General features: G+C 36.0%; 5 protein-coding genes across 7 annotated transcripts; 3 read left to right on the forward strand and 2 right to left on the reverse strand.

Annotated features, from left to right (window-relative positions):
* Positions 1–18,782: 18,782 nt before the first annotated feature.
* Positions 18,783–22,837, reverse strand: calm2b (calmodulin 2b, (phosphorylase kinase, delta)). The gene is made up of 6 exons (XM_051123972.1): positions 22,689–22,837; positions 21,580–21,610; positions 20,033–20,176; positions 19,759–19,865; positions 19,536–19,671; positions 18,783–19,454 (listed from the first exon to the last, which is right to left on the reverse strand). Exons 1-6 carry the CDS (start codon positions 22,689–22,691, stop codon positions 19,426–19,428), a joined length of 450 nt encoding a protein of 149 aa, XP_050979929.1. The 5' UTR covers positions 22,692–22,837; the 3' UTR covers positions 18,783–19,425.
* A 10,106-nt stretch (positions 22,838–32,943) lies between these two features.
* msh2 (mutS homolog 2 (E. coli)) lies at positions 32,944–41,950 on the forward strand. Its single transcript, XM_051123965.1, has 16 exons — positions 32,944–33,192; positions 33,375–33,523; positions 33,610–33,897; positions 35,243–35,389; positions 35,472–35,621; positions 35,726–35,859; positions 36,791–36,990; positions 37,081–37,190; positions 37,298–37,421; positions 38,194–38,344; positions 38,432–38,529; positions 38,994–39,239; positions 39,344–39,548; positions 40,930–41,177; positions 41,259–41,428; positions 41,512–41,950. The coding sequence occupies exons 1-16, from the start codon at positions 32,985–32,987 to the stop codon at positions 41,692–41,694; spliced, it is 2,811 nt and encodes a 936-aa protein (XP_050979922.1). The 5' UTR covers positions 32,944–32,984; the 3' UTR covers positions 41,695–41,950.
* A 1,487-nt stretch (positions 41,951–43,437) lies between these two features.
* fbxo11b (F-box protein 11b) lies at positions 43,438–59,737 on the forward strand. Of its 3 annotated transcripts, XM_051123969.1 has the most exons (24): positions 43,438–43,727; positions 44,915–45,051; positions 45,135–45,204; positions 45,653–45,780; positions 45,906–45,987; positions 46,126–46,270; positions 46,768–46,897; positions 47,998–48,081; positions 48,195–48,327; positions 48,437–48,543; positions 49,011–49,122; positions 49,495–49,601; positions 52,714–52,851; positions 52,938–53,155; positions 53,356–53,536; positions 53,656–53,778; positions 53,856–53,941; positions 54,122–54,198; positions 54,342–54,485; positions 54,758–54,868; positions 55,892–55,999; positions 56,107–56,215; positions 56,309–56,407; positions 57,918–59,737. In XM_051123969.1, exons 4-24 carry the CDS (start codon positions 45,673–45,675, stop codon positions 58,045–58,047), a joined length of 2,532 nt encoding a protein of 843 aa, XP_050979926.1. In that variant the 5' UTR covers positions 43,438–43,727; positions 44,915–45,051; positions 45,135–45,204; positions 45,653–45,672; the 3' UTR covers positions 58,048–59,737. The 3 variants fall into 3 exon arrangements, with proteins under 3 accessions (XP_050979926.1, XP_050979925.1, XP_050979923.1); XM_051123968.1 differs by lacking the exon at positions 44,915–45,051; XM_051123966.1 differs by lacking the exons at positions 44,915–45,051; positions 45,135–45,204.
* Positions 59,738–64,087: 4,350 nt separating this feature from the next.
* foxn2b (forkhead box N2b) lies at positions 64,088–89,899 on the forward strand. Its single transcript, XM_051123971.1, has 6 exons — positions 64,088–64,261; positions 76,959–77,539; positions 80,388–80,512; positions 84,230–84,285; positions 84,618–84,686; positions 87,598–89,899. The coding sequence occupies exons 1-6, from the start codon at positions 64,252–64,254 to the stop codon at positions 87,960–87,962; spliced, it is 1,206 nt and encodes a 401-aa protein (XP_050979928.1). The 5' UTR covers positions 64,088–64,251; the 3' UTR covers positions 87,963–89,899.
* A 3,488-nt stretch (positions 89,900–93,387) lies between these two features.
* On the reverse strand, positions 93,388–110,063 carry fshr (follicle stimulating hormone receptor). Its single transcript, XM_051123970.1, has 10 exons — positions 109,663–110,063; positions 103,462–103,533; positions 101,396–101,470; positions 101,165–101,236; positions 100,788–100,862; positions 100,555–100,635; positions 98,981–99,049; positions 98,821–98,895; positions 98,435–98,620; positions 93,388–95,829 (listed from the first exon to the last, which is right to left on the reverse strand). Exons 1-10 carry the CDS (start codon positions 109,845–109,847, stop codon positions 94,707–94,709), a joined length of 2,013 nt encoding a protein of 670 aa, XP_050979927.1. The 5' UTR covers positions 109,848–110,063; the 3' UTR covers positions 93,388–94,706.
* Positions 110,064–142,819: the final 32,756 nt, after the last annotated feature.

The following is a 142,819-nucleotide window of genomic DNA, read 5'->3' on the forward strand; positions in this document are numbered from 1 at the left end:
CAGTTGGGGTAGGCAGTGCAACCGAACAGATCTAATGAAAAAGACTCATTGGTAATTGATTGGCTGGATGCAGTTACAGAGATTATTTGCAAAGATACAATTTGCATGCACAGAATTATGAATAAAATAATACATAACTGTCAGGCAAAAATCGCACATACATCTCAGAATGGTTGTTACTTCGAAGCTCAAATGTAGCAAGAAAAATCTAATGTTGTTCTCATTATTTCAGTGGGTTGCATCACCCAGATACTTTCGTATGTCTGTGTGTGTGTGTGTGAGAGAGAGAGAGAGAGAGAGAGATGGAGAGAATGGAGAAGGACAGCAGGTATTGTTCACATACCTACTATTTTCTCTTACCACTCAAACATGCTTTTTACTTATTCAAGGTTGCATTTCTCAAAGTCCAATAATGAAGTATGTTTGTTTTGTGTGTGCACGAAGTATTTAGTTTATAAGGTCAGTTAATTGTGAAATCAGTCATGGCACCCAAATGCACACAATTCTAATGTAGATGTGGTCTTGTTAGCATTAATCTGAGGGGGCACATTTTTCTAAATGTTGTAATAATAAAATACTGATGAAATAAATAAATACATGACAATAGAAAGCATGAAAGGCATTGGGCAGAGAGCTTCTGTGTGCTGTACACATCCCCTTCCTGTCAACACTATACTTCATCATGTTCCTCAAAACACACTGCTGCTATGGGAAGTTGTCATTGTCAGTACTGTGGAGATTTGTATGTGTGTTTACATAATTTGTGCTTAGTATGCTATGTTTAAAATCATGTAAAATATGTATCTTGTGTTTTCAGTAAGGGATAATGCACGACTAGGTCACAATTGCAAGTCGTATTAGACAACTTCAAACTGAACTACACAGCTTGCTCTGCGTTCACACAGAGCACATTACCGGTAATTTACTGGTAATGTTACAGCTTCTCATACCAGTAAATTGGCAGAACAAATTTACCAGTATTTTTTAACAATTCCTGTTCACACATGAACTCTTAATGGTAATTTACTGGTAATTTGCCAGTAAAGACTGTATTTGTAAAAGGAGCTATTGAAAGCAGTGCACTTCCAGAACAAAATTTACAGATAATTTACTCACCCACTTGTCATCCATAATGTTCATGTCTTTCTTTCTACAGTCGTAAAGAAATTGCTTTTTTAGGAAAACATTTCAGGATTTCTCCCAATATAGTGGACTTCTATGATGCCCCCAAGTTTGAATTTCCAAAAATGCAGCTTAAATGCAGCTCAAAGGGCTCTAAAAGGAAGAAGGGTCTTATCTAGTGAAACGATTGGTTATTTTCTAAACAAATTGACAATTTATATACTTTTTAACTACAAATGCTAACCTTGTCTAGCTCTGCATGAACTCTGTGTAATCCGGGTCAATACAGTTAGGGTATGTCAAGAAACTCCCATCTCATTTTCTCCTCCAACTTCACAATCGTCCTACATCGCTGCAGAAGTACCGATCCAGTGTTTACAAAGTGAACGTGCAAAGAAGATTAAACGCCCTTTAAAAAAAGGTAAAACAGCAATGTAGAACAATTTTGAAGTTGGAGAAGAAAATTAGATGAGAGCTTTTGGCGACAAACTCCATCTAATTTTCTCAACTTCAGAATTGCCTGACATTGGTGTTTTACCCTTTTTTTGTAAAGGGCGTTTGATTTTCTTTATATGTTTGCTTTGTAAACACTGGGTCGGTACTTCTGCCTACGTCACATGTGACCTTTTTTTCTGGAAGTGAACTAATCCTTTAACTGCTGTAAACAGATTGAGTTAAACTTGAGAACCAAATGGGTCTGATTAGATAATTAATAATTCAGACTGGTTTTATAAACTAAATTAATTGATTCATTGAAAATACCTGACTCAAAAGAACGGTATGTTCACAATCGGTCATTATTCTCATTAATGTAATGAGGATTAGAGCATGTCAAGGTTTTTAAAAAGATTGTCAAAAATTCTCTCTGTTCTTGACAAGAAACAGAAAACGAAATCGCACATGAGTCATATGGACCACTTTAATGATTTTATCATTAGTGCTTATGTGTCCTATTCATTGCAATTACATGGAAAAGAGTGAACAGCATAATTTAAAAACTCCTTTTGTGTTCCATCGAAGAAAGAAAGTCATAGAGGTTTGGAGCATAGCATTTTATCATCTTCCACCTGCTGTGGACTATATAACGACCTTCCTGTGTACTTTAGGAAACCAGGTTGACCTAAAAGTTAACAGCATTACAAAGGCAGGAGGCACAGCAGTCTGCTGAAGCTGGGTAAATTTGAGTTTCTGTAATTTAAGGATGTCAGCTGGGCCTGTCTCTGCTCAGAGTCAATCAGTCATTCACACACACAAGTCAGTCACTAAACTGGAAAAAGCAGAACACATGAATCAATACACAGTTTTAATGAGGATCTCTAGTGATTGCGTCGAAGGCCAGGATGGATTTGAGACTGAGGGGGTGTTGGTCATCTGTTTCTACTACTATAGTAAAAACAGCCTGCCATCTCCATTAGTGTGATGCAGACCTGAGGGCATAGCTGCACAATTCCAGTGTGAATAATTGAATATTTATTCCATTGGAATAACTGTCTTACTGAGAATGCACATAAAGAAAGAGAAGAGGTCCAGAAAGGGATGCAGAAAGACTGGACTGGGGTGAGGAGGGAGAGAGGGAAGAGTCGGCATTCAGATCTCCTTCTTTGTGTGAAGATTTATGTAACCACCTTGGTTTTAAAAATAGACGCGACAATTTTCTAGCACATACATGTCAGACGTTTGACAAAGCGTAATATTTTAATTAGATGGAAAGGAAGTGGAACCACATTGTGTAAGTGACAGTAACTGTTGGAGTTGTCTCGGTGCTTTTGGATTTGTATAATTGAGGTCTTCAACGTGATGACTGTGCTGTCCGTTATAGCACATGCTGAAATGGTCACATCAACATGTATGGTGCTGTTAATAGATGCTAACTGTATAGCACTGAATGTCACTAAAATTTTTGATAGATGGTGATGAAGTGTTATGATATTTTTCAGCCTCATATCCTAAGTCCATTTGAGTGTTTCACTTTTTTTTATGTTCATAGCTATTTTTTAGGGAAGCCTGTTTCTGTAGAGCCCCTAAGGGAACATCGTGATTTAAAAAAAGAAAATAAAAGATTTATTATAATTATGACCTTTTTTTGTGATTTTGAGCTTTTTTTCTCACAATTGTTACTTACTTAATTTCCTGTATTTGTGTTTATATCTCATAAATGCAACTTAATATCATTGTCATTGTATTTTTATTTTTCCTATTCGTGAATTTATTTCTCACAATGTGACTATTTACAGTGCTCTCGACTAATATTGGCACCCTTGGTAAATATGAGCAAAGGCGGCTGTGAAAATAAATCTGCATTGTATATCTTTTTGATCTTTCATCCAAAAAATTCTCAAAATTGTAAACTATTATTGAAGAACTCTGTCTGGAAGAGGACGTGTGTCTGTATCGTCCTAATGCATGGAGAGGAGAGTTTAAGTGGCCAAAGAATCTCCAAGGATCACAGCTGGAGAATTTCAGAGATTACTTGAATCTTGGGATCAGAAAACCTAAAAAAATGGACATCTTGTTCAGATACATGGCATTATGGAATCTACTAAATACCAACAGATTAAAAAATCGAAACGTGACTGCTTTTGTTAGAAATCTTATAATGGGCTGTTGTTGGATGTTCCATCAGGACAATGATCAAAACAAACCTCAAAATCAACACAAAAATGTGTCACAGAGTACAAAATGAAGCTTCTACCATGGCCATCGCAGTTCCCTGACCTGTACCCTATAGAAAATGAGTGGGGTGAACTGAAGAGAAGAGCTGGGAATCTGAAGGATCTGGAGAGATTCTGTATGAAGGAATGGTCTCTGATCTCTTGCCAGGTGTTCTCCAAACTCATCAGGCATATTAGGAGAAAACTCAGAGCTGTGATCTTGGGAAAAAGACATTGCAATAACTGGGTTCCAATAATTATGGTCAACATGAACTAGAGAAACATTTATTACATAATGAGATTTCCCTTCCTATTTCCATTCTTTTACTCAACGATAGGCTAGAATTTTGTGAATTTTTTGAATGAAAGATCAAAAGAATAAACAATGGAGATTTATTTTCACAGCCACCTTTGCTCATATTTACCAAGGGTGCCAATATTTGTGAAGGGCACTGTATCACAATTTAACTGTAAATGCTGAATTTATATCTTAGAATGTGACTGTTTCTGATTTTAAAAATGAATATGCTACCTTCCACTTAGCCATAGCTTAAACACAGTTTCTATTAAAGTGTTAAAGTGTAGGCCTGACACTTAGAATTAAATTGCATCATACAAGTCTAGTATACCTTGTGTTGTGTACTTGATTTTCCTCTTTCTCCTATACTAATCAGATAGTAACTTATGAGAAGCAACTATGCATGAAGTGTGCGTCACATAGTCTTCATGCATGACCAGCAGACATTCATCCTCCATCTGTCATGATCAGAGTATGTTAGCTTGTATGCATTTCTCTAAATTCCTTCCACAGTCTAAGGCATTGAACAATACAGTGAATTTCTTCTTTCTGTTTCTGGCCTAGTAGTAATTTGATTTAAGGATTTCCTCATTGCACAGCAGTTTCCAGGCTTCCTATCGTGTCGAGTATGGCTTTCTGTCCCCTGCATTTTTTCAATTACCTGTCAAGAGACTCTGACTCTCCAGGGGTTGTAATTAAATTCCATTGGTGGGGTAGCATTCCTGTCAATTACGCAATAGCGGTATTGAACCCTCGGCTGCAGCCTGACAGGGTAAATATGCTCTAACAGAGAAGCCTGCTTGCACGAAGGAACCAGCGTTGTGCGGCAAACGGTTAAAAACTCTCTCTCACAGGGCATTTAAGTTGAGGACTCCCAGAGGCAGTGTCGATGTCTAATCCACTTATCCTATTCTCTCGTATCCCACACCGTAGATCCCAGCAGAACCCTTAAGATCCCCAGGAGAAGATTGCTTATGTGGGGGATGTGATCATGTTCCCTTTTGGTGGGAATATCTGAAATCTATACCATCACTTGCGAAGTAAAGTCTCTCGTTCTCCTCGCTCTCAAGAGTGGGAGGTTTTTTAATGCATGGGTTTCGCTCGAGTGTCCTCCCCTCCCCCATTCTTGCCTCTTTTCTCTTTTCTCCTTTTTTATAATCAGCCCACCTTCCTTTCTCTTCATAATGGGGATGAGTTGTATATCTTAGTTATGAATGTAGCGTGGCTATGATTAACCATTCTTCTAAACCTTCAGCTTTGGAGAGAGATGAAAAAGTGATAATAATATGTAACAAGAAGACTTTCTCACCTTCACATCTACTTCATGCTCATACACCTATTCACAATATTTATCACTGTTGACGAGTAGCAAACTATAAGTAGTTTGTACAAACTTTAAATAGCACAGCTGTTTTCAAAATACTTACTCACAAGGTATTAAATAGCAGTCTATTATGACAAAATTACAAAAAGTAAAGCAATTAAGCAACTTAATGCCATGCATTACTTGATTGCTTGACATTAGGCGTAATACCTAAAAGCCCCTCAAAGGGATAGTTCACCACAAAATGAAACTTCTGTCATTAATTACTCACCCTCATGTCGTTCCAAACCAGTAAGAGCTTCGTTCATCTTTGGAACACAAATTAAGATATTTTTGATGAAATCCGAAAGCTTTCTGACCCTGCATAAACAGCAACAGTACTGACCATTCAAGGCCCAGAAAGGTAGTAAGAACATCATTAAAATAGTCATGTGACATCAGAGGTTCAACTGTAATGCTATGAAGCTATGAGAATACTTTTTGTGCACAAAGAAAACAAAAATAATGACTTTATTCAACAATATCTTCTCTTCCATGTCACAAGAATCTTGATCCTGCTTGTTTTTTGTGTCAGTTTTTTTGTAGCTTGAAGCTAACTGCTTCACTACTTTATTGTGAAAGGCTTATAACTTAACTACAAATAGCTTATACAAACTACAAGTAGCTTTCCCATGCAGCATTGTTATTTCTAGAAATGCCATGTGGCAGAAATGTGTTTTTGAAGCTGTGGTGTTTCTCAGGAAAGCATCTCCTCTGCAGATGCTTTGTTGTGAAGATATTATTGGTCCTCTGCCAGGAATTTCTGTCTGGTTTGAAAATGGATTATCTAATGTTTTGAGCAGGCTTGTGTAACTATGCCCTGCCGTGCATATTCATATTACGCAGATTTATAAACTTGGGCTCAGTATTTCAAAGTAATTCTACACTACAGAGACTACTGAAATGTTGTTTGATATCTTTCCCTTTTAAAAGCTTCGGTTTTATCACCTAAGGTTCTATATTTATTCTCTGATGTTTAAGTGATTTTACAGTTCAACTGCTAATATAAAAAGTGCTGCCAAACAGAAATATGCTATTATCCTATTCCACACAGGTGAACTTGAGGCTAGCTCTGTTTACAAGCCTAATCAATCTGTTTGCATTTTGGCATAAACCAGCGGTTTCCCATTATCCTGTTTTCATGGAGGCATGAGCACTGGATTGGCTTCAATAACAGGTTTTATCCATGTCCCATGGCTGACCCAGCATCTTCCTAGTAGCGCTATTGGGCAAACAACACTCCCTCTTTGTCTGTGGAGCACTGGCCCATTCAAGCTCATCAAAGTTTCAAGAGTCATTCAATCGAGCAGTGCGGCCCATCCAGGGGAGCCCGTGTTGGTAGAGGAAATGGATACTAAAGTTCTGTCAGGGCCATCTCATCTGGGGAGTCACTGGAAAAAAGCACAGGTGGGGTTCTAGGGCATGGATAATTCAAATGTGACCTTCTCTAATAGCTCTCGTAAGGTCTATGCAGGTTCATATCACTGTAATTATCTGTATTTTTTCCATTATTATTCTATGATAATAGGTTACACAGTATTCCATTGTAAATATCGTAGTTTTACTCAAAATGACCACAGTCTCAAAATTTGCTTTCAGTGGAAAACTGTATATTTCAAGAGATGTCATTTTTATTCGCTTCTGTGTAAATCGTTAATTTAGCTTCATTTCTTTTGCTTCAGAGAGGTTCAGACAGGTTAAGCTGAGGTCACAGAGATTTCAAGGGATCCTGTTTTCATTAGCATGTGAGTGCATGCGGCTGTATGCAGATGAATATCATCTGTCTCTGTAACTTAGATGGAGTGTGGGCGTTTTAATCGTAGTAAGAAGCATATGCTAGAGATTGGACACCTCTCATGGCAAGGTCACTGGATCAGAAGATTACCCAGTGTCTGGACAATAGCACTGAGGAGATTGCTGATTCCTTGGATTTTGTTATTAGTGATCCTTCCAAAGTTGGCTTGGTATTACAGAAAGCCATTGTTTAAAACAACACTCTCTTTCAACAGCAAGCCAAATCGCTCACGGAACTGCTTTAACTCAAATATCATCATTTACACTGAGTTATGGCTGTCTGCTCTGGGGCCTGTGTGAGATCACAAACAGAGATCATACAGGGATTATATTTGAGCACAAGCTATTATCTAATGAACCTCATGCCTTCATAACCACAAATCTGTCCGATTGTTAAATAATTCTGTAAACCATCATGCTTAAATGAGTGGTAATAAATTGTCCTCACTCACAGTCTCTAAATATATACAATAGCATATAAAGGGAACACCAGATAGCCATTTTCCACAAGATGGCATTTTTGAGGGTCTTCTTGAAATGTCTGCAAGATACTTCGGTTAAATTTCCTCAGTAGTTGTGTAAAACCAAATCTTTTTACCTTATCAAAATACGACGACCCGTTTTGGTGCATGTCTCTTTAAACCCCTTTTTTCCATTTTTGGTGTATTCTGTGGCACGTTACTGTCAAAAACAATACTAATCCACTGCATTCTCAGTGTCTCTGATGTTGGGAGAAAATGAAGACTCTTATGTTCACTTTTACATCCAACTACAAAACACCTGCATTTCTTACGAGATGTTGACGCAACAGCTGCTCGAGCGTGGAGAAATGGCGGAAAGCATACAACTGTAAGGGCAGAAATATGCTAATATGGGACAGTCTGTCAGTCATCGTGGGTGGGCCTTGAGCAATATGACATCCTACTGCTCAGAAAATCAAAATGGCTTGATAACTGAAATTGTTTAGGTTTTATGGAGGTTAAAAAAAAGGGACAAACGTTTGAACGGTAGTGTATAGCCCAAAAGTTGTGAATTACATGGTGAAAAATGGGAATTTGCTTCATTCCACTCTGCCATTATTACATTTGTACACCAAGAAACATTATACATCCTCTCTGGAACTAAACTATGATATTGAATTACCTTTACATGATTAACATTTGAATATAATTGCAGGAGTACAGTACCATGTTCCGGACGTGATTTGCTCATCGATCGGTAAGTCTCACTGCTGTTGTGGATCAATTAGAGAAGTCAAGGCCATCCGAGACAGGAGACTGAGCCGTCTCCCTGCTGAGCATCCATAAAATGACTTAAATGGATTACTGTGTGCGTGATCACATTAGACTGACCACAGCTCTGGCAAGAAACGTTCAAACTTAATTTCAAACCTTTGTAGATCATTGCCTAAAGATCACTAACATCTATTGTCGTACAATAATGAAAGATATTTATACCGATTACATTCAGCTGGGTCATAAATATCTTCATTTGACCACTTAAACCATGTCTCTGCAAGTAGACTAAATAACTTTTCATCCAGATGCTGGAATTTCACCTGTGCCAAAAGGTCAAAGGGCCAGTCAGCTGAATGGTTTTAATACCAGTCTTTGCAGCGGCATCTAGGGATGAGGTAAAAGCACATGACAAATAAGCACAGGTCGTAAAACACAACACAAATTGTTCTCGTGGCTCTCGTTTTGCATTTAGGAATGCTGAAGGATATATTGCTGCTAATAAAAGTGATATTGCTTTGATCCAAATTTATGTTGCCCATTATGTACAGGCTGTTTAGAGACATCCCAATGACTACTTTAGTGGTCTACTCTTTCTCATCAGCAGACGGATGGTCTCATACACTGTGCTGTTGCTCTGGCAATAATGGGAAACACTCCATGGGTGATATTAGGGTTACTTGTCATTCAGCTGAAGACTTTTTACCCAAACCACAGCAACCTGTCCTCATGGAAGAACTTGCAGATAAGTGCATTGCTCTAAGGCACAATGGCTATAGGGCAGAATTGCGATCATATTAAGTCACTGAGTAAGTGATCTGAATTTATAACCCAGGTTTAAGGTCCCAGATTAGAATATCAGCATTTGTCAGATTGGATCTGAACTCAAAACCTTGGCATTTCTAAGCCATAGCTCATATACATGCTGCTGTACACTAATCAATCACAGTATAAAATATAAATTCTGTCATCATGCCCTCACTTTCAGATCTGAATCACTGTTAATTTTGACAGGCATTTTTGATTTAGTCTTAGTCTTTATCTTGAGACTGAAATGCTTAATAGTCTTAGTCACATTTTAGTCATTTGAGTCTTTCATAGTTTTAGTCTAGTTTTAGTCAACGCATTTTTGTCAACTTTTAGTCATTACTTTTAGTCAAACTGCAAAGTTACCAGCATTTATTTTGGTAGCTATTTTAGTCTTCAAACAAAACTAATCATTAATTCTTTAGACAAAAAGCTTACGATAATTTAAATCAAGGATTGAATTTGGGAAAACTTGAATAAATTGACAATTTTCATTTTTGGGTGAACTATCCCTTTATACTTGTACTTTTACTTATTATTATATAATTATTATAATTATAGTTGTTAATTTATATATGTGTGTATATATATATATATATATATATATATAATTTATAATTTATAATTTTTGAAAAAGAGGCACAATAAGACAAATACACTAGAGATACAAATTAAACTAATTTTTCAGATACAGTAAGTTTAATTAACATGTAAGCTATACATTTATTTAACATCTTTTGTTGGTTAACATTAATGACAGATAGGTATTTAATTAGGAATGCTGTCCCTTTAAAATGGAAGGCATGCATGTAATTCTGACACATTCAGTTTTTACCCATCTGTTTACGTTCACTTAAGCCATAACTTACATAATTTACGTGAGATATTCAACACAATAGACATTTGGGCTACTGTGTGTGCATGTGAGCACTGAGAATTGATTGCGTGCTGTCAGAGAACAGAAGAAGTGGAGCCTGCGCAAGAGAGCGCAATTCTGGTGTGTGTCTATCAGCGTGATTCTGCCTATCCCGCCTTCACTAACTTTAAGTTAATCGACAACGAATTGGGACTACCGGGAAATATGGGACATCTGGTGACTCTATATCCCTAGCCCATTGTTTCAGATCACAAATTCGCATTTTGGTAGCCTATCTTTCCATTGCGGCTGCCATACTGAGAGTAGACATGCAAGCGCCCCTTATCCAATTGCAATCTAATGACGCATATTTTGAAAGAGGACGTTAAGCCTATAGGATGTATTTTCAATGTCCGGTAGTCCTCAAATAACATTCTCGACCCGTCTCGTCTTGTTAACGAAGAGGCGGCATAAATTTCTTACTTTTTTTTTTATCACCAGATATTAGTTTTAGCTCGTCAACGTCTCGTCTTCGTCACAGAAAAAATGTTCGTTAACGAATATTTTTCGTTGTTGTCTTCGTTAAAGAAATGAACACTGATCTGAATTACATTTTTTATTATGTGGACATAATGTTTAAAAGCTGTGCTGATCTTCTGTGACTCTTCCATATTGGAAACTTCAAATAACAGAAGAGGTCCATGTGGCCAAATCTTTTCAAACCATTTTAACCACAATAATCTTCCATTAAAGGTATAGTTCCTAACTATGATGAAAACGTACGAAATGTTGCGAAATAGTACTAATAAGTACATATCACGGCAGTTTCCAACAGAAATGAACACTAGAGGCGGTAAAATAGTAATTGTTTTTGCACACAGTTATGATTACAGCTCCATATGTTTCGTTTTCCGGATGTAACAAGTTTGCTCGGTAGCTCAACCAGCATGGGATTGGACTTAGTATGTAGAATCCTTGGGTACGAATCACATGAAAAACATGACTCGTGATGAAAGAGCTGAAAGATGAGAGATCGAAAAACAAGCTAATTGAGAAGATCGAAAAACAGGCTTGCGATTGTGTTTTTACGTCACATTCGCTTTTGTTCATACTATTGGGTAAGTTTAGGGGTAGTGCAGATGGTGCGTTATTTTAGTACGTCACAGATCATTAGACTTATAGTGCCACTCAATGGATATTTCAAGTCAGAACTGCAGTGACACCCACAAAACCAATGTCACATAAAACACCATATGTACATTTGTTCTGGAGAAAAAAAGAACACTTTTTTTTAGCATCACCCAGTGGACATTTCACATTGGATATGTCACAAAACGTGCATGACGGTACATATTTTGCGTCTTGCGAAAAAGTTCCCAGAGGTACATTTTTGTCATGTGACCAGGCTGGATAGTTCATCCAAAAATGAAAATTCTGTCATTAATTACTCACCCTCTTGTTGTTCCAGATAGGTAAGACCTTCGTTCATCTTTGGAACACAAATTAAGAAATTGTTGATGGTTGGCGCCGACAGCTTTGTGATATATAGCGCTGTTGCGCAACGGCCGTCTCAAGTTTGAATCCCAGCTTGAGGACCTTTCCCAATACTGCTCCCCTCTTTCTCTCTCTCTCTCTCTCACTTTGCTTCCTGTCACCTCTACACCTATGATAATAAAAGCAAAAATGCCAAAAATTAGAGGGCTTTCTGATCCTGCATAGACAGCAACATAGCTACCACGTTCAAGGACCACGTTTAACGTGTCTATGCAGGGTCCGAAAGCTCTCAGATTTAATCTAAAATGTTTTAATTTGTGTTCCAAAGATGAATGAAGGTCTTATGGGTTTAAAATGACATGAGGGTGAGTTATTAAAAGGGATAGTTCACACAAAAATGAAAATTAGCCCATTATTTACTAGGTGTATATGACTTCCTTCTTTTAGACAAATCTAATCGAAGTTATATTAAAAATTATCCAGGCACTTCTAAGCTTTAGAATGGCATGGGCGGGTGTTTCTCTTCATCAGTCCAAAAGAAGTCCAATACAGTACATCCATCCATATTAAAAAGTGCTTCACACGGCTCTGGGGGGGGTGAATAAAGGCCTCGTGTTCCGTGTACGACCAGTTGGCGCAAGCTAGATTAAAGTGATTCTTACATTTTAAATGTTTAAATGATATTTTTCTTACAAAAATGCATCGATTTGCTACAGGAGGCCTTTATTCTCCCCCCGAAGCTGTGTGAGGCACTTTTTATATCATGGATGGATGCACTTTATTGGACTTGTTTTGGACTGATGAAGAGAAACATGCCATTCTAAAGCTTGGAAGTGCCAAGATAATTTTTAATATAACTCCAATTGGATTTGTCTGAAAGAAGTCATATACACCTAGGATGCCTGGAGGGTGAGTAAATAATGGGCTAATTTTCATTTTTGGGTAAGCTATCCCTTTAAGGTAAATAGACCTCTGCTTTTAAAACGTGGAAATAAATCTTTTCTTGAAGCAGTTCACCAGGGATTAGTTTGAATGGCAAATGTCTTGACTACACCACTAAATCGAGTCTTGCAGTATATATATATACAGTAGTAAAGTGAAAGGATGGGCTCCGGGGCACCTTGTGTAGACAGATTAAGCGTGGTCTGGGTTAATAACAGCATGAGGAAGAATTTAGGTGACATTTTAATTCACTCCCCTCAGCAGGCAAAAACACATGAGTATTAGAGAAAGGTAGCACGGCAATGTCGTCCTAGCCCTTGGAAAAAAGTGATTACAAAGACAAACGGTAACCCAAAAAACCATGCTAGCGCTTAAACTGTCCTTTTCCTCTTCAGGTTGAGTTATATGACCTCCAAACTCTGTTTCTAGCACGCCTGGCTTCACCTTTAGAATTATTTTGAGTGGCTCTTGACATAATCTCAGCCTCTGACATGATTTTTTTCCCCTGAAAAGAGTTCTTTGTGGCATTGTGCCAGAAATGAACCACTCCTTCCGGCGTCAGATCCTTGTGAGTTACATTACGCTAGCATTACGCTTCCCCTCCCCCGTTTATCTCGTTCTTGCTTCTCTCCTCAGTTTTCTCCTCGTCTGAGAACACAGCTCTTTTGTTTCAAAAATCTCACCAGTTTTTTCCCCCCGGGGTTGAACTTTGTGATATTCTAATTGCTTTCCACTATTTTCAGCAACTTCCACCTCCCACCCCCGATCTCTCTCTCACTCTCTCTCTCTCACCACCCCCTCCCTGGCCTTTGAAGGTGGGCAGAAATAGCGCATGTTGCTTGTATCTACAGTGTGCCTTTCTAGACAGAAAAATGAGCCACCATTAATGAAAACAGATTAGTTTTATGACCCAATTTTGTCCGCATCAGGCCTCCTATGACTCAATCTCATCCAGAAGATCATTCTGTGTTTGAACAGATCGCCTGTGTTTTTTAATTCATTTGATTTCGGCTAAGCAACGACGAGGACATCGAGCACTCGTGTTTTTGTGTGGTTAAATCAAACCTGGTAATCCGGTTACACCGACATTACATGTCATCGGACTCCCGAGGCAGGAGTCACTCAATCCCTTCAGAGGGGCAGAGAGACTCAGGAGGAGGTGTTAATTTTGGCGCACGCCGTAAAAACTGTCCCATCCAAACCTTGACTATGGAGACCTGTTGCGACCGAGAGGCTGCCAAGCGCTAACCCCATTAAAATTCCTTCTTTACGAGCAGTTGCCAGCCTGGCTGAGATCTGAATTGGATTTGGCTGCCATACAAGGAGGCTAATCAAACTCCGGGCTTCTAGGCAACTGGACCTATCTTGTTCCTTTAAATTAGAGCTGTAATTTCGTCTCTGAGGAAAAGGCTTTTGAACTGACCAACACTAGAGCATTTGTATGAAATAACTGTTTGTTCTCATTGCCGCCCTCCTGTGATTTCTGTTTTTGGCTTGTTTTTTGGTACAAACTGGGCCCAGGGGGTGCGACGCCCCGAGCCATCCCTGAACCCAGGATTGAAAAATAACCACAAGAGTGCACAGGGGCCCATTAAACACCCCTTTCCCATTTATCATAGCACAACAACAGGAGCAGCTGTGCGCTCGCGCTCACACACACACACACATATCCATCAGCAACATGTGATAATGGCCACAGCGATTGCCAAACCACGCACAGAGAAGGTGGACAGCCAGGACCCGGGGAGAAAGATGATCTTATTAAGTGTCAATGTGGTACGGAAGGCTGTACGTGAGGCGGCTGACACATTCTGAGAATGGCTGGCATTGTGTCCTTGCTGAGTGATAGCAATAATCATAAGGATGGCAACAACACGTGGGCCAGATGAGCAACTTTTCAGCTGATGCATTCCCAAAACAAGACGGAGATGGATATTTGACAGGGAATACCTCACTCTCCTGACACCAGAGTGCTAGTTAAAGGAATAGTTCACCCAAAAATTAAAATTATGTTATTAATTACTCACCCTCATGTCATTCCAAAACTCTTAAGACCTTCGTTCATCTTCAGAAAACAGTTTAAGATATTTTTGATGAAATCTGAGCGCAAGATATTTTTGATGAAATCTTCTCAATGGTACTACCACATTCAAGGCCCAGAAAGGTATTAGGGACATCAACAAAACAGTCCATATGATATCAGTGGTTTACCGTAATGGAGAATATGAGACTACTTTTTTGTGAGCAAAGAAAAAAATTATGACTTTACTCAACAATTTCTTCTCTTCCGTGTTAGTCTGAACATCGGTACGTCAGCTCCTGCAATAGCAGCACCATGTGTTGTGGTATTCTCAAGAACGTGCAATAAAGATCACACAAAATGATATTCAAACTCACATTAAACACATTTAACTATGAATAAAGCACATAATGGTTACCTGAGATTATCACTGTCATTGGTTTGGATGTTGTTATTCCAGACGTGACGTTGCGGAAATATAACCGTTTCTAAAATAGAAATTTAGCGCGTCACGGCTAGTTAGGACAAAAGATACCTATTATCGCGTGTAGTTAGGACATGGTGTTACGGGTTTAAAACAACACAAGGGTGAGTAATTAATGACTAAAAATGAATTTTTAGTTTTGGGTGAACTATCCCTTTAGTATGAAAGTAAATTCTAATGTTCAGAAATAAAATTTGTTCTCTGAATGATCAATTTGCTGCTAAACTCCTCATATGGATGTCTGCATGACATGACAATTTGCGAGAATGTTTAGTGTCCGTGGTATGAAAATGATTGCTGCGAGCAGGGTTCCAGGTTTTCACAACATAACCCACCCAATTGCTACTTAAAACTAGCCCAAAAGTAGCCCAGTTGCGTTTTGAAGAAGGTCCCTGTTAAAAATCTCGTTCCGGGGGTAAAATACACGTTTTTTGGCGGGGTTCCCCTGATCAAAATTAGCATTTCAGAGGCTTAATATTATGTTACTGCGGTCGCTTCAACCTGCGGACATAAAAAACAACCCACAGCAACAGAGTTAAAGTCCGGGAAAATCGAGACGCAGTCATGAGTGTACGAGGTTTGAGAGAGTTGTGGTTGAGGCCGCAACCCCTGTGTTGCCAGATCCAGGTATTATAAGCGTTTTTGCACTTGTCTTTTCCTCTTAATTTTACAGTTTAGAAAGTTAATAAAGTAGGAAGTTGCAGTTTAGGGTCAACGATATCTTTATTTTATTTTATTTGCAAATGATTTAAAATAATTTCTGTTCATTTTTATTTATTTTTCAGTTTTTTGTTTGTTTTAATAGCAATATCTGGCAACACTGCATTGCCGCCACTTAAACTGACAGTAAACAAAAAAGCTCACGGACAGGTTATTGCTGACAGGATACAACATTTGGTAAGAGAAATTCTAAAAATACCATGATGTTATCTGTCAGAAACGCTACCAACGCTGTCAAAAAACAGTAGCATTTAACACTAGTACACAGATCTGTAGAACAATTAGGTTAAAGAATAAAATGAAATACGTAAACACTAGCCATGAAGAAGACTGTCAGTATAGTCATTAAATTTTCACAAATCATGCTATAAACAGTCATAAGAGCACAAGACATAGTTATAAGATATGTAACTATAATATATATTGTTGCATGAAAAATAAACAACTGCTGAAATTATCCATTCCTAACTATAGTAAATTATTAACCAATTTTAATGCAATAAATAGGGTATTACAGGGTATGATTTAAAAATGATTATCCCTCCTTTCACAAACATCTACATGTCTGTCTCTTTTAAAGTGTTTATAGTGTATATAATGTAGTTTTATTTGCATTTGTAGGGATTATTATGGCAGAATTCTTTAACAACCCCCCTCAACCGGACCTCACTAAATTTTCAAAACCATGCCTTTAATTGTGAGTCAAAGTGTTAATTGTGAGCTATAATCACATTGTGAGATGTCACAGTTGTGAAATATAAAGTTGTCGTTATAAGAAATTTTAATTACTTTTCTTTTTCTCTTGCTCTCTCTGAGGCAATAATTAGCTTCCATACAGAATAGGATGGTTGCACTCAAAAATAGATTTGAACTTGCTTTGTCACTTCCCAAAACTCATATTTCATTTTCAGTTCTTCTTTCCCATGACAATGAAGAAATGACTAAAATGAACCCCGTAAGAACCGGTGAGGGCTTGAGATGGTTTCACGACATCTTTTATAGTGCAGTGAAAGAGTGGTGGCCTGGTATCATAACAATAAGGGGCAGAGCTATTGTTAGCCTGCATGGCAGTAATATCACAAGGTCCCATGACTCGGTTGTCTTGTGGAGTTTGTCTGCTGTGCTTTTTAATCCATAGCACGGGCAGAATCTTCAAACAAGAATCTTCAGAAGAGCAGAAATGATTCTTTCTTCTACTAGTCTCCATTTAATAAAAGCCTACTCGTGTAATGCCATTGGCTGGCTTTGCAAATACAAAATCTGGCCTTGTCTTTTATTTACTCTACCTCCGCAGATCGCACATCTCTATCGTCAGTCAGTCGCATAGTTACATGACGCGAACATGGGAGCGCTGCTCAACTCCCGATGATCCTTCAGAGCCTACTGGAAAAGGGAAAGAGCAGCTACCCGTGAGACTGGAATTCACGGTTGCTAGGAAACGTGATGGAACATGAATATCACACGTCAGAAAGCTCAGCACGGTGGTAAATAGTTCCCAGAGATGAGATGCACACATATCTCCCTCGATACAGTGAGCCGCTTATGCCTCATTGGCCTCCATCACCATCGCTTCGCATTTGTTTGCATTGTGAATGAGCCCTCGCTCATTCCTCAAACTCGCAGTTACCTACACGTGATTACTTCAAAGGCACATCGCCATTTGCGCACAGCTTGTTAACAATGAAACACTCGGGCAGTGTTTGTATTTCAGCCTTGCAGCTACAAAATCTGTTGTGTATCCAACATGAGGAACTCTGGCGCTTGTTCAACAAGACCTTTTAAGGAGACTGTAGTGGTTCGGTGGAACAGGTTTACTAGAATAATGTGGAACAGAATTAACCGGCCAGAAGTCCTAGAGCACTTTTTTAGGAGGATCAGTCAGATATTAAGCTTTTGAATAGCTGTGGCATTTACCAGCATATAATAAAACAGAACTTTAAACACTACATTAAGCAACCTCAATGTGAACGTTTCACTCATACAGTTGAGGTCAAAAGTTTACAGAATCAAAATAAGAGGGATTATACAAAATGCATGTTATTTTTTTTATTTAGTACTGACCTGAATAATATATATCACATAAAAGATGTTTACATATAGTCCACAAGAGAAAATAATAGTTGGAATTTATAAAAAATAACCCGTTCAAAAGTTTACATACACTTGATTCTTAATACTGTTGATACCTGAATGATCCACAGCTGTTTTTTGTTTAGTTATAGTTGTTCATGAGTCCCTTGTTTGTCCTGAACAGTTAAACTGCCTGCTGTTCTTCAGAAAAATCCTGAATGGTCCGACAATGGGTTTTTTTTAGCATTTTTGTGTATTTGAACCCTTTCCAACAATGAGTGTATAATTTTGAGATCCAGCTTTTCCCACTGAGGACAACTGAGGAACTCGTATGCAACTATTACAGAAAGTTCAAACGCTCACCGATGCTTCAGAAGAAAACGCGAGGCATTAAGAGCCAGGGGGTGAAAACTTTTTGAATTTGAATATCAGGGTAAATTTAACTTGTTTAACTTGTATCTTCTGTAGCTTCTGAAGGGCAGTATTACATGAAACAAGTATATATTTAGGCAGAATAATAAAAATGTACATCTTCATTTTGTTCAAAAGTTTTCACCCCCGGCTCTTAATGCATCATTTTCCCTTCTGAAGCATTTGAACATTCTGTAATAGTTGCATATGAGTCGGAAAGGGTTAAAATACACAAAAATGCTGAAAAAACAAAGAATTTGTGTGACCTTAAGGATTTTTCAGAAGAACAGCAGGCATTTTAAACTGTTAGGACAAACAACTTGAGTAAGTCTTTAAAAATACCTAATTACTGCTAATTACACTGATTATAATTATGCAATGTCCCTCCAAAATGAAGAGTGGACTAACAATTGTAAATGCAGTTAATAGTTAATACTAACCAACCAAAATACTGTTGAATTCTTTCTTTTAGATTCCACCCGAGTAGTCATTTGAAATAAAGGCAGGGGAAGCAGTTTTTGGGTCAATTGTTAATTTTATTGGAAAACAAATATACAACTTGGAATGAATTCTGAGGCATGGCTGTGCCATAAGCAGTTACAAAAGAAAAGTGACTAATTAAAAAGCATAGTAAGAACAGAACAAATACAAAAAGATTAGAGTGTATGAGTACCTGGCGATAAACCCGTTAGTATTCAATTCAATGATGTTGCAATAGTGCAATGCTGAGGACTTTTCCCATTTCTATTTATACTCAGTCCATTGTCCATGCAGAGTTGCACCTCCACATAAAATCAAGAGAAAAAAGAATCATGCCAAAAATTGTTGAAATGATGCCACACTGTGAGTCAGCTGGACCCTCGATGTCACCGCTTATCAGGTGGGCAGGCAGACAGAGCAAAAAAGGGGAAAAAGGGGCCTGTGCGTAGTCAGTATCTGTGCCTATACGTATCACCTGGTCCCATAACTGCTCCTTCTAACAGATTGTTTACGATGACTAGGAGTTGGGGGAAGGCATGAGCACTCAAATCTTATAGTATACATGCAGATCCTTTGGACAGCAGGAGAGGATGGGGAGAAATTAAAATGAAACATTTTACAGAAATTAAAAACAAGAAAAGGCAGATAATTTTATACAAGAAATTCTGTACAAGGCCTTCACTTCGCTGTCATCATCTGTACAAATTCTGCGGAGAGAGAGGAAAAAGATTAAGGATCACAAAAAAAAGCAACTCAGAATTCAAGACTAAGTAAATTACAACACTCACCTTCATAATTGACCTGACCATCTCCATCAATGTCTGCTTCTCTAATCATTTCATCCACCTCCTCATCTGTTAATTTCTCTCCCAAGTTTGTCATCACATGGCGCAGCTCAGCAGCACTGATATATCCGTTCCCATCCTAAACAAAGAGAACAATCCATCCAAATGATTTAACATCTAGGAATGTTACCAGCAAAGACTTATAACACTTCTTAAGAAGGCTTACCTTATCAAAGACACGGAAAGCTTCTCTGATCTCCTCCTCGCTGTCAGTGTCCTTCATCTTTCTTGCCATCATGGTCAGGAACTCAGGGAAGTCTATTGTTCCATTACCTGATTAAAGTGTAAAGTACACAGTCAGATAAGTGACACTGCACTATGAGTGATGATAATGTTTTAACTGTGATAAAACACAAGTCATATGCAAATTAGATCCTAGAAGTTCTGCAAGAGTTAACATCATGCCGATGGCTAATGTAGCAGCAAAAATGTGTCCTCACCATCTGCATCCACCTCATTGATCATATCCTGCAGCTCCGCTTCTGTAGGGTTCTGGCCAAGGGAGCGCATGACAGTGCCCAGCTCTTTCGTGGTGATGGTGCCATCCCCATCTTTGTCAAATAGCGAGAACGCCTCTTTGAACTCTGGAAGGATTAACAAGGAATACAATATTCATAAACCTTCCTGCAAATGTCATACACATCATTTGCTTTTCCATTTTAGCAATAAACAAAATGGGTGAAGTACTTCTACTTCTTCATGTCAAGCTTTCTGAATAATTAATTACTTGTGGGCATTGTAATTCCACATGGGCACTTTGTAGATCCTAAACCATGTACCTCAGGCCAAGTTTAAAATTCACAAACCTAAAAGTAGCATTTATTACATAGTTGTCTGGTGCCAAGACCAGAAACAACAAATGCCTCCATAGATGAATGTCTAAGGTGACAGGATGGTGTTGAAGACACACCTCAGAGCCATGGCAACACCTGACCTCTAGTACTAGTTTTAAGGCCTTTGAGTGAAGGCAGTTCAACCTGAAGAGCACCAATAGTTACATGCACAGGCAACATGCAAAACAAATCACTTTGCCTAGATGCCTCGAGTGCCTTCTAGATTCAATTTCAAAAGACAACATTTTGTAGAAGTCCAGTAAGAGTCAGCACTGGCACTGATCAGTTTAAATGAGGAGAATTGATCCTTGCAGGCATAGTCGGGACAAAGCTATAGTGACAAGTAGGACTGCATTTCACCAGTGCATGCTTTTGCCCAGCGGTCTGAGCACTAAAAGGCAATGCAAACTCCATTCTGTGCCAACACTATCCACCGAGCAGAGCTAATGAGACCATTGTGATATAACGTCATTACAGTGACATTACAGATGGACAACCAGCTTTCCTATTACACAAAACATGGGATCATTCAAAATGTTTTACTGAAACACGCAAAATAATACTGAAGCTCAAGCTTACTGAAGCTTAAGGAAATGCTCACTTATTAATTTAGGTCATTTTATTTTTTTAAGAAACAGCACAAAATACAGAACAATTACAACTTTCCCACCTAGTCTCCCAGTTAAAATAATCATAATAATTCCATTAATAAAAACCATTAGACTATTTATTAATATTTTTATAATTCTATTTTAATTTTAGTTGTTTTAGTTTGTTTTATATGTTAAATTTTAGCTAGTTTTTTTTAGTAACTTGTTTTAGCCATTTTAGTAGTTTTTGTTTATATACAATGAATGATGACCATATATAGTTTCATTAATACAAATGAGTAAAAATGCCTAAGTAAAAAAAAAGTTACTTAAATTACAGTTACACTTATCTGTACAGTATCTGTTATAGCTTGTTAGAAGCTGTAAAAGTGACAAGCCCACACATTCAAGGAAGCAACAGCCCATCCATTCACACAGATCTGACTAAAAGGCAGCAAATGAGTAATTATAACAAACTAGAACAGCCAGGCTATTGCAAAACGCCATAATCCAGTGCAGAAACTCTGAAGGGGTGTGTAAGCAAAGCAAGTTGCATGTCCTTACCAGCTATTTGCTCCTCTGTGAGTTGATCAGCCTGGGGATGGGAAGAGATGACAAACAACCATATTACTAAATAGTGTGGAGAATACACTCACCAAGAATTCATAGTGTTTTGATTCACTGACATCAATGTCTAGCAACCCGTGCGAGACCAAACAAAGACCTCAGATTCCCTCCCTCCAAATGTTACGACACCAGCTGGACAGAATAAAGTCCCACCATAGCGACGGTTTTTAGACACTCCTAACAACAGTAGTTCATCCACCCACCTGATTCCCGGTAACGTATTTGGTGAACTATTCCCTCGTGGCACTAATCAGTAATTTTAGATAGTAATATAACCGTTTTATTGTTATAGTAGCCCTGTTCTATAATGCTCGAGTAACCTAGTAAGAATACTGCAGGCTATTTCAAAATGACTGAATCTGATGATCATATGCACATTAAAATAAATTGATTTATGAGGGAAACGCGTGATAGTGTGCATTTATATCTTAAGGTGATTCAAGAATTAGAGTAAATGTACCCTCTACGACTTTAAGCCAAAAACACAATACATAACAGGTTTTTCGGTTTAACCAGCTAACTTACTTTTCTTATTGAAGCCCGTAACTAGCTCACATGTGATGCTGTCCAGTCAACTTCACAACTAACGCAACCAGGACACTTTCAGAGCTTAAACAGAACGAATTCTGTATCAACTGTTCTTACTGAACCCTGTTACAAAGTTTGATTAGAAGTACGATCTCAATAGGAAAACTGAAAGTGAATGGGTTCAAGCAGACCTAACGTTAGTCTGAAGTTACTTCCTTCGCGATAGCGCAGAATTTCTTCGTTTCAGCCTGTTATGTTTAAAACCAGAAGCGGAGTATGACAAAAAGTAGAGTAAAACCCGAAGGAACAGCTTTTGTGATGCAGTGGGTAACGTTATATTCCTTCATTCAGTCCATTCACTGTAATCTTAAATTTGGCGGCATATTTCTATAAACGATTGGAGAAAACTCTTTATCTATTTCTTGACGACTTTGCTTCCGCGGAAACATATGTTAACACTATATGTCATTTCACTAACGCATATCCATCATTTATTAGAAATATTAGCGTGCACTCACCATTTTTTCTTTTTCCTCTGTCTGTCTCCCTCCGTCTCCGTGAGAGATTCACAAATGGTGGTCGGAATATTGGTATAGACCCGCCTTAACGGTCGTACATAAACACCTCCCATCCTCCTTGTGTCCATCCGCCAACCGCACTGCATTCTGACTAGCGGTGCGTCGGAAATGCCGCTATATTTACCCGCGTAACTAATCTGAGATTGAATAAACGTGATATATGTGCTCAATCAAAAACGGTACGGTATTGTATTGTGTTAAAGGCTGATCTTGAGGCGCACTTGCAGGCGGACTATCTGAGGGCGGAAGAATACCGAACGCGTTTCGGCTGTGCGGATGCTTCTGATTGGTCCGTTTGTACCTGCAATGCGTCACTCCCTGGTCACACACTGTAGAATTTGCCCGGTCATAAATGCCATGTAACTTAGAGCTGAAATAGGGAATCACCTGAGCCGTTGTGAATTCCACCCTTAGGGGGCCAAAATTATATTCTGGGTACATGTTAAGAGTTTTTAAAAAATTATATAACACCCAAATTTGATGTAAAAGACATTCACAGTTCTTAGTATGGTCCTACCATTTATCTTTACACAAAAAAGAAAACATATGTTTTCCATAGAGGCTTAATTGTATGCTGTTGAGTTGTAGTTTATGCACACATTTTGCAATTTTTAGATTCAAATAACCTTTTTTTAGAATGTGCATTAAATGTGTAAACGAAGGAAAGTTGTGCAACTAAAGTGTAACTATAAAGTACTATATTTTTGTTCATCAGCTGAAAAAAAAAATAATACTAAAAGTTATTCCAATTATACCGTTCTTCAATGTTGTTATCTTTATAGTTATGGTGTGAACTTCCCTTTCTGTATAGAATTAGAATGATTATTAAAATGTTATTATTAATGATTATTGAAACATTGGTCTTTCTATCAAGATATTCCACCGTTATTGGTTTTAGCATAACAAGCTCTTAACGAAATATCTGATTAATGTTTTGTTGTTGAATGATCATTCGAGGCACATACTGTATCTGTTTAATTTATCGTTGATCGAACAAAACAATATAGGAAGTGCAAATCAATAGGCCTGTGTCATAATACAACTTCAGAAAGTCAGTAACAATAGCAACAAAAGTAGTGATGCCATCAACCAGATCCTGCTTTGTTTATCAAGGCCTACTCAAACTCCTAGCCAGTTTCTCAATGCTCGACTGCTTTAGCTCCCTCCTCACAGGCCACCTGTCTCTGGCCATGTCCCAGGTCTGTTGGATATTGAAGGGATGAGAAGACAGACTGTTGCTGAGGGGGGTTGAGGCATTTTCATACCAAAAGAGCAGCAGGAGCAACTGAGATTAAACCACTCTCAGTATTGTTAATGTGATGCATTTGCATTGTATTCATCTTAGGAGCTGCTGGATCATAGGGTTCATTATTTACCCCAGATGTTTTCCATGACTCTGCACCCCCTCACCTCTAACCACCGCTTCTCCAAAAAGGAGATGACTGAATCAAACTTCCTTTTAAGAAAACAGTTACGTCTATAACAGAACTGCATGAACTTGGGTGGTTCCTGCATGCTTGCCTTTCCAAAGCTTGTAAAACCAAGGGAAAGAGTGAATCATGCAGTGGTTATACCCACAACACATGCAACATGTGTGCCTAATGCCTCTTTCAGGTTACCTAAAAGTTTCCGCACTGTCTGGATGCATAAAGAGGTGTCTAGTAGCCTAAAACAACGCAATTCCTGTAAGATTTTAATCTGTCTTCCTAGGCCTCCACAACATTAAAGTAAACTTTTTTTATGCAATGCTATTATTTAAATATTCATTGTGTTGTGCAATACTTCACTTGGGAGACAACAACAAAAATGAGCTTTCAAGGGCATTTGTTGGAGTAAAAACATATGTTATACACTACCAGTCAAAAGTTTTTGAACAGTAAAAATTTTAATGTTTAAATAATTCTCTTCTGCTCATCAAGCCTGCTTTTATTTGATCCAAAAGCTGTAATATTGTAAATATTTTTACTATTTAAAGTAACAGCTTTCTATTTGAATATATTTTAAAATGTAATTTATTCCTGTGATCAAAGCTAAATTTTCAGCATCATTACTCCAGTCTTCAGTGTCACATTAACCTTCAGAAATCATTCTAATATGCTGATTTGCTGTTTTTTATTATCAATATTTAAAACAGTTGAGTACTTTTTTTTTTTCAGGATTCTTTGACGCATAGAAAGATCCAAAGATCAGCATTTATCTGAAATAAAAATTCAGTCGAAAGCTTGGAGTCAGTATAATTTTATTTTAATTTTTAATTTTTTTTTTTGAAAGAAATGATAGCAATTAATACTTTTATTTTGCAAGGATGCTTAAAATGGATCAAAAGTGATGATAAAGACATTTATAATGTTACAAAACATTTCTGTTTCAGATAAATGCTGTTCTTCTGAACTTTCTATTCATCAAATAAACCTGAAACAATTCTACTCAGCTGTTTTCAACATAATACAAATAATAAATGTTTTCTGAGCAGCAAATCTGAATATTAGAAAGATTTCTGAACGATCATGCGACTGGAGTAATGATGCTAAAAATTCAGCTTTGAAATCACAGGAATAAAGTACATTTTAAGTTATTTTAAATAGTAAAAATATTTCAAAATGTTACTGTTTTTGCTGTACTTTAGATCAAATAAATGCAGGCTTGGTTAACAGAAGAAACTTCATTCAAAAACATTAAAAATCTTACTGTTCAAAAACATTTGACTGGTAATGTATGTAGATGATCAAATATACATCATTGTTTTCATTAATTGAAATAAAGCTAAAATAAAATAAAACGACTGACATGTTTAAGTTCTAATACAAATAATAGAACTTAAACATAGAAACATGTTGCTTGTTGCTTTTTAACTAAAATACAGTAAGTTTAAGTTTAAAGCTAATTAGAAATAAAAAAAAAAAACCCTAATAAAAATTACTTTAGCTTAAACTATATTTGTGTGTGTGTGTTGCCTTGCAATGACAATATGATATGATTTGGACAACATTCGTACGGTCATAAAATACCATGATAATAAATATTATGGTACAGATAAATGAATATGGTACGATATAAATGTGGCACTGAAAAATTATCATTATCATGTTTAACTTAATTCATGTAGTGAGGATTTTAATCTAGTAAAACGAGTTCAGCAAAATCACATATCCAGGTATTGCCTTCAACTATGCCAAGAACTTTGGTAATAAGATGCCAGTGTCTGTGAATGGGTAATTGAGGACATAAAAAGCCATGTGAGACACAGATGGTTGATAATCACTGGTATAAAGAGCCCCTGACCACTCAGGTGTTTACTCAAAGTGAGGGCCATGAAACTGAAGACCTATTCATTCTTAATGCACATTGAGGCTTTGTACCAAACACTGGCGGACTTTGCAACACCAGGCTCCGGTTTCCCAACATAGACCCTTGTGTGGCTGCGTACACGTGTGTCTGTGTGGTTGTGCTGTACATAAAGGAAAAAGAGCGTGACTGAGATTGTCTTTCCCTTTCTGAGTATCCATCTGTTTCCCTCTCTTTTTCTGAACGACCGCCAAAAATCGTGTAGTTAAAAGCAGGAGTCATCAATGTTAGGCAAACTTCACAAAAATGTAGTAATTACAGTTTGATATTTATACCAAACTGACTTCGGCTGTCTGTCTGGGAATGGATGGAGGATGTTTCAAATTCAATTCTGGTAAAATAAATTCAGAATTCACAATGGAATTCACAAAGGCTTGATTCTGGACTCGTAACAGACACGCTCTGGATCTTTAGCAGTAAAGCCGATTGAAAAAGGGGATTTATATTCACATAATCTACCACCTCTGTCAGATTTCTCAATAAGAACAATAAATCAGAATTACATGGAGTATTTTGTGGCTAACATAGGAGAGTAGTGATATAAAAAATAATTTAAATGATTATATATTAGTTAATGCAAAAAAGTCCTCATTCTTCATGTTGACATAAAGGAGGCGATATAATAAACTGCCTGAATGCATACATGATAGCTTTTGTGTAAACAAAACAATACATTCAATAATAAGACTTAAAGAAAGCCGCACTGAATAGGATTAGATTTAGAAGCACCGATTTTCTGTCTGCAATGGATATAAATTATGTCACATCTCTCTTTATTGCTCTTTGCAGATACGCAGTAGAGCACCACGGTTAACATAAACCTCAAAGATAGCTTTAATTGCTGCAAATAAAAAGCTCAACATGGTAGGTTAAAGTGCAACTGATATTGCAACAAGGATTACTTAATGGTAAAAAAGCAGTGACCTTAGAACATGGCTTGATACAGGAAACAATTGCTAATTGTTGAGCTATTTACTATGCTATAATAGGCTATATTATTCCCAAACTTTCTTGATCAGTGTTGTTGTGTGTCTCAGACATTGTAAAATGCTACCTGTAATTCAAGTACAGCAGAGGCTTCAGTTTCACATACAGTACGGCATTAATATTTAACCATGTATTTAGTGAGACCTATTTGACATCACCGACGCTCCAGATAATTAACACACTTTAAAAAAGGAGCTTTATATGAAGAGAACAAACTGTGTATTTATTCTCCTCTAATAATAGGCTGTGCATCTGTTCATTAACATGACAGCAAAACGCACATGCAATGTATACATCTTTAAGATGCATTCCACATTATATTTAACCTTTTAGACTCTCTCTCTCTCCCTATCTCTCTTTTATTCCAGACGGCCCAGTTTTAGACATCTGATACGCAAGACTTGGCTGTTCTCACACACAGACACTGTGTTCAGTACTTACTGATGGCCAAGTTACTGAGATGCCATTTAGCAGATAATAACGAGAAGACTAATATGCACATCCATTGTGTTGACAAGGGCAATTACCGACATATGACCGAATGAAGTAACAACTGATAGCTCTTTTTTTGGCAGGTCTTTGTCTTGTGTTCTTCCAGAAATCGTTTTATTGCTCCTTGTTGCCTTTTGTACTACTGTACTGTATGGTTATTGACACCAGTTTAGTTGCTTATTTTTATACACTGTCAGTCAAAAGTTTTTGAACAGTAAGATTTTGAATGTTTTTTAAAGAAGTCTCTTCTACTCATCAAGCCTGCATTTATTTGATCCAAAGTACAGCAAAAACAGTGCAATTTTGAAATATTTTTACTATTTAGAATAACTGTTAAAATGTAATTTATTACTGTGATTTCAAAGCTGATTTTTTAGCATCATTACTCCAGTCGCATGATCCTTCAGAAATCATTCTAATATTCTGATTTGCTGCAGAAAACATTTATTATTATGTTGAATACAGCTGAGTAGAATTTTTATCAGGTTTCTTTGATGAATAGAAAGTTCAGACAAACAGCATTTATCTGAAATAGAAATGTTTTGTACCATTACAAATGTCTTTATCATAACTTTTGATCAATTTAAGATTTTTAAATATTTTTACTATTTTATTTTAAAATGTAATTTATTCCTGTGATTTTAAAAAGCAATTGAATACAGGATTATTTGATGAATAGAACGATCCAAAGATCAGCATTTATCTGAAATTAAAAGCTTGTGTAACATTATATGCTATATCATTCAAAAGCTTGGAGTCAATATAATTTTTTTTTTTTTTTTTTGGAAAGAAATTCTAGAAATTAATACTTTTATTTAGCAAAGATTCTTTAAAATGATCAAAAGTGATGATAAAGACATTTATGTTACAAGACTACTATTTTAGATAAATGCTGTTCTTCTGAACTTTCTACTCATCAAAGAAAACTAAAACATTTCTACTCTGCTGTTTTCAAAATAATAATAATAATAATAATAAATGTTTTTTTGAGCAGCAAATCATGATATTAGAATGATTACTGAAGGATCATGTGACTCTAGTAATGATGCTAAAAATTCAGCTTTTAAATCAGGAATGAATTACATTTTAAAATATATTCAAATAGAAAACAGTTATTTTAAATAGTAAAAATATTTTACATTTTTACTGCTTTGCTGTACTTTGGATCAAATAAATGCAGGCTTGGTGAGCAGAAGAGACTTTAGATTAAACATTAAAAAGATTAAAGATTAAAGAAACATTACAAAGATTAAAACATTAAAAATCTAAAAAAAAAAACTTTTGACTGGTAGTGCATTGTGAATTTATGTTCAGCTATTCTTTTTAATAGTTAACTTAAGTTAATCTTTCGGGTCATCAGTCATCAAAGCTCCGTAAATATTGGTCAAAGACACAACGATTTACTTTAAACTTTACCAAGCGGATTATCCATTAAAAACTCCCAAAGATCATGTTTTCATGCCGTTTTAAGTCTTATTTTAATGTAATAAATTTGTTACAAAAGTAAAGTGTGTGAATTGTTTACTTACTTTTTTATTAGTCTTCCCATTAAGGCCATTATATTGTTCCTTTATACTGATTCATGAACACAGAATGCGCACAAACACAAGAGGCAGTATTTATCGCATGAACCAATCACAGACGAACACAACCAGTCATATCCAATCATATCACAATGGAGGCATTGGCTAGGAATCTGTTAAACCTCCATGGGCTCAGAGGAGGTGAGAGAGATTTGAACTCACGCGGTAAGTTTACCTGCTGGTGTCGCTGTTGGACAATATTTCTTGAGTGATTTATACACTTTTTAATGTTTTATTTTGTCATTTTGGTGTTGTTTTACAATTATTTTTCACATCCAATATTTTGAAGAGACACTGCCTTCTCGGAGGAAACAGTCCTGATAAACTGTCACAGTGCTTGCATTATTTGTGATGCTTAAAAAGTTTGACATTATGTAGAAATTTCCATTATTTGAGCTAGAAATAATGACAGAAATCGCAATACAACAGAGTGTGCTATAAAATGGGTCTGTCTACATCCTGATGATTTAATCCTCTGCAGTGCTCCCAGTTCTGCCCTGTCACAGCAGTAACAGTCAGACCATTGCATCTGGCCACAGTCCAGAGCGCTGCAGCAGGATGCCACCCCCATTAAAGCAGGCCATCCCGCCACGAAAGGCCACTGCAGAGAACAAACACACTCTCACTCAGCCCATATGGAACTCATCAGCGAACAATACCTCTAACCTGAACAGGACTGCAACAGATACAGGTTGTTTACATCATTTGCCAGGTACATACTTTGTGCCAGTCCCTTTGTATACAATGTGTTCATTTGTATTTATCAACCTGATGAAATTGTTTCTAAGGTAAAGACTTAAAGGAAGAGTTCACCTAAAAATGAAAATTTGCTGAAAATATACTCACCGTCAGGGCTTACAAGATGTAGATGAACTTGTTCATCAGAATGGATTTGGAGAAATTAAGCAGTACATCACTTGCTCACCAACTGATCCTCTGCAGTGAATGGGTGCCGTCAGAATGAGAGTCCAAACAGCTGATTAAAACATCACAATAATCCACAAGTCTCCAGTCCATCTCTTAACATTTTGTGAAAGTCTTGCATAAAATCTGCATGTTTGTAATAAACAAATTCTTCATAGTGATGCTTTTAACTTTAAACAGTTGCTTCCGGCTAAAATATGAATCCTCTATCCACAATATTACTTTCTCCAGTGAGTACATTTTCATTTTTGAGTGAAATATTCCTTTAAAGCCAGTAATATCCCACTCATTTTCCCACTGATTTTCAGTTTGAATTTTTATTGAAAGAGACAGCAAGAAATGAAATTGTCATCTTAAAGGGATAGTTCACCCAAAAATGAAAATTTACTAGTCTCATGTCATTGCAAAAGTACAACATTCTTCTGTGAAACATAAAAGATTGGTAATTAAACCATTTTTTTAAATTAAACACTTTTTTAGTGAGAACTGATAAAATAGATGTCTGCAGCTTTGGTTTGTTCTTCAACCTGTTTTCTCAAGTTTGTAAAGTCACTTACGTTTCAGTGGAACAAGGTTGCATGTGTGTACATATGTATGCATATATGCACAGTACTTATGTTTATGTACACATGCAAACTGCTTTGTAGGATACAATGCAGATCAAATGTTTGCCACAGCTGATTCCCATGTCTGTTCATTCAGTAAATGAAGTGAAGGTACTTTAGAGAGGCACACAGCTGAAGTGGCTGTTATGTAAGAAGTCTTTCATGTAGATTCCCTGTAGAGATGGATCACTTTTCATTCTGGCCTCACAAGCTCAGTTCTGACACCAAGTGACACTTACCTGCTATTACAACTTGGGTGCAAACCCACATCTCTTAAAGGGATAGATCCCCTGTTAAAACACTGGAAGCAAGCTGAAGATACTGTTGTTTTTCAGCAATTTGCCATAGCTTTATAGCAGCCCATTTGTCGGAGTGAAGCTCAGAGTGAGGGCTCGAATGATCAGGCCTTTAATTACAGCTTCATACAGAATGGATGGTTATCTTGTCCCAGGGAATGAAACAAATAACCATCATTAAATGTGAACTTGCTGATCTGTGATTAACCCGACACATGCAAAACAATTATTTTCAATCAGTTTTAGCTGTGATTCAGCTGATATGGCATGTTCAGTTCATTATGGCAGCTATATTTGCAGGTTAAAAAACAACTGTGTGTCATATTATGTTGTGTGTAAATACAAGTCAGTAAATCCCTGGAACAAGGACTTTTTTATATATTATTAATGTAGCAGATGATGTTATTCTCAGTTCTCTTCTAATAAAATGTATTTATGTGTTTTTTTGTTCATTTATTAATTCATTCTTGGTTAATTTATCATCATTTTCTGTTACTCTACCAATGCAGTTCACAAAAAATATATATATTTTAATTATAATAAAACAACATTAATCTGTGTACATCTTGTTGGACAATTGTTTTCACAAGAACACAGAAATGATTCATACATTACCACAATAATAACATCAGTAATATTATGATAAAAAATACTTCTGACTTAAACTATGATTACTTTATGACATAATGTTTTCAGTCAAATCATAATAGTTAGCTATTAGAAAAGTTTTTTTTAAAAACATGATTCTAGTTAATTTAAAAAAGTCAGCATTTGGGTGTGCAAAGTACCGTTTTATGATATTTACCCAATGTATTACTTTTTTAAAAAATCATAATTAAATATATTAATAATTACACTACCAGTCAAAAGTTTTTTAATGTTTTGTAAAGAAGTTCTGCTCACCAGTCTGCATTTATTTGATCCAAAGTACAGAAAAAACAGTAATACTTTGAAATATTTTTACTATTTAAAATAACTGTTTTCTATTTGAATATATTTTAAAATGTAATTTATTCCTGTGATCAAATCTACATTTTCAGCATCATTACTCCAGTCTTTAGTGTCACATGATTCTTCAGAAATCATTCTAATATGCTGAATTGCTGTTCAAGAAACATATTATTATTATTATTATTATTATTATTATTATTATTATTTAAAACAGTTGAGTACATTTTTTTCAAGATTCTTTGATGAATAGAAAGATCCAAAGAACAGCATTTGTCTGAAATAAAAAGCTTTTGTAACATTATACACTATACCGTGCTTGGAGTCAGTATAATGTATTTATTTATTTATTTTGGGAAAGAATATAGAAATTAATTTTTTTATTTAGCAAGAATGCTTTAATTGATCAAAAATTATGATAAAGATTTATAATGTTACAAAAGATTTCTGATTAAAAAAAAATCTGCTCAGCTGTTTTCAACATTATAATAATAATAAATGTTTTTTGAGCAGCAAATCAGAATATTAGAATGATTTTTTTGAAGGATCATGTGACTGGAGTAATGATGCTAAAAATTCAGCTTTGAAATCAAAGGAATAAATTACATTTTAAAATATGTTCAAATAGAAAACAGTTATTTGAACTAGTAAAAATATTTCAAAATGTTACTATTTTTGCTGTACTTTGGATCAAATAAATGCAGGCTTGGTGAGCAAAGGAGACTTTTTTTTTTTTTTTTTAAAAGCATTAAAAATCTAAAAAAATTGGTAATTTGAATAAATAAATAAAAATACAATATCACAGCAAATCCTTACCACACATCCCAGTTTTCACAATATAATTTCCATATCCTTCCAGAACAATGCTGAGATAATGGTAAAACAACTGAGGACTTGTTTCTTTTTCCAATCGACAAAATTCATAAATGCCATATACAGAACTGTTACATACAACCTTTCTTTATTTGTAATTTGTCATGTTGTCGTCATTTTAACTCCGCCCCGTTTGCCTTTGACCCTTCCTGGCGCGCCTGTGCTGTGGCGGGAGATTCCAGCATGGCGGTGCAACCTAAACAAAATCTGTCTATGGACAGTGCATCTGAACATGGATTTCTGAATTTTTATTTTTCTATGCCCGAGAAACCGGACACCACCGTGAGAGTATTTGATCGAAACGATTACTATACGGTGCACGGAAAAGATGCGGTTTTTGCAGCCAAGGAAGTTTTCAAGACGAATGGAGTCATCAAAAACCTGGGCTCAGGTTGGCTATTAACTTATAAAATTATTTCATAAAATAGTTCATTTGGTTTCTTTCTGTGCAGATATTTACATCTTACTTAAACTGCATAAGTATAATAATTTGTGAAAGACTTTAAATTAATGTTTATATTATCAAATCTATAATTATGTGTAATAAAGGTGTTTTGTATTTTAAAAATGCAGGCAGTAGGAGGTTGGAGAGTGTTGTCCTCAGTAAGATGAACTTTGAGTCATTTGTGAGGGACCTGCTGCTGGTCAGGCAGTACAGGGTGGAGGTTTACAAGAATGCCAGTAAGAGCAGCAAAGAACATGACTGGCAAATATCTTACAAGGTATCTTGCATTCTTCCCTGATTAGTAACATTTTTGTCAGTGTATTAGCTCTCCTGGTTTCATCATGTTTGTGTTTTGCATCCTAGGCATCTCCAGGAAACCTGACCCAGTTTGAGGAGATTTTATTTGGCAGTGGTGGAGGGCCCGGGGAGGGAGCTGCTGGTGTTGTCGGGGTTCGTCTTGGCACCGGAGCCGACGGACAGCGTGTTGTCGGCGTTGGCTACGTGGACAGCACCCTCAGGAAACTCGGCCTGTGTGAATTCCCAGACAACGATCAGTTTTCCAATCTTGAGGCTCTTCTAGTGCAGATCGGGCCCAAAGAGTGTGTGCTCCCTGGAGGAGATGCAGGTGGAGACCTTGGGAAACTCAAACAGGTAACTTGCTTACACATGCCTGATTGTGTGTTATGGTACAACATATAGATGAACAATATATTGGAATCTCATTGATGCGTAAGTTCAGAATCCAGACACTTTTTCTTGCAATTCTGAATTTATATCTCAGTTTAGAGTTTGCATCTTGCAGTTCTGATGTTTGCAGTTTATTTATATATTTATTTTTGTTTTTTGTTTTCAGCCACAGAATAAGAATAAAGACAATATAGAGTTTATATCTCACAATTATGTCTTTTTTGTTGCAATTAGGAGTTTATAATTCACAATTCTGACCTTTTTTTTTATTAACAGCCTATCTTGTCAGTGGTGAATTTTCCCCATTTTAAATGTAATGTAAAATAATAAATCTCAAAATGAATATAATATTTTTAATACTTAATAAATTATATTTTATATACCAAAAAATAAATGATTTTAATTTATTTTGTAGAATTATAATGTAGGCCATGTATTGGTTATCTGTGGAAGCCTGTTTCCTCCACTGAATAAAAAAAAAAGGTTATTGTCACTTTTTATCTCACAATTCTGACTTTTTTTCTCAGAATTGCAAGATATTAACTAATTCAATAATTGTGAAATATAAACTCGGAATTGCGAGAAAAAAATCAATTTTGAGGAAAAAAAAGTCATTATTCTGACTTAATTCACAATTGCAAGAGCAATTTGTAAAATATAAACAAAAAAGTCAGAATTGTTTGTTAATTGTCAGTCAGAGTTGCGAGACATACTGTTTCTCAGAATTGCGTGATGTAAACTCACAATTACGAGAAATAAAGTTAGAGTTGAGTGATATAAACTCTGACTTTTTCTCACAATTGCAAGTTTATATCTTGCAATTCTGACTTTTTTTCACAATTGTGAGATATAAACTCGCAATTGCGAGTTATAATGTCCAATTTTGTGGGGGGAAAAGTGTTCTGATTATCCTGACTTAATAATTTGCAGTTGTAAGAAAAAATTGTGTGTTCTAAAAGAAACAAAAATTTGAATTGTGAGTTTATATCTTGCAACTCTGACTTTATTTCTAAAAATTGTAAGTTTATATTTCAGTTCTGAAGGGGAAAAAAGTCAGAATTGCCAGATGTAAACTTGCAATTGTGGAGGGAAAAGTTGCAATTACCTTATTTTTATTTTTATTTTTATTTTATTTTATTTTATTTTTTTAATTCAGTGGTGGAAACGGGCTTCCGTAGTTATCAGACATAAAATAATAATAAAAAAAAAAAACATTTATTGTATCAGTCAGAATTTTAATATTGGTGCACCCCTAGCACAAGATTCTATAACCAATGTATAAACATGCTGGTTACTGTTCATAATTTAGGTGGTACAGCGTGGTGGCATTCTGCTCACAGACAGGAAGAAATCAGAGTTCTCAACCAAAGACATTGTGCAGGATCTGAATCGGCTACTGAAGGCCCGTAAGGGAGAGACTGTGTCCAGTGCTGCACTTCCAGAGATGGAGAAACAGGTTTGGGGTTTTGCAACACATTTTAGATGTGTAATTTCAGGTGCTTATACAGGAGATTTAATCAGGTTTTTGTTTTTTCCAGATTGCAGTGTCTTGCTTACAAGCAGTCATCAAATACCTGGAGCTTCTCTCGGATGAGGCCAATTTTGGTTCCTTCAAGATAACCACTTTTGACCTCAACCAGTACATGCGCCTGGACAATGCTGCTGTCCAGGCTCTGAATCTCTTCCAGGTCAGGGGTCATTCAAAAACGAGATATATTCAGGTTTTTCAGTAAAGGGTTATTGTGAGTTCTGATATGTTCATACTCTTGATTCCTCTGATTCCTCTTCTCAGGGTTCCTCTGATGATGCTACAGGCACACACTCTCTGGCAGGCCTCTTAAACAAATGTCGTACCCCACAAGGACAGCGGTTGATCAACCAGTGGATCAAACAGCCTCTCATTGACAAAAACAAGATAGAAGAAAGGTGAGACTTTTGTTTGTTGCATATACTTTTAAATCTGGATGTCATTCTTGGATTCAATCTGATAGATATTTATAGAATAGTATTGAGGGTTTGCACTTGCATCACGTTTGGTAAGTTGCCCTAATGTGTGGCCATATTGGCGATACTTGGATGTAAACAACAGCATTGATTGCATGGTTAATGTACTACTGATTATGTTGTTTTGCCAATTTATGCTGTCTAAACCACAGGAAAAAAAACATGTGGAAGCTGCTAAATCATATAGAAAAGGACTTGGTAAGCAGGAAATGGTGTAATATTTTGACAAACAAGTTAATAGGTGGCAAAGATACGTACAAGCAGTATTAAGGTATTATCCTAATATTTCACTTACCTGACCAGAAATGACAAGAACAAACACAAATGTTGTCAAGATGTTGGCTCAGTTTGGCCAACCACAAACGCCTTTTGTTCCTCAGACAGTCTTTTGCACTCTTCTTCTTTATTTGGTATAACTTTCGGCAGTCTATAGTACTGCAAATGTTTTTCCCGGTTTAACTGATTAGTATAGCCCAAAACATGACAGTAATTGACCATTTTCAGCAGCAGTAATTAGCAAAATATCGGTTCAGTGGCATTGTTTACTTTCAGTGCCTCCAATATGGCCTATTGATGATTTTTTTGAGTTTGTTCGGCATTAATATGAAATAGAAATGTTTTGTAACATTTTGAATGTCTTTACTGTCACTTTTGATCAGTTTAATGCATCTTTGCTGAATATATGTATTAATCACTTGAATTTGAAATGAGACTGAACTATGTTTGTTCAGTTGACCATCTTTAGTAGCTCTTTGTCTTGATCTTGTTTAAGTATCTTGTGAATGTAGCATATTTTTAACATGGAGGGTTTGTTTTTGCCTGTGACTTTATTATTTGTTTGAATGTTGTGCAGATTGGATCTTGTGGAGACTTTTGTGGAGGACTCTGAGCTGAGGAAGAGTTGTCAGGAGGATCTTCTCCGCCGTTTTCCAGACCTGAACAGAATGGCAAAGAAGTTCCAGCGTCAAAGTTCTAATTTGCAGGACTGTTACAGAGTCTATCAAGCTGTGGGGCAACTGCCGAGTCTGGTGCTGGCATTGGAGAGATACAGTGGTGAGTGAAATGTTGCTTGTTAACCTTATTTGCATTTGAACAACAAAATTTGTTGCAGAGCAACATGAGTGACAGCTGTATTTTGATCAGGGAAACATCAGGTCCTCCTGCACGCAGCATTCATCTCGCCCCTCAACGACCTCATCTCTGACTTCTCTAAATTTCAGGAGATGATTGAAACCACACTGGACATGAACCAGGTTTGCTGTTGTCACCTCCACTCTGTTTTCAAGTTCTCTTTGTAGGTTACTCTGGCTGAAAAGTAGGAATTCCTAAAATGTATGCCACTCTTGTTTTTGTTGTTCAGATTGAACATCATGAGTTCCTGGTGAAACCCTCATTTGATCCCACCTTGAGTGAGCTCAGAGAGAACATGGATCGTTTGGAGAAAGCCATGCAGGCTGCCTTGAACAGTGCAGCTCGTGAACTTGGTAGGTGGACATAGTTTATTTATTTTTTCGTATTAAAGAAGTCCACTTCCAGAACAAAAATTTGCAGATAATTTACTCACCCACTTGTCATCCAAAATGTTCATGTCTGTCTGTCTTCAGTCGTAAGGAAATTTCTTGAGAAAAACATTTCAGGAATGTTCTCCATATAGTGGACTTATGGTGCCTGCGAGTTTGAACTTCCAAAATGCAGTTTAAATGCAGCTTCAAAGGGCTCTAAACGATCCCAGCCAAGGAAAAATGTAAAATTTATATACCTTTTACCCTCAAATGCTGCAATGTCCATGTGTAGTCTTTTTAATCCGGGTCAATACAGTTAGGGTAAGTTGAAAAACTTCCATCTCATTTTCTTCTCCAACTTGAAAATCATCCTACATTGCTGTTTTACGGTTTTATTTAAAAGTCGTTTGACCTTCTTTGCACGTTCACTTTGTATACACTGGGTCTGTACTTCTGCAGTGATGTAGGAAGATTTTGAAGCATGAGATGGGAGTTTTTCGACCTAACTTAACTGTATTGACCCGGATTGCACATAGTACGTATGCGCATCACAGAGCTAGACAAGATGAGCATTTGAGGTTAAAAAAAAAAAAAAGTATATATAATGTTTTTTTTTTAAGAAAATAACCAATCGTTTCACTAGATAAGACTCTTCTTCCTTGGCTGGGATTGTTTAGAGCCCTTTGAAGCTGCATTTAAACTGCATTTTAGAGTTAAACTAGTAACAAAACCAATTTTGTTTGTTTTGCTATAGGGCTGGAAGCAGCTAAGACTGTAAAGCTTGAATCCAACGCACAGATTGGTTACTTTTTCCGTGTCACATGCAAAGAAGAAAAGAGTCTTCGCAACAACAAGAAATTCACTACTTTAGATGTTCAAAAGAACGGAGTGCGATTCACTAACAGGCAAGAGAGATGTCATATGAGATGTTTAAATACTGGTGCAACTAGTTGCAGTTGTTAGTAAGTGATGGGGTTGTGTCTTTTTCACAGTAAGCTAAGCTCTTTGAATGAAGAATACACTAAAAGCAGAGAAGAGTATGAAGAGGCTCAGAACGCCATCGTCAAAGAGATCATCAGCATAGCTGCAGGTGAGAGGCGTTCATTTTTAAAGGCTTGTTCATAATTTTAAAGAGATAGTTCATCCAAAAATGAAAATTCTGTCATTACTCTCCCTCATGCCGTTCCAAACCTGTAAGACCTTCGTTCATCTTCGGAACACAGTTTAAGATATTTTTGATGAATCTGAGAGCTTTTTGACCCTGCATAAACGGCAACGTAACTGACACGTTCAAGGCCCAGAAAGTTAGTAAGGACATTGTTAAAATAGTCCACGTGACATCAGTGGTTCAACTGTAATGTTATGAAGCTATGGGAATACTTTTTGTGCGCAAAGAAAACTAATATAATGACTTCATTCAACAATTTCTTCTCTTCGCACAAATGTATTCTCGTAGCTTCATAACATGAGGGTGAGTAATGACAGAATTTAAATTTTTGGGTGAACTATACCTTTAAGAATGAATAGTTTAATAACCCTGTGTTTGTACCATAGGCTATGTGGATCCAGTACAGACTCTGAATGAGGTGATAGCTCAACTGGATGCTGTAGTGAGCTTTGCTGTGGTGTCCCATGCTGCACCAGTGCCGTACGTGAGGCCTAAAATACTAGAAAAAGGGTCAGGTAGACTCATTGTGAAGGCGGCAAGACATCCCTGTGTTGAAGCCCAAGATGACGTTGCTTTCATTCCCAATGACGTCACCTTCAGAAGGGGCGAGGAGATGTTTCATATCATCACAGGTAAGCTCTTATTTGATAGAAGGATTATCAAAACGAGCTTGTAGAATTAAATAGAAGTTTAATGTCCATAAATGCATTAATCCATGCATTTCTGATGTGTTTAGGTCCAAATATGGGTGGTAAATCGACATACATCCGTCAAGTGGGTGTGATCGTGCTGATGGCACAGATTGGCTGTTTTGTACCATGTGATGAGGCAGAGCTGAGTGTGGTGGATTGCGTGCTTGCTCGAGTGGGTGCGGGAGACAGCCAGATCAAAGGAGTGTCCACTTTTATGGCTGAGATGCTGGAGACGGCTGCTATTCTTCGGTCAGAACTCATATTTTGTACATTATTTTTAAAGAAACATTCTGGGTTCAGTACAAGTTAAAGGGATAGTCCACTCAAAAATGAGATGAGAACCAAACTGTTTGGTTGATCACATTATTCTGTAGAACATAAAATAAGGCATTTTGAAGAAATGCATACAAGTTTGATAGGACATGAGGGTGAGTAGATGACGATGGAATTTTCCATTTGGATGAACTTTCCCTTTAGCTGAATTGACAGCATTTGTGGATTTGATGTGACTAGGGCCGAAATATGAATATTAGCTTACAAGATATTAATGTGGAAAATGTGTTTTTACAACATTTTTATGATCTTTTTAAAGACAAAATGCTATAAATTCTAAGTGCTAAAATATGCTTCAGCTTTTAAATCATCCAAAAATTGTCCATTCACTTCTATTATACCGGCCTCACTATAACCTTTTTTTTTTTTTTTTTTTTTTTTTTTTTTTTTGGTCATATTTTTATGAATTGGGCACATTTATAGTTACATGCGTATTGTCCCACTTTTTTGTAATGAATATACACTACCAGTCAACAGTTTTTGAACAGTAAGATTTTTTTTTTTTTTTTTTTTTTTTTTTTTTTTTTTTTTTTTTTTTTAAATTTAGGTTTATTTGTTCCAAAGTACATCAAAAAAACAGTAAAAATGTGAAATATTTTTACTATTTAAAATAACTCTTTTCTATTTGAATATATTTTAAAATGTAATTTATTCCTGTGATTTCAAAGTCAAATTTTTAGCATCGCTACTCCAGGCACACGGTCCTTCAGAAATCATTCTAATATCCTGAGTTCTGAGCACATTTTTTGATAAATTGTTTTCTTGGATGAATAGAAAGTTCATAAGAACAGCATTTTTTTGTAACATTATAAATGTCTTTATCATCACTTTTGCTCAATTTAAAGCATCCTTGCTAAATGAAAGTATTAATTTCTAAAATTTCTTTCCCCCCCAAAAAATTCACTCCAAGCTTTTGAATGATATAGTATATAATGTTACAAAAGCTTTTTATTTCAGATAAATGCTGATCTTTGGATCTTTATATTCATCTAATAATAAAGTAAAAGGTACTCAACTGTTTTAAATATTGATAATAATAAATGTTTCTTAAACAGCAAATCAGCATATGAGAATGATTTCTGATGCTGAAAAATTAGCTTTGATCACAGGAATAAATTACATTTTTAAATATATTCAAATAGCAAGAAGTTATTTTAAATATGAAAAATATTTCACAATATTACTGCTTTTGCTGTATTTTGGATCAAATAAATACAGGCTTGATAAACAGAAGAGACTTCAAAAACTTTTGACTGGTAGTGTATAATATATCACGTTTTTTATTTTGACTTTTCAGATCAGCCACAGAGGATTCCCTCATCATTATTGATGAATTGGGCCGAGGCACATCCACATACGATGGCTTTGGTCTGGCCTGGGCAATCTCAGAGTACATCGCCACCCGCCTCAAGTCCTTCTGCTTGTTTGCTACTCACTTCCATGAGCTGACGGCACTTGCACAGCAGGTTCCCACTGTCCGTAACCTCCACGTCACTGCTTTGACCACAGACAGCACTCTCACAATGCTCTACAAGGTGAAAAAGGGTAAGTATCTCTTAAAACATTTTCTGAAAACTGTTTTATGCATTTACATTGTGTATAATAATTGTGATTTATTTGGCTTAGGCGTTTGTGACCAGAGCTTTGGGATTCATGTGGCAGAGCTTGCTAACTTCCCCAAGCATGTGATTGCTAATGCACGGGAGAAGGCTCTGGAGCTTGAGGAGTTCCAGGATATCTCCAGAGCCGGGGAGGAAGCTGGACCCGAAGCCAAAAAACGCTGCCTGGAGAAACAGGTGAGGTTGAATGAAATGTTTGCATTTGCAGCTCAGTGTATTAAACTTTTACATTTAATAAACTGATGTAATCTTACCAATAGGAGGGGGAGAAGATCATCGAGGCTTTCCTGACTAAGGTTAAATCAATGCCTGTTGAAGGCATGTCTGATGAGGCTGTCAAAGAGGAGCTGCGCAAACTCAAGGCAGAGGTCATCGGACAAAACAATAACTTTGTCAATGAGATAGTGTCACATTCCGCCAAAGTCAGTCTGACTTCAGCCTGAGGGCTGAGCATTGGCTTAGTGGATAAAAGTCTAACATTTCTGTAAGGTTGTTTGTATAATGGAAATGGCTATAATCTATAGTAGATTAGAAAATTGTTCCATTTTAGCACTGTCCTTTTCTTTTCAAAGTTTTTTCAGGATATTTTGCTAATTGTTGCTGCATTCTTGAGCATTCTGTCATCATAAATCCCTATAAAGTAAAAACGTTCTAAAAATATTTTTTCCTGTGTATATTGTCAGTTAAAATCACATCTACAGTTTTAGTTAGTGACAATGTCGCCATCTAATGGATACATTTGAAAATGTTGAAATTTTTCAATTTTATATTACTTGTTTTAAATTTTATATTACTTCAATATTTATATTACTTGTTTTCAGTTAATGCTTTAATATAATTGCGAACAGGTTTAGTTCAGATGGACCTTATTTGTGCCCTTTTAAATTTACATTTAGATTTATAAACAAAACAATATTTTATAAAGGCACTAAATACACCAGGACACCACAGTGGATTGCTAGGTCTGAAGAAAAAAGTAAAAATAGGATTAAACTAAATTAAAGAAAATTTGGAAATAATTAAATAAAATAAATATTTAAATAGATGTATCTAACAGTACCATACTGTAGTAAGTATAGTTTAAAAAAAAAATATATATATATATTATAATAAAAATATTTTGCGTAATGTTTACCACGTTTATTTATTTTTTTTACCATATAAATTGGGTCTTTAAACATTTGAAATATATACAGTAGCTGGCTTTTCTAAGATGCTGACATGGCATTAAATAAAAATATACTATACTATACTGTACTATACAGTAGCAGGCTTTTAAATTTTAGGATCTGGTCAGACTCGCATCTGAGAGTGGTAGATCATATGTGACTCTGTACCACAAAACCAGTCTTAAATAGCACGGGTATATTTGTAGCAATAGCCAAAAATACATTGTATGGGTAAAAATGGTCATGTTTTCTTTTATGCCAAAAATCATTAGGATATTAAATAAAGATCATGTTCCATGAAGATATTTTGTACATATCCTACCATAAATATATCAAACTTAATTTTTGATGAGTAATATTCTTTGCTAAGACAATTTTACAGGTGATTTTTCTCAATATTCTGATTTTTTTTTTTTTTTTTTTTTTTTTTTTGCATCCAGATTTTCAGAGTTGTATCTTCGTCAAATATTGTACTGTCCTAACAAACCATACATCAATGGAAAGTTTTCAGTTTAAAAAAAAATTGACCTATATGACTGGTTTAGTGTTCCAGGATCACATATTTTAAGGTCTACAGCAGTGAATAAAGCCAAAAAGAACAGAACATCTTCCACTGAGCTTTACGAAAGTTTTGAAAGTACTTTATTTTTAAATTGGTCAGGTTTGTAAGTACTTTCAGGTAAGTTTGTTGTCTAACCAAAATGTCTAAAACCAGCCTAAGTCTGGTCCTAGCTGGTGCTCAGCTGACCTTTTGCTACCTTGACCATGCTAGGAGACCAGTTTAGTGTCCAGAGAATAATTTTACAGGTGTATTGCCATTCATAACCCTGCTTTTCAAGGCACCAGGGCTGTTTACACTTCAAAAGCAATTTTATTCAAGGTTGGAAGCTCAATATCTAAAAGCAGTGCCACTTTTCATGTTACTCTTGCTGAATATCAGTGGTGCCCCCTTGTGCATGTTCTCCATGTCCATGCTAATGGCTCCTCCTGCTAGAGAGAGAGGGAGAGAGAGACACGGAGCTCAGCACAGGGGGGAGCTGTCCGAAAAAAAACACACCAACAACACCCCGAATAAGAAAAACTGCCCCGGGTTGGTGTCCTTTTTCGGCGTAGACGGGTGATTTGACTTGTTTCAGACCAGAGATTTGTGTAAATGCTAAGAACAACAGGATAAGGTTCGAGGGAAGCGTATTTTTTCTTGGTAAAGTCACCTCGCCAAATGAACTCCGTCAGAGCGAGCAGCAGGAGACCCAGGCGAGTGTCGAGGCCGCGCCCGGTGCAGCCGGAAAGAAACAACGCAGAAAGAGGTGAGACGGGGAGCTTTAAATGAACAACACTTCAATGTTGTACCGTGTCGTGTACGGTACTTTATCTATCCAACCCCACACGGGCACTCCTAAGCCGCACGGCCTGAATAAAAGGGATTGTGTGCAGAGCGTCGAGGCTCATATATACAGGCCAGGCCGCGCTTTGTTTGGGCTTCACAAGCCAGAACCGTAAACGGCTAGCTTTTAACACACTCATCACCTTTCCGGGTTGGCTTTAAGCCTAGAAACAAGGTGACAGGGTAAATGTTTATTTATCTTTGCTATAAGCCATCTCTCAAGCGTTGTAAGTGGAAGACAGACGTGAGAAGTGGATTTAGGCTGGAAAATCTGCGCTGCGTAGCTGCTAGTATCCAGTATGGGCTGCCATTGATACATAACACTGTTCATTTATACTAAACACTAACACAACGTGCTTACTGTACTGTATTAGTAGCTGCAACAGCATTGTGTTTAATCGGTTTTTGGTTAGTTTTGAATGCAGTAGCTGTGAAGTTAACTGTGTTTACACACTGCTAGGTAGCACGCAAGCTAATGCAAGTAGCTGCGCAGTTGAGCTCACAGCGAGCAAACGGGGTTGCATAAAGGCTCTCTTCGCTGTTTTGTTGAGGGTATGTGCCTAATGGGATGTTTATCACATGACTGGTTATTGTTGCAGGTTTGTAGGTGCTATGCACAAGGCCCTGGGTTCTGCTGGTGGAAGTGCATCTGCGATGATCAATGAGAAACCTTTGTTTCCACGTTTAGCTTGGTTACAGACCCCCCACTGATAGGCTTTCCATTGATAAAATGTTAAAGCATTAGGTTATCATGCTCTTCAAGCATTTATTAGGGCTTATTGATTCATTTTAGACTAGTAGTTGAGTAATTGAGTTTGAGTACCTTACTGTTTACATTTGATGTGACGTTGGACGTTGCAGTAACAGTCAATTTCATTCATTTCAGGAAATCTCCCTAATCAATGCATTGACATGAGAGTGTACAATATATTGTTTTTGGACATGCACTATTGTAGTGCTATGGTTTTACCTTTTTAGTTAGAGTAGTTGTGTTATTAGAAAGTAGAACAATGCATTAAACTTGTGTAATATTATGCTTTAGGTTCTTAAATCTGTTTTAGGTGAAAGGACAAGCATCTTCTACATTACTGTTTTTGTACCTCTTTCTAGGCACACAGACAGAAAAAGTGAAAAGGCTCACAGCTGATCAGATAAGGATTTAATAAGCAGGTGTTGTCTTGATGTACTCTTGTTGCCTTGCTCTCTTGTCGTCTGTAAAGTCTTTGTTACCAATGGATCAGTCAGCTGTGAGTTGCTATAAAATTCGTGACAGTTCAGAGCCAAGCTTTAGCTGCTATTCTCATCTTTCATTTTTGGATGTTGTCTCCAGGTACCAAATGTGCTGTAGGGAAGGACTGACTGTAAGGCTCTCAGGTGATCAGTACACCAGGTATTGACAGGTAGGTAGGGAACTTGCACACACAAACAGCTGAACAGGTAGGGAACTCTAAAAGACATCTGTGGCTGACTGAAGAACAGCATTTGTTGCATCTTACCTGGACCGAAATGAATCTAACTATAGCTTTCTTATCTATAAATAGCAAGACATGGAAAAGCAAGTTGTCTTGAAGCACCGAAATCAATGGAAAAACTCTGAATTGCGACGTTCTCATTAAATAATGGGTTGGAATTGTTGTCTGTGCTGGTATGCTTTTGGAGAAGGCTTCTTTCTGACTGTTTGCGAAAATGGGTTTGTTTTGTTATAGCAGGCACAGTTTGCAACGTGCACACATGGAAATCAGGCATTTGCGGTAAAACGTGGGGTCTGAGCCTGTGCTGGGCAGGTTGAGATATGTTTTGCTGAATGGATTGTTTTTTTGTTTTTTTTTCTTTGTATGCTCTCTGTAGATGAGGACATCCCTGCAGATATGGTTGCAGAAGAATCTGGTCCAGGAGCTCAAAACAGTCCATACCAACTCCGTAGAAAGTCCCTATTGCCTAAGAGAACCGTGTGCCCCACAAAAAACAGTATGGAGGTAAAGATTTTGCACTTTTGACATTCGTACTATACCTGTTTAGTTTGCACGCCTGTCCATCTGATGTCTTTTTACTCATCTAAAATGAGCAGTTTAAAAGTCAGTGTCTAATTTATGTGATGCAGGGAGCCTCCACTTCAGCCACAGAAAATTTTGGTCACAGAGCTAAACGTGCAAGAGTGTCGGGAAAATCCCAGGACTTGCCAGGTGAGTTCTGATTGTGATGTCAGTCATTGAATTGTGGTTGGGTTATTCAAAGTTTTGCTTCTTATCAAAGGGCTTTTAATTCAGTGTGCTCTCCAAGCAATTTGGTTTAGATTTCATCTCCTGTTGTCTTTGTTTCAGCTGCTCCTGCGGAGCAGTATCTCCAAGAGAAGCTTCCGGATGAAGTCGTTCTAAAGATCTTCTCCTACCTGCTTGAGCAGGATCTGTGCCAGGCTGCCTGCGTATGCAAGCGATTCAGTGAGCTTGCAAATGACCCCATTCTCTGGTGAGAGTTTTTACATACTGACAATAGATTGATTTGCAGAAGCGCATTAATCTCTTTATTGTGGGAGTATGAAGGAGAATTTTAAGGGCAATGTCATGGTGTAAGTGGGTTACTAATAATTTAAAGGGTTAGTTCTGACCTGTTATTGTATCGACCCTCATGACGTTGCAAACCCGTAAGACCTTCGTTCATCTTCGGAACACAAACTAAGATATTTCTGATGAAATCTAAGAGCTTTCTGACCTTTCATAGACATCAACGCATCTACCACGTTCAAGGCCCAGAAACGTAGTAAGGGCCTTGTTAAAATAGTCCATGTGACATTGGTTCACCGTAATTTTACAAAGCTACGAGTATTTTTTTGTGCCTAAAGAAAACAAAAAAACGACTTTATTCAACAGTTTCTTCTCTTCCTTGTCAGTCTTCGTATCATGTGTATTATGTTACAGATTTAAGTTTATACTAGTGATTGTTTTGTCTGATTGTGTGATTTATAGGAAGAGACTATACATGGAGGTGTTTGAGTACACACGGCCCATGATGCATCCAGAGCCTGGGAAGTTCTACCAGATTAACCCGGAAGAGTATGAGCAACCAAACCCATGGAAAGAGAGCTTTCAGCAGTTGGTATGTTGTCCTTGATAAGTCAGTTTGTTAAAAACAATCTATCTTCTCACATCAGGATGGATGTGAATCCATAGATGATTTTTCCAGTGTAGTTTGTCAGAGTAATAATGCAGTTCACTGCTCGAAAGGTCATGAATGTTAAAGGAGAAGTCCACTTCCAAAACAAAGATTCACATATAATGTGCTCACCCCCTTGTCATCCAAGATGTTCATGTCTTTCTTTCTTCAGTCGTAAAAAAAATTATGTTTTTTGAGGAAAACATTTCAGGATTTTTCTCTATATAATGGACTGCTATGGTGCCCCGATTTTGAACTTCCTAAATGCAGCTTTAAACAATCCCAGTTGAGGGTCATAATGATCGGTTATTAAAAAAATAATACAATTTATATGCCTTTTAGTGTCAAACCCTCATCTTGTTTTACTCTGCCTGGCCTGTTTTTTTTTTTTTTTCAGTTTATGACAGTTAGGGTTTGTCAAAACTCCCATCTCATGTTCTCCCTCCACCTTAAAATCATCCTATATCGCTGTTTTACCTTTTTTGTTAAGGGTGTTTGATCTTCTTTGCAAAAACTGGGTCGGTACTTCTGCAGCGATGCAGGATGATTTTGAAATTATTTTTGAAGTTGAGGGAGAAAATACGATTGCAGTTTTTCGACATACCCTAACTGTCTTAAGCCAGAATACACAGAATTCAACAAGAACAAGGCAAGACGAGCGTTTGAGAATAAAAAGTATTTAAATTTTACTTTTTTAATGAAAATAACCGATCATTTCGCTAGATAAGACCCATCTTCCTCGGCTGGGATCGAACCGCATTTGGGATCCGTTTGAAGCCGCATTTTAACTGCATTTTGGAAGTTCAAAATTAGGGCACCATATCAGTCCATTATATGGAGAAAAATCGTGAAATGTTTTCCTCAAAAAACATAATTTCTTTACGACTGAAGAAAGAAAGACATGAACATCTGAGATGAGTACATTATCTGTAAATCCTTATTTTGGAAGTGGACTACTTTATCTGTCAAAAATGGTTCATACAGGTGCTAAAATGTGAATAAGCTTTTATAAAGTTTTTGCTTTTGTTTTTCTTTTTCCACAGTATAAAGGAGCACATGTAAAGCCTGGTTTTGCAGAACACTTTTATAGTAATCCAGCCAGATACAAAGGCAGAGAGAATATGCTGGTATGGGTCTTTGGCTTCAGCAGCTTCATTTTCGTGAAATAAAGGTTCTTCATTAAATGCACTAAGAAATTTTCAGCTTCATTGTAATTGCTGTGTTTTTTCCTGATTTGCAGTATTATGACACCATTGAGGATGCATTGGGAGGGGTGCAGGAGGCCCATTTTGATGGCCTGATATTTGTGCATTCTGGCATTTACACAGATGAGTGGATCTACATTGAATCCCCCATCACAATGATTGGCGCAGGTGAAACAGATGACATTGTTATTGTTACCTATGTTTTGTAAATCTTCAAACTTTTAACCTTACATCCTTAGACAAAAGTCACTTAAACTCCTGTTTTCTTTCCTTTCAGCCTCAGGGAAGGTAGCTGACAAGGTTGTCATTGAAAACACTAGAGATTCAACGTTTGTGTTTATGGAGGGATCTGAAGATGCATATGTGGGCTACATGACCATCAGGGTGAGTCCAACAGCTTTTCCAACTTTGGCACACAGTGCATTATCTTACTAAAGGAATAGTTCACGCAAAAATGAAAATTCCGTCATTAATTACTTTTATGCCGTTCCAAACCCGTGAGACCTTCGGTCATTTTCAGAACACAAATTAAGGTATTTTTAATGAAATCCAAGAGCTTTTTGACCCTGCATAGACAGCAACGGTACCACCACGTTCAAGGCCCAGAAAGGTTTAAAGGACGTTAATAAAATATGACATCAGTGCTTCAACCTTAATTTTATTTTCCGAAAATGAATAAAGGTCTTACAGTTTTAGAACTCTAAGGTTAAGTTATGACAGTTTTCATTTTTGGGTGAACTAACCCTTTAAACTCGTTGCATTTGTGAATCATTGCATGATGTCATCCAAGATTCTTTTTTTGCAGCAAATCATGTTTTTGAGTGCATGTAATATTGCTATTTTACCCACAGTTCAACCCTGATGATAAGTCAGCACAGCACCATAATGCTCACCACTGTTTGGAGATCACGGTTAACTGCAGCCCCAACATCGACCACTGCGTTATCCGCAGTACCTGCACAGGTACGTTTCATTCTTTTTAGACAACCATCTGCTTCTAGCTTAATATACTACAATTTAAAGTTTGTATGATTTTTTAAAAATGTTTTTAGCTGACATTTCTTATGCTCACAAAGGCTGCTGTTTTTAATCAAAAATACAGTAATTTGTCAGTTATTACTTTGATCTTCAGTGACACATGATTCTTCAGAAGTTATTCTAATATGCTAATTGGGTATAATCAGATAATGACAGTCCATTCAAAGTATATTTAATAGTATGTGTGAGGACTGAATGCATGACCTTGGTGTTGTTAGCGCTATTTTATTCGCTGAAATACAGTAATTGTTATTAGGTGGTATTGAGATGGGAGTCTCTCTCTGTCTTTCTGTGCAGTGGGATCAGCGGTGTGTGTAAGTGGTCAGGGTGCCGGACCTACCATCAAACACTGCAACATCAGCGATTGTGAAAATGTTGGACTCTACATCACTGATCATGCACAGGTAGATTTTATGCTGCTGGGTTTTCTTAATGCAGATGTTTTCCATACAGTTGAATCATATTGATCTTTCAAATCTAGCACTAAATGGGAGAAAAAAACACATCAAAAGCTTCTTCATATGACTTTTTGCTCTGTGTTTTAAGTCGTCATGATACATTCTTGGATTATTCCATTGATCTGTATTTAATAGTGTCTAAAATACAAAGATTAGCTTATTATTATTATTATTGTTATTATTATTATTATTATTAATATCTGATTTATCTCAGTGTTGAAACTCTGATTTTTTTTTTTTTGACTCCATAAATTGTAAATTAAATAGTTGCAAACAAGACTATTGTGTGCTAATATTATTGTTTATAATAAAATACACACATGTATGTATATGTGACCCTGGACCACAAAATCAGTTATAAGTCGCATGGGTATACAGTAGTCAACATTTGAAGTTGATCAAAAAAGTTAATCAAACTTGTCCCAAGACAAGAAGGGGTATTGTTTTGGTTTTAGGACAACTTTGATGAAAGGTTTTGTTCCACTTCAAATGTTGACTACTATATGTGATGCAATCTGGGAAAACCCAACACATGGTGAAATTTGACCTTTTTTAGTTTTTGATACCACATGAAAGCTGGGTTCAAGCCCTTTCCAAAACTGTTTTTATTTATAGCTTGAACCGAACCAAAGTTATGGCTATCTTAATGTGGCTGATAGCGATGATTTTCAGGAATGGATTTCTGAGAAAAACTGCTTTAAAGTGAGATGGCTTTCACTTTACGGGTTTAACAAGAGCTGTTTGTCAAGTTAGGAGCGCTATACTGCATCATTACACAAACAGACTAACGTCTGTTTTCTGTTGTTTATCATGTGCATAGTCTCCAAACTTTTGATCACCCATTTTATATTTAGATAGCACGAATAATGCAGCCTACCTTGTAGTAAAAGCGAGCGCAGTGCAACTGTTTGCGCACTGTGCATAAAACAGACCATCGGACTCCTCCTCTTTAGTAACTTCATCATCCGATCGTTCATCTCTGGATGTGAAATAGTCCGTTATAACAACGTTTAGGGTACTGGCAACCAAGATTGAGCAGATTGAGACAAGTAAGATCGGTTAAGTGAGAAGCTGCAGTACTTTAGACGGCGTTGTTGCGCTCCGCCATCTCACTATATTAAATAAATAAATAAATAAAAAACTTGCCATTGCACATGCCATAGTTTAGACCGGACTTGTGAAGAATGAGAATTGATACGCCTTTACTAAATATGTTATGTGGTTTATTTTGAAAAGTTAACTGTTTTTGTGGTGTTAAGGGGAAGCACCTCAGCAGCACGTTCTTAACATAAAAGAAAGAGACAGTAATTTCTGCTTGCTGCAATAAATGGATATTTTTCTGCACTAAACAAGTGAGTTTCACCGAGACATTTTCAGAGATGATAGACAAGATGTTATAGAATGATAATTTAGTGAAAACCTAATTTTGACAAAGAAAATGACATTCAACCTGTTTTTTGAATTTCCTGAAAACATCTTAGTGCCATCCGACGGATTTTCCCAGATCGCATCACATATTTGTAGCAATAGCCAACAATACATTGTATGGGTCAAAATTATCGATTTTTATGCCAAAAAATCATTAGGATTTTAAGTACAGATCATGTTCCATAAAGAGATTTTGTTAATTTCCTACCTCATCATTGCTAAGAGCTACATTTTAAACTTTTAAGCTACAACTTTAAAGGTGATTTTCTCAGTATTTAGATTCAAATTTTTAAATAATTGTATCTCGGCCAAATATTGTCCTATCCTAACAAACCATAAATCAATGGAAGACTCATTTATTCAGCTTTTAGATGTATAAGTCTCAGTGTATGTGTGTGTGTATATGTGTATATATATATATAATTAGTGGTGTCAAAATTGGCGCGTTAATGCAGGCAATTAAAGTTTTCATTTAACGCTTTAAAAAAATTTAACCCAATTAACACAGGGGCAGGGCTGGGTTTAGCCACCCCACCCACAACCACTAAAGAATTGCGTTTATTTAGGCGCGGAACGTAATAACAAGCACATCAGTGAAGAGACTTTTCAGACGCACGCTTTAACATCACCTCAGCATCAGAGATGTTGTCTGGTCATATGTCAGTAAAAATAAATCTTCCTGTCCTGTCAGCTGTTATACTGTGCTCGTAGCGCATGCTCTTCAAGTGCACGCACAAATATGCCTGCGCGCGCTGTATTAGGCTATAGCCCTATCATATTCAAACCCAAATGAAACTACGAGTATGTAGTTAGTCGTAGATATGTCGTCAGTTAAGTCATGAAGTTACAAAAAAGGCGACTAAAGCGTTCATTATTTAAGAGTCACATTTAAAGCAGTGTCGCTTCACATTCAGCAGCTAAAATACCTTAATAACCAGCTGCTGTGATATCTATTAATCAAAGAACAACATTAAAAAAGAGGAGATCAGTAACTTTTGTAGTTTTAAGCTTTCTTGTAATTAATTTAGGTTTTAGTGTATTATAATTTTTTTTATTAAATTTGGCTATGTTTTCTTGCTGAAGGGTACAGGTAGATGTATGACAGTTATTATAATGGATTTATGTGAAGATTGTTTTAAGTTCACTTAAATTACAAGTCTAATAAATGTTCAATTGAAAGCTCTCAATTATACTGTAGTGTTGAATGGCTATATGGGTATATATAATGGTTAAATATTAGGAAAAAATTCATGGAGACATCAGTTGCTATGACTGATACTTGCCTTCAGTCATAAAAAAAGATGGCATCAAACAAATATCAAAAATATACATTTTGCTTCTACATTTAAATTGAAGATTGAATGTCAAATTATTGCCATATAAAAGTATAATTAAAAATTGTAATGTTAGGTTGAATTAATTGATTAATCGCAATTCATTTCAGGATATATATATATATATATATATATATATATATATATATATATATATATATATATATATATATATATATATATATTATATTATGTATGTGTGTGTGTGTGTGTGTGTTGTTTTTTTAAGATAAAAGATTCAAAAGCTTGAAAAAACATCTTGCTGAAGTATTTACCTGTGAACTGTTTCGTTACAGGGTATTTATGAAGATAATGAAATCTCAAATAATGCGCTTGCGGGTATCTGGGTAAAAAACCATGGCAATCCTATCATCAGACGTAATCATATCCACCATGGCAGAGACGTAGGAGTGTTTACCTTTGACCATGGCATGGTAATTACACCTAATATTTGTTCAATCAGAGAATGTATCTGTTATAGCCAGTGAGCTGATTTCTGTCTCTTTGTCTCCCTCTGCAGGGATACTTTGAGAGCTGTAATATCCATAGGAACAGAATTGCAGGATTTGAGGTGAAAGCATACGCAAACCCAACCGTAGTACGCTGTGAGATCCACCACGGCCAAACGGGGGGCATCTACGTACATGAGAAAGGCCGAGGCCAGTTCATAGAAAACAAAATCTATGCTAATAACTTTGCTGGTGTGTGGATCACCTCTAACAGTGACCCAACTATAAGGTCAGTCTCCATTGTCCTCACTGTGGAAATTAAGTTAGCAGGGTCATATTGCTATAAATCAATATTGTTATTTTTAGGCTTAAAAATAACTATTTACTCTTTTCTTCATTTTGGATATCGATTAGCTCATTAAACACTGGGAATGAATTGTTCTGTCTTGTTGATTATCTATAAAAATATACCGTCTGCTCTTAAACTAGGGGAAATGCCATCTTCAATGGAAACCAAGGAGGCGTTTACATATTTGGTGATGGGAGGGGCCTCATTGAGGGAAATGATATTTATGGAAATGCCCTGGCTGGCATTCAGATCAGAACGAACAGCTGCCCTATAGTAAGGCACAACAAGATCCATGACGGGCAGCATGGAGGAATCTATGTGGTGAGCATGAACATGAACTGACTGTAATACATTACAAGCTGCTGACAGAACAAATAAGTACGCACAGTATGCACTGGTCATAGAGTAACTCTCTGTGTTCTGTTTGTTTCTATTTGTAGCATGAAAAGGGCCAGGGTGTAATAGAGGAAAATGAGGTGTACAGCAATACTCTAGCCGGAGTGTGGGTGACCACAGGAAGCACGCCAGTACTCAGGAGGAACAGGATACACAGCGGAAAACAGGTTTGGAACTTCAAAATTTGGTTCCATATGATCTAGCCTTCATTCTGTACTTCTAATATTGTTTTTTCTCCAAAAAGGTTGGAGTGTATTTTTATGACAATGGACATGGAGTACTGGAAGATAATGATATCTACAATCACATGTACTCTGGAGTCCAGATCAGGTAGGATGTAATTGAATTTCAGCTTCTTCAGGAAGTATCAGGAGTACAAATTGGTTTTCAAAAGCCTTGGTAGTTTAAAAAAAAAAAAAAAGCGTACTGCGTTTTTATGCTGGATTTATTTTGTTGGATTCATTGTACAGGATTGATGTTTTTTTCTCTTTGTGTTTTTTTTAAACAAAGAACTGGAAGCAATCCAAAAATCAGAAGAAACAAAATTTGGGGTGGGCAAAATGGAGGTATCCTAGTTTACAATTCTGGTAAGTTCTTCATCCACTTTCTCTCTGTCTTTTAAATCCTTATGAAGCTTGTTAATGAGTAAGTTTAGGTTTTTTTTGTTTTAGACGAAAGGTTTCTGTTTTCTTGTGTTCGTGTTTAACATCATTTGGTGGTCTATTCTTAGGTTTGGGTTTCATCGAGGACAATGAGATCTTTGATAATGCCATGGCGGGGGTGTGGATTAAGACGGACAGCAACCCCACGCTGCGCAGGAATAAAATCCATGATGGACGGGATGGTGGTATTTGCATATTCAACGGCGGGAGGGGTAAGATTGGATTGGAAATTTTTTTACTGCTTATAGGCACAGTGCGGGAAATGCTATGGGTGACTTAAAGTAGAAAAACAAAAACAGAACAGACTAGACATGGATCAACGGTTGTCTTAAACTAAATCACTCAATTAGTGGTTAATCCACCAGTGACAACCCTTGTGGTTCAAAACTAAGCTTAATCTGAGTCAACAAGCTGGTGAAATAATATAATGGATGTACCATGTCTACATGGATACTAATAGCAGTATCTTCATATGCATGTTCAGGGTTGTTGGAAGAGAACGATATCTTCAGGAATGCACAGGCTGGTGTTCTCATCAGCACAAACAGCCACCCGGTGCTGCGGAAGAACCGGATATTTGATGGCTTTGCTGCAGGTCAGTAAAAGTTTTAGGTCAGAAGTGCGTACATGCTGCCACTGTGGTGGCTTTTAAGGAGTAGTTCTGCTGAAAATGAACAAATTTTGATCAATTTAACATTACATAATTTGCTCATCAGCACAATAATCACAAATAATCCACACGACTCCAGTCAGTTAATGTCCTGTGAAGTGAGAAGGTGTGTATCTTTAATACGTTTCAACTTTAAACTGTTGCTTTTATCCAAAATACAGTTGAGGTCAAAAGTATACAACCCCCAAATTCAGAATCATTAAAAATGTTAATTATTTTTATCAAAATAAGAGGGATCATACAATATGCATGTTACTGTTTATTTAGTGCATACCTGAAGAAGATATTTGAGGGTTTGAGGGGGTGAAAACTTTTCGAATTAAAAAATCGGTGTAAATTTGACTTTCTTTGTCTTTTGGTAAACATCTTCTGTAGCCTCTAAAGTACTAAAAGAAAAAATATGATATTTAGGCAAAAATTTACACATCTCCATTCTGTTCAAAAGTTTTCACCCCCTGGCTCTTAATGCATGGTTTTTCCTTCTGGAGCATCTTGTGGACTATATGTAAACATCTTGTATGTGATCTTATGTTATCTTATTCAGGTCAGTACTAAATAAACAATAACGTGCATTTTGTATGATTCCTCTTATTTTGGTAAAATAATAAACATTTTTAATGATTAACTTTTGACCTCAACTGTACCTGTCCATAATCCACAAAAATGTTTCATCCAGTGACGCATTCCAGGATCTGTTGGAGAGAAAGTAATGTAATGTTAAATTTCTCAAAACCTGTTCTGATGAAGAAACAAACTCATCTATATTTTGGATGGCCTGAGGGCAAGTAGATTTTCAGCACATTGTTATTTTTGGGTAAACAACTATTTTCTATGTATTGGTTCTTTTGTCGTTTTAATGGCAAAATAAAAATGTATGTGTCATCGTGATTGTGTAGTCGTTTTTCTATTCAGTTGTCTGAGTAACGCTGTCTCTCATCCTCGCTTTAGGCATTGAAATCACAAACCATGCCACAGCGACTCTGGAAGGCAATCAGATATTCAACAATAGATTTGGAGGCTTATTTCTAGCCTCTGGTGTCAATGTTACAATGAAAGGTAAACATTATTATTGAAACCTATAGCTGAGTATCTTTCTCACTTCTTCTCAATTAATATATTTAATAGTATGTGTTAATATAAATGTTTTTTTTGTAACTTTGTAGATAACAAAATCATGAACAATCAGGATGCCATAGAAAAGGCGGTGAGCAGAGGTCAGTGCCTGTACAAGATTTCCAGTTACACCAGCTACCCCATGCACGATTTCTACAGGTAATTAGAAGGCAGGCAACTTGAAGCCGTCTGCTTTGAAAACCAACAGAATTGGTTGTAGTATTTCACCTTTTTTCCATTCTCTTGTATTAGGTGTCACACCTGTAACACAACAGACCGGAATGCAATTTGTGTGAATTGTATTAAGAAGTGCCACCAAGGGCATGATGTGGAATTTATACGGCATGATAGGTCAGTGCAATGTATACACACAACTTTTTAAAAGTTTGGGGTTGGTAAGATGTTTTTTTTTTTTTTTTTTTTGGAAGCAACCATTACCTCAGTTATCAGTGTCACATAGAAGTCATTCTAATATGCTGATTTGTTGCCTAAGAATTTTTTTTAAATCAAAATCATTCTCACAATTCCAACTTTTTTTCTTGCAGTTGCAAGTTTATATCTTGTAATTCTGACTTTTTTTCCCCAGAAATACATGATAAACTCACAATTGTGAGAATAGTGGGATATAAACTCGCAATTGTGAGAAATAAAGTCAGAATTGCAAGATAAAAACTATTCTGATATAAACTCACAATTCTGGCTTTTTTTCTTGCAATTTTGACTTTTTTGCAAATGCAAATTTGTATCTCACAATTTTGACTTTTTTTCCTGCAGTTCTTTTTTTCTCACAATTGTGCAATTCTGGCTTTTTTGTCGCAGTTCTGACTTTTTTCTTGCATTTCTGACTTTTTCTCGCAAAATTTGTATCTCACAATTCTGACATTCTTTTTTTCATGCAATTCTGACTTGCATTTTTTTTTTTTTTTTTTTTTTTTTTTTTTTTTTTTTCTCATACTTCTGGCTTTTTTTTTTCTCGCAATTCTGACTTTTTCTCACAATTCTGACATTTTTCTCGGAATTACAAGTTATAAAGTCAAATTCCAAGGTGGGAAAAGACTTTATATCAGTTATATCACAATTAATAACACAATTGTGTGTTAAAGTCAGAATTGCAAGATTAAAATTCACAATTCTGAGAAAAATAGGAATTGTGAGTTTATATCTCACAATTCTGAGTTTATTTCTCAAAATTGTGACCATTTCTCACAACTTTGAGTTTAAATCACACAATACTGATTTTTATAGCTCACACCTGCAAGTTTATATAAAAAAAAAAGTCAGAACTGCAAGTTTGTCTTGCAGTTCTAATTTCATTTCTTAGAATTGCGAATTTTGAGGAACAAAGTCAGTTTTGGGATAAAAAGTGTTTTGTTTTTTTTTTTTTTTTTTTTTCTTTCTTTCTTTATTCAGTGCCAGAAATGGGCTTCTGTAGGAAACTCATTTCCATGAGACAAAAAGTTAATTATGACTTATCTTGTAATTCTGTTTTTTTTTTATTGCATTTCCATCTCATAATTATGTTTCTTGTATCCACCACAGAATAAAAATAAACAGTTGCACTTTCTCACATTTCTGACTTTTTTTTGTCAGAATTGTGAGAAAAGAAAACATTGAGAGAAAAAGTCACAATTGCTTTTTTTAATGGGAAACCATTTATTTATTTATAGCAGACACAAGATTCCTTAGATAATGGTTGTGCTGCTGAATATTTTTGCAGAACCGATTAATTTTCAAGAAAAAGTTACAGTTCACAAGAATAGCTGTAGTTCCAGGTGAATTGCAGAATGATTTTTTTTCTGTAAGATTTAGTGGATGCATAGATTAATCTGCTCTAATCCCTTCTGTAATCTGTCCTATCCAGGTTTTTTTGTGACTGTGGCGCGGGCACATTGTCCAATCCTTGCACATTGGCTGGAGAGCCGACCCATGACACGGACACTCTGTATGACTCTGCACCTCCCATAGAATCCAACACATTACAGCACAACTGAGATCAAGCTCAACCTCCATCACAGCACCCTGGCCTTTATCTTACCTGCCTACAAATCCAGAGCGCCTGCCATTTCTGGGCCAGAGAGACCTGGTGTGCGAAGTGTGTGTGGATAACTAAAACTGTCAGACTTTGAATTAATCATTTTAAGAGAAACTATCTTTGGAAAGGTGAAACACAGAACTCCGAAGCCGTGTAAAGCTGGTGCAGACTCTCTTGTATATTGCTAACTGAGAAGATGTTTGGATGCAAGGAGTTCTCTTCACTTCTAGTTGGGAGCGTGACGGATGATTCAGAGGAGTGAAATATTGTGAAGCAATATGTTGACTCAGGATTCTGGAGATTAAGGAGGCGGGCGCCACAGTGGTGTTGAGTTTGGGAGGGGAGTAGACTTTCTTTGGTCCTTCCAATCGCAAAATCCGACACCGCGCGCCCTGTGCAACTTCAGTGCTACGTGGAGATTCAAGACGAGTTCTGCTGCAGTTTTTGTACAGATCAGACCGCGACCCCGAGCCACAAGGAGCTACAGATTGCGGTTTCTCGGATTAGAGGCAGAGCCATAGCATTATGGCTTCCGGCGACTGTTTTTTGACAGCAGATGTGCTGAAATATATGTATGATATAAAAATTAACAAAAGAAAAAAAAAACAATGTGATTAGCACTTGCTTTTTTTTAATATGTTAATATGTGTTTCTGATCTACAAATATGATTTTAATGCTTTCTCATGTAGTTTTGTATTTTCAGGCAAAAAAAAAAAAATCTTACTGTATTTGAATGTCTTTTATTTTATTATATATTATTATTATTATTGTTATTAATATTTTTGTTAGCACACATTAGGCTTGCTGTAATCATACTCGTGTCTCAGCATATAAGTTCTTTCTGTGAAAGAGGAATAACAAAGAAAAGATCAGAAAACTAACACTAAATTGTCCTCCAGCATTTTTTAATTTTTTTTTTTTTTTTTTTTTAATGAGGTGACTTTTAAGTTTATGTGAGCGATTGAAGTGTGGAACTTACGGTTGTGCAGGTACAGAAATGTTTGCATCACCTTTGTTGCTGCCATAATTAGAAAAAGGGTTATTTTTGCCTGTTTTATTTATCTTCTCCTTCTCAAGTTCCCTTTCAAAATATTTGGAGCTTTAATCTCCAAGCGGTTTGAAGTGTTAACCAAGGGCCCAAAGAATTCTGAAACATGTTTGTTAATCTTAGAATGTAAAGCAAAGATTTCTATTAAAACAATCCCAGAGCATTTTCATTCAGTTAATTTTGTCCACACGGTCATAGCATCCTAAAAAAATGCCTCTTGACTTTTAAAAGCATTTTTATTGCATTCTTTTGGGCCCATGGCCTGACTTGTGCCTGTTTTAAGTACGATAGCATTTTTGAAAAGCTTTGCTGGAGTTGGTTATATCGGAGGCCTCTGGCCTCTTCGAAGCTGAGACAAGTATCTCTACAGCCCCATTGTCTTTTTTGCCCCTCAAACTCCATCTATGTGTAATGTGGTGACTGTGGCTTCTCATGCAGCCTGAATTTTATGCATGTGTACCATAACATCTAGACTTAATATATTGTGAAGTCTTCAATAACCATTATGTAGATGCTAGTATGAATTTAAAAAGGGTTTAATTTCCTAGAAAAGAACAGAAACTGGTCATTTTTAAGAAAATAAACTTTATTAGATCAACACTGGTTGTGCTTGATTTTGTCCTGACGATACCTTTGACAGGAAGTTTGCTGTTTTAATCGCCTGCTTTATATGTTGCACTACTTTCCGATAAAACCGTAGGCTGAAAACCCCTAACATCTGTCACTACGCTTGAACAGTACAGTATACTGCCTTCAAGAGCTTGTTCAACATGATTCGATTACAGTTATTATAAGACAAAGCCACCCTGATTGCAGGTGTCGCCTTCCTGTAATAACTTGATGCAGATACTCGACTTGTTCAAATAACGTAAGGTCCTCGAAGCGGCGCCTTGCGCCGTAGGAGACATTTACAACGGTGTGCTTTATCTATTCTGATAAGAATAAGTTGTTATTGACTGAATTCATGAACCCTTCGCTTTCATACAATTCCTGGGTAAATATGCGCCATCTATAGGCAAACAGCCTGAACAAACCTTTCAGATTCGGAAATCTCCTCAACCGAATTGATTTTTAGATATTTTGTGGCATGTTGACACACTCAGGTTTGGAGTATTTTAGTTTTGTTCTTTATTCTGCGTGGTTTTGTTTTAGATGAGATAATAGATCATCCTTAACTCTTCGAAAGGACAATAATCTATGTTCAAAGGTTCTCTTTGGCCTGTTTTTTAGATTATAGGCTTCTCAACTCGCTTTTGAGATTGTATTCATTACATGCAAAAAGTCTGTTACATGCAAGGATAGAGTTTTGAGAGAGTACTAAAAGTATTTCACAATTTAGTTTGGGTCATTGTCTACTACTGTTGTGTGCTACTATCCATACATACAAAAATTGTGATTACATTTATCAGAGAAGGAAAAACAAATAATACAAAGCATTTCAGACACATGACAGGTATGTAGTTCCAACTTTTAAGGCCAAATAAATGGAAGTGTGTAGTGTTTACACATACTTACAGCCTTGAACTTGCTTATCTTGGTAAATGTGTGGAATTGGATTGTATATTAAACTGGATGGCCTGTTTTAAGGGAGAAAAAACAAGTAGGCTGCACTTAAAATATAACCGAAATGACCCACATCTACATCTTATAAAACAAAGTAATATGAGAGAAATTAGAAATTAAAGCTGCAAGCAGCGTTGAAAGGGCCCTTGCACAACGGCTCACCATCACCCGGTTGCTTTAGGCAAACAGCAAACGGTAAGCAATATGCTTTTAAAGTGGTTAATATAGGAGGAATATGTCAAAAGTCATTTATATGTGCCAAACTTCCTGCTGTCACCTGGTGGCACTATGACTGTAACTTAATATTGGCATGTCTTCAGGCCAGAACATTTATCAAACATTATGTTTGGTGTAGACTGAACATGGTATGTTTGAGAAAGTTTAAAACATGACATTTCCTGTTGCCAACAGGTGACGCTATAACTATAACTGCAACTGCATATTATTATGTAGATGTCTTCATGCCAGGACTGCGTAAAACGTCACTTCCTGTTGCCAGAAGGTGGCGCTATGACTATAACTGAATGTGGACATGGGCATGCGTTCAGGTCAGGACTCTTATCAAACATGAAGTTTGGGACAATTCGGACATTGTATTCCTGAATTATAACAACTTCTTTTCATGGCGAAACATCAATTTTTTTTTTTTTGCCGCCACAAACACGCCCTTCAGCGAAAACTCAAGATCTTCACAATTTAACATCACAAAGGGTTTTAGATTACACTGCCCAAATTTGGTGTTGATCTAAATAAATATCTAAGAGGGATAAATGCAATGCCTGAAAACGGCAAAAACAGCACAAAACTTGCTGAGAAAATAAAAAATAACAGACTTCCTGTTGGGTTTCGGACTTCGTACCGGGCGACTTTTTTTGTAGGTATTGGTGTGTTCCATGTGTCTACTGAATTTCGTACATGTGTGTAAAACAGCTCCAGAAGCACTTCGTTGAAATTTTATAGCTGGCGCTATCGAGCCACTTTGCCATTTTACACTCACTTCTGAAACCCACATCAAATGTAAATTTTCACCACTTTTTTGGTGTGTGTGCAAAGTTTCATGAATTTTTGAGCATGTTTAGGCCCTCAAAACCGCAATTCAATTTGGAGAAGAAACTGAGCAATTCCAATAGGGTCCTCGCATCCCCGGTGTTCGGGCCCTAATAAATTATACATTTTAGCAAGTCATAACCCCAGCAATAGACACTGATGGGTACATATCAGATTGGGATTTTCAGCGGCTTCAGCTTTTACACTCTGCACCCAATCTTGAATGCTTGGTTACGTCTTTATCTGGGATTAACACGTGGGAATAAAGTAACAGCACATTGAGAGCACTGAACACATTACAGGATAAAAAGCATTCCTTACAAGCCTTACTTTTCAAAAATAGATTTGTAATTATAATGTGGAAAAACATGGCACACAACGATGGGGTGAAAAAAATTTGCACGTGCAAACACATTCAAGGAATAGTTACCCAAAAATGAAACATTTTAAGAAAATGTACTTACCATCAGGCCATCCAAGATGTATATGAGTTTGTTTCTTCATCAAAACAGATTTGGAGAAATTTAGCATCATTTGCTCACTAATGGATTCTCTGCAGTGAATGGGTGCCGTCAGAATGAGAGTCCAAACAACTGATAAAAACATCACAATAATCTACAAGTAATGCACACTGCTCCAGTCCATAAATTAATGTCTTATGAAGTAAAAATCTATTTTTAGGGATTTTTAAAATTCAATTCAATCAATAATACTGCTTTCGCCAATAAAAAAGTTGCCTAAATCAGGTGAGAAATATGCACAAAGCAAAAACAGTTCTAAACAAATATGTTAGTGGATTCTGATGTGAGAAGACAACAGGCGATTGGCGTTTTCACTGGAGAAAGTATTATTATTATTGCCTGCTATTTTGCCCAGAAATTATGCTTTACAGTTAAAACGTCTTAATGATGGGTTTGTTTCTTATAAACATGCAGCTTCCCAATGCATTAACTGATGGACTGAAGTCATATAGATCACTTGAGGATTATTGTGATGTTTTTATCAGCTGTTTGAACTCTCATTCTGCCGGCACCCATTCACCACAGAGGACCTGTAAGTGAACAAGTGACAAATTACTACATGTTTCCAAATCTCTTCTGATGATGCAACAAACTCATCCACATCTTGGATGGCCTAAAGTGGAGAATAAATTCTCAACAACTTTTCATTGCTGTATGAAGTATTCCTTTAACATTTGATAAATTAACTGGAAAATGATTAGCAGTGAATAACCCAGTGGCTTCTATAAAATCTGTGGCATAATATCATATACTATTTGAACTGAACTGAGCTGGATGATGACATCACTGAATTCAATGACGAACTGCCTTTAACTGAAAACTGAGTGTTTACCGATGTGCTTTTGCATTATTGACACACTATTTTCCTATTTAATAATGTAAAGCTGCTTTGACACAATCTGTATTGTTAGAGGCGCTATATAAATAAAGATGACTTGACATGACATAATGTTAAAATAATAAATGAATAAACACTAACATAAAAACAATACCTTGAGAATGAATTTAGCATGCTGTATCTCCTCTCAACTCTGCTGAAGACACTGACAGACTCCTCCAGCTCACCTCAGTTCCATAAATCAATGGTGTGATTGGAAAGCAACATGAATGGATCGGTTGCATAAACAGCTCCTATAATGAGGCTACAGTTAATACACTTTTACTTCTTTCTAAGTGTTTAATTAGATAATGTGGGCCTGTTGACCTGCATTTAAGGCTTACAATTAACCCAATTAGATTCAAGGATATATACTCTTTGTTGGTACCGACTGATTATTACTTGTGGCTGCATTTAGAATTGAAATTAATAGGGCTAAATAGGGATTTAATAGATGAAAAAATGAACATGTAAAAAGTACAGTACTCTCTGACTTTCCAGCGAGTTTAAAATCTCATTGGAGCACAATACTTATGTAAGTTGGTAAGTTTTAAGTACCTCTACTTCACACCGCGAAGTAGCTTGCGATTGGAGGACGAGCCTCCAGGACTCCCCCGCTAATGACGCAACAGCATCTGACCTCGTTTCCAGCGTAAGCTGGTTGGTGGTCAAACACCGTCTAAGTTACTAAAGCCATTAAATATGAAGCAAATTCTCAATGAGAATATGACGTCAAAATGTCTGACTGGTTCAAGCGAAAGGGTTTGAAACGCCACCTAGTTTTTTTTCCGTCACAAACCACTCACGAACGAATGAATAACGTGGTGCAACGCGGAGCGCATGCTGAACGCAATTGCTTAGGTTTGCTAAAAAAGTGCTACTGCGATGCGGCAGTTGTCAGGGGGATATCGGAGAGGAGGGGGTGTGATTGGCTGAAGTGGCCCTGTTGCCTTGGCGACGGTAGGGGGGGTACGGAAGCGTTGCCGTGCGGCGTGATCTCCGCGCTGCGTGGATGGAGGAAGCAGCTGCTGATCTTTTGACACAGCGCAAGCGAAAGGCTACTGCATGAAAGCACGGGAGCTTTTGTCGTCGGACGCGACAGTAGAATGCACGAATGTAAGTAAACGCTTTTCGGTGTTATTTATAACACAGTTCGTTTGAAGGGAAAGCGCGTTTTTAATCAGATGACAAGTATAATACGTGCCTCGTTAAAAAAATCCAGCCAATAACAAGCCACTGACCTCCCTAATTTTGGTGTTTACGTTTTTTAAACGAATATTTTTTTTATTCATCTGTCGTATTGAAAAAAAACACCGGTCTGTTTTATTTCCAGGATAAATTGATGAACATTTTAGACCATGTGATCTTGCTAGCTAACTTAGTTGAGTAAAATGCATGCGTTTGGCGTCGAGCTGACACGAGACATTAAACCAACCACATTCCAGTCGTATCCGTACACTTTTTCTGAATGAATACTTAAAACCCAACATATATTCAGCGACTCGCTGTTTTATTTCGCTAGCTGTGCAGAAGCTCGCCGCGGAGCGTTGCTTTAAAGCCACGCATTAGCCTGACGCTAACTGAAGATCCTCGTTCTAAAGACTGGCCAGCGTTCTTGTGACATTATCTGCGGAAGTTTCGGAACGCACGATAGATATGCTGTCATAAAATCTATCTGAAATCGAATTACACTTCAAACGTCAGTCGTCGCGAAAGTGGCTTTAAAATTGGAAGCGCCAAATAAAAACAACATTCGAATGGAACGTTAATCGAACGCGCGATAGTCGCCTATAACAACAGAGTAGCGCTAAAGGTTACAGTTGAAGGTTACAAATATATATTCAGTTTGTGGCGAGTAGTAAGAATCTAGGGCAACTATGTAACACGAGAGGTGAGGGTGGGGGCTGTTATTTTCTCGTGTTTTGTTTTGCCCATTACTTGTTGTGGTTTGTACATAAGCATTCGTTGAGAACGAAAGCAAACGACTGGTAGTTTTTTCTCGTGACTTGTTGATGAAATGGGATGTTCTGACGCGGACGTGCACTCATTATTTCCGGCGGTAGATAACGTCTGAGTGACATTGACACGTGGTCCGAGTGAACGCATAGCTGTGCTTAGGGACGAGTACACAACTCTGAGCAGCGTGTCACATGAGCACATTATTAGTTCTGCTGTCTACTTTTGCACTTTAGACTGTAGACTCATTCAGGTCATGTTGCGTAGGCAGTGAAAAGAGTGTCTGTGTTGTTAACAGGGTTGTCATGTATTTGCTTTTATTTGCAGTATGACCACATTAGCTGCATCTACAGTGTATAGAATTCAGATGCATAGCTTGCTACATCTGAAAGGGCACAAGTGCCTAAAGAGACTTCATTAGTTGCGAATCCTGCGCTAATGTAGTGAATGGCAATAGTGTCTGTGCAGTGCTGTTTTCTCTGGAGGGCTTTTGTAGGACACAGCAAATGATCCCTTGCTTATTGCTTCTCTCCTGGCATTAAACGGGAAATTAATTAGTCTCATTATGACTCTCACAATGATAGATAAGATCTGGCTCTTGGCTGTATGTAGTTGCTGTCCCACAAAAGCTGAAAAAATGAGAAATGCAGCCAAAATCATTTAAACTCATCCACTCTGCAAGGTTCAACCAAAACCAAGGTTCTTGCAAATAATAGAAAGAAAAAAAAAAAATATATATATATATATATATAATATATATGATGTATATTTATTTGGTTTTTATTTTATACATTTATATTTTATTATTTTATTTGTAAAGACATTTAAACCTGGTTGAACCTTGCAGCTGGAATGTTGTTTTGAATAATAATAATAATAATAATAATAATAATAATAATAAATTATGTTTATTTTATATTGTTTATTATTTTGTTTATTACGACATCCAAACTTGGTTGAACCCTGGAGGCAAAGACTGATTTTATTTTATTTCATTAATTATTTTATTTATCAAGACATCCAAACCTGGTCGAACCTTGCAGCCAAAATGCAGGTTTTATTGTTTTGAATAAAATAAAAGATCGAGATTAAATATAATTATTTAATTTTATACATTTATTGCTTATTTTATTTATCAAGACATCCAAACCTGGTTGAACCTTGCAGCCAAAATGCAGGTTTTATTGTTTTGAATAAAATAAAATATCGAGATTAAATATAATTATTTAATTTTATACATTTATTGCTTATTTTATTTATCAAGACATCCAAACCTGGTTGAACCTTGCAGCTAAAATGCAAGTTTCATTATCGTTTTGGAAAAAAGTAAAAATGAAGGATTTAAATATATTTATTTTGTTTTACACTTTTATTGTTATTTATAAAGACACCCAAACGTGGTTGAACCTTGCAGCCAAAACGCAAATTTTATTGTAGTTTTGAATAAAATAAAAAAAATAGCGATTAAATATAATTATTTTGTTTTGTACATTTATTGTTTATTATTATATTTGTCAAGGCATCCAAACTTGGTTGAACCTTGCAGCCAACATGCAAATTTTATTGTCGTTTTGAATAAAAATAAAGGAATTAAGCGTATTTATTTTATTTTATACATTTATTGCTTATTTTATTTATCAAGACATCCAAACCTGGTTGAACCTTGCAGTGAAAAACAAATTTTATTTTCAATTATTATTTTATTTATCAAATCATCCAACCCTGGTTGAACCTTGCAGCCAAAATGCAACTTATTGTCAGTTTAAATGAAATAAAAATTAAGGAATTAAATGTTTTTATTTCATATACTTATTTTTTACTTTGTTTATCAAGACATCCAAACCTAGTTGAGCCTTGCAGCTAAAAACTGATTTTATTATTATTATTTAAAATAAAATAAGGAACATATTTTTTCATATTATATTTTTTTCATCATTTGACTACTATCTAGCTTTTATCCTAGTTTGATGAATGCATGGCAATAAAAGTGTTAAGCAGTCAACAATAGTTTAATCAATAGTCAAAAACTGGCTTTCAGCCCAAGAAAGAAACACATACGCGCCACCGACTGAGTAGATTCTTTATTTCCACTGCAAGAGGGGTTTAAAAAAACGTCAAGTTTCGTCTTGTTAGTAACCACAAATTTACGTTTGGCAAGAACCCTTCCTGGTTGAGTGACATAACATGTAAACGAACATGCAGTTGCTTTCCTCCAAAAACAATCACTCTAGTGTTGTCTTTTTAAGTAAAACTCATTAGCTTTTTCAAACTCAGTTGAAAAGCAAGTCAAACTTATGTCCAAGCTTTAATGCGGCCTGTAACGACAATGCCTTTGTTCATTGACCCCTCCTCCTTCCATCCTCTCATTATACCTCCAGCTGCACATATTTCTCATCTGCTGTTAGCCTCTTTTTGTTCCTCAATGCCCTCAACGTTAGACCAGGAGGCGCAACTCGCATCCCCAGGAGGCTATAACGCTGCGGTTGCCATGGCTACATGGTGACACCGGGGCGTGGTAATCAAATATAGGCGACTGCTCTGGATTTCAGTTGCAAATGTGTGCTTTTTTTTCCCCTTCATTTGCCTGGACCGTGTCAGACCTCACGCCCACCCCAACCCCCAACTCAACCTTGTGTTCTTAGACTTGGTCTGTCACACTCCTTCTCGTTTAGTAACCTTCGGCTCCTTTCTGAAAGATTTAAGTCCGTAGAGCAGCCGGCGGGCAGTTAGGGCCCCTCTGTCCATTGACAGTGATGCTAATGTCAGGCAGTGCCTTGATGAGGAGAGCTCGCCCCCCCCAGTACCATAGCCAGTGTCATTCTGCTCACAATAGCTGCCATTGTGTTGGTCACTCCTGTGTGAATAAACAGGGTGTGTTTAATTGAGACTGTAGGGTGTGACAATGACACGGGACGAAGTCCAGACAGCACGCTGTGAAGATTGTGTGCCGGCTTGTATGTATGGACGCCTGTACACCACTACCGCGTTAAGCTCTAAGAAAGGAAACCCTGCTGATATCTTATTTATTTGTGGGTGTTTGTTTCAGGCCTATATGAACATATCTCGCCAAAAGGTACAGCTGTTTACAGTTTTTTTTTTTTTTTTTTTTTTTAACACTTAGGGTTTATTTATGTTTTTTCACTTTCATTACAAAAGTGATGCAGACTACAGTTCTGTTGCTTCTGTATCACTTCGCATTGCAAGTGAGTGATGCAACAAATAAGTGTTCTCTCTTTTTATAAAGCTTGTACACACTACAAGAGAGAGATTCAATTTAGGGCCCAGTGTTTTTCTGTATTCATGTTTTTTTTAAATTATTTTAATTATTCTGGATTGCTTTTTTTTATGTTTTAATGGTTTAATTAAAAATATTAATCAGAAATCATGTCTAATTAAGTGAAATCATGAAACTTACACATTTAACAGCAGTTTATTAAAAAATTACATTTTTAAGGCCCTGTGAAATCCACTTTCCCCCTCTTCAAATTCAGTTTTATTTATTTTTTTATAATTTTTTTTTTTTAACCAAATTGTGTTTCTGGATTCCATTTTAATGGTTTCATTAAAGTTTAATAATCAAACGCATGTATAATAAATGATTTAAAAAAAAAAAATACATTTATTATTATTTTTATATATATATATATATATATTTTTTTTTTTTTTTTCAGAAACACTGTGTTGCGTATTTACATTTTTCTGGTAAATATATTCTGGTAAATTTTTCTGGTAAACATTCCTAAAAAATGGTTTTAATAACAGTTTTATTAGTAGTAGTACTATCATTACATTAAGTAATATATTTCTGTCACAGTTTCTTTATGTTAAACTGAATTTTTATTTTGACGGGTTGCTGTGCTTTTGTGTATGTTATGTGTAAGGATTCATATTTAAATAGTATTTTTGCTGCTTAATATTCACAGACACTAGTCCATATCGCGTTTTTATTGAAATGCACTGCCTACTTTTGATTTATTCATCCAAAATTTGGCAAATTCCGTTACATTTTGCGTTATATAGTGAATTCCATCCATGTTTTCAGGCATCGTGGAAATCATAGGGTCCTAGATTTGATTGTAATATGCATCTACACTGAGAGCGTTTGGAGCAAAGATAAATGACAAATACTAAATATATGCATACATTACTAAAATTTAGGGTCAGTAAGTTTTTTTAAAAATTATTTTTACTTTTTGTATTATTACAAAAATTCAGTTTTATATAGTGTACAATAAATGCAGCCTTAGTGAGCATATGAAACGTAAAAAAAAAAAAAATACATTGCGCAACTTGCGTAAATTGCAGGAGGGGTGTAAAACAACGTTTTATTGGTATAGTGTTCATTCACAGATTAAGTCTGAAAATTCAAGTCATGTTTCTTGTAGTAATTGTGAATATATGCAAATATATGCAGTTCAAACTATGTGTTCCATTTAGCTACCAAATTTTGTCATAAAAGTACCAAATGCCTGAATGAAAAAACAAGACAATTTAACACCAAATTGACTACTTTCTAAACTGCTGCATTCAATTTGAGATGAATTAGAGGCTCTGCAGACAAGTTATATAAAGTTGCCAAGAAGTTATCAAATGGGAAGCATTTTTGAAATTCAGGAATGCATTTGTATGTAAAATTTGCACGTTTAAATGGACTTTGGCTATATTGATCAGGAAATTGAAAACATATTTTTTCTGATTTAAATTAAAATGTCCTTATAATTTTCTGTCATCCAAGATGTTCACATCTTTCTTTTTTCAGTCTTTCTTCAGGAGAACATTCCAGGATTTTTCTCCACATAGTGGACTGAAATGGTGGGCAGAGGTTTGAAGGTCCAAATTGCAGTTTCAGTGCAGCTTAAAAGGGCTCTACCCAACCCCAGCTGAGGAATAAGGGTCTTATCTAGCAAAACGATCTTTCATTTTCTAAAAGAATAAAAATGTATGTAGTTTTTAACCACAAATGCTCATCTTGCACTAGCCCTGCATCCACGACTTCACGCATTACGTAGTCATGTTGGAAAGGTCGCACGTGACGTAGATGAAAGTATCGACCCAGTGTTTACAAAGTGAACGTACAAAGAAAGTCAAACGCCCTTTACATAAAAAGATAAAACAGCCATGTCTGACAATTTTTGAAGAGTTTTTCCTACCCTCCTTTTTGAACCGGAGTACACAGATGAAGAACTAACCACGTGCAACCTTTCCAGCGTGATTATATAATGCGTGAAGTCATTGACGCGCAAGTACAAGACAAGCATTTGTGGTTAAAAAGTGTACAAATATATTTAATTATTTATTTTTAGAAAATGATCGTTTTCACTAGGTACAACCCTTATTTCTCAGATGGGATTGTGTAAAGCCCTTTGAAGAAAATGGAATATTTTCCTTAAAAAATCCTAATTTCTTTTTGACTGGAATAAGAAAGACATGAACATCTTGGATGACATGGGTGTGAGTAAATTATCATGACATTTTATTTCAGGAGTCCACTTCCAGAACAAATATTTACAGATCATTTACTCACCCCCTTGTCATCCAAGATGTTCATGTCTTTCTTTCTTCAGTCAATAAGCAATTGTGTTTCTTGAGGAAAACATTTCAAGTTTTTTCTCCATATAATGGACTTCAATGGTGCCCCCAAGTTCGAACTTCCAAAATGCAGTTCCGATCCCCGCCAAGGAAGAAGGGTCTTATCTAGCAAAACGATCAGTCATTTTCGAAAACAAATTGACAATCTATGTACATTTTAACCTCAAATGTTCGTCTCGTCTCTGCGATGTGCATTCGCAGTCTGTGTAATCTGGGTCAAGACAGTTAGGGTATGTCGAAAAACTCCCGTCTCGTCAAAACTGTCAAAATTTGACCTTTTGTTTGTAATGGGCATTTGATCTTCTTTGCATGTTCTCTTTGTAAACACTGGGTCAGTACTTCTGCAGCGATGTAGAGCAGTTTTGAAGAAATTTTTGAAAACGAGATAGGAGTTTTTTGACATACCCTAACTATATTGACCGTATTGAACCGGAAAAAAAACACGGAGTTCACTCAGACAAGACAAGCATTTGAGGTTAAAAGTATATAAACTGTCAGTTTGTTTGGAAAATGACCAGTCGTTTTGCTAAATAAGACTCTTCTTCCTCAGCTGGCTTTAGAGCCATTTGAAGCTGCATTTAAACTGCATTTCGGAAGCTCAAACTTGGAGGCACCATTGAAGTCCACTATATGCAGAAAAGTCCTGAAATGTTTTCCTCAAGAAACATTTCTTATCGACTGAAGAAAGAAAGACACGAACATCTTGCATGACAAGAGGGTGAGTAAATTATCTGTAAACTTTTGTTCTGGAAGTGGACTTCTCCTTTAAAGTGATATGAAACAGACTTTTTGTTTTGAAACAAACTCATTGTTCATGTGGTGTCTTTACCACCGTGGATTACGGCTTTCAAGCTTCCAGAACCCTTGCAGCATATGATTGTGTTTAAGAAGCTTTAGCTTTGAAACGTGATTTAGAATTGGTGAAAACTAGCCCTGATCTAACTAATAACAACAGGCTCTTTGTAGTGTTTGATTTATTTTAAAGTTTCTTAGAACTTATTACGACCTGAAGTAAATTCATTAGCCTCTGTCAGATGTCTCTTGGACATCAAAGAGAATACCTGAGTTTAGGATTATACAGAGAAAAAAAAATTCCAGCAGTTTTCTAATAGGGTTAGGTGACCTTCCTGCTGAGCTTTTAGATCAGCTCTTACAAAGCGACAAAGATGCACCGGGAGTCCTTGAGTCAAGACTGATACTTGACAGACCAATACCAACCGCTACAGGAATCAACTCTGCGCTTGGTTTTCAGCAGAAACCTCTAATTCAAGCGGCTGTTTAAGCATGCTTAAACACGTAGAAGACCCCTTGATCTCCATCTCCAACTGTTTTATTACAAATGCACATGCTCTTCCCAGAGCTCTGTTCTGCAAACATCAGCAGTTCAATACTGAATAAATCCTCCTTCAAATTTTGATGGAAATTAGTTTGTGAATGGTGGAGATGAAAGAGGAAAAACAGGTTGTTCTTTCTAAAATCCTTTAGATCTTTTTACTCTGTTTTTGAGGGAAAACATGATGCTTAGAATCTAGAAAGATCTGTCTTTACTTTGATTTCTTGCAGCTTTAACGTCAAGTCTACATATGCTATTCTGGTTAATTGTCAGTGACATTAAATAAATGCCATAGGTTTCCCAGAGGGCTTAGGGAATTAAAAGGGTAATTAGTTGAATTTCAAAGTCACCCCTCCCCTTGACCAAAGTTTACTCATAGTCTGTTTGTTTGGGCGTATTTCTGTTTGAAGTAGTTAAGAGTGGTGGAGTGTCAGTATTGTCTGTGTGGATGGAGGGCGAGGGGATGAGCTAGTTGGAGGGCGTTAGATTTGTCTTGCTAATGAGTTCCAGGGATCAGGTCTCCGCCTGGAGCAGGATGGGAAGCAGACAGCACTAAATGTCCTATGAAGGACGTACTGCTGTCGTACCTGCCCTTGAGTGCCCATGAAGAAAGACATCCAAAGAGGATGGAAAACAAAACGGCATGTGGATGCACTACAGGACCGTAATAATGTGGACAAGGGAGACAGATGGTTTGATTCCAGGGCTGCATGATATTGAAAAAATATAGATATTTTAATTGAGAGTGTATATATATATATATATATATATATATATATATATATATACACAACATAATACAGTGAGCTGAAAAAATACAGTGAGCTGAAAAATTATATATATATATATATATATATATATATATAATATAATTGTGTATATATATATATATATATATGTTGTGATATGGAAAAAAGGGAAATTTCACCAGTTAAGTTGAATAGCTATAGTTGGAAATAATTAAACATTCTGGAATGTTTGGGGTGACTTTGAATTAAAAAAAAAAAAAGAAAGAAAAAAAAAAAACCTAAAAAGCTGAAAAATTACTTTTTACACCAACCCCCCTTTTTATTAAACAATCTTTTTAGAGCTGAACAATTTGGGGAAGGAAAATCCAAAAATTGTGATTATCATTAAGCTAAATATTAAACAACGGAAGTTTATTGCAGTATTACTGTTTTGCAGTAATACTGTTGTACTGTTAAATAAAAGTATTTGATTAAAACTTTAAGTACAACTGTAAAATTGCAATACTAATATTTGTTCATTTCTTCATTTTCAGTTTATTTCTTGCTTTTATAGGGCCTTGTGAAATGTTTTATTTTTTTTTCCTCCCAAATTCCATTTTATTTTTTCCAAATTCATTTATTATTATTATTATTATTATTATCTTTTAGTTTTTCTAGGCTCTGTTTTAATGGATAAAGTCAAATTGTATTAAACAAAAAGCATGTTTAATTAATTAATCTCGAAACTTAAACAATTTAACTGCAATTTTTTAAAATTTAATTCTATTTTTACCAGTTTCTGAGTTTCCCATTAATTTTCGGATTTTTGGATTCCTTTTGAATGGTTCCATTCAATTTTAATAAACAAAAGCAGCTCTAAATAATTGATTTTATAAAAAACTAACTTATTATTTAATTTAATTAATTAATTTTCTGATGTTGTCTATTTACATTTTTCTGGTAAATATTCCTTAAAAATAATGTTTTATTAATATTTGAATTATTAGTAGCGGTACTACTATTATTACATTAGTAAACAGTAAATTCTATTTTTAAGACTTGATTCCACGATTCTGTCCAGTGGATATATTTTTTTGATGCTTTAAGCCATATCATGATGATGATTTGTTTGTAGATATTGTGCAGCCCTGATTCCACTTAAATTTAATCATAAAATGTCCTTAAAAAAACATTAATAACATAGCTTACCGTGAAAAATTAACATTTACTCACCCTCTTGTCTTTCAAAACACATATGACTTTCTTACGTTTTCATGGAACACCGTAAAAGTGAATGGTGACCAAAAATGTAAAGCATTTTAAATGAATAATAGACTAAATTTGAATTTAATGACTGTTTTTCATTGTATGGAAAAGAGCAGCGTGAACATTCTTCAAAGCATCTCCTTTTGCGTTTCACAGATAAAACAAAGTCATACAAGTTTGGAATGACACATTATTATTATTATTATTATTATTATATAATTGTCATTTTGGAGTGATCTGTCCCTTTAACTTTGTGGAAAAGCTGTTTTTTGTTGACACCTTTTATTACAGCACTCATGTGAAGAGGAAGATGTTTATTTGTGTCTGGGGTGTTTTGAACAGTCTGAAAGAGGAAGTGGAACCCCCTCCCTGTGCCCTCCACTCTATTCTCCAGAGTGGGAGAGAGAATGATTCAGAGCAGCACTTTATGTGATTATTTATTTATTGATGTGCTGTATGGTTTCCATGGCAGTGGGTATAATAGTGGGCAGAGAAACATTCACTCTCCTAGGCACTCAGCCCTCTTTTACTTGAGCTGATGATTTATTTATAAATATTCTGTGTGCTTTCCATGGCTGTCCATTAAAGCCAGTCGCTTAGTCTGTGGCAGGTAGATTTCTAATTGATTTCTGTGAGTTTCTGCGAGCTGTATGGGGCCACCATCATTATCCTCTCCATCCTTGTCTGTCTTATTACATGGAGCTGATAACAGACTCGCACGTCTTCAGTGCTTGTCTAAGAACCCTAGAGTACACACTTTAGTTGTTCTGGTGCGGTGTCATCTTGAAGATGAGGTTCATGGTTCTCTCAGACACTTCAGTAGACACCTAAGAGGCCCTTAACTCTGTCCTAAAGGGCCTCTTAATTCCCTCAAGAGAAATCTGTGCAGGCACAGAGATTATAGTGTTTTTGCACTAAAAGAAATTAGAAAAGACATGCACATGTATTATGATGAATATGTGACCCTGGACCACAAAACCAGCCATAAGTAGCCAACAAAACATTGTATGGGTCAAAATGATCAATTTTTCTTTTATGCCAAAAATCATTAGGACATTAAGTAAAGATCATATTCCATGAAGATATTTTGTAAATTTCCTTAAAAAAAAACTTAATTTCTGATTAGTAATATGCATTGCTAAGAACTTCATTTGGACAACTTTTTACAATATTTTTATTTTTTTGCACCCTCGGATTTTCATATTTTCAAATAGTTGTATCTCAGGCAAATATTGTCCTAGCAAACCATGCATCAGTGAAAAACGTATTTATTCAGCTTTCAGATGATGTATGAATCTCAATTTAAAAAAAATTACCCTTATGACTGGTTTTGTGCTCCAGGGTCACATATTATAAGGTTGAACCAAAATTTGATTTCATTGCATCATTGGCTTCTGTTATGTTCAGTGGTCATACTCTAGAATCCTCTGGCAAAAATGACACATATTACCTATAAATAGTAATGCACTGAAATTCCAGCAGCCCAAAATATTAGTTTCGGCCGAAATGTTTTGGAGGAGTGGATCGTTGACCAAATCAGTGCTTCTCTGATGAAGCATTTTGACTGAATCAGCATATTTTGTGCACATGTTGACAAAGTTACAAACATATAATTGCGGATGTGACTAAAATTATCCAGTGGTCAGTGTAAATCCTTAAAGGGATATTTCACTTGAATTGAAATGAAAATGACCCCATTATTTACTCACTCTAGGTGAATATGACTCTTTCAGACGGATACAATCAGAGTTATATTAAAAAATGTCCTGGCTCTTCCAAGCTTTATAATGGCAGTGAATGGGTGTTAAGATTTTGAAGCCCAAAAAACTGCATCCATTCATCATAAAAGGTATTCGTAAATACTTTCTGAAGTGAATCAATGTGTTTATGGAAGAAAAATATCCATATTTAAAACTTTATAAACGAATCTCTAGCTTCCACTAACCATTGTGGACGTAGTGTAAACTCTGATGAGAATATGCTTCACTTTAGAAGGCCTTCATCAACCCCTCGGAGCTGAGTTTCAGTTTCAGTTTCGGCTAAATAAACTTCTTAAAGGGGTCATCGGATGAAAACTCATGTTGTTTGAACATAAATGTGTGTTGGCAGTGTGTGTACACATCTACCCTATAATGATAAAAATGCACCCAGTGGTATTTTTTTAATCTTTAAAAGTAATATCCCCTTTTTCATATCAGGCTATTCTCAGCTTCTTCTGTCAGTGTGACGTCACACAGACCAAGGCCACTCCCACGATAGTTGATTGACATGACTGTCTTACCTTAGACCCGACCTAAATGAGCTGAGTGAGCTGAGAACAGTCCAACCGCCATTGTGTCGACTCCGGTGCAGGGGAAGATAATAATGTCTCTGATTGAGCAACTGAGGTGTTCTGTTGTTGGATGTAGTAGTGAACATAGCAGTCATTATTTACTCCTGATTCCTGAGTATTAACGTTACTTTTGTTTATGAAGGATATGCGCCCGGCGATCTACGTAAATGCGTCTATGTTTGTGCAAATCATTTGTGATCCAGCTAGTATAAGAGTTTATGCATCTGTTTGCAAATTGATTTCTTAATAATGTGGTAGTTAGCAAATGTCATGGCTAAAGTAAACATTACGGCTCATCACCCCACAGTAGAGAGGGGCGGGGTGAGCAGAGCTCATTAGCATTTAAAGGAACACGCAACAAAACAGCTTGCTCTAAAAGGGCTGATTTTGGCAAGGTAAAAATGTTTTTTTTTTAACACTACCACTGAGAAATTTTAACCAAAGTATGTTATAGACCTCTCATTAAGACTCTAACGAATCATATCAACTTGTGGAAAACGGGCATTTGATGACCCCAGTTTCTGCATCTCTGTAAATAAATACACCTACATTTATTTGCGATTGATGCTTGTAGTAACCAGTTGTCTCCAATACCCTTTACTTCCACAGACCCTCCTGGTTTGATGGGTCCGATAATCGGGATGTCTCCAGATAAGAAAGCAGAATCTCCTGGAGCGCAGGGCGTGTGTGGAGCTGGGACTCTACCTGAAGCAGAGAGTGCATCCAGTCCCATGGCTACCAGTCTGGACCAGATTGGTCGGGCTGGAGCATTGAGTGTGGTAGCGGGTGAGTCGGAAGATGATGAACTAACCAACCTGAACTGGCTTCATGAGAACTTGCTGCAGAACTTCACGCTCGGAGGCGAGGCGCAACCCATCAACAGCCCGCTGTTTGACATCGAGGGAGGCGGTGGGTCGCCGCACAGCAACACCGCCTCGTCCACCTCCTCTGTCTCTGTGGGAAGCGAAAGAGATCCTTATAAGTCAAAGCCTCCCTTCTCTTTCTCCTTACTGATATACATGGCTATTGAACAGTCGCCCAGCAAATCTCTCCCAGTGAAGGACATCTACGGCTGGATCCTCAAGCATTTTCCATATTTCTCCAGCGCCCCTACTGGCTGGAAGAACTCAGTGCGCCACAACCTGTCCCTTAACAAGTGCTTCCGCAAAGTAGAGCGAAGCATAGGAAAGGTAAGAATGCAAGAAAAATGGACATTGATCATGTAGATTTAGCTGGACATTAGCATGTAGACAGGTTATATTATCATGTTGGGATGCGCAATATATCAGAAAAATAATGGTTATCAGTATTACAATACACACACACACAGTTTATAAAATATGTACAATATTATTGTTTTAAAACTGTCATTATTGGATATTTAACTGCTTGTAACATGTAATGTAAAACTATTAAAAATTGCTTTCATTTATTTATTCATTTTTTAAAAATAAAGTTAAATAAATAAAAAAGTTCCCTTGGCAAACAACTGAAAGAAAATTGAAAAATCAAATTGATGTACTAAACTTGCTAAAACTTAAACTGAGTTAAAGTTTAATATAAATATTAAAAAGCTAATAAAAACAACAAAGTCATATAACAAAATGACTGAAACTAAAATGAAAATGGAAAACATTAAAATAAAAGCAAATTCAAAATATTAATAAATATTATCATAGTATATAAATAATACTAAAATAACACCGTTGTGGACATTTATTTCAGCCTATTTTTATATTTTTTTGTAATTAATAATATTTAATATAATATTTAATATATATTTTATAGTGCTTTAATACCTAAGTCCACTCATAGCATTTGAAACCTAAAATAATATTTCAATAATATAAATATTTAAAGAAAAACATACAAAACTTCAAATTTAGAAATGTTCCCATGGCAAATAACTGAAACAAAATAAGTTCAAATTGATATATTAAAATTGCTAAAACTTGAATAGAAATATTTTAAAAAGCTAATAAAAACAATAAAAGCAAAATTACTAAAATTAAAATGAAAACTGAAAATATAAAAGTAAAAGCCAGTTTAAAATATTAATAGATATTATAATAGTATATAAATAATACTAAAATAACACAATTGTGGACATTCATTTCAGCCTATTTTTGTTTATTAATTAATATTTAATATAGTATTACATATACATTTCTGGTGCTCTAATACCTAAATTCCCTCAGCATTTGAAACCTAAAATAAAAATATTTCAGTATTAATATTAGAAGTAAAACTTCAAATTTAGAAATGTTCCTTAAAATAAGTTCAAATTGATGTACAAAAAAGTTGCTAAAATTTAAACTGAATTAAGGCTAAATAGAAATATTTAAAAAAGCTCATAAAAAACAACAAAAGCACATAACAAAATGACTTAAACTAAAATTTAAACTGAAAATATAAAAATAAAAATAAATTCAAAATATTCAAATGTCATTCTTTTCAGCGTATTTTTAGTTTTATAGTTATATAGTTTTATATATATATATATATATATATATATATAGTTTTATAGAGCTCTAAAACCTAAATTCACTAATAGCGTTTGAAACTTAAAATAAACATCTTATTTCTATAAAATAAATAGAAGAAAAACATCAAAAAGTGATATACTAAAATTAAGACTTCAACTGAATTAAAGCTAAATAGAAATATTTAAAAAAGCTCACAACAAAAGCATAAAACAAAATTTAAAACTAAAATAAAAACAAAGAAAAAATTAACATATTTTGTAATAGCATATAAATAATACTGAAATAACACAGTCGTAGACATTCATTTAAGCCTTTTTTTTTAAATTAATTAATGAATACAATAATAAATATATATATTTTTATAATGCTCTAATACCTAAATTCACTCAGCAGATGATTGAATTATTATTATTATTATTATTATTTTTTTAAGAGTTTAAATTTTTAACAATATTAGATAGTAGATAGTAGATATTAGGTAGTATAAGATTTTCATATTATAAATTTTATCAGGCATAATTGATAAATGGCATAAAATAATGTTCGGCTTGCCAGTATCAGTCAGAATTGTAATATTGGTGCATTCCTATTATGAAGGGGTTTGTATTGCAGTAATGACTTACTGTAGATTACTGTACATTATCTCTAAAATACATAAATGGACTTAAAATATTAATGTGGGTTGAAATTATTCTTATTACATGTGACCACATAGTGCTACAAGAGACATGAAACTAGCACAGTGAGACTGGTTGCCAGGGACAACGCTCAAATGCAGTTTAGTGGCCATTACAGAAAAAACATTTGACCTCAGAATGCTGCGACTGACCAATCAGAATCAAGCATTCCAGAGAGCCTTGTAATAAATTAGAATAGCATCTTTTTCTGAGGAGCGGTTCACACAACATTGCTGCAGAGCACTCGCTCAGACGTTTAACTAACTGGGTCAGTGTATAAAGTAGTGCACGGCTGACTGCAGTGTGCTAACAGGGTTGTCAAGAGGGATATTGGTTTAGGGCTTTTTGAAAAGCGCTGTGTTCAGGGCACGCAGCCAGTTAAATGAAGTGAGGCAGATGTTTTCATTTCTTCTCCGTGAACTGTAGATGGCAAAATGATTTATGGAACGGTGAGGACGGTATGTTTCATTAACGTGTGACATTGTGTGTGTGAATCTGTGGGTTTCATATGTCTCAGCCTGGTGTCTGTTGCCATGGCAATGTTTCCTCTTTCCTGTTTATGAACACGGCTAGTGAAGTGAGTCAAGGTCATATTCCCCCTGCAGGACCACACCTCAGACAAAGGGTGATGAGTCCTTTATTCACACACACAAATGCCCCCATGCAAACATAATAGGAGCCACTTTTGCACAAGCTTCCCATGTGGTCATGATGGTTTAAAATGATTTTGCAGCTACTGTATGATGTGCTTATGAATGTACATTTGTACGTACAGAGAGACAGATGGTCCTGTTGTCATTTAACCTGAGCTTTCTCCTCACACCAGCATGCTCACTTCTTGCGGTTCTGACTCCTCCCCTCTCTGTTTCTCCTAGACCAATGGGAAAGGCTCTCTGTGGTGCGTTCACCCCGAGTTCCGGCCCATGCTGATGCAAGCCCTGAAGAAACAGCACTTCCCGAATGCACATGCCTTCTGCACTCCTCCTGCCTCCCCTCCTAGGTAACAACACTGGCCCGATTATATGACAAATGGATCATTCTGACATTTATTAAGTCTTCAGTCAGTATAAACAAGGCTTGTATGCTGCTTATTAGGATTTACTCTGTCTGTCATAGACAAACACTTTCAGTGTAAACAGCTTTGTTAAATATTGTGGAAGCGATTTAGTTTTGATGTGTCATGGTGCTCCGCTAATGTCTAGTGTAGGCTGTCATGTCTATTGTAGGTTGTTAGCAAAAATGTTGCAGCTTGGTGCATTAATAACACAATTTATATTCAGCTGTGGTTACGTGTGTATGTCAGTTGTTCATAGTGGTGTGAATCCTTAAGTTAACAGCAAATAGATTCAATTCATTGTTTTTTAATTCAACTTTATGTTTTTGCTGATTCAGAACAATTCATTTAATTGAGTTTAATTGAATTTAATATCTAAAGTAAGAAAAATATGAAGACAAGGTACTTTTTTTTTTTTTATAACTAAAAGTAAGTTTTATGTAACTTTCTTTGTTTTCTTTGTTTTTTTTTTTTTTTTTTTTTTTTTTTTATTCTTTATTGGGCAACAGAATCGATTCATGAGAAAGTTGAATCATCAGAATTTTTACCATCAGGAAAATTAAATAATCCTTATACCCCATTGTTTATATGCAAATAATAGATCGATATTAGAGTCTGACAGAACTCCAACAGCCATTCACTGTTTGTAACTATATACATTAGTGAACATTTGAAGTGGAAAGTTGTCCTAAGACAAGAATGGGTATTGTTTTGGTTGTTTTGGACAACTTTGAAACATTTTGATCCACTTCAAATGTTGGTATATATATATATATATATATATATATATATATATATATATATAATATGCAAATAAGAATACGATATTAGAGTCCCAGAACTCCAACCGCCATTTCCCTGTTTGTAACTGTATCACTACACTTGCGGTACTTCTCACAGCGAGTGTCATGGTGGACGCCCAAATCCTCTAGAATTTAAAAAAAAAATTGTTTTTTTTTAACTGAGGTTTTCAGGCTAGAATGTACTTGTTTATAGTTCAAATATGCGGTTTGTTAATAAAGATAACATCTATTTGAAAATTTGCGGCAATGTTTTTAGACGTGTGAGCTCTAGATTGTCATAAACTCATGAACCTGCTGAGAGAAGCTTCATTTCAGCCAGATCTTCTGGAATTTACCGCTGGCTCTGATGTCTCTATAGTGGTTAAACATGAGATATAATTCAATTTGGGTAAATCTAACAGGCAGTATTTGGTCTCATTAATCTATTATTTGTTCCAAAGCAAATAGTTTTGGCAGAATCTCATCATGTTTATGTCAGTGCTGTATGTCAGAGCGCTGCCTGTGTACTTTTGACTGAATTGCCTAACTTTTATGATGGCTGTTGTTGCTAATTAAATAGTACTATTCAATAAATATTATTTTATATAAATAATAGTATTATTTAATAATAGTGTTTAGTATTGAGAAACTGTGCATGTGTTCGTGATGGCGATTTTAGTTACATTGTTTTGCCTTTAGATGGTGACACAAGACTGTTTTTACAAGTCAGCAGACTTTTAGATTGAAAAATGAACGCTGTTATAAACTGAAGTTATTCTTCAACAACAGCTTGACGCAGAAAACAAATGCACTGAGCAGTGCTGTCATCAGAAATCACTCTTAACAAATGAAAGTTTATTAATGTTACGACAAATATAACGCTTTCCTCAGCAGACACTTAAACTAATATTTTATGGTGAAAATGAGATTGAGCTGAAAAATGAATGCTGTATCAAATGCAGGTAATCACACTCGCTCAGTCCATCTCTCTCTCACAATACTCTACTCCACATAATGCACTTTTCATACAGTATTACAGTAAGCTTTTAATGAAGTGACTCAACATTCCTTCATTAGTAGTTCTAAAGTGCCGTTTTCAAAATAAGTAATGGAGGCTTGGGCTCAGCTGTTCAGCTGTCAAACTGAGATTTGAATCTGTGGCGGAAGGAAGTAGTTCTACACAAAAGAGGGTTTAAAAAACCCTCTATTGTTGTTTCTTATGTATTTACACACTTGTGTCGTCGAACTGTTGTATAAATGCAATAACACACAAGTAGACGTGAGATATGGCTGTATATCGGTACGCTGTCCATCAGAATAACAGCTGTGCTGATATACAGCCATATGAGCATTATCACACAAGTAGACGGCTGTGTATCGACACACCTGTTATTTTGAACGTACGTAATTATGGCGTGCCGATATACAGCCATATGGCATGGCTATGAGTGTGATATTGCGCTTCTACAAAGTGTCTTTAAAAACCCTCTTTTGTGGACAAGTACTTCCTTCCGCCACGGATTCAAATTGCAGTTTGACCATTTAACAGCCTCCGTTACTAATTCAAAAACATCAATTTGGAACTGTTGTCGCCATCTAATGGCAGAACACTGTAACTAATCACCATCACGAACACATTCATTGTTTCCCAATACTAAACACTGTTATTAAATACTACTATTAGTTGTATAAAATATTATTTATTGAATAATAATATTTAATAAACAAAACAACAGCTGTCATAAAAGTTGATAGGAAATTCAGTCAAAAGTACAAAGGCGCAGCGCTCTGATATACATCATTAAATTCTCATAAAATATAACGTGATGAGATTTTGCCCTCAGCCAAAACTATTTGCTCTGGAACAAATAATAGATAAGTGAGACCAAAGACTGCCTGTTAGATTTACCCAAAATGAATTATGTCATGTTTAATCACTATAGAGACATCAGAGCCAGCAGCAAGTTCCAGAAGATCTGGCCAAGGTGAGGCTGCTCTCGGTGGGTTTATGAGCACTGAAAGGCCGCTGACACCCTGGAGCTCACATCTCCGAAAACATTGAAGCAAATTTTCAAACAGACTTGATCTTTAATAACTAACTGCATATTTGAAGTCTAAACAAGTATGTTCTCACCGTAAAATCTCTTAAAACTACATTCCATGACACAAAAACAGACTGACAGCAGAAGGTCTAGGAACTTTGGCTGCTTTGAATGGCTAAGGCCCACCCAGTAGGCCATATGATTGACAGGTAAAGCAACCAATCACGTTTCATTTTGTGCTGCGTCATGTTTAGGGGCGTGGAAAAGTCACCACAATACACAATACACCACAGTGTGTAAAACTCTCTGACATATTTTAAAGATTCCATGCCGCGACCTTTACATTTTTCACTTAGTTTTGAAAATCCAGCATTTGGTTGATCCAAATAGGCGCTCTTCGTCACAGTTGTAAACATGACGTCTTTCTTCTTTCATGAGGGGGCTTGCGCCATGACATATTTGTTTCCAGGTGAAACGTTAAAGAACACAACACACACGTCTCCCAGAAATCCTGTATAATCGATACATAAGTGCCTTATGCATCAGACGTTTAGCCAACGTTTCGTGGGCGTGACATCTGAGGCTGAGACTATGTCCGCCATGACACTCACTGTGAGAAATGCTGGAAGCAGAGTGATACAAACAGTGAAACGGTTGGAGTGCTGTTATCACTAGAATATTGCACTCCTCTCAGCCAATCAGATTCAAGGACCACAGCTTCAATGACAATCTTTCTTATACATTATGAGACAAATTTCACCTATGGTTGCCTCTTAAGTTTATGATGAAAACATCTAACAGGTTTGTTTAATATCTTCTTACTCTTTCTCTCTCTGTAGTGCCTCGTCTCCTCCTCATCACCTTTTCACGTCAGAGCAGGGCTGTGCCCTAAAAGGTTAGTAGACTTCAGGTCTGTTCAGAAAATTCATTACCTGCTCACATCTTTTACACACCATTATCAGATGTATCATCAGACATTGAAGCCTATCATTCATCTCAACTCTTTTTGTTCCGCTCACCCCGTACTTGGTGTTTTACACTCTGCACATAGATGCCATCTCTTTCCTGTATTTGGTAACCTTGACAACCAAGGCACTGGTACTTTGAAATTAGAGAGCGACTGTTTCGCTCCTGGGTGGAAGTGACTCATTCACTTAAACACACACACACACATACACATCACATAGTCAATACTTGTGTGCATCAAACATTTCTTTCTCTTTACAGAATGTGATTTTGATGCTGCCACTGCCATGATGCTGTTAAAGTCTGCCTCTGAGCAGAACATTGACTCATGTAAGAAACACCATCATATATACCAGCACCTCATTTTTTCCTTTTATTTTAGTTTTTTCTTCTTTTATTCATGTTTTACATCAGGTTTATTTTAGTCAAAACATGCATCTAGGTACTTGTTCGCATAATCACAGCAATCATGCTTATGTGTATATGGGCTGTTCTGTAATTGGCTTTATCATCCAATCAAAAATTAGTATTAGAACAGTTTATTTCAAATGTTACAAAAATATTTGTATTTCAAATGAAGGTTGTTTTTTCAAGACTTTCTGTTTTACTATTTTGTTTAGTTTTTTTTTTTTCTTTTACATTTGTAGTAATAAATCATATACACTACCATTCAAAAGTTTGGGGTCAGTAAGATTTGTAATAGTCTTTAAAGAAGTCTCTTATGCTCATCAAGGCTGCATTTATTTGATTAAAAATATAGAAAAAAACAGTAATATTGCAAAATGTTTTTACAGTATAAAATAATGTTTTTTATTTTAACATACTTTAAAATAGAATTTATTCCTGTGATGAAAAGCTGAATTTTTATCAGCTGTTACTCCAGTCTTAAGTGTCACATGATCCTTTAGAAATCATTCTAATATGCAGATTTATTATTAGAATGATCAATGTTGGATAATATCAACAGTTGTGCTGCCAAATATGTTTTGGAACCTGTGATTTTTTTTTTTTTTTTTTTTTTTTTTTTTTTTTTTTTTTTTCAGGATTCTTTCATGAATAACAAGTTTAAAAAATACAGTGTTTATTCAAAATATAAATATTTTATAACAATGTAAATGATTTATTATTAACTTTTAATAAACTTTTAATTATTAACTTCCTTGACATCCTTGGTGAATAAAAGTATTAATTTCTTAAAAAAAAAAAAAAAAAAGAAACAATAAAAATGTACTGACCCCAAACTTTTGAACGGTAGTGTATGTTCAAATTCAATTCTGCGTATTGGAATGATTTCATTAGAAAAAGTAAGTAATGGCTGCTGAAAAATCAGCTTTTCCATCACAGGAATAAATTACATTTTAAAATATATTCAAATAGAATACGGTCATTTTAAATTATAAAAACATTTCATAATTAAGCGTTGGCGATATACCGGTAGACACGATTGATTGCTAGAAATTAGTCAACCGTTAGAGATTTTAGACCATTGTCTCTATCCCGGATACATGCTCGTGTGACGTTGATCACAAAAACATATCGTTTGCACACTTTTTAAACATTTTGGATTGAAAACAAGTGATTTTAAGATGTTGAAATGCAATCAGAAGTGAAAGACAACTCTTTTCACTATATGCAGGTGGTGAAAATGAGAGTAGACTGCGGGATTATTATACAGCGTTATATTGCATCTTTATAGGCCTTGAACGGTTAAATACACTTTGTCTTTGCATGTGTTCTCGTAAACAGTAATTTTAGATCTTAAATGAAAGCAAACAACTGAGAAAGAAAATGTGTAACAGTAAAATTGGATTCAGGCAGCTCTTAAACTGACAGCAGTCTAATATTCCTCCTGTATGTCATTTATGTTAATCAAACAACAAAAGAAAGAAAATCTCTGACTGCTCTTGACTAAATCACTTTTGTAATTAATAAAAAGAAATATATATTTAATTTGAACAGTGAAGAATATGCAGTGTTTTATACATTTATTTACTTTGTACAATGTATGCCGCATTTCTTATTTGTTCTACTGTAGTTTATATATATATGTATGTATTATTTGTATTTTTATTATGTATTTTTATTATTTATTATTATTTTTTTATTTTATTTTGGCTAGTATTAGTTTTTTGTAAAATTGACACTGGTGACAAGAATTATTAAATTTCCATGGTATCAAACATTTTGATATCATAAAGATCTTATTTAAGGCTAAAATAACTATATTGTAATAAACTACCAGTCAAAAGATTTTGAACAGTAAGATTTTTTTTTTTTTTTTAAAAACAAGCCTGCATTATTTGGTCCAAAGTACAGAAAAAATTAAAAATAGCTGTTTTCTATTTGAATATTCTTTAAAATGTAATTTATTCTGTGAGATATATGTGTGTGTGTGTACATATATATATATATATATATATATATATATATATAATATTTTTTTTTTAAGCATCATTACTCCAGTCAAATGATCCTTCAGAAATCATTCTAATATTCTGATTTGCAGCTCAAAAAACATTTATTATTACTATTATTATTATTATGTTGAAAATAGCTGAGTAGATTTTTTTTTCAGGTTTCTTTGAAGAATACAAAGTTCGGAAGAACAGCATTTATATGAAATGTTAATTTATAATGTCTTTATCATCACTTTATCAATTTTAATCATCCTGGCTAAATAAAAGTATTAATTTCTAACATTTCTTTTCTAAAAATGATACTGATTCCAAGCATTTGAATGGCATAGTGTGTAATGTTACAGAAGCTTTTTATTTCAGATAAATGATAAATTTGTCAGAGAATCCTGAGAAAATGCTGCTTTAAATATTGATGAAAATAAAAAATGTTTCTTGAACAGCAAATCAGCATATTAGAATGATTTCTGAAGGATGATGTGACACTGAAGACTGGAGTAATGATGCTGAAAATTTAGCTTTGATCACAGGAATAAATTACATTTTTAAATACATTCAAATAGAAAACAGTTATTTTAAATAGTAAAAATTACTTTGGATCAAATAAATGCAAATAAACGTTAAAAAAACTAAAAATCTCACTGTTCAAAAACTTTTGACTGGTATATCGTTACCGTGAAATAAAATTACTCATATCGTGAAGATACTGGTCATATTACCCACCCTTAAATTCAAATAAATGCAGCCTTGATGAGTGATTTTGGTCATACAATTATTCTTAATACTGTCTCTGATCTTCAGTTATCCCTCTGCTTATGATTTCTCAGACCCAGATGACCAAGAAGGACCCATAGATCTTTCCCGAAGGGACTTGGTGGTTGTGAGTCGGGATCCAAAGCAGGATCACAACTACAGCAGCACCCCTGTCCCACCGTGCCCTCGCCAGATGCCTATTTCACAGCCGGTCAACTTCGGTCTGGCCCTGCACCATGATCAGGAAAGAGGAGGCCGGGCCCGATGGCCACGCAGCCCACTGCAGAGTCCGCTTTTAGGAAAGAGGAGCAGAAGAGATTCTCGTCCAGACGTGGACGAGGAGCTAAAAGAGGCGGCCGGCTCGCTTTTACACCTGGCTGGTATTCGCACCAGTTTAGTCGCCTCGAGACGCAAGAGCAGGAAACTCAGTAGGAAATGAACCCATTTCTGGAACTCCATCCCGTGGCCTGCCCAACCTCTCTCTTCTGGTTTGGTGTATCTTCCGTCTTGTTTGTAAATGCTGGGGTGTTTTCTTTCCTTTCGTCTTTTTAACTGGGACAACGTCCCGGTCCACTCATCAAACATGGCAATACAAACACAGGAGAGAAAAGCCATACTGACATGTTTTATGTACAGAAAAAAAACCTGATTCCCACATCATTTGAGTTTAATTGTATAAGAGTATGAAGATGTTAAAAAAAAGAGAGAGACACTGGTTTAAAAAAAAAAAAAAAAAAAAAAAAAAAAAAAACTTCAAGATTTGCATGCTTCCACCTCTAAATCAACACAAACTTATTTATATGGAAAATGAATGCATGGATTTTACAAGCTCCCAAGACTTCTCTCGCTTAACTGTAGAGGGGTTAAAAAAAGCTTAAAAAAAGAGAGAAATTTGAAAGTGCCATTGATTTTTGGATCATAATATAAACATGATACAAAAGAAGAAATGCAATAATTAGTTGACCTAAATACCTGTAGTTATTTTATTTTTGTACTGCTGGTTTATATCTCGTGTGGTGGTGACGGCATGCCCCTGGGAGCCTTTTGCTGCCGCAGTTATGATGTCAAAACCATGTGACTCCTCCCTGCGTCCTGATTGGATCAGTTTTGCATCCCCATCCTGACCACTATGACTGGAGAACAGCTTGAAGGAACCAGTTTTTGTTGCATGCACATCAGCCTCAGTGTTTCTCAGACGCTAGCGATCTGTATAATCAGGTGTTGTGCCATTCCACGTGCACTGACTTGATTAAATCGTTGCCCATGCGCATATTGCTTGCTTTTGGAGCGGCCAATCAAAACAAGACCCTCTTTACCTCTACTATAAGATTTGAACCACTCTCTCCCTTTTCCTCCTCCTTGACTTTTTGTTGGCACGAGTGTCACTTCTACCCAAATCAGGCCTTTCTTGGTTTAAACTGTGTGATGAAGCCTCCAGTAGGGGGAGCTCTGTGAACCGCCACTTTCCATTGCTGCTTCTGAGCTGGTGCTGTGCTGCTCCAGACCTCCAGAGAGTTCCCAGGGCTTCAGAAGAAACCAGAGACAATGTGAACTGCACAATAGAGACAAAGACATTCTCCCATCGCTGCAGCTCACTGAGAATCAAAGCATCAAAGGATGTGAAGCTGGAGAGAGTGGACAGTGTATTTGAGGAGCTTGATGGTGATGGGAGAGCCAACTGGATGTGAACTGAGAACTGTGCCACTAAGAGAACTCTCTGGACTCCCGGCCATGTTTAACCCAATTTTTTTTTTTGAGTCCCCTTCGAGATCGCCAAAGTTGCTGCTCACAAAACTTGCCTGGCTGTGTGTTCCCAATACCTTAGTTTGTTTATGATTGGGTTTTTAAGTGTTTGTTTGAGGCTACGTTAGGATTTTATATACCCAAGCATGTGAAATTGTGAACTATAACTGCCACTTGCCCCTTTACACTGGCAAACCAGAAGTTTCTTTTCGAGTCGATTACTTTAAAACTGCCTATCCTTGTGAAGCTCTTTCCCTGTCACTTTAACCACGGCTGCCAATTCATCCCCTCCTAGCTGTACATAGTGCTAATACAGAATGCAAGTATTAATGCAGGGAGGGGAGCCAAGCAGTAGTTTTAGAATTTGAGGCCAACTCTGAAAACAGCTGCCTATTAATTATAATGTTATTATTATTATTGTTATTATTATTAAGATAAGGTCCACTAACTGAGTTGCCACTTCCCCATCGATTCTGTCATGTTCTTCTGCCATACATGTGGCAGTCTGAACCTGATTTTTGATTTTGTAAGCTAACCTCTGTTAATAAAAGGTTTATAAAGTTTATTTTTGCCAAAGATATGCAATTGTTGCATTATATATGGTATTAAAGAATAAAAGAGTTTTTTCTTTTACTGATTTAGTCGTGTTGTTCACTATATCATCAGTCAGTTAGAGCATGCTGGAGTTGTTTATATTTGTATGCACAATTCTCAAATCAGATGTGGCTTTGGTTGCTTTTAAATATTTTAATTTTATTTCAAATTTATTAATTAAGTTATTTTAAGTGTTAAAATGTATTTTCCTTTATATATTAAAAAAAACTATTTTTATACTAAAACATTATTCTTTAAACATTTTTTCTGTTATGTTCGAAATCCATACTTTGTTATTCATTTATTTTACTGTGGTAAAAAGGCAGAAGGTAATGGCTGCTTCACGACCAGTTCGAAAGTTCCATGTGACTGCCGTTAAAACAGATCATGGATAGTTAACCCAGAAATGAAAATTCTGTCATTAATTACTCACCATTATGTAGTTACAAACCTGTAAGACCTGTTCATCTTCAGAATACAAATTGAGATATGTCTGATGAAATCCAAGAGCTTTCTGACCTTGCACTGACAAGAAACTACCACATTCAAGGCCCAGAAAGGAAGTATGGATATTGTTAAAATAGTCTGTATGACATCAGTGGTTCAACTGTAATTTTATGAAGCTACGAGAATTCTTTTTGTGCGCAAAGAAAGCAAAAATAACAACTTTATTTTCTTAATTTCTTCGACGTGCATTCAGGACAGTACAACAGCGCATACATGAAGTGCAGCTGAGCAGCGTTGCCAGGTTTTCACAACAAAACCTGCCCAAAAGTAGCCCAGTGGTGTTTTGAGGGGGGTCCCCGTTAAAAATCACATTCCAGGGGTAAAATGCACGTTTTTTGGTGGGGTTCCTCTGGTAAAATTTGCGTCCCAGGGGCTAAATATTACGTTATTGGGGTCACTTCAACCCATGGACATGAAAAACAACCTGCGGAAACTGTGTTAAAGTAACCCAGTTTCGCGGGAAATCCGCAGACTTGGCAACACTGTTGCTGATGCAGGAGTTGGCGTTCTTACGGAGAACCCGGATGTGCTGCGCTTTGTTTACAAGCAGAGGAAGGCACACTCATGTGAACACTAGCAGAGACTGATATGGAAGAGAGGGAAATGTTAATGAAGTCATTATTTTTGTTTTCTTTGCTCATAAAAACGTATTCTTGTAGCTTCATAACATTATGGTTGAACCACTGATGTCACATAACAAATACTTAAGGAAGTCCTTACTAACTTTCTGGGCCTGGAACGTGGTAGTTCCTTCGCTGTCTATGCAGGGTCAAAAAGCTCTCGGATTTCATCAAAAACATCTTAATTTGGGTTTTGAAGATGAACGGAGGTCTTACAGTTTTGGAAAGACATGAAGGTAAGTAATAAATGACAGAATTTAAATTTTTGGGTGAACTAAGAACGATATAAGCTTCCACACTGGTGGATAATAGCCTTATGTTAAGAACCATATTAGCTTCCACACTAATGGATAATAACGTTATGTTAATGTTACAGTGTAAGCACACACTGCAATAATGTCCTCAGTAAAAGTCTCTAGCCCATAGTGGATTCTGATTCCCTCTGAAAGTAATTACAATGCTATCATTCCTCTCCATAGTATGGTTACCGTTATGGTCGTGTTGTGGACTTCCTTATTCTCACATAATTAGAATGATTATTCAAATTTCATAGTTATCGTCCTTGGTGTGAGCAAGCCTTAGGCTATGTTCCATAGGAAATGCCAAAAAATTAATACTGCGGAAATAATACATTGCATGCTGACTACTATTTTTGGAAAAAAGATAAGTGCAAGTAAGACTTGTGATAACGTTTCAAATAGTGCTATACAATACTGTTGTCGGATTACCTTATTAAATTGCATATAGTTTAGATCGAGTTCCATCCAGCTGTAATCCCTAGTGAAAAAAACAGCATATGCTGGTAGGTATGTTTTGATGCTGGAATGCTGGTTAGGTAGGTTTTGATGCTGGTTTAAGCTGGTCCTTTGATGGTTTATGCTGGTCCTTAGCTGGTTTATGCTGGTCCTTTGCTGGTTCATGCTGGTCCTTGACCAGCAACAAGACCAGCAAAAACCAGCAGAGGACCAGCTTAAACCAGCATCAAAACCTACCTAACCAGCATTCCAGCATCAAAACATACCTACCAGCATATGCTGTTTTTTTCACCATGGATCTAAGAATGAACGCAACTTTTGAAATGAAATGAAAACAGCTTAGCATATTTGATCCAGTTTGTGTAAGAATTTCAACATTTGTTAGTCCAATCAAACAATGAGTCAAGAAATTGTTTTAATAACAGCTGATATTCTTTCAGAACAGAAAGGCCATGTCAAGCGCATTTCATTGTGGGATGTTCTTCCACAAGCTTTGAACATCTTAGGTAATCTATGCATACAGAACATCTGCATACCATGCACAGTATATATTATATTCTGTAGCAATAGTAATATGCAAGTGTAGTGTATTTTTCATGACTTGCTTTATGCTTATGGTGGAATACAGCGCCATCCAGTGGTCAGTTGAAGCCAAAGACGTTTGATGATCAATAACCTAAACACTATTTTGAATTACAATATGTTCTTATTGTATACTGTAATTATTCATAGTGGTACATTAATGGTTCTCACTGTGGGTGTAGGAATTAAAATGTAAAGTGGCTACATACCCGTGTTTTTAAAAGTCCTAAAATATATTTTTAAAAAGATTTTTAAAAGATTTTAAAGTGAAAATGGCCTGCCTACTCCGTGTGTGGTTTTCTCGCTGTCCACTGTTCCCTTGACTTGTGGCATTGAACCCTTGGCCTTGATACATGAGCTGTATCTTCATAACAGATTCCTCTTTTTTTTGTAGACTTCCTCAGCCCATTTGAGGTTTGAGTTCAGGGTGCTGTATTGCACATCTGTTGCAACTGCCACACACTCCCATCGCTCCACTCCAACACTGAGGCAAACATGCTGCCAAAAAAAAAAAAAAAAAAAAAAATAGCAGAACAACAGCTCTCTGTCTGTCTCAGAGCTTAAACATTATTGCAGGTGCAAAGATAAGAACAGAGTGAAGACTTGGATAGAGTGAAACTCACTCCTAACTTGGATTTTATATTGTGCCTCATGCATAGTTCATGTAAAGCAGAAGCAGACTCTGCTGTACTTTGTTGTGGATATCCAGTGAAGGATTCATTAGATGTACTGTAAGGACATTCAACTTAAAACTCTCATAGTCATCCTCGTAGACATCCACTCTCATGCTGCGGTTGGCCTGCGAGGTTATAGTGACCTTGAACAAATCATTCCAGTGCTAAAGGACTGAAATATTTGTGATAAGAAGGGGAGATGGCAAGGGCTATAAATGTCTTTTCAGTTTCAGCACACATGGGAACTGAAATGATACAGAAAACAAAACCATCTGAATGAAACTGGACGTTTTTATATAGTGTATTAATTTTACTTTTGGTTATTAAACATGAACAAATATACAAAACAAACAATTTACAATTTTTTAAATTTTATTATCATTCTTGTTTTAATTCATTTAATTAATTATTAATTAATTAATTTATTGCATTTATTGCATGGTGACCATTGCCACCAGTGTCAGCAAGCTTTAATGGGGCAGTTAAAAAAAAAAATCTGTCAAAATTTATCCTAATTTGTTCCTAATTTGTATGACTATCTTTCTTCCATGGATCATAAATGTTACTCATATGTTTCAGAAAGTTAATGTGATCCAAAACAACACTGACTTTTACTGTATGAGAGAGAAAAAAAAATCAAAGCATTATCTTTTCTGCAGAAAGGAAAAAAATTGGATGTATAATCCCTTTAAATTTAACAACCATTTCACAAGAACACTTAATTAGAAGTATTAATTAATTTGACAATATGTATTGCTGCATGCTTGTTTAAAGATGTAGAGATCTACATTATTCATACCAAAGATATCACCTAATCTCAATTTTTGTACACTAATACATACAGGATATGTCAAAGGTCAATCAAGCAGCATCTTGTGAATGGAGTACGTACTTCTAAAGACATTCTGAATCATTTAACCGGAAAGGTCATGTGATATAAGTACCCAAAGTCAATATAAGATGCCTTTACCCTATTTCACGGCGTAAAAACCTTCCAAAATTTCACATCCAGATTCCACGTCTTTCCTTATTTATCCGTATTTCAGCCTCCAAGCAGCATATTTTCTACCTGATCTCATGACAAAAATGTACCTGTGGGAACGTGTTCGTGAGACGCAAAATACGAACCAATAGCTACATTTCACTGCAGTTTCCAACAGAGATGAACACTAGAGGTGGTAAAACAGCAAGCACTTGTAATTGTTTTCGTACACAGCTCCATGTTTCGCTTTCCAGACATAACAAGCTTGCTTGGAAGCTCAGCCGGTGCAGAATTTGACTTGGGATGTGGAATCCTTAGGTACGAATCTTCTGAAAAACTTGCGCTGAAAGATGGAAGAGCGAAAAACAAGCTAAAACGGCAAGGTTGCGACTGTCACATTCGCTTTTGTACTATTGAGTAGGTTTAGGTGTAATGCACATGGTACGTTATTTTAATATGTCAGGGAGCATTAGCATAATAGAGCAACTCAAAGGACATTTCATCTCAGAACTGCGGTGACGCGTACAAAACCAACATCACATAAAACGTACAATATGTACGTTCAATTGTTCCATTAAACACTCTTTTAATGCCACTTGGTGGACATTTCTAAAACTGCTGTGATATGTACTTATTGGCACGTATTTTGCATCTCGCAAACACGTTCCCACAGTTATGTTTTCGTCATGAGACTGGGTTGCATATTTTGGCGGACTGAGTTAGTGGTCAGTGCATATGGGCGATGTGACCCAGGGAATACAGTGTTTCATCACTAGTCTTTGGTGAAGGCACCATGGCTCCGTTTTGCCCCGAAGAGATCTCTGTGCGGTAAACGTGCGCACGTGTTTTAAAGCAGCCGAAGTAGCTAGTCAGAATGAAGAAGTCCCTCTTGAAGGTTTGGGTGAAGAAGGCGTAAAGAAATGGGTTCGAGCAGGAATTTATTGGGTAAAAAAGCACCAGCAAGACTTTGGCGTGAGAGACGGTGATCAGCGGTAGCTTCAAGGCTGCTGAGATGGCGAAAAACGAGATGGGAGCCATGCACAGGAAGTCGGTGAAGATGAGCACAGCCATTCGCTTTGCTATACGCATATCTGCATTGGCAGGAACGAAGGCGCGATTGCGAACGGTCAGGTAGATGCGCATATAACAAACACATACGATTAGAAAAGCAGCTACGTTGAGTAGGAGCAACAGCACTACGTAACCTTGTGAAGTCGCGGCTTCTACCTCCATTGGGAGGCAGATGCTGGTCTTGCTGTAGCTGCTCACTCCCAAAATTGGCATCAGAGCAATCACCAGGGCAAAAAGCCACCCAGCCGCCATTATTGCGCAGGCATGGCACAGGCGCAGCTGGCGTTCCCGCTGCATGGCATAAGTGATGGTGTGCCAGCGCTCCAGGGTAATGGCAGTGAGAGTATAAACAGACAGCTCGCTGGAGAAAACCGTGAGGAAGCCTGCCGCATGGCACCCAGCTCCCGTCTGCCAGTCGATGCCATAGTTATAGTAGTGGGTCTGTGTCTGAATGTCTTTGCCAGCAATGATCAACAGGTAAATGCCCATGCAAAGGTCTGCAAAAGCCAGGTGGCACATTAAAAACCTGGGAACAGTCAGTTTGTAGCGACTCGTAAGCAGTACCAGGAGGACAGTGCAGTTGCCCACAATGGCCAATATGCTGATGAACCAGATCAGAACACGGAGGAATGTAAAACCCATGATGTCCTCGCAGGGGTTGAATGCATCTGGTGTGGGGTAGCAGGTCATTTCTATCACATCCTTACAGTGGTCTTCAAAAAAGTATGGCTCCAAGAGAAGAGCACCAGAATCGTTACACATTTGATTCTTCACAGACCTGTGTGAACAGAAAGTGTACAGATGAGTTTTCAATTTACTTGTCCTCATGTTGTTTTTCTTTTGTGGAACTAAAAAGGACATGTTTTGTAGAATGTTCAAGCTGCTCTTTTCCAGACAATGAAAGTGAATGGTGAACCTTGGGTATTAAGACTTGAATGGCTTCATATGACGTAAATGATTCACGTTATTTAAAAGATCCACATTGTTTTATACATATTTTGGACTATGTGGAGCACCATTATTTCGAGGATGTAAAATCATTGCACTTGGTGAGCTACTGGTGCTACCCGTTGCCATTTTTACCGCAACACAATCGGAAAATAAAATAGTGATGACCACAGCTACTGAAAGAACTTGCAGGGGATGATGGATATAAGCATATGCTCAAACCAAATGCTGCATCATCGATTTTCCCCACAAGGATTCTGAACACCCCCAGAGTGAAATCCATAATGAGAAACTCATTCAGTGACTGTAGTGTCATGACAAGGGTTGACGTTTACATCCTGCCAGGATGGCATCTAGCGTTTCTTGTCTCTGCCTTTAAGCTCTTTCAGTAGTTGTGGTCTACTAAAAGCCTCAAGGCATCAGGGCTGAAGTGGAAAGAAGAAAGACGCAGGTCTTTAGGAAGTTTTATTTGTCCACAGGTGTCTTCCTTTTTATTTCTCCTTTCCTTATCGCTAGTAAAGCAGTAAAGATTTACATCGCTTCTCTTGTTGCCCTTAAACTGAACATCACAACCGAAAGGCACACAATGTGGTAGGGTTGGGCGATTTTTCAGATTTTATCGGTTTAATTGATTAATTCAAATATAATATTTTGCCACAAATTTATTTTTTTAGAACTTGAGTAATCGCGATCTTGAATAAAAATATTACCAAACATTAGAATTAGACACTTTGACAATATGTCAATATGATAACAGAAAAGAACGATCCAACTGCATGTTGGCGTACATGATTATCCGCTCGTGTGTGATGCACTCATAACGCTAGGCAACATTCATACAGAAAGTGCTTTTGTGCTGACAGATGCAATGTGAGCAGTGGAATAGGAAAAACATGCAAGTTTTTTTTAAATTAGATTTTTGGGGGCTTTTATGGCTTTTTTTTTATTAGATAGGACAGTAGAGAGCAGACAGGAAAGTACTGGGTGGAGAGAGTGGGGTGGGATCAGCAAAGGACCTCGAGAAGGGAATCGAACTCAGGTCACCGCAAACACAGCTGTGCTACATGTCGCCGCACTAACCACTATGAGTGAACTTCTTTTAACATGAGTGCCACATTTTTAGAATGCTGTTTCATGCATGCTGCACTGCAATAGACGCGAGTGTAACAGTCAAACGTGTCGATGTTTACATAAAAAAAACAATGGAAAAGCAGCGCAATCTAATAAAAACCTGTGAAGAACTACTCCTGTATGTCTGATATTTCATGTTTCATGTTCATTGTTTTTACAGAAGATTTTTAGTTAATAATAGTCTACTGGTGTTATACCTTCAGTCATTTTAAATTTGAATTACCTTGACTTTTGACTGCAAAGATATTTAACAAGTGCTTTGTTTAACATTTACATCATATTCAGAATTTTCTTTAACTACAGGGTTAAATAACGAAAAAGTTACTTGAATCATGTTGTAGTTACATTTCAATTTGACTAGTTAAAAATCATAAAAAATTAAGAATCAGTCAAACGTTCTGAACCCCCATAACATTTTAATTTTTTGCCATATCGCCCAGCCCTACAATGTGGCATTGTATCAGTATTTTGTTTTCCGAGTTTTTATTTTATTTTATATCACATGGACTATGATAACATTATGGTTGATCCATTCACTTTTGCTCTCGAAATGTATCATGTTTAGCAAGGAGGGGAGAGGATGGACAGGGGAGCATGGCCCGCAAATGCCCCCCACCTTGGTGCGATACCTGTCCTGCTTGACGTAGACACAAAGTAATCATTTTAATGCATTTACATGGCAGAATTTTAATTTTGTTTTGTTGTTTATAGAAAGGTTTATCCCACCCCTCTCTAACCGATTACAGTATCATTTGGTTTGAGCATTTTTATACCGACTGAGGTGTTTATATGAAGCATTTTCATTCAGATTGGTCTTTTAAACTGATAACAATGCTCTATGTAAATGCACCTACTGTCGCATGAACTATTTTAACAAAGTCCTTACTTTCTTTCTGGGCCTTGAATGTGGTAGTTGCACTGCTGTCTACACAGAACCTCTCAGATTTCATTGAAAATATCTAGTTTGTGTTCCGAAGATGAACGAAGGTCCTGGGTTTAGAATGACTTGAGGGTGAGTAATTAAGGACAGAATTTTCATTTTTGTATGAATTATCCCTTTAACAGATGGAACAGCTGCTCATTTAAATGAAAATGTTTATCATACCAAATTTCTCGTCAAATGTTCGGTCTGAACAGACGTTTATAGCTTTTGCACCATTTCTTACCGTAAAATTACATTGTATGGAAAGAGCAGCATAGACATTCTAACAAATATCTCCTTTTGTATAAGAAAGAAAGGCACACAGTTTTGGAATAGGATAAGGATGAGTAAATTATGATGTGTCATAATTTGTCTGACTGACTTGTGCTTCTTGAAGTTTTTGAAGGCACAGCAGTGGCTGGGGTAGGTCAGGTTGGCCTGCATGAGCTCAGTAAACAGCTCCAGACTGGGAAGCTTTCTTAGTGAGTGGACAGAGATGGCCGTCAGAAGCTTAAGAGTCCTCAGCATGCTTTCTGGCAGAGTGTGGACAGCAGTACGTGAGATGTCCCTGTAATGACATTGGTCAGTTCAGTGTCTAATGCAGGACGGGGTGTACTTAGCTTTTTGTTGAACTACACCAGGTAACAGAGGTTAGTGTGAGTGAAGCAGGCATTGCTGTGAGAGTTTGTCCTGAGGACTAGAGTGGGTGTGTGATGCTCAAGCTGGTGAGCTGTATTGTTGTTGAAAGTCAGAGTTGTTCATGCTTACAGAACGATGGGGCCTTCAGCTCCTATAAAGGCGTATGTGTGGATATGACTCAGCTGCTGGTTTCCCATGAGAAAGCTGGGAGAAAGGGATTAGATGAAAGATTAGAGTTTTTATATGAGATGCTAATTCATGAATATATAAGGGATGTAAGTGAACTCACAGTTTTTCAATTTTGGTACCATTGAATGCATAGCTGTCTATCTTGCGGATCCCATTCTTTGTTAATCTCCTGGAAGAGTGCATTAAGTTAGCCAAGTTTCCAAAAGTTTGGGGTTGGCAAGTTTGTTAATGTTTTCTATTTCAATATATTTAACAATGTAATTAGGAGTTCAAGCATGTAGCACTGAAACCGTATTACAATTATTAGAATGGTCACAGATCAGCAAACTCCATGTAAACTGATTGTGCAGACCAAACCGTACGCCGTAGAGACTTGAAACTTGGAGGGATGGTAGTACTCAAACCACCTACAATGTGATTAAGGCTCACCCCAATCGGCCTGACAGGGGCGCTACACTGATCAAAAGTGCGTAAGTGCTCATATCTCCTAAACTGTCAGTCGCAGACTCAAGTGTCTTCTGTCGTTGGAATCCTTGGCTCACGCTTGGCTCACATTGTGAGCCTGGCAAAATTTTCGGGTATTTGAAAAGCCTACTTCGGCAAATTAGTCCTAGGTTTTTCACCTGATTGGAACCAAACCAGTGCAGTAAGATTCTCTGGAGAGTGAATATCAATAACTATCCAAAAAAAAAAGTCGCCGTCACAAAGGGGCGCCAAAACGTTTGAAAGAGGCAGGGTCGCTTTTAGTAAAATGCCTATAACTCCTGAAAGGAATGAGATATCTCTGTCAAACCCAGAGGTCACAGGAAAAAAATCGCAGAGCTTGTCCACTTGGTGGTGCTATAAGAGGGAAAGAAAGCAAAAAAATTGCTATAACTGCGAATCGGTGTGCACATCTTGGTCCGAATTGCCACAACATGACCGCCATTGGCCGACAAAGTTTAAGCACCTGTTAGACAAGGTTAATGGAGGCCGATCGGAACAAAACTCGGTGGAAACTCTTGCTCAACTCACGGCCCCAAAGGTCTGAGAGAAATTTGAAATAAATCAGCCACTGTTGGCAATATCACATTTTTCATAGGTTTGTAAATGATTGTACATTGCCGTAAATGATTGTACATTGCGTAGTTTTTCACACATACACGCGATATCATACCAGGGCTGGACAATGGTGCCTGATGCCCCGGGGCCAGCGTGATAAATGCTCGGCACAGCTGACGAATTTGTCACTGGCCCAATCGGGCCACTGCCGCGTCGTCACGAAAGCTTATCATTTGACGTGTTTTTAAATGAAGTTCCAATGAACTCTGCGCTCAAGCCGAACCTCGGGAAAAAGGGCTTGTCCAAATTTACCCAAAAGCCTAAAAGAAAACTCAAAACTTCACAAAACCTGGTGTGACAGGTGATTCTAAACAAGCATGCAAAGTTTTAATGGGATCAGACCACAGCTGGCGCTATAACAGTAATAAACGTCAAAAAAAAAAAAAAAAAAAAAATATTTGGCATAATATGCCAAAAGTGCTTTTTTTAAATGAATAATTTAGGTGGTTACAGGCTTGCTAAATAATGTCTTTTTTCATATGTGCTTAAATCCTTAAAGCGCTTGAACCTGGTAATTGCTGCTTGCAGTTATATTTTGTTCTTGTGATGGAAAAACTGAATTTTTATACTTACAACTCAGTTATGGTGGCACTGGTCAGTCCGAGGAAAGCGTTACTAGGAATCCTTTCTATGTACATGTTATCTTGTAGGTCACTGTAACGTAGATGTGGTATAGCATAGATTTAAGATAGATCCGCTTTACTATATTAATCATTTGTTTGCAAATATTTATTGAATAGGAATCCACCCAAACCAAGTAAAAAGTACATTAAGACAAAGACAGCATGATGAGAGACAATTCTTACAATAGAAATTCAAGAGCAGCAGAGTTGATCTTGGAGAAATCAGGCAAGACTTTAAGACCAGTGTTTGATATAGTCCTAAAGGAGCACACACACACATATACAGACAAGATTAATGAATGTAATATGTCAGAGAGACATTTGTATTTGTCTTTGTGTCTCCAGCCTTTGTTTCCTGTGAGAAACATTTGATATGGACATTGACCTGTGTTTAGGTCATTCTGCTTTTATTGAGGTCTTTCAGGACTTTTAGCATAACTCAATGATAGACTGAAACTCTTGTGGGAATATACTCCCTTTAAATTGCTGAACCACAGCATAAGACCTGAAATGATTCAGAATGTACCAGACAAGAGTAATAAAGACAGAACAGAACTCACAGATACTGTAGTTTTGGAAGTCTCCAGAAGGCATCTTTGTGCATCACAAGATTTTTGGATTTTGTAATAGTTCTGTCAGATAGATGGATAGATAGAAATAAAGTTATTTTGTTTTTCATATTACTTACTGCAATTTGTGATTCCAATTTTAACATAATATTTTAACCGCTAAAATAAAATGTGTTGATAAGAATGTAACTGGACGTAATTTCTATGCATGCAGCAACATACATTTCTTGTAGCTCTGTCAGGTTGGAGAAGGCGAAGGCTTCAATTCGCTCAAGAGCACCATTCTCGGACACCACTCTGAGGAGGAGAATAATTATATATGAAAATTCGCTAAAAATGGCCATCCAGGATGTAGAAGAGTTTGTTTCTTCATCAGAACAGATTTGGAAAAAAAAATGTCAATACATCACTTGTTCACCAATCGATCATCTGCAATTAATGGGTGCTGTCAGATTGAAAGTCCAAACAGCTGATAAAAATATCACAGTAATCCACAAGTAACGAGCCCAAATCATTCCTGTCGGCTAAAATACGAGTCCTCTATCCATAATATTGCTTCTTCAGTGGAAAAGTTGACTTATCTGAATCAGCACCAATTCACTACGGAGGATCCACTGGTAAACAAGTGATGTAATTAGTGCCATATGAAATGTGTTTTATTTATTCCTAAATTCATTTCAGGATTCCAGGTCTTCTAGACCTAATGCTTGAATTAAAAAATATTAATCAGTAAGCATGATTAATTAACTGAAATCATGAAACATTCACATTTTAACAGCATTTTATTAAAAATGTAACAAAAATTACATTTAAGTCCCTAAGAAATATTTTTAACCCCCACAATTCAGTTTTACTTTTACCAAATTCTGTGTTCTCCATTATTATTTTTTGTATTCCATTTTAATGGTTTCATTACATTTTAATAATCAAAAGCATCTCTAATTAATAGTTTTAATAAAAACACATATTATTATTTATTTATTCATAAATACTGTATTGTGTATTTACATTTTTTCTGGTAAATAAATTCTGGTAAATCATTTTTCAAGTAAATATTCCTTAAAAGCTAATGATTTAATAATTATTTTATTATTTGTAGTAGTACTACCATTACATTAAGTAATATATTTCTGTCACAGTTTCTTCAAGTTAAACTGACATTTAGTTTTGACGGGTTGCTGTGAAGACCTTTAAGTTTTTGTTTGTATATGATACAACGATTATTATTATCACAAGAAACGGTAAAATGCTCATGAAGTGACTCTAGAGTAAGGGTGCCCAAACTCGGTCCTGGAGGGCCATGTCCTGCAGAGTTAATTTCCAACCCCAAATAGAGAAACCTGAACCAGCTAATCAAGCTCTTACTAGGAATACTACAAACTTCCTGGCAGGTGTGTTGAGGCAAGTTGGAGATAAACTCTGCAGGACACCGGCCCTCCAGGACCGAGTTTGGGCACTCCTGCTCTAGAGATTGTTTATGTGTTCATGTACTCATATACTGAGGCGGCAGAGGCTGGAAACACAGCGAAGGTCACACATGCTTCAGTATGTTTGTAGTAAACAAAACTGTGCGTCTGTGTCATTCATTCACACAGAGACACAGAAGATATATTTAAATTGTAATATTCACAGTCATGCATTAAGTGTACTAACCTAGTTTTGATTTATTCACCAAAATTCAGCAATTTCCGTGACATTCCGCATTATTCAGTAAATTCCATTTTTATGACTGGATTTCGCCTGCATTTTCTGCATCGTGGTAATCACAAGGCCCTATGTAATGCTAAATTCTCCAATTATGTTTCGATGAAGAAACAAACTCATCTGCATCTTGGATGGCCTGAGGTTGAGTAAATTTTCAGCACTTTCTTTAAGTGCAAAGGGGGGAAACAAATCACTATATAAATACTGGTTTGATAAATAAAATAAAATAAATGTTGAGATCAAGTAAACTTGATTTTATCTTTGAATAATAAAAAACACTTGTTAATCTCTTGCAGTATTTTAATTCTGTGATACATATCCCTAGTGTTTGGGTCACTGTTAAACATCATGTTCTATATCAAAGTCTAAACATATTCAATCAAGACTAAATATCATGTGTTTATATGCAGTTTTGCATTAAGTCAAAACTAAGCCAAAAATGAGTTGTAAGCATTCAGGAGCAATTCTCTAGGTTTAAAATGTTTAATTGAACACTTTCTAATCTCCATGTGTGATTTTGGCTGAATATACACTTCCATGTTTTAATAGTAAACATCTTGGTGTCCTTCACTCTTTGCACTCACATTCTCTTCAGCTCATGTAGTTCAGACAGGGCTGCTTGGCGAAACACGCTGATCTGAGTCAGTTTGATCTCCCTGCTCAAAATTAGACAGAAGAGATGTGATTCACCATCCAACAATTCATACCATCAATGTGTTACAATTATAAATATCACAGTCTATTTAGAGGTGAATGTGGTATTATGAGCAATCCTATAAAAGCTGGCATGGCTATTTCAGCTTGTTTTTTTTTTTCGTTATTATTATTTTTTTTTTTTCCACATTTATTTTTGATAGGACAGTATAGCAGTGACAGGAAACGAAGTGGGAGAGGGGGGTGGGTGGGATCGGGAAAGGTCCACAAGCTGGGACTCAAACTCGGGACGCAATGGCGCTACATGTTGGCACGCTGCCCACAATGCTATCGGCGCCGACATTTCAGCTATTTTTAACAATTTATTTATTTTTGCTTTGCTATTTTTGCACCAGTCACTTAATTTGAATCTAGTTTAATAAGTCTGTAGAATGTGCAACCCATTTGTTGAGACCTCTTGGCAGCTACTTTCTATGGTAATGGACATGCAACCATTCTTTACATGAATGGAGAGTATGCTACAAAATCTCCTATTAATTTATAAATGAGTGGTCTGCAGTGTTGGGAAGATCAATGTTAATAGGTTACAGATTATAAGTTACCCCATTTAAAATGTAATAAGTAGTGTAACTATTTCAATTTAATTTGTTAAAGTAGTATAACTGATTACATTTGATTACTTTTTGATTACACTGTAAAAAACAATAAAAAACAATTTGTTGAATCAACTTAAAATAATTTGTTAGCCTTAAAATTTTAAGTTCAGTCAACAATATATTAAGTCAACTTGAAATGTTAAGTTGTACTAAGTTACAACGTAGATATCTGAGTTCACTAAACTAAAAATTTGGTTTGTTAAACTTAAAAGCTGGGTTTATTAAGTTTTAAGTTGAATCAACTCAAATATCTAAATATAGGTTGTCACTTAGTACCACTTAACATTTCAAGTTGACTAAACTGTTTTGAGTTGACTGAACTTAAAATTTTAAAGCAGGGTAACATTATTTTAAGTCACCCAACAATTAGTTTTATTGTCACTTAGTACCACTTAACATTTCAGGTTGACTGAACTGTTTTGAGTTTACTGAACTTAAAATTTTAAAGCAGGGTAACATTATTTTAAGTCACTCAACAATTTGCTTTATACAGTGTACTTTTCTAAATTTCTAATGAATGTTTCAGACATTAAAAGTGTGCAGGGTTAACCTTACAGTAGTACTCAACACTAATTACGGTCGATTTTTCTGAATCCTTCATCACTTGTATTAAGATCATAATAATTTAAAGCACAGCCACCACAGAATCATTCTTTAGCACCTAGTAAATAGTAAATAGCAAATAGTAAATATTCTGATGTAACCCCCTTTGTAATTTAGGCCATGTCCTCACTAATACGTTTTCGTTTGAAAACGCATCTTTTTTTCTCCGTTTTGGCCTTCTGTCCACACTGAGACAGTGTTTTTGTCAAGGAAAACTGAGCTTTCAGTTCAACGCTCTCCAAAATGGATAAATTTGAAAACGCCATTTTCACGTTGTAGTGTCTACTGTGAAAACGGAGGCTTTTGAAAATGGTGATGCATGTTTAGTCATACGACGCATATTGTACCAAAAGACATCTATGTTTATATCGTAATTATGCCTGTTATGTGCTATTCACTTTCACACTGCAACTGTAAAGATATTTACCTTGTACACTCTTCATATTACAGTCTTAAAAAAATGACATAAAATGTACTCACAGTTGCCGTATACATGAGGGCAGCTGCTTTTTTGATCAAACATGAGTGGGCGCGACATGGACGCATTAGTGAATGATGAAATATTTCCGTAAATAAAATGATCCTGCCAGAAGAATTGTGTGAAAACGTACTGTCTGTTTTGTCTGTGTCATCCCAGTGTTTTTTTGAGGTTTTACTCATGCGCAGTAAGGCAAATTTAACATTTACCTACATTTCAGTGTGGATGAAAAAGTTCTGGAAAATGCTTGAAAACGCTAGTGTGGACGGAGTGCATTTTAAAACGAAAACTCTGTTTTCAAATGTACCCGGATTAATGTAGACGTATCTTTAATTAGACATTTTTTTCTCAGTAACTGTAACGGATTACAGGTACATTTATTTTGTAATTAAAGGAGAAGTCCACTTCCAAAACAAAGATTCACATATAATTTACTCACCCCGTTGTCATCCAAGATGTTCATGTCTTTTTTTCTTCAGTCGTAAAGAAATTATGTTTTTTGAGGAAAACATTTCAGGATTTTTCTCCATATAATGAACTGATATGGTGCCCCGATTTTTAAACTTCCAAAAAGCAGTTTAAATGCGGCTTCAAACGATCCCAAATGTGGTTGTAAACGATCCCAGCTGAGAAAGAAGGGTCTTATCTAGCGAAACGATTGGTTATTTCCATTTTAAAAAATACAATTTAAATACTTTTTAACCTCAAATGCTCATCTTGCCTTGCTCTCGTTGAACTCTGCCTATTCTGGCTCAAGACAGTTAGGGTATGTCGATAAACTCCAATCGTATTTTCTCCCTCAACTTCAAAAATCATTTCAAAATCACCCTACATCAATGCAGAAGTAACGACCCGGTCTTTGCAACGTGAACATGCAAAGAAGATCAAACACCCTTAACAAAAAAGGTAAAACAGTGATATAGGATGATTTTAAAGCTGAGGGAGAACATGAGATGGGAGTTTTTCGACATACCCTAACTGTCATAAACCGGAAAAAACAGTGCAGGCAGAGTAAAACAAGATGAGTGTTTGACATTAAAAAGTATTTAAATTGTTTTTTATGAAAATAACCAGTTGTTACGCTAGATAAGACCCTTCTTTCTCAGCTGGGATTGTTTACAACCGCATTTGGGATCGTTTGAAGCCGCATTTAACCTACATTTTGGAAGTTCAAAATCGGGGCACCATATCAGTCCATTATATGGGGAAAAATGCTAAAATGTTTTCCTCAAAAAACATAATTTCTTTACGACTGAAGAAAGAAAGACATGAACATCTTGTATGACAAGGAGGTGAGTATATTATATGTGAATCTTGGTTTTAGAAGTAAATTTCTCCTTTAAATTACGTAATGCATTGACATGTAACTAATTACTCCCTACCCCATTAAAATGTTCACACCAAGCATGAATACAGACCTTGATGCAAACTTTTTTTTTCTAAAAATCATGTTTCCATACAAATCTCATTGCAGAAATTCATTCTCTCAAGTATACAAGCTTCATTTTCTCATGAGATCAGGCTGGTTTAAATTTAGAGTATCTCTCTGTGCGTGTGTGCGCTCTAAAAACTCTTTCCAAGTATATTTGTGAACTTACACCAGTCTTCCACTTCAGGAGTCTAATAGGTTCTCATGAAAGTTAGCATGAGCAGAATGAGTCATAGTAGAAACTAGGTCATTCAAGATGTGAAATGTTATGAGAAATGGAAACACAATTACCAGTAGCCTATTTACAGACTGCAAATAATCTATTTACTCTCAAGGTTTTTTGTGTAATTCCTATTGCACGCTGTCATTAGTGTCTTTGTGTTCTCCCTGTGGATATTCATTCCTGTAATCCCTCAGAAACGCAGACAGCACGATTACACAAAGCACTCTGGACAAGAATCCCTGTAAAGCATGCGGTAAAATAAATCGCACTGGTACAAGAGATACAGATATTAAAGATGAGAAAAATCACTGTATCTTTGTTATATCATAGTTTGATCCTTGTTATTTTACTTATTTGTCCCTGACTGAATTTGGGGTGGGATTATCTCAATGCCTGATGGAGGAAGTGTTTAAAAGCAAGCTTTATTTTTATTTTTGTGATTTTGTTTGATGTCGTTTGTGGTGCAGCTTTGATATTTACAGTTATAAAGACAGAAAACATCTGCAGCGTGAACAATTTCTATCAGGACTGTTCGTTCTTGCGGTGCCGAGTAGAAAGTCTGACACGCTGAGACACAAGCTGAAAAGCTCTTGATGCTTTTTTTTGAAAATGGAAAAGTAAAGAAGCCTAAAGTAATGAACCCATAGTGAGGCTCAGAGCACAAAGAGCCTGTCAGGTTGAAATGTGTGATCCAGCTGGGCATCTTCAGATAGATTGAGCTGGGCAACCTTATCCAAACTGACTGGCAGTCAGTTCAAAACAGAAGCTGAATCTACGATTAACCTGCTTGAGGAGTCAAAGATGGTTTTATTTCATCTTCATGTTTACCTCTCTCTCTTTGAGTGGTTGAAATAACAAATGACTTCATGCAACTTATGAAAAACATGATATAAAAGAACACACTCCCCCATGTCAGGCTTGAGAATTTGTATGAGGGACAATAGCCTTGAGATTACAAAAAAAAAAATATTCTGGGACTGACAAAAGAAACATGCACTACTTGTCAATTACATTCTCTCCAAACCACAATAACAAGCTCTGGAACAAAAACAATGTCATTGAGAATCTTAGGTTTTTAATGCTTTTGAATGTTGTTTATTACTTTCATTATTACAGGTTTCATTAAAATTCATTTTTATTGAAAATAAATGTAGGAAAAGTAGCACATAAATCACTATAATCAATTTTAATTAAAAATATCATGATTAAAGGATACAATGTGGTTTGTTTTGAATTAAAAGAAACACTGAAATAAAAAAATCAATGCAGTATGTGGAATTTTTGAATGTATAATATTTTTAATTTAATATTATTTTATAGTAACTTTTAATCATAATATTTTCATGAAAATTGAATATACTGATTTATGCATACATGTATGTATGTATGTGTATTATTTTTATTTATTTATTTATTTTTTTTTTTTTTTACATTTAGGCTAGTATTAGCTTTTGTAATACTGACACTGGTGACAAGAATTGTGAATTATGAATTTCTATGGTATCAAACATTTTAATATCAAGACCTTATTTAAAGCAAAAATAACTATATTGTATTAAACTACCAGTCAAAAGTTTTTATGTTTTTTTTTTTTAAATGCATGTATTATTATTTGTAATTATTTTTATAATTTGTTTTATATTTAATTTTGGTGTAATTTTTTTTTTTTTTTTTAAATGTATGTGCTTTTGTAATTTTTTTATTTAGGTTTAATTATTTTTTTATTACAGTTTGAATAGTTTAGTAGTTTTAGTCATTTTAGCTCTTATTTTATTTTATTTTGGTTAGTTGGCAAAGCAACATTTCTATTTGTTTGGGTTTTCATCTAATATTTATTTAATTTTATTTAAACTTAATTTAGATTTTTTGACTAGTTTTAGTTAACAGTAACAACACATAGACTACCAGTCAAAAGTTTTTGAACAGGAAGATTTTTAATGTTTTTTTTTTTAAAAAGTCTGTTCTGCTCACCAAGATGGCATTTATTTGATCCAAAGCACAGCAAGAACAGTAAAATGTTTACTATCTAACATAAATATTTTTACTATTTATAATAACAGTTTTCTATTTTAATGCATTTTAAAATGTCATTTATTCCTGTGATTTCAAAGCTGAATTTTTATCCATTATTACTCCAGTCTTCATTGTCACATGGAAATTTAGCTTTGGTCACAGGAATAAATTACGTTTTAAAATATATTCAAATAGAAAACAGTTATTTTAACCAGTAAAAATATTTCAAAATTTTACTGTTTTTGCTGTACTTTCGATGCAGGCTTGGTGAGCAGAAGAGATCTTTAAAAAACATTAAAAATCTTGCTGTTCAAAAACTTTTGACTGGTAGTGTACATACCGTAGCTACAACATCCACAACAGCTAGGCAGCATCAAAATATTTGAAGTAATGTCTCTAATGTGAAATTCTTGAACTAGATGTTATAACTGAACATGTATTTGAGTGTGTGTGTGTGTACTTTTTTGAGGACAATTTTGAGCTAAACCTGACAAAATCTCCAAAAACCTCCCTTTGGGGACGTCCTCATTTGTAAAACTGGTATAAAAATAAAGTAAGCAACATTTTTGGTAAAAATGCATTAAGTTTCCTGTGAGAGATAGGGTTATTGTGTGGATTAGCATTAGCTTATAAAATCTATAACTATCTATATATAAAAACAATAGAAGCCTAATGTAATGTCCCCATTTAGATAGCCGAGTAAATACGTGTCTGTGTATTTATACTCACACAGTTGTAGTATTTTCCGGTATACATCTTGGTATCTCATGGACCTTGTTGCCCAGGCAGAGGAAATAGCCAGTTGAACCATTGAATGAGCAGAAATGAGATCCAGCAGACATGCCTTCTGTGTGTGACATGAACCAGCCGAAACTAAAGCACAACATCATCAAGAACACCATCCTCTTTATCATCTTCTCTTTCAAGTGGAAAAGTTTTTACAGTGTTTGTGACCTGAGGCCTTTAGTGTAGCGTCCCAAAGCAACTCCAGGGCTCCGCTGATGTTCAGGTGAAGGCTGGGCTGGACCGCTCAGATTGATCTTCGTTAGGAGTCTGTTTGCGCTCTGTTTTCTGCTTGTAGTGGTCTGTTCTAGGAAAGCCGCAGGGAGGCTGATCTCTTTCTAAGAGGCGTTCTGGTCAGAAGCTCTAAAGCCAGAGCCAAGGGAGACCTTGGGAGAGAGGTCCTCTGATAACAAACAAATGTTTTGTTCAATCCTCCCCTCCAAATCCTTATTTCTCTCCTCCTCTCATCCTTTCTTCAAAACGTGAATGCGGTCCTCCCTATCTATACTGAGCTCTGAAAGTCCCTGAAAAGCTACATGCGAAATGTTTCATTTTGAAGTTACTTTTTTGAAAAGTACATGGTAAACGTGTGTTTTCCTTTTCACATTGGGTTTGTGTACAAATTCTCTTTCTGAATGACATGTAGGGGAAGCCCTATATGAATTACAGCCAGTTTGATGCTAGTTGGCTTGTGAGTGCCTGTTTTACTCAGGAAATGACCTGAGCTGTTTAGTCTTAAAAACTTTGTTTGAGTCTGACATGTGTAAGTTTGATAGTTGTGGACTGTGTGTTCAGACACTGACACCAAACAGATACACTAGCGCTCACTCTCAGCTAATTCCAGTGATGTTGAAATTTCGCAGATTTTAGTGTACACAGATTTTTTTTAAAGTAGGGCTAAATGAAAGCTTAGGGTACAAATTGCACTGCAAGAAATTCTCTGTAAAAATATAGCTGCAAGCAGCGATTACTGGGGTTCAAGTGCTTAATGCTTTTAAGTATAAAAGGAAAAACACATGACATATTATTTAGCAAGGCTGTACCTACCTAAATTATTAAAAAACATTTTTGGCAAATCCAGGTAATTTACCATAGAAATACAGTGTTTTTGAGTCATTTTAACAATCTCCTTAAAACACTGCATGCTTGTTCAAAATCACCTGTCGCATGTGCTCACCAGGTTTCATGAAGTTTTGAGTTTTCCTTTAGGCTTTTGGGTAAATTTGGACAGGCCCTTTTTCTAAATGACCCCATTACAGCTTCCCAAAGGGTAAATTTCAACATTGTTTTGATAATTATTGACCTAGAGAGTCCAGAGAATTGTACTGCAGTGTTTTTTTCCAGACTGAGTGGAAAACCTAGGACTACTTTGCAGAGTAGCTTTTTGACATCTCAATCATTTAACAAATGATTTGATTGACAGCAGTGGTTCTAGAGGCAAAGTTGTCTGGAATGCGGAGTTCTGTTGTATGTGTGGAATAACTGCACAACGTACAATCGTTTATGCCCTTAAAATTGCCATAAATGTGATAAATCCCCCAGTGGTCGTTTTTTTTTTCGAATTTCTCTCAGACTTTTGGGGCCGTGAGGCGAGCAGGCCCACCGAGGTTCGTTCTGATTGACCTCCATTAACGTTCTCTAACAGGTGCTCAAAAATTTGTCAGCCAATGGCGGTCATGTTTTTTAAGATGCGCAAATGTCCTCATAGACACTCGTGGCACTTTGGACAACCGATTTTCATGTTGAAAGGACACATGGTTGCGCAGTTCTAGACATTTTTTCTGTTTTTTCCCTCTTAGTGCCACCAAGTGACCTGTGACCTCAGATTGAGCTCTTATGTAAGTGTTCTGAGTTTGGCAAAGATTTCTCGTTGGGTTCAGGAGTTACAGGCATTTTACTAAAAATGGCCCTGTCCCTTTCGAATGTTTAGGCATCCCTTTGTCAGAGTCAAAAGTTCAACTTTTTTTTTTGATAATTATTGATATTCACTCTCCAGAGAATTTTTCTGCACTAGTTTGGTTCTGATCGGGGGAAAAACCTATGATTAGTTCACAAAAAAAGCAAGTTTTCAAAAAAATATGAAATACCTCGAAAATTTCACAAGAAAATTTGAGGCATATGTTTTGTCCACCATGAGCCAAGGATTTCAACGACATAAGGCACTTGAGCCTGGGTCTGATGGTTTAGGAGTTATGACCGATTTCGTACTTTTGTTCACTGCAGCGCCCCCGACAGGCCGATTGGAACGATCCTTGGTCACTTTGTAGCCGGTGTGAGTACAACCATCCCTCCAAGTTTCAAGTGTCTGTGACTTACGGTTTGGTCTGCACAATCAGTTTTACATGGAGATCACTGATCTGTGACCATTTCAACAATTACAATAGAGTTTTAGCTTTATGTGCTTGAACCCCTAAATATGGTGACATTCAGGCATTTTGGTGTGATTTGGCTTCTGGTTTAACATTTCAAATGGTTCATAAGCCGTTTCAAACCGAGTGCGATGCAAATAAAACAAGGTGACTCGCAGACAAAATTTGCTTTCACACCAAGCAAGCGCAAAATGATTGATGGCCTTCTGTTAATTGACTCCTACACGCTAGGTGGCGCTGACCAAAAATGCATTTTTTCTCATGTATGTATCTCGTTTCAAAACAGAAGTATGCCTACTGGCAAGACTAAACAAGAAGAATAACAACATGCAGTAAACAGTAAAACTGTTTGCACTACAAACCAGTGTGTTCATAATTAAAATAATATGGTAAGACACCAATTTGCAATATTGAGCAGCAAAACAAGCTGTTTTGTACAGGTAAAAATAGCTGGATGCAAATGAGACTGGAAACTAGACCCATAAAATTTACAAAATTTACTGAATTTCGTAAATTTTATGGGTCTAGCGCCACCTAGCTTGAAGGAGTCAATTAGCAGAAGGCGATCAATCATTTTGCGCTTGCTTTATTCGCATCATGCTCATTTTTCCCTCTTATGGAAAAATGGACAGCATTAAATAAGGATAAATAAAGTTTGGTTCTTCACAAGAAATACAAACTATTTATAATGTTTTCAAGAATGCATCTTAAAGGGGTCATCGGATGCAAAGTTCACTTTTACATGTTGTTTGAACATTAATGCGTGTTGGCAGTATATGTACACATGTACCCTATAATGACAAAAAAAAAAAAAAAAAAAAAAAAAATGCAGTGGTTTTTAATTAATCCGTAAAAATAATATCCCCTTTTTCAAATCGAGCCATTTTGGCGTCACACCGACAGAGGCCACTCCCACCATAGTTGATTGACATGAGCGTCTTACCTCAGATCAGCTGCAACAGTCCGACCTCCACTGTTTGCTTAGGATGGATTTCACAAGCACTCTGTCAAGATTGGCCTGTTTTTAATGTCTATTTTATAACCATTACGATAACAATGTAAAGATATAATCTTATTATATCAACCAAAGTGAAATACAGTTTATTGTTGTAAGTTAAAAGACTAACACTTATTTTAGATGATATCTACGAACAAAAGCCTAATTTTAACATAATGTTACTCTTTCTCTTTCTCTCTTTTCCCATTTAATATTGTGGTAAATGTGATAATTGTCTTTACTTGGTAATTTCTGCTAAAATTCTAGTAGGTGATTCCAATAGATTTTTCCACTCCTTGGCTGCCATTTAAAAAAAAAAAAGAAATCTATTAGAAACAAAAAAATCAATTTTGAGTTTTAATTGCTGTGCACTGCAGCTGTGTGTACTTGTGTTAAAAAGTGCTGTGAGAGCTGTGATTGGAATACAGCCATGCCAGAGAGCTGTGGGCTTTATAAAACAGTCTGAATAAGTGGATAACCTTGAGGAGTAGTTAGTAGGGTGTTTTTATTGCTATTGTTGTTAAATTCTTTCTTTGACCTGAACATAGAAGTTGTTTCAAGAAAAACATGTTATAAATTAATGTTGGATTTTTTTTTATGCATTTCCCTTTGAGCACTCTTTAAATTACGACTATCAAATTTTAATTTAAGATGTAATTCCCACAATACAACTGAAGCTTTAGATGTTTTGTAATGCCGCAATAATTAGAAACAATAGTGAAGCAAAGTGAATATTTAGGTCAATTCCTGTTTCATTACTACAGAGTCCCAAAAGCAATAGTGAGGGAACGGGGGAAATGAGACTTGTGTCGCTGCATCTGTTTGAAATACGTAATTAAGCCCTCTCAGCAACATTCTTATTTTACCTTGATGATAAGGACGGTGAAGGTACTAAATATAGCTGGGTGGGTTAGGCAATCAGAGGACTGTTCCTGTCTTATCAAGCCCAGGTGAATACACAACACAGTGCTCAGGAAACAACAGAGCTACTGTAATAAAATGAAGGTGAGCGGGAAATGAATGTAACAGACAGATGCCTATGCATACAGTGCATTAATAATACCAACATTATTTATGTACTATTATGGTTTTTAGTAAATTTTGTATTGGCTTTTATTTTACTTTTAATTTTAGTTACATTTTAGTAATTTTGCTGTGCACTTTTTTATTTATTTATTTTTTGTTAAATATTACTATTTAGGTTTAATTTATTATTTATTTTAGTTTTTATTTTATTTCCAGGTAGTAATTTAACGTTTCGGCTTAAACTACTAAGAAATTAGAAATATTAGAAGTTAGAAATGTTGCAACTAGCTGAAATAAGTTTAGATTTTAGATATTTATTTAATTTTAGATAGTTTTAGTTTTAGTTAACAATAATAACCCTGTAAAAACAGCTTAATATTGTCTTTAAATATTAAGTATTTTTTAGGCATTTTGAAAAACACCCGATAAATATATAATAATCAATAACACATTCTAAAAAAAGTATGGGTTAAAAACAGCTGTTGGTTTAAATGTTTAACCCAACCTTCTGGGTAGTTTATTTAACTCAACTATTGCTTAAAAGTTGCAATATTTCTTGCTTAAAATGAACCTAAAATAGTTTGGAAATTAACATTTATTAATATGTTCAGTAATCATTTAATAATAAGTATATATATACATATATATATATATATAAAAGTTGCTTAAAAATGCTCGCCTTTTGATTATTGCTAATGCCTCTAGTAATTTTTAATTTACAACTGATTTGGGGTTTTTAGGCCAACCATCTAGTAATTTTTAAACAATAGTTGAGTTAAATAAAACTACCCAAAAGGTTGGGTTAAACATTTAACCTAATCGCTCGGTCAAAACAACCCAGTCGCTGGGTTTGTCCATATTTCACTCAGTGCTGTATTGTATTTAACCCAGCGTTTTAAATGTACTTAGACTTCACATTACAAATGTATCTTATAAAAAAAAAACTGAATTAGAAAAACAGAAATAAAGATAAAAACAAATACTTGATGTTTATGTTTAAAAAAAATATTTGGGGTAAAAAGTTGGATTAAAAAAAGATAAGAACCAAAGTTGTGGAGAACCTAAACAAGACAAAAAACTGATTAATAATAATAATAAAATGATGATTTGCATATCATCAGCACTGCAGACAGAGCTTGACATTGTATTGTCATTGCACACAACACATCAGCAGGGGGCAGGAGAGAACCATAAACGAGTCTAACCAGGCTGAAACATCAACCCTTTTGTGTAGTAGCTCATGGCAATGCTGTTGTAACCTATTCACGTCAACCTACATTTGTGCAACTGTTCATGTTTGCTTACAATCCAAAACCCTGTGTAATATGTTTTGTTGAGCAGAGCAAGATTTCATTTCTCAATGTTTATGCTGAGATATATGCGAAGTATATATGTTTAGTGTGTGGAAATGAACCCTAAACCATCTATATCTTTAAAACGAAAGAGCTTTTGAGCATTTGCCCTCACAGACAGTCACCTCTGGATGTTGTATTTAGCTTTGAGCCAGCTGCAAGCTGTGATCTGGATGTTCATAGCCTGATGCCTATCTGCCTGGAGCCCTGTGCTATCTGCCTACACACAGCGTAGGCTACGGCATTCTGCATTCCTAGTGATGTGCTCCCTTGCTGATGAGATCTTCAATTTTGCTCTCGCTTCCGTGGATACAGTAGCCCCAAATGATGTAGCATCTGATAATGGGGTTCAAAAAAAGACCATACTTCTGCACAAAAAAGCATCTGCTCGGAGCAACGGTGTAAAGGATAAATGTAAATTAGTGTGTACTAGAAAAACAGGAGTGATTTAATTCACAAGCGCACGTGTATATCCTCTGAACTTGTCTGGACTTTTCTGTGGTTGAAGGAAGAAAAACCTTACAGATCTCATTCTGTTTTCAAGACCATCAGCGGAGACATATTGTGTCTTTCTGTGGAGACATGATAAGATACGCTCTGACAGCTACCTGATTCTCTTCACACTCTTTCATTGGCAGGAGCAAAAAAGCGCCAAGGGCTCAGGTGTACGGGGGCTTTGGGATAATGAAGGATTTTATAACTTTTTCCCCCTCAAGCATGTCTGAACATAGTGGATCTTGTCCAAAAAGCAGCATGGTAATGTACTGCTGTATCTGTTGGCTTTTTCAATTTTGAGGTGTCTGTTAGTAACAGTATTCTGCAGAGTCTTCTGTATTTTTAATTAAATGAATAGTTCACCTAAAAGTGTAAATTGCTGAAAATGAGTATTTCTTCACTGGAACAGATTTGGAGAAATTTAGTATTACATCACTTGTCAATGAATGAGAGTCAACACTACTGATAAAAATGTCACGATAATCCACAAGTACTCCAGTCCATCAATTAATCTTGTGAAGTGAAAATCTGCATGCTTGTAAGAAACAAACCTATCACTGAGCTGTTTTTTTACAGGAGAAGTCCACTTTTAAACAACAATTTACAAATAATTTACTCACCTCCTTGTCATCCAAGATGTTCATGTCTTTCTTTCTTCAGTCGTAAAGAATTGTGTTTTTTGAGGAAAACATGTCAGCATTTTTCTCCATATAATGGACTGATATGGTGCCCCAATTTTGAACTTCCAATATGCATATTAAATGTGGGTTCAAACTATCCCAAATGCGGTTTTAAACAATCCCAGCCGAGGAAAAAGGGTCTTATTTAGCGTAACAATTGGTTATTTTAATAAACATAATACAATTTACTTGTTAAATACTTGTTAATACCAAACGCTCATCTTGTCTTACGCTAGATAAGGGGACCTATATATATATATATATAAATCTCATCAAGTACTTTCATGTCAGATGTGCAAAATCCCAGACTCAACCCATTCAGAAGTACCAGTACTTATACAGAAACCCATACAAAGTAGCCAGAAAGAAATGCTAATTTTAAAGAAAAACGCAAGATGTACTTAGAGGCTTTTGCATCTGAGCTCTTTATATATATATTAACTAACTTAAATCAAAATTATCATTAGCCTCACAGGAAACACTCAAATAACACTCAACTCCTAACCACTTACAAGATGTAGTAAGATATTGTGCAGATCTTAAACAAACAATGTCCAGATATGATATAGTCTATTATAAATGAAGCAGCTTTAAAATGGTGTTCATTGTGTGTTATAAATACCCTTATGAAAAAGAAGTTTATTCAAGTGTGCTATTAGTATGCTTCTTTTAAACTAAAAATAGGAAAGTATACTTTCAGTCTACTTTTTATGTACTTCTCAGAAATGTACTTTATATACTTATCAGAAATATACTTAAAATTTCACTTAAGTATACTTGATTTATACTTAGAAAAGGTCTAAATATATTTGAGCTATACTTGTGCTCTGAGAATCTGTTTTCATTGTTATACATGAGAAATGCTATTACACATAATTTCCAAAACACAAGCGAAGAAGAAACTAAAACAGATGCTTCCACACTGTAAAAAATGCAAATACATAATTTCCATTTTACAAAACATTTTGTCTCAAATACTAAAAAAAATGCTATTTTCTTCAAACTAATAACCCTTGTCAGACCAAAAAAATTACGCAAATGTTGTCCCAACTAGTCAAACACAGTTGTGTGAGCAAAGAATTTCATATTGTTGAAAATTTAAGGCTTTGTAAGTTCCCAGCATGCATTGCAGCACGAATAAATTATCTAGTTACTGTTATAGGATTATTGTTTTGCTGTTTGCTGACTTAATTTAAACTTTTTTGTTGTTGTTTTGTCATTATTGTTAGTTATTTGTTGTACTGTGATGTACAGATCTAATCTTTTTAATATTTGCTGATTGCCACCGTTCTTGAGGTTTGTGTATCTAGTTTTGAGGCCTAAATACTTTCAACCATTTATATCCATTTCCTAGATATCTTAATTTTGTAAGATGCTTTATGAACAAAGACAATGTTGTCTATGTTATTCATAATGTTTCAGATATTCATACAACAAAATATATACAAATTAATACCTAAATAGAGACATAGTAGTATACTTAAAGTATGATTTGAAGTTCACTTAAAGATTTATGAGTATACTTACAGTATAAAACTACTAATGTTGTAGTTTACTGAGACTATACTTCAAAGTGTACCAAAATGCATAAAAATGTATTTAATTAGTAAACTATCAGTATACCTAGTAGTTCACTTTTAGTATACTTGCAGTACAAACTGAAAACATAGATGTAAACTAGTTGTGTACTCAAAGTTCACTACTGTTATACTTAAAGTAGACTTAAAAGTAGACTTTTATATACTAGAAAGTGGGCCAATTTAGTCCCAAGGAGTATTAAAGTAGTACACTGAAAAGTATGCTACTATTTGTATACTTACTACATAAAGTATACTTAAAATATACTTGAACTTTACTTAAGTATACTTAATAAAATAAGCTTGAAGTATACTTCGTTTTGGTAAGGGTACTCATAATCTTAAAAGTAATAACCACAAATACGGATGTATTGTAATGTATTATAATTGTTGTTATGATCATTATGCATTCATTATAATGTCTTAAGAATACCCTTATAATGTATTATAAATATGGGCTTCACAGAAAGTGTTACCAAACCTTTTACAGAAAGACTTGAAATACTTAACCTTCTATGGTTTTCGGACAAACAAATCAACATCTTTGGCACTAATGGAACTTACTGAGGAATTTACATATGGTGTCCACCTTTTTTCTTCCCATAAAAGTGGGCATGGCCAATGTGTAAATTTTATGTGTTTGGCTTCCAGTCTCATCCGTGTCCAGTTATTTTTAGCTGTGCAAAACGGCTTGTTTTGCTGCTTGATATTGCAAATTGGTATGTTTTATCATATTATTTTAATGTATTATCTTAATTATGAACACATTGGTTTTCTAGTGCAAAGTGTTTTACGGTTTACTGCACATCGTTATTTTTCCATTATTTCTCTATAGCAGATAATGAATTGGAAGTCTCACCCATAGGCTTATGGTGTGTTCACACCAAACGCGACGCTCTAGATGTTTTTTTCGTGTCACTCATGCAAATTACAACAAGGTGTGATGAACCATGGTGGAGATAAATACGACTGCTGCTTTGTACTTCTTGTCCCAAATACCCTGGGTGTCTGGGTTCACAGCACCATCCAGAGGCGAATATTGCACATTCGCGACAAACGTGTCACGCATTCCGCATCATTCGCGTCGCCCCGAGCAAATTCGCCTCTATTCGCGTCCTTGTGACTTTGTGAATTATTAAATTCACGTTTGGTGTAAACACACCATTACTTTGAGGAAACAGGTTGGTGAATAAGAAGAAACAGGTAGTGGAAATTATACTTAAAGAAAGCATTTGACACTTGAAAGCATTTGATATTTGAAAACATGATTTTTTTCATTCCATAAACTAGAGAGGTATGGTTTTAGAGGGGTTGGATTGAACGTGGCGAGTAGTTATTTAATAAATGGGCAAAATTTGTAAAAATTGATGAGCATAAGTCTTTATGTATAACCATAACTTGTGGTGTACCACAGGGCTCAGTCTTAGGTCCAGAATTGTTTATAATTTATATCAATGACGTGCATTAGATATGTTAAAATTAGGGCTGGCAAATGATTAATCACGATTAATCGCATACAAAATAAAAGTCTGAGTTTGCCTAATATATGTGTGTGTACTGTATAAATACAAGCACATTCATGTATATATTTAAGAAATATTTACAAGTATATGTATTTATTATAATTTTTATAGAATTTATATTATATATAAATGCAAATATTTTGTACATAAATAACATATTTCTCTTAAATGTATACATGAATGTGCTTGTATTTAAATATACATAATAATTACACACAGTACACACACATATATTAGGCAAACTCAAACTTTTATTTTGTATGCAATTAATCGTGATTAATCGGTTGCCAGCTCTAATTAAAACTGATTTTATTTGCTGATACAAATATTTTCTGTTCTAGGGACAATTTCCAGCAGCTTTTGGAAGTGATTAGATATGTTGTGTTTGTATATTTAGTTTTATACGTGATGTTTTGTTTGAAAAAAAAAATGAAATGAAAATAGTGACTATGATGTCATTCAGGCTGTGACTCACTGAAAACATACAGTTGCTTTTCCGCAAATCAAAAACTGTCGTACAGGTAGGGATGCTGTTGTGTGTATTGGCATGCGCTGGCAGTCGAGAAGCATGGGAAAATTGGATCCGTGGAATAAAACTTTCTAACAATGGTTGTTTCGGCAGTTGTTGACATCAGCAGATGACATGCAGCAAAACATGTTATGTCTTGGACTGGTGAAGTCAAACAAAGCCAGTTCTTTTTTCCTGGAGTCTATTATTGTATTATGAAAGGAGGGAGCGGTAAATTCTTATGAGCGACATACTCCTTCACGCTCTGGCAGTCTTCTCTTTCTCTGTCCCTCTTTTTCCTCTCTCTCCCAGCCCACCTCAATCAAACCCATCAACCTCATTAACATTCCACATCCAGGAGCAAACCAAGCGTTCAGCTTTGAGAAGAGAGGACAAAGTAGCATGCTCTCCTGAGGAAAACACATTGACATTTTGTCAAGTCAGAGTGTTGGTGCAGCTTTCTTCCGTGGAACTCATTTTAAAATGATGCCGTAAGGAAGATTTTTTCCTGTTGTGTATACATTATTTCTTTTCTTGAATAGTTCTACATGTTAGATTGCTCTTTGATTACCCTCACACTGTATATTGATTAAAAAAAAAGTCCATATATCCCTGTGACCTTACAGAGAATAAGCAGTTTGGCAAGTATATATAGTAGTCAACATTTGAAGTGGATCAAATCCTTTCATCAAAGTTGTCCTAAAACCAAAACAACACACCGTTTCTTGTCTTAGGACAACTTTAATGGACTTTTTTGATCCACTTCAAATGTTGACTACTGTAGATGGATAGATAGTACATACAGTGGGTACGGAAAGTATTCAGACCCCCTTAAATTTTTCACTCTTTGTAATATTGCAGCCATTTGATAAAATCCTTTAAGTTCATTTTTTTTTCCTCATTAATGTACACACAGCACCCCATATTGACAGAAAAACACAGAATTGTTGACATTTTTGCAGATTTATTAAAAAAGAAAAACTGAAATATCACATGTATTCTGACCCTTTGCTCAGTATTTAGTAGAAGCACCCTTTTGATCTAATACAGCCATGAGTCTTTTTGGGAAAGATGCAACAAGTTTTTCACACCTGGATTTGGGGATCCTCTGCCATTCCTCCTTGCAGATCCTCTCCAGTTCTGTCAGGTTGGATGGTAAACGTTGGTGGACAGCCATTTTTAGGTCTCTCCAGAGATGCTCAATTGGGTTTAAGTCAGGGCTCTGGCTGGGCCATTCAAGAACAGTCACAGAGTTGTTGTGAAGCCACTCCTTCGTTATTTTAGCTGTGTGCTTAGGGTCATTGTCTTGTTGGAAGGTAAACTTTCGGCCCAGTCTGAGGTCCTGAGCACTCTGGAGAAGGTTTTCGTCCAGGATATCCCTGTACTTGGCCGCATTCATCTTTCCCTCGATTGCAACCAGTCGTCCTGTCCCTGCAGCTGAAAAACACCCCCACAGCATGATGCTGCCACCACCATGCTTCACTGTTGGGACTGTATTGGACAGGTGATGAGCAGTGCCTGGTTTTCTCCACACATACCGCTTAGAATTAAGGCCAAAAAGTTCTATCTTGGTCTCATCAGACCAGAGAATCTTATTTCTCACCATCTTGAGGTGTTTTTTAGCAAACTCCATGCGGGCTTTCATGTGTCTTGCAGTGAGGAGAGGCTTCCGTCGGCCACTCTGCCATAAAGCCCCGACTGGTGGAGGGCTGCAGTGATGGTTGACTTTCTACAACTTTCTCCCATCTCCCGACTGCATCTCTGGAGCTCAGCCACAGTGATCTTTGGGTTCTTCTTTACCTCTCTAACCAAGGCTCTTCTCCCCGGATAGCTCAGTTTGGCCGGACGGCCAGCTCTAGGAAGGGTTCTGGTCATCCCAAACGTCTTCCATTTAAGGAACCTTAAGTGCAGCAGAAATTTTTTTGTAACCTTGGCCAGACCTGTGCCTTGCCACAAGTCTGTCTCTGAGCTCTTCAGGCAGTTCCTTTGACCTCATGATTCTCATTTGCTCTGACATGCACTGTGAGCTGTAAGGTCTTATATAGACAGGTGTGTGGCTTTCCTAATCAAGTCCAATCAGTATAATCAAACACAGATGGACTTAAATGAAGGTGTAGAACCATCTCAAGGATGATCAGAAGAAATGGACAGCACCTGAGTTAAATATATGAGTGTCACAGCAAAGGGTCTGAATACTTAGGACCATGTGATATTTCAGTTTTTCTTTTTTAATAAATCTGCAAAAATGTCAACAATTCTGTGTTTTTCTGTCAATGTGGGGTGCTGTGTGTACATTAATGAGGAAAAAAAAAGAACTTAAATGATTGTAGCAAATGGCTGCAATATTACAAAGAGTGAAAAATTTAAGGGGGTCTGAATACTTTCCGTACCCACTGTATATATCAGACTATATTTTTTTTTATAATATTTTTCTTATAATAAATATTATATTATATATAATACAATATAATTTGTAATACTTGTATACAAACTATACATATCATTTGTAGTTTTTTAATTGAATAATAAAATGGTTTATTATATGTTTTATTATAAAATCTATAACATTTTTAATACATTTTTCAATTTTTTATATATTCCATATTTTTGTAATATAATGAAAGTTATGCAATATATACCAGACTAGTCCACATAAACAGTACATTTAAAGTATACAAAATATTAAAATTCTGAAACTCATGTACCTATTTTATGTAATTACTATAATATAATATATTATAATATAATATAACATAATAATATAATATAATATTTGTATATAAACTATACATATTATTTGTAGTTTTTAACTGAATAATAAAATGATTTATTAAATGTTTTATTATAAAATCTATTACATTTTTAATTATTTTTTATATATTCCATGTTTTTGTAATATAATATAATGTAAGTTATGAAATATGTACCAGACTAGTCCAAAAATACAGTACATATACAGTATACAAAATAATAATATAACATAATATAATATAATATAATATAATATAATATAATATAATATAATATAATATAATATAATATAATATTCATGTGCATTTTTAAATGTACTATGATATGTTTCTTATAAGAAATATTATATTATATTATATAAAATACAACATAATTTGTAATACATGTATAAAAACTATACATATTTGTAGTTTTTTAATTGAATAATAAAATGGTTTATTATGTTTTATTATAAAATCTATTACATTTTTAATACATTTTTCAATTTTTTATATATTCTATATTTTTGTAATATAATATAATGAAAGTTATGCAATATTTACCAGACTAGTCCACATATACAGTACATTTACAGTATATTAAAAATAGCAAAATATTAAAATTCTGAAATTCATGTACATTTTTGTGTAAAATAATATAATATAATATAATATAATATATAATTTGTTACTTTTTAAATTCAAATGAATTAATTAAATTCAAGATAACTCAGTTTGTAATATTAGTTTATAAATTTGTATTAAATGATTAAAAAAAAAAAAAGGTTTTATCTAGTAACATGAGCCAGTTTCATATCTCTGCATTGTTTGAGGAATGAGTGACGTGACAACAGTTTATGAATTCAGCAGATGCTTTGAGAATCCAAGTCATGGCTGAATGTTTCTGCCATGTCCTTCATTTCATTACACAAGTCCTTCATAGTCATTACCTCTGCCTGAAGGAGGTTTGCGTTGCTCTTTAACTGCTCTCCAGAAAATCCTGTTTGATCAGAGAATAACTATTCGGTGTCATTTAATGAATACTAACTGGGCTGAGTTGAATTTGAATAAAAAACATAAATAAACAGTGTCATTACACTTCAGTGTTTGAATTTCATTAGTAAATGACTTAAATATAAGGCTCAAGGACTTATAAGATTTTCAAGCAGCTACTCGCATAGATGTTAAACAAAGTTCATTTAAGTGAGACCACATGACTAGGTTTTGTCCTTGATTCAAAGCAAACATCAGCATACATGATTGCCTTCGTAAATTACTGCGCGTTGAGATTATACCACACTCGGGTTGAGTTGTGCATCTTGACGGAGCTGGCCGAAGATGTGCGTAAATTTACAGGCGGCAGCTTTAGCGCCACTGAGATCAATGACCAGAGGTGAAAACCTCATCAACGCTTATTGGGCAAATGGTGACCTTCTGCAATAATGAACAGCAATCAATTTTACAGCATCCTTTAAACTAGCCATGGGGAAAGGGATATGCTGAAAAAGCCTTTCTCTGTGAAACACGAGGGGTTAAAAAGCAGCTCGAGATTGCATTCGCAGCAGCTGACCTGAATGAATACATAAATCATAGAAATCTATGAAGAAGGTTAGGAGGGGTCAAGGCAACCGCAAACATGAAGCGTTCAATATTTCATGACTTCCAAAGTTCTTAGAATAGATAGAATTTGTGATGCAAGAATTGGCTTTTGTGAACAGCGAGTTATTATTTTAACTGCTAAATGTCTTGGTACACACCTGGCAGCTCGCAGTTTTGAACTCCGTAGGATGCTGTCCACAGTCTGTCACACTGCCGGTATACATCTCATGTACGTGTTTCTTTGTTTTCCCCTGCTCGAATGAAGCTAAAGGGCTTTTTTTTTGTCTTTTATTGTTTCCTTTTTGCACTGATGTCGATTCGCCCCTCTCCCTGAGGAGGGTACTAATGTTTTTTATTTTTTTTTCTACTGAGATGAGTCAGCAAATCACACCATTATTTCACACTAACTTTCCCGGCTGTAAATTCAGCTAGACATTCATAAACTCTCCCTGTCGGCTATTTATGTCTGAGGTGTTTGGGGTGTAACAATGAGTCGGTGAGGTTTCTTGCTGAATTTATGGTCTGCCATGTCGGAGTCTCACATTGAATTGCCCCCTTGAAGTTTCACTCAAGACTCTGTTCTCCTCTACTTCTAATGGAGAGAGCGAGCTGGAGAGCGTTGTCTGAGTTGTTAGTTGCCGTCTCTGTTGAAGTTTGCTGTGCAAAATCTGTCCTCTCGCACAGAAGTAACACAAAAAGTCTCTCTCAAAGAATTGTCTCTGGAGAGAAGAATCTAAAATTCTCTTTTAGGAAAGTACAGAGACGTGCTTTTAACCCCCCATACTTAAAAATAGAAATGTGGGGTTTCGTGACTTTATTATGTGTGGGGAAAGCTGCCGAAACAAGACATTTGACAGCATCATCTTTCCAATTCAATCACCCTCTTGCGTTCTCAAGGCAAAGCCAGATGTTTGTGTACCCACTCCAAGGAGAGAAAGCGTTCTCTGTTTGGTCTCAGTCTTCACTGACTTTGTCAGCTAGGCTAGATCCAATGACCCAAACATCTGCATATATATTTACATATTACATATATATGCATATACAGTTGCAATCGACATTATTCAACCCCTCCAGTACTTTACAAATTCAAGCTTTTCTGAAGATCCAGGACTTTGTAAAAATTGCATCACCAGTTTACTGGCATATTTAAAGTGATAATGTCTTGTTTTTTTATATAATGTAATGTTTTTGAGTTACAGGATTTTTTAATAACACAGCCATGTCATAATTATTCAACCCCTATTCAACGTTGCTGTTTTAAGTCACTTATTTTTAGGGTAGGGAACAAATTTGTCTTAAAACTCAATTAAGCCTTTGGAAACTGTATTAAAAAACAGAATTAGCTTGGGCTGTTACACATACAGTTGAGTAGCAAACATGGTAAATTCAGCAGAGCTCTCACAAAACTATAGAGAAGAAATAGTTTAGAAAGTCTAAGGCTGCATGAAGATTTCAAAGACATTAAAAGTTCCTGGAGAGACAGCTGACAGTCCTATTTCTTAGATTAAAGGGTGTTGTACCAGAAAACCTTTGAAGATGTTGAACCAAAAAGCACAATATCATAAAAAGTTTGATCAGAGCAACTGAGAAAAAATGGCAATGTACAGCCAAAGACTTGCAAGATGACCCGACGAAAGGAGAAAAACATTTCAATGCAGTGTATAAGAAGAACACTAGACATGTGTGTCCTTAATGTTGCGGCATCTTGCCAAATACCACTCTTGAGCAATCAAGTCCATTATATGAAAAAAAATCCTGAAATGCTTTCCTCAAAAACCATAATTTCTTCACGACTGAAGACAGAAAGACATGAACATCTTGGATGACAAGGGGGTGAGTAAATTATTTGTGAATTGTTGTTCTGGAAGTGGACTTCTCCTTTAATAAACTTTCTCCAATAGTGTACTGATTCCTTTGTTTAATTGTTTTTACAAAATTTTGTTCTCTGCAGCAAATTTGTCTTGCAGGTTAAAGGGGTTGAATAATTTAGATTGCAACTGTACATATATATTTTACTTACCTAACTGTAATATGGGTCCATTTAAATGCCTGGTTAGCATTCACCAGAGCATTTTGCAGTGCGCTTTTGGAGTTCTTCTGAAACCCTCCACCTCCCCAGCTCCACCTGTATAGATCAGATACAGGTTATTATATATGCTATTTGTGCAGCAGCAGTATGTCTTAAATAGTCAGCGCCATATCGGCATATGTATTGGCAGTAGCTAGTTCCTGTACTTGCCATATGAGTTAAATACACCAAAAACCTTGACTGTCTCTGGAATACATGGATCATTCATATCATGTAAATGTACATAATTTTAAATATTTTTCAAATATACCATTTATTTGTGAGTAATTTGCATCGATCCTTTTAAGAGAGCATAAAAGGGGAAGGAAATATGACATTTCACCAACCCCGCTCTTAGTGCTTAGTGTCGATGCCATGAAAGGAGAGCATGTGATGTTTGATCAGGGCTAATGCATCTCTCACAGGTACCTGTGGTCACAGTGCCATGTGCATTTCTGATAGTTCTCACATGTTACAGGTGCTAATACGCTTCCTCACACCCATCTCTTCCTCTGGCTACCTGAGCATCCTAACTTCTTTTCTTTAAGTACTTCATCCAGACTTTTCTGTCTGTATTTAGCATAGAACAGAAGGGGTGTCTAACTTTAATTTACTAATAATGGCTGGACACTACTAGAGCCTCTATAAAAATAACTCTTTGGCTGAACATGATTCAATCACGGACAGTGGTTCCACGTGATTGAATCATGTAACTTAGACACAATTGAATCAAGTTGTTTGGACATGTCTAAATTTAGTTAAGTGTAATTAGTTTGCTTTAGATCATCCTACATGAAATATGTGAACATGGACCGCAAAACCAGTCATAAGGGTACATTTTTTCCATTGATGTATGGCTTGTTAGGATAGGACAATATTTGACTGAGATACAACTATTTAAAAATCTGGAATCTGGGGGTGCAAAAAAATCTAAATATTGAGAAAACTGCCTTTAAAGTTGTCCAAATTAAGTTCTTAGCAATGCATATTACTAATCAAAAATTATGTTTTCATATATATACAGCAGGAATTTTACAAAATATCTTAATGGAACATGATCTTTACTTAATTTCCTAATGATTTTTGCCATCAACGAAAAATCAATAATTTTGACCTATACAATGTATTTTTGGCTATTGCTACAAGTTAATGTATAACTCATGAAGAACTAAACCATATATTAATAATTACTGCATCAGCAAATAATGAACATTCTATATGATTTATAGATTAAGTAATCAATACATTGTTATTAGTTAAATGTGTCATAATGTATTAATTCTTTAATAACATATTAACTAATCGTGTAAATCCATGTGTTAATTACCACAGTGGGTTGAAGCCATGCATTTCAACTTCCCATTGTCTGTTTAATTAATTGTTAGCTAATTTGCAAAGGTATCATTATCTTATGACTTTATTTGTTGAAGTACATGACTAACTAATTCAAAATCCATAACCACAGTGACATATTGCTTAACAATTACTTAATAGTTCTGTGCCTCAACAAGTAAAGTCATAACATAATGATACCCTTGCAAATCATTAGTAAATGATTAATTAAAGCAGACAACGGGAAGTTGAAATGCATGGCTTCGACCCATTGTGGTAATTACATGAATTTACACTATTAGTTAATATAATGTGAAATTAGGGAACTAATACATTATGACACATTTAACTAGTAACAAATGATTTATTACTTAAACTATGACTCATATAGAATGTTCATTAATTGCTAATGTAGTCATCATTAATATATGGTTTAGTACTTCATGAGTTATACATTAATTCATGATTACCTGTGCATTAGTTAAGCATTATTTAAAGGAGAAGTTCACTTCCAGAACGAACAATTACAGATAATGTACTCACTCCCTTGTCATCCAAGATATTCATGTCTTTCTTTCTTTAGTCGTAAAACTATGTTTTTTTCAGGAAGACATTTCAGGGTTTTTCTTCATATAGTGGACTTCAATGGTGCCCCGAGTTTGAACTTCTAAAATGCAGTTTAAATGCAGTTATAAATGATCCCACCTGAGGACGAAGGGTCTTATCTAGTGAAATTATCAGTTATTTTCATAAAAAAAAAAAATACAATTTATATACAGTACTGTGCAAAAGTCTTAGGCCACTAATATTTTCACCAGCTAAAAAATGGTTTAAAGTAAGTTATTTCTATCTTTTGCTGTAGTGTGTCAGTAAAAAATATCGGTTTACATTTCCAAACATTCTGTTTGCCATTAATTGTAATAATCTAGTGAGATTTTTGTTTGCACAAGGAGTCTGACAACAGCCAGTGCTCCACACAGAGATCTGTTCTCACCATCATCCAGTCTGTCTCTGGAATGACATGAAGACACAGAAAAACTGAGACAGACTAAATCCAGAAGAACTGTGGCAACATCTCCAAGATGTTTCAAATAACCTACCTGCAAAGCTATTTGAAAAATTATGCACAAGTGCACATAGGGCAAAAGCTGCTTTAAACGCAAAGGATGGTCACATCAGATGCTTATTTATTAAGTTCATTGATAAAGAAAATCTATTTATGTTTTTGACAGCATCCTCATTTTATGTGCCTAACTGCCTAAAAATTTTAACAGTACTGTAGCTTTGTAGGTATAGGTCTCTTAAAGCATCTTGGAGATGTTGCCACAGTTCTTCTGGATTTAGTCCGTCTTCGTTTTTTTCTGTTTCTTAAGACAGACTGGACTGAATAATGGAGAGATCAGATCTCTGTTTGCACAAGGAGTCTGACAACAGCCTGTGCTCCACACAAAGATCTCACTGGATTATTACAATTAATGGCAAAATGAATGTTTAGAAATGTAAACTGATATTTCCTACTGACACACTACAGCAAAAGACTGAGTTTAACTGACTTTAAACCATTTTTAGCTGATGAAAATACTAGTGGCTTAAGACTTTTGCACAGTACTGTACTTTCTAATGTCAAATGCTCGTCTTGTCTTGCTCTGCCTGAACTCAGTTTTTTTCCGGTTCAATAGAGTTAGGGTCTGTTGAAAAACTCCCATCTCATGTTCTCTGTCAACTTCAAAATCGTCCTACATCGCTGTTTTACCTTTTTTGTTAAGGGTGTTTGATCTTCTTTGCATGTTCACTTTGGAAAGACTGGGTTGGTACTTCTGCAGCGATGTAGGATGATTTTAAAATGACTTTTGAAGTTGAGGGAGAAAATACGTTGGGATTTTTCGACGTACCCTAATTGTCTTGAATCAGAATACACAGAGTTCAGGCAGATCAAGACGAGATGAGCGTTTGACGTTAAAAGTATTTCAATTGTATTTTTTTTTAATGAAAATAACCTAGCGTTTAGCTACATAAGACCCTTTTTCCTCGGCTGGGATCCTTTACAACAGCATTTGGGATCGTTTGAAACCGCATTTAAACTGCCTTGTGGAAGTTCAAACTCGGGGCACCATAGCCGTCCATTATCCTAAAATCCAAATCCTAAAATGTTTTCCTCAAAAAACATAATTTCTTTACAACTGAAGAAAGAAAGATATGAACATCTTGGATGACAAGGGGGTGAGTAAATTATCTGTGAATTTTTGTTCTTCTTTAATGCATATTTGTGCACCTGTATTGTAAAGTTGTTACTGATTTTTTTTTAAATTAAAGCAACTTAAACTCTCCACACTTCACCACAAGAACTTGCCCAAAAACACCAAGACAACATCTTTTAAAATGCCAACATAATAGATCATTCGACATTTCCCTGTCTCCCTATTTTCTCATTTTGCTAAAAAATGCATAAAATAACACTTTATTTCAACATTTTCTCCTCATACCCAGCCCTGTGGAAAGCATGACTGTTTTAAGTCAGTTTAACATGATGCAATCATGTTTGAATGAGAAACCTGATACAATGTTGTTAAACCAAAATGAATTGTTCAAAGTTTTTTTTTTTTTTTTTTTTTTGAGGAACTGTAATGTAAAATGCTGCATAGTGAAAAGAAACAATCTAACGATTGTTGGCCAATTAAAATATGTAACATCTTAACACATTCTGAGCTATTTCAGGGAAAGAAAATAAGGCAAACAACACTCTTGGTAAAACATGTGTAAAGCATAATGTGTATAAACGTGTAGTAGATTTCTAACAGTGTTCACACATATACTACATCATCACAACACACAGGGACTGCAAATACTTAATGATGTTTAATGCCCAATAACTTTCTGGCCAAGTTGCTTTTTCTGCTGGCTTTCTAGTGCTTTTTAATGACTGTAAACATGGCAATGTGTTTCAGCGTTTAGGTGATATTTCGTGTTGAGTTTGGATGATACAGAAATATAATTTGTGCTCCTCTGCCTCTTGTAAAAGTGTAAACATGCATAAAAAGAATGAAGCAGTTAAAATGTAAAACTGAGAAAAATAACATTGTTAAATTCATTCAACTACGTGTTATACTGTGTAAACTGTGAAGATGTTTTTTAAGAGTATGTCTCATCTTCTTATGCAACGGCATCATTATATTCTCACAGCAGGTTTTTCCCTTCACTTTATTCTCAAAATATCTGGCAGTATAGAGGATGGAGAAAACCGGTTTATATCTAAGGGACAATATTCTAGAACTTTACGTCCAACGCGCGGTTCCATCCCGACTGATGTTTTCCTCCTGTGTTTCTCGTGCGTTTGAGGCTCACGGCCCTTTTATCCAAACAAACAACTGCAGAACATCCCTACCAAGACACACTCAACCCTCTACAGAGAGGCGGACTTCAAAGCACGGCTGTCAGCCACTAGAAACCTCGCACCTTTCCTTTCTAAATGATTCATTCTTTACTCTGCCTCTCTTTTTAATCTGCATGAGCCCAAAACTCCCAATGGAATCGGGAAGGAGCTGAATTTCACTCAGGCATTCTCTCTGTCGCCAGGAGAAAAGGGACCATTCAGAGTTGGCATAACCTTCCGAAAGTGGATTAACAAAACAAAACAAAATGAAAAAACATGGAAAGAAATTCAGGATGGTCAAAAACACTCGTCTCCTCATTTTTATTCAACGATGCCAACATATCAGTAGTGCTGACACTATTATTTATTGAGTGAAACGAATGAATAAAATTTCATGCTGTGACAGACACGTGTGTGGTGCTACAGCACATACACACATGCCTTCATAACACAAACCAAAGCTGTCAAAGTATTCATTAACATTCAAACCTACCCGCTGAGCCGCACGTCCTAACCTGCACACGTTTAAAAAGCACCCACACACAATCACACTTATTCACCTCTTCTGTTTTTTCCGGCTTTTTGCTCCCAGAGACCCTTGAATGATGCATTAGATCGGCTGTCACATAACCGGCTGGTACGGAGAGGGTGGGACCGCCTGTGATTGATGGCAGGAGGATAATGCATGATTGGCTCTATGACTAATGATCATGGTGAGTGAGAGTGACACAGTGGAAAAGAAACATGAAGTCAGGAAATGATTATGACGGGCCACAACAAATGACAGCTACTCTGACATCACCCACTGCCCGATGACACGCAACAGAGCGATGAGGGCAGTCAGAGAGATTGAGCTGTTGCCTGCCTTCTCTACTGTGATGAACAATGCAGCATTTACCCGGGCGTCATAGCTGCACTTCACGCTAAATACAAGTGCACAGAGGTACGTCAATGTGGAGTGATCTGTTTACCTGAAATGATGCACTGGGGGTCATGCGGGTGTCATTAGCTCTGTTCCTAATGCTATACCTTACAGAGATACTCCACTCAAGAATAAAAATTCTCCCCTCATTTATTCACCCTCATGCCATTCCGTTCTTATTTCTGTGGAACACAAAAAGAGATTTTTTAGAGAAATAATTCATCTCTGTCAGTGCATCTAATGCAAGTGGATGGGCCCTGCAAAACCGGCATCTCAAAAACCACTCAAAATGAACATGACAGTAATCCATATGACTCCAGTTGATGAATCAGCATCTTATGAAGCAAAACGATAGGGGTATATGAGAAAAAATATTAATATTTTAAAAATTTAAACTATAAACTATATATTCGGGTCAACTGTCAGCATGTTGTGAAGCGTGATGCGTGTGTTTTGTGAATCTTGCATGAGAAGTGAGTCCTCTATGCTTTTGCGATTAATTCCAAGCAAAGCAAATAGAAAAAAATACCAGTAAATTGAGAAAACATTTTAATCAGTTTGACAACACATACTGCAAATGGTGCAAAACACGTGCAGCGTGTTTCTGTATTTGTTCGCATTGTATTTGCAGCATGTTTCTGTGTTTGCATTGTGAGTATTTTTAGCACATTTCTGTATTTGTTTGTATTGTATTTGCAGTGTCTTTCTTTATTACTTTGTGTTCTGAGTATTTGTGGTATGTTTTTGTTTTTGTTTGCGTTTGCAGCGTGTTTCAGTATTTATTTGGATTTTATTTGCAGCATGTTTCTGTATTTGCTTGCGTTGTGAGTATTTGCAATGTGTTGCTGTATTTGTTTGCATTCTGAGTATTTGTAGCATGTTTGTGTTTTTGTTTGTGTTGTGAAAATTTGCAGCATGTTTCCGTATGTTTGCATTGTGAGTATTTGCAGCAAGTTTTTGTATTTGTTTGTGGTGTGAGTTTTTGCAGTGCATTTCTGTATTATTTTGCATTGTATTTCCAGCATGTTTCTGTATTTGTTTGCATTGTGAATATTTGCAGCATGTGTCTCTCTATATTTGCACTGTAAGTATTTGCAGCATGTTTCTGTATTTGTTTGCATTGTGAGTATTTGTAGCACGTTTTTGTATTTCTTTGTGTTGTGAGTATTTGCAGCACATTTCTGTATTTGTTTGTGGTGTGAGTTTTTGCAGTGCAATCTTTTTTTGTTTGCAATGTGAGTATTTGCAATGTGTTTCTGTATTATTTTGCGTTGTATTTCCAGCATGTTTCTGTATTTGTTTGCATTCTGATTTTTTGCAGCGCATTTCAGTATTTGTTTGCATTGTGAGTATTTGCAGCATATTTCTGTTTTTGTTTGCATTGTGAGTATTTGCAGCATATTTCTGTTTTTGTTTGCGTTGTGAGTATTTGCAGCATGTTTCTGTATGTTTGCACTGTGAGTATTTGCAGCACGTTTTTGTATTTGTTTGTGGTGTGAGTTTTTGCAGTGCAATCTGTATTTGTTTGCGTTGTGAGTATTTGCAGTGCGTTTCTGTATTATTTCGCGTTGTATTTCCAGCATGTTTCATGTTTACAGTGTGAGTGTTTGCAGCATGTTTCTGTATTTGTTTGCATTGTGATTTTTTGCAGTGCATTTCAGTATTTGTTTGCGTTGTGAGTATTTGCAGCATGTGTCTGTATTTGTTTGCATTGTGAGTATTTGCAATGCGTTTCTGTATTATTTTGCGTTGTATTTCCAGCATGTTTCTGTATTGTTTGCATTTGCATTGTATTTGCAGCATGTTTCTGTATTTGTTTGCATTGTGGGTATTTGCAACGCGTTTCTGTATTTGTTCATGTTGTGATTTTTTGCAGCGCATTTCAGTATTTGCGTTGTGAGTATTTGCAGCATGTTTCTGTATTTGTTTATGTTTGTAGAGCATTTCTGTATTTGCTTGCGTCATATTTGCTTGCAGCATTTTTCTGTATTTGCATTTGCAGCACATTTCTGTATTTTTTGCAGCATGTTTTATGTTGTGAATATTTGCAGTGCATTTCTGTCTTTGTTTGTATTGTGAGTTTTCGAGCATGTTTCTGTATTTGTTTGCATTGTGAGTATTTGCAGCATGTTTATTTGCATTGTCACATGGACTATTTTATTATGTCCTTACTACCTTTCTGCGCCTTGAACGTGGTAGTTGCTTTGCTGTCTATGCAGAGTCAGAAAGCTCTCGGATTTCATCACAAATATTTTAATTTGTGTTTCGAAGATGAACAACAGTCTTATGGGTTTGTAATGACATGAAAGTGAGTAAATAACAGAATATTTACATTTTTGTGTGAACTAACTCTTTAATCTAATTTAAACAAACACAATCTCATTGAAATTCAAAACTGTCTTAGGGTTTAGTGAATTGTTGGTTCATATGAATTCTTATGATCTGTGTACACTTCATTGATGGTTGTGTTTAGAGGTGAGGTTATATATAAAAATGATGTTTTTGTACAATTCATGTCATGTCAATTTTTTTTTAATAGTTACATTTGATTAGGTTGGTTTGAGCAGCTACTAGTGATGGAAAGTCCTTTTTTTGTGAACTGGTTCTTTCAGACTCCAAAAACAAAGCAAAAGACATATTGCTGCTATTATAATAATATTGTTAAATATATGCACAACAACATGAATGCATTATATTTTTACTTTGTACTTGTTTACCTGTTATTGATGTCTTAATTATTTCATATATATTGTAATTATCCTAATTCTGTCAAAAGTTTTGGAATTATTAAAAAGATTTGGAATTGTTAAAGGCCATTTTCCAAATAGAGTCAGAATTCAGAGACTCTATTCGGTGCATAAAAACGGAAAGTTCTTTTTGTATATTTATAATTAACATTTCTCTTACGTGGCCATCTTTGATTTATTGTCTTGTTTTATTGCATTCTGTCATTGCCATCTCTATTAAGCATACATAAGAAGTTTCCTTGGAATTTGGCCAAAAGCAGGTATCTTAGGAGGCAGCATAATTAAGTTGCATACTTTTTGGAACAGACTTCGCACCAGGAGTGTGCCTATTATGTCTTGAAATTCTGCCTACAGAGACAACTCTAGATTCATTTTTCACATATGAGACTTGCGCACATTTCCTGTGATGCTGGCGTTTAACAGCCCAATGCACCACGGTTGGGTTTTGTTGGATGTTTTCATGGAAACACACACAAACACAGGTAAATACACACTTTAAAGGTTACAGCTGATAGGAAGCCCAATTTATTTTGTGATGGTAGGTGAAGACCGACTGGGCCTCTCATCTGTCAAGCTCCTTTCAAAATGTCAATGTAGTTGCTCAGTCAATCACCCGCGACGGTAGAGGTGTCCCGCATGCCAGTCTGCCAGGTACACTCAGTGCATGAGAAGAGCCTCTCTCATCTGTTTGACTTGCTGGCCCCTGCGCTACAAAATGTGAGAGCGTTTATTCAAATGTAGCATACAGTCATGCATATCATTGTGTGGACTCAACTGATAACATGAGTGGTGAAGCAGTTATTTGACAGAACTGGCAACATTCCCAACTGTTATAAGTACCAGCCGAGTACAGAGTAAATTCAAACAGAATATCTTACTGGAGCAACCAGATGCAACCAGATGTTGAATTTTCTCTTAAAGGGACAGTTCACACAAAAGATCATGCAAAAATGTTATAATTTACTCACCCTCATGTTGCTCCAAAAAATTTCTTCTTTAGGTAAACTTTAATTTTTGGGTGTATTCCTTTAAAATTTGCATTTACAAGATACAAACATTTAAAACAGTCTCTCACTTCCGCCAGTATTGATCGACAATTTTGATGACATCAGCTGCGGCCGAAATTGGTCACAGAATTAGTATTTTCAGTACGATGAATGGCACATAGTGCATTATTCAGACAGTGTAAATATGCTTACCACCGGGGCGAAACAGGTCTGGATTTGCGCTGTGTCATGCGAACTGCCACAGCGTGCACAGAGTCTGCTCCGTTCCAGAGACACGATAGCATGGGGCAGACCATATGCGCGAGTCGTCGCAGACCACAAAACATATTGGACCAATTTGAATTCTACACAGAATGCTACATTTTATAGCAGTATGGATGAGTCTGTGGCTGTCATATGCTGTCAAATGCTGTGATATATACGAAATGCTACTGGCTGTTTTAAAAAGGGGGCGGGGCTGGTTGATATGTTCCGCTTTTTTTTTCTCCTATGTTCTTCTATGGCATCGTGAAGCACCTTTATTTTTAAGAGTGTACAATGATTAAAATCCATTCACTCCCTTTTTTTTAAATCCCCTAAATACCTCTCAGTTATCAAGCTGTTTGTATAGAAACCATTGTTTTGTCACTAAATAAAACAAAAAAAGTAATTCAAAATTGCACAATATGAACTTGCAATTCTGACTTTTTCTAAGAATTGTGAAATATAAATTCGCAATTGCGAGTTATAAAGTCAGAACTGTGAGATATAAACTCACAATGCTAAAAAAAAATGTAGTCAAAATTGTGTGATACAAACTTGCAATTGCAAATTATTACCTCAGAATTGTAAAATATAAATGCAACTGTGAGTTTGTCTCACAATTCTGAGAAAAAATGTCTGAATTGCGAGAAAAAAAAGTCAGAATTGTGAGATTCAAACTCGCATTCACACAAAAAAAGACAGAATTATGAGTTTATGTCACACAATTCTGAATTGTGAGATAAAGAGTTGTAATAATATTTTGGGTTCCATAGTGTTTATTTTCTGAGCAATGTGACGTTCTACTGCTCAGGCCCCGCCCACAATCGCTGACGGACTGTCCCGTATAAGGCGATAGCTCTCAGCCAGTCAGAAGTGTGTAACAGTAGCTTGGAGATCCTTAAATGTGGATGGGAACTCCAAAAGGGAGTGGGAGCTTCAAAATAGGGTGTGGCTTCTTCCAGTTGACAGACATGACACACATGCACATGTTTTTTTCCCCAATCCACTTCAGCGCAAACTCCGCCCTACAGCTGATTCTAAAGATTTTATTAGTTGTGTCAATCACAGTGTTGTACACAAGGCTACAAAAATGCTAACTCCTAAACCTACCCCACACCTTACCAGTGAAATTGACTGCACGACAGGATTGGCGCTGAATAGATTATGTGATATGAGATCGCCAGGCCTTTCCGTAACTCCCCAACAGGACCTCACCGGACAATGGGACCTTTTTAGTTACACCCAGCCCTCGTTGCTTAAAACAAAGCAATAGAGTAAAACCTTTCCCCTGTGCAAAGCTGGGACAGCTGGCGGGAGAGCTCCGGTCTGAACACCACTAGTCTTGCTTAGCCAGACCTTCAGACTAACGGCAGAAGGTCTGGGAACTTTGGGCGCTTTAAATGGCCAAGGCCCGCCCAGACCATATGACTGACAGGTAAAGCTACCAATCACGTTTAGTTTTGTAACGCGTTATGTTTAGGGGCGTGGAAATGTCACCACAATAACAGAACTCTCAGACATATTTTAAAAATTTTATTCCACGAACTTAATAATTTTCACACACTTGATCCTAATAGGCGCCAGTCGTCACAGTTGTAAACATGTTGGCTTTCTTCTTTCATGAGGGGGCTTGGCGCCACGGCTTTTTTGTTTCCAGGCGGAACATTAAAGGAAAAGACACACAAAAATCCTCCCAGAAATCCTGTATAATCTGACTAATCCGATGATGACTTCCAAACTCCTAAAAAGTGTGCTAAGTGCTAAGCTAAGCGTGCCTTATGCATCAGATGTTCAGCCAACGTTCCGTGGGCGTGACGTCTGAGGCTAAGACTAGAACACCACTGACCACTTATACAGCACATTTTAGTTTAGATTAGATCAGCTAGAAACAATGTGTAATTCATAAAGTTTTATTTTGAAATGTAACGTTAAGTCAATAGCAATTGGCTGAAACCAGAGCCAATGGTGAAAGTATCTTTGCACGACAAGACCCCACCTCATTTTGAAGGTTCTGCCCACTTTTGGAGTTCACGCCCCATTTTGGAGATCTCCGGTCTGCAATTATATCTATGTGCTTTCTTTGCTCAAGCAGCTGTAGCGACAACAATGTCTTGTAAGCAAAGCAAGTGCTTTGTAGTTGGATGTAAAAGTGAACATAAGAGTCTTCATTTTCTCTTAACATTAGAACCACAGTGGATTAGTTTTCTTTTTGATAGTAACGCACCACCAAATACACAAAAAATGGAAGAGAGGGGTGGAGTTAGCAGTAGCTCATTATAATTTAAAGAGACATGCACCGAAACGGGTCCCTGTGAACGAAGCTGTATTTAACAAGGTAAAGTGTTGTTTTATACAACCATTTAGGAATTTTAACTAAATAATGCACGGACATTTCATGAAGAATGATGGTTTCCACAAAATAATGTAATGTAAAAACTGTCGACAGATAAGCTAAATCTAAAAGTTAGCTTTAAAATTATTAAAATATATTCAAATCGAAAACAGTTATTATAAATTATAATACTATTTCACATTTCTTCTATTTTTACTGATTAAATAAATGCAGCATTGGTAAGAGACTTTTTTCAAAAACACATTAAAAGATCTTAATTATTCCAAACTTTTGACTGGTAGTGTATCCTTATGGATACATAGATTTGGACTTTGAGTGAATGTCTCAGTCAAAAGGCTTCATTGTCAGTCCTCACATGTGCAGGTATTATAATCTAGAACAGTTTCCTGGCACCCTGCCATTCATATTCCGTCCAGAGAAATGTCAGGGCTCTGCAGTCTTCTCTAGGGTCAGTGCTCGGGTAGACAGACAGCCCAGAGGCTCAGCTGTGCCATCGCCAGCGGAAATAGAAGAGGTCACTTTCTGACCTGTGAAACACCTGAATGAAGATTTAGAAATCAATGGAACTCTCTCCCTCAGTGTTTTGCCGTTTTTTATTAGGTTTGACTGAAAATACAATCCACTCACAAAGACCACAAAATGTAAGTAAGCTTTCTCCTTGGTGGCTAAGGCTAAATTACGGTGGCCCCGATTAATAGTACAAAAATAGCACAAAAATATAGCTTGGAGGTGTAATTTTTGCTACCACTTTAAAAGTATTAATGAATTTGTGAGCATGTACAATATTTATTCAGCTAATGATAATTTAATAAACATACTGCTGTTCATTGTTAATTCATGTCCATTCATAATGCATGTTTATAAGTTGTAAATGTATAACTTGAAATGTTAGAAATGTATTAGTATATGCAGAAAATAACATTGACCTAGATTAATAAATGCTGTAAAGGTAGGTACAAAAAAAAATGAAACCTTAGTTCTGTACCTTTCCAAGGAATAGGTGTCACACTTTTGAGCTCATTAGGCACAGAGGAAGCACATTATTGAACAGTTCTTACATATTAAATGTCCCATAACTACGAATATGAAAATATCCTTACGCAGTATATCTTTGATCAGTGTGAAGAATCAATTTTACACTGATGGCATGACTGCCGTGGCTTTAAAGCCTGCCGTCTGCACCAGAACACCTACACATGCCTTCCAGAAGATTTGGTCAAGCCTCAGGCAAACCTTCCCAATTTACCTTTCAGGTACAGCAGGGGGGCGATGAGAGGATAAAAAGAGATGCACTTCAAACCGGAAGGAGTGCTAATAATAAAGATGAAAAGAAAAGGATGGAAGAAATGACAAGCAATAAGAAGAAGATGATGTGTTGTACTTGGTGTCCTGGTTTAGCCGTCCCTTTCATGCTTCTGTCTGAGTAATAAGCTTTTCCTTTTGCCCTGCAGAGAAAAGAAGCCAGCTCTTTGTGTCTATTTCCACGCTGCAGAGATCACGAGATATCCGTTTATGATTAGTCTTCTGCGCAGCAGTGGCACCAGTAACATAACATAAAAAGTGAACAGTGAAAATACAAACAGGATTCGCTAGACTAATTGCATTGTGTAAGACGATTACATTTCATAAAGCTTTAAACGTGTACGTTCTTATAATTATGAAAGCATCTGGGATGTGGAACCAATCACAATGTAAACACTCTCTTGTTGCTTTTCAGCTCGTGCATCATCACCCCTCCTCGCAATTGGAAGCGTGTGATTTGATGGGAAGGCTTGCCATTCCGTCCTCTGGTTGGAAATCGTCCAACTGCAGTGATAGGGCCATCTCATCAAAGGACAACAGCGCAGCAGTACAGAGCCCCTGCCGGTAGGCCATCTTGTGAACTTGAATTGTATTCTTTTATTTTCTTCGATGGTGTAATAGGTCTATCTTAAGCAGCTTTGGAGATGGGGCATCTTATGGAAGACAGGCAATGTCATCGACATCCAACCGTGTTTATGATTGCAAGGCCATTGGCATGGTACAGCCCGTCTTGAAATGAGATTGGTAACTGTGGTTCTGGGTGGAAAATCTTACTGTTTAAGTATTCACAATTCTCAAGGTCATAGGATGTGGCTTCTTCTCACTCACATGTTTAGCTCAGACTTTTAAATTGCATTTTGCTCTTTACTATCCAGGGTAAAGCCATCCTATCATAAGGGTTATTTTCAACAGCAACACATTTAACACAATATAACAGGCTAAATGTTACGCTCTTGAGAGCGAGACATTTCTGATGGCTTACGGAAGAGGTATATCTCTGTTGGATCTGTGCTGATCCAATCAGTTTATCATCTGTTAAATGTTCGCTCAATTATTTCTAGAATATACAGATACTAGCTTAAAGGGATCGTTTTCCCAAAAAATGCTTACTTACCCTAATGTTATTCCAAACCTGTAAGACCTTCGTTCATCTTCGGAAGACAAATTAAGACATTTTGGATGAAATTCTAAAGCTTTCTGATCCTGCATAGACAACAATGCAACTACAACGTTCAAGGCCCAAAAAGTTAGTAAGGATATTATTAAAATACAACCCCAATTCCAGAAAAGTTGGGACGTTTCGTGAAATGTCATAAGATCAAGAATATATTATCTGTTCACTCTCTTTAACCATTATTTTATTGACTAAAGTACAAAGAAAAAAAATTCCAATGTTTTCAGTGGCCAACTTTTAATTTTATTTTGTAAATATAACCAAATTTTGATTTCCATGGCTGCAACACACTCCAAAAACGTTGGGACAGAGTAGGACAAAATAAAAGTGAAAAGTTTATAGAATATCCAAATTAAACTGTTTTGAAACAGTTCACAGTAAGCAGGTGAAGTGGAAATGAGGTGAGGATATCATGTTTGGGCATAAAAGGAGCATTTGATACCAAATTTTATGACAAATGTGTCAAACAAATCAAAAATCACATTTCTTAATAGAAAATCACAAAAAATGTAGGTCTTTCACCAACTACACTCCTAAAAATAAAGGTGCTTCACAATGCCATAGAAGAACCTTTTTGTCTAAATGGTTCCATAAAGAACCTTTCACAAACAAAAGGTTTTTTGTGGTAAAGGAAGGTTCCTCAGATTTTAAAAAGTAAGAAAGAGATGGTTCTTTGAAGAACCTTTGAATGAATGGTTCTTTGTGGAACCAAAAATGGTTCTTCTATTGCATCGCTGAGAAGAACCTTTTAAAGCCCCTTTATTTTTAAGAGTGTACCTCACATAATATTGTAAAAAGATTCAGGGAATCCAGAGAAATGTCAGTCTGTGTAGGGCAAAGCAAGACACCTCAGGTGAATGTGCAAGACCCTCAGATGGCTATGCATATAAAATCATCATGCTGCGGTGTTAAATATAGCCACATGGGCTCAGGAGTACTTTGCTATCACTTAACATTCTGCAGCTATACATCAATAAATGCAACTAGAATTTATGTTACTCTAGCAGAAAGCTATACATCAATTCTATGCAGTGATGCCACGGGGTTCTCTGGGCCAGAGCTCATCTGAGATGTGATGGAAATGTATGCTGTGGTCAGACGAGTCTACGATTCAGCTTGTTTATGGAAAAAATGGATGTCGAGTTCTCAGTACCAAAGACCAAAGGGACCATCCAGACATTCACCAGTGACAGATGCAAATACAAACGCAAATGACTGTCATGGTATTGGGGTGCAGCAGAGCAAACGGCATTGATGATTGGAATATGTGCGAAGGTACCATCGAAATGGAAGCATGTATTTGGATTGTACAGACACATGTACTGCCATCAAGATGACGTATTTCATGGGAAGTCCTTGGTTATTAGATCAAGACAATGGCAAGTCTCATTCAACAGTGTGGTTTCGTAGACACATATTGAATGTGCTAGACTGGCCTGCCTGCAGTCCAGATCTGTCTTCTATTGAAAATTTATGATGGAGAATCAGACAACGACGATCACAGACTGCTGTGCATCTGAAGTTTTTTATCAAGCCAGATTGGACAATAATTTCGCTTGCAAAACCTGTATTAGTATCCTCAATTTTCAAACAATTAAATATTGTAATTAAAAGGAAAGTTGATGTGGCACAGTGTTAAACATGCCTCTCTCACAACATTTTTGGAGTGAAACTCTAAATTTGGTTATATTTACAACATAAAATTAAAAGTTGGCCATTTTTTCTTTGTA

The sequence above is a fragment of the Labeo rohita genome, chromosome 12 (genome assembly GCF_022985175.1).
Source record: "Labeo rohita strain BAU-BD-2019 chromosome 12, IGBB_LRoh.1.0, whole genome shotgun sequence".
NCBI classification, from domain to species: domain Eukaryota; kingdom Metazoa; phylum Chordata; class Actinopteri; order Cypriniformes; family Cyprinidae; genus Labeo; species Labeo rohita.

What these genes read in the sequence shown, in the direction of transcription:
- calm2b (XM_051123972.1), bottom strand. An exon ending in CACAGAGGAGCAAATAGCTG is followed by an intron (nt 20,177 to 21,579) that starts GTAAGGACATGC and finishes TAATCCTTCCAG; the next exon opens with AGTTCAAAGAGGCGTTCTCG. An exon ending in TGGTCAGGTCAATTATGAAG is followed by an intron (nt 19,455 to 19,535) that starts GTGAGTGTTGTA and finishes CTCTCTCCGCAG; the next exon opens with AATTTGTACAGATGATGACA.
- msh2 (XM_051123965.1), top strand. Translation starts at nt 32,985, where the DNA reads ATGGCGGTGCAACCTAAACAAAATCTGTCTATGGACAGTGCATCTGAA. An exon ending in GGCATTGGAGAGATACAGTG is followed by an intron (nt 36,991 to 37,080) that starts GTGAGTGAAATG and finishes TATTTTGATCAG; the next exon opens with GGAAACATCAGGTCCTCCTG. An exon ending in GATCATCAGCATAGCTGCAG is followed by an intron (nt 38,530 to 38,993) that starts GTGAGAGGCGTT and finishes TTTGTACCATAG; the next exon opens with GCTATGTGGATCCAGTACAG.
- fbxo11b (XM_051123966.1), top strand. Translation starts at nt 43,640, where the DNA reads ATGAACTCCGTCAGAGCGAGCAGCAGGAGACCCAGGCGAGTGTCGAGG. An exon ending in CCACAAAAAACAGTATGGAG is followed by an intron (nt 45,781 to 45,905) that starts GTAAAGATTTTG and finishes TATGTGATGCAG; the next exon opens with GGAGCCTCCACTTCAGCCAC. An exon ending in TATCCGCAGTACCTGCACAG is followed by an intron (nt 49,123 to 49,494) that starts GTACGTTTCATT and finishes CTTTCTGTGCAG; the next exon opens with TGGGATCAGCGGTGTGTGTA.
- foxn2b (XM_051123971.1), top strand. An exon ending in TAGAGCGAAGCATAGGAAAG is followed by an intron (nt 77,540 to 80,387) that starts GTAAGAATGCAA and finishes TGTTTCTCCTAG; the next exon opens with ACCAATGGGAAAGGCTCTCT. An exon ending in CCTCCTGCCTCCCCTCCTAG is followed by an intron (nt 80,513 to 84,229) that starts GTAACAACACTG and finishes CTCTCTCTGTAG; the next exon opens with TGCCTCGTCTCCTCCTCATC.
- fshr (XM_051123970.1), bottom strand. Translation starts at nt 109,847, where the DNA reads ATGATAAAGAGGATGGTGTTCTTGATGATGTTGTGCTTTAGTTTCGGC. An exon ending in CTTCCAAAACTACAGTATCT is followed by an intron (nt 100,863 to 101,164) that starts GTGAGTTCTGTT and finishes GTGCTCCTTTAG; the next exon opens with GACTATATCAAACACTGGTC. An exon ending in GCTGAAGGCCCCATCGTTCT is followed by an intron (nt 98,621 to 98,820) that starts GTAAGCATGAAC and finishes ATGTCATTACAG; the next exon opens with GGACATCTCACGTACTGCTG.